Source organism: Dipteris shenzhenensis, chromosome 13, assembly GCF_047967505.1.
Source record: "Dipteris shenzhenensis isolate YYH24624 ecotype China chromosome 13, Dip_SZ_1.0, whole genome shotgun sequence".
NCBI classification, from domain to species: domain Eukaryota; kingdom Viridiplantae; phylum Streptophyta; class Polypodiopsida; order Gleicheniales; family Dipteridaceae; genus Dipteris; species Dipteris shenzhenensis.
This window is the reverse complement of record NC_141608.1, coordinates 31,957,000-32,082,375: the sequence shown is the minus strand read 5'-3', so window position 1 is coordinate 32,082,375 and position 125,376 is coordinate 31,957,000. Positions and strand designations below refer to the sequence as shown.

General features: G+C 44.9%; 1 protein-coding gene across 1 annotated transcript; it reads left to right on the top strand.

The window, feature by feature from the left end:
- The first annotated feature begins 5,597 nt into the window (after positions 1–5,597).
- On the top strand, positions 5,598–97,634 carry LOC147895297 (uncharacterized). Its single transcript, XM_087383285.1, has 8 exons — positions 5,598–10,747; positions 57,306–57,380; positions 57,825–57,896; positions 57,986–58,066; positions 59,431–59,528; positions 59,627–59,752; positions 59,930–59,978; positions 97,111–97,634. Exons 1-8 carry the CDS (start codon positions 5,603–5,605, stop codon positions 97,276–97,278), a joined length of 5,814 nt encoding a protein of 1,937 aa, XP_087239411.1. The 5' UTR covers positions 5,598–5,602; the 3' UTR covers positions 97,279–97,634.
- The last annotated feature ends 27,742 nt before the right edge of the window (positions 97,635–125,376 follow it).

Genomic DNA, 125,376 nt, shown 5'->3' with positions numbered 1-125,376 from the left:
ACATAGTTCAAGAAGATGAGCTGTGAGGCCACAGCTCAGGATACGCCAAGGTGAATGATAATCTCGGAGTTAAGAGGCAACATGAATGTTTCCAACTTTCCAAGACGGAGAGCACATCTTAATCTTCATTGCACATTGCTTGATTGGCAACTTTGAGCAACTTGTCAGGCAATTGAATCATAAACCTAACTATTAATGTGCATAAGTGTTTGTTACCTCCAAGACGATGACAGAAGTTAATTTCATGTGTCAAACACTCTAATTTGGAAAATGATGAATAAAGAATCTCTTTATTGGAAGGGAGTTATAGCCACCTGTTGATGGAAAAGTGTCAGCTCAAGCACAAAATGCCACACAAGCATTGAAGGATGCCTATGATGAGACAAATGCCAAAGCAAGACCTATTGACATTGGACAAACGTCTTGAGTTGAAGATACACTTGTCGAATCTGCACATGGGAGCATTGATTGATCATCTGAACAAGATGAGGATCCTCAAGGATAGACTGACTAGGAATAGATTTGAAATGAAAGACACGAAGCTTGTTAAACAGGTACTCCAGAGTCTAGCCCCGTCCTTTGAGGACCTAAGGGTAGTAGTGATTGCTAGAGGCACAAATATCAAGTCTAATGGACTGATAAGCCTATTTATCCAACAAGAGGATCAAAGAAAAGGGTTAAGGGAATGCCATGTTAAAGGTGCATTGGTGGCAAGATGCATAGTATGCACTATGCACAACATACATAAGGGTACCATTTAAAGAGAATATTCACATGTTCAATAGAAAAAGGATGCAGTTTATTCGTGAAATTTTTGCAAATAAGGGACTTTTAAATTAGGCCTTGAACGCACGTGATATAGAGGACTAACATATGGTGAACCCCTCGAGTTACAAGGATGAAGACAATCCGACTTATTCTTTCTCTTGCTTGTAGTATGGTGTCACATGCTTGTATCAGATGGATTTCAAGTCTACATTCCTTAATGGAGAGTTGTAAGAAGAGGTGTTAATGTGGTAATTAGTGGAAAAAGAATCTGAGTACTTTGGGTGCAAGCTAAAGAGGGTCCTCTACAATCTTAAGCAAGCCATAGGCTTGCTATATCAAGATTGACACTCATTTCAGGCAGCAAGGGTTTATTAGAAGTGAACTTTTTTATGGGGTGTATGTGAATAGATGCTCTTAGAATCATTGCACTCTATGTGATGACCTTATCATAGCAAGTAGCAGCAACAAGCTGGGAGAGGTCAATGCCGATCTTTGCAAATACTTTGAAATGCATGCTTTGGGATTCTTGCATTATATTTTGGGTGTTGAGATAGAACAAATAGAGGAAGGAATATTTTTGGGCCAAATAAGGTACATTGACTCCATGTTGGACTAGTTTTGAATGTTGCATGCCATACTTGTAAGCACAACAATTGAGGTTGTGCACATGTAGAAGCTAGAAAGGGCACCATTTTCAAATCCTAGAGTATACAACCAGCATTGGTAAGCTGGTCTACTTGGTGACATCGACACAGCCTTATATTTACTATGCAATAGGGTTTGTGAGTGAATCCATGGCAAAGCAATGTGTCCACCACTGGAATTGAGTGAGGCAGCTACCTTCATGGGATAGTCAATTATAGGCTAGCATATCTGATAGAGAGCCCATATGTAGAACCATAGCTTGAGGGGTTTTATGATGTAGATTGGGAGGAGGCCCCAAATGCAAGTCTATTTCAAGATACATATTCAAGTCGAATGCTCATTGCCCATCTTAGTCTAGTAGGAAGAAAGCAACTGTGGCATTGCTTATAGTAGAGGCTGGCCAGATATCTCTTACATGGTGTGCATGTGAAGCAATGGCTTTGAAGGGCTCTTAGAGGATCTTTGTACAATCCAAGATAGTGCTATTATGATATTTTGTGATAACTAGAGTGCCACTTCCTCGGCAAAGGATTCAAAAGATCATGACATGTTAAAGCACATTCACATTTGCCACCATTGGAAGGAACTATTCACCTAGTTCCTTGTTTCTCCAAGGACGAGGCAACCGATTTGTTCCCAAAAGCCTTGCCTCACGAGAAGTTTGAAAAAATCAAATCATGTCTATCTCTTGGTGACATAGAGACCATCCAATGTCAGGGAACTGTTAAAGTATGGGTCATTGGGTTGGTCATCATCCATGCACATATAGTGGGACATACATTCATATGTAGTACACATGGGTACACGGATAGGAGTATCGAGAACTCTAGAAGGGATCTTAAGTCACGGTGTGGAGTCATTATGGACTTAGGGTAACCCACATTAGGATTCAATATATATTGTATCATGTTCATCTTTTTGGTAAGAGAGTAGTGTATCTTACATTGCGAAACAATGCTACTAGCAACACATATTACAAGTTTCAAACCTACAAGCGACACATTATATGCATTGATTGCCACCATTCGACCCTGCCCTTTGCTTTGAGCACTCGCCCTTCATTTTCCTCTTGCCCTCTTGCCTTTAGCATATCTTGCCTCTTGCCTCCTGTGTTTGATTTTGCCTTTTGCCTCTTGCCTCTTGCCCTTCCTTTTCCTCTAGATCTCTTGCCCTTCCTTTTCCTCTCCAACCCTCTTGCCCTCCTAGCCTTCCTCTCTTGCCTCCTAACCTTTTCATTTTATGCGTAATTTTTCTCTAGATCTCTTTGCCTTTGAGAATTCTCATCAATCAAAATCCTATTTTGGATTTATTGTTAAACTTGATACCTTTATCGATCCACACATGGATGCCTCTAGCTGATGTTAAGGCAACCTTGAATGCTCTAGCTGGTTTTTACATATTAGCTAATGAGCACCATTGGTTCACTTCACTCTCTAATACTAGTGCTCCTCTTAGACCTCAATAGGTTCTAGTGATAATCAAGGGGCCGAATGAATCTCAATAGTCCACAGAGACACCTGTCTCTGGAAAGGGCAAGAAGTCCATGGAGGAGCCTCCTGCGTGAGAGAAATTGATTGTGAGATATCATCGAGACTCTATAGCTCGTGGTAGTAGTCCCTCATCATGGGTGAAGTCTACTAGGGAGCATAAAAGAGGATAGCGTGTCCTCTGATTGCACCAGATCCACCTTTCCACACCCTACCCAATAGCATAGGACTCATCCCTCCTCGGATCCTTCCTCACATACTATCTCCACGACAAGGATAGAGGGGGAGGCACATGTTGTGATTGCTATCGCGATTGGTGTTAAAGTGAACACACAACTCACATAACGTACACAATCATGAGGAGGATAGATGACAATGGCTTGCTGGCTATAAAAATTGTACATGACCCTACTAGCACCTATGGTAGCAATGCTTTTTAAAAATGTAAAATTTGCATCTTGTAACGATGCTATTTGGTATTTTTTTTAAAGGCATCGCTAGCCTTCATTGTTTGGAGTGAAAATTGGATATTGATGCCATGAATTGGATAGCCATATCCATAGGATTGCGAGTACCATGGATTCCCTATACAATGTTGTCTTATGACCTTGAGTAAAGAATGAACACAAAGCCTTTGCCCATAAATTTGTGCATCAAGGCCATATGACACTTCTGCATCGATTGGCAATGTTATGGCTCACATGTGGAGAGGCATCACCCCTTTATCTAGCCTTAGAGACTTAGACTTGATGCGACTACCATTGCTCAAATGAATTTTTATCGACGGTTGGGAGCTAGCATCTTAGCGAACAATCATTCTTTGATTTGTTCAAACACCACCTCATTTGAAGGTAGTCTTTTGGAGCAGACCTAACCTTATCGAATAGAAGGCACCATGTTAGCAATTGTGCAAAAACACTTGAAATAGAGATGTTTTTGCTACTTGCATCAATTTATTTGGTGTAGTTGTGTATTTTGCCATGGTGCCACCTTATTGTGTTAGATTTGTGCCCATGAGCATATGGTGCCACATTTGAGGCTCTATGTGAGTGGCCAAGAATTTATTTGGATTCATGGTGAATTGAGAATGGGGGCTGACATGATGAGCCTTCCATTCCATTGGGGAGGATGAGGCTTTGAAGAAACATGCCACTCCGGAGATGTAACTCATGTAGCAATGACCTTTCCATGGGACTAGTTAAGGAATTTAATGAAAGTGTACATTCCCAACGGGATTCAAGGGGGTGTAGTTATGTTAAATCTCTTCGCGGCATGTTAAAGATGTTTGGAAATTTAACTTGCTAAAATAGGTACTTTAAGGACCGCTTTTGTGAAGGAAATTGAGTCAAAATATAGAAGATGAGGGTCATGTAGTTTTTGAATGCAATTTGTGCTGGAGGCTTGTCTTTTCTTCTCACCGATTGTCCATGATACTCTGCGAGTGCAAGTTAATGTGGGAATTGCCTTGGGACATTCCCAACCCCACGAGGAAGTGTTGGGAGGAAGATTCCCAACTCAAGGAAGGGAATTCCTACTTCATAAGAAGAGAGTGGCAAGGCATAACACATGCATATCATTGCTCAGAGAAGAAGAGTGATGGGGTCTTTGTGGCAAGCGAGCTTTGTTAGAGCTTAAGCTATTTGGCTATGTTGATGGCTTCCTCCTCCTACTCTAAGCCTTGCCCTCCTCCTCCTGTTCCGTCCTCCTTCATCTCCCCCACCATTGCCTCTTCTCCCATGTGTAGAGGAGGTTTTGATTCCCACATTATGACAACATCACGAGCTTCTGCAGGGGAGGCATTGTGCACGTAGCCAAGTGTGGTTGGGGTAGTGGGACGACAATCCCTTGCACCCCATGGAGAAGCTCATTGCTCCCAACTACACCTAGCTACGTGCATGGTGCCTCCCTTGTAGAAGCTCATTGGTAGTTCTATTAGCTATACGAAGGGTGTCTCGGTTGAATACTACACCTTTTTGGTCTGCCATTGGAGTGGTAGCCTTATTGACGGTGGGTGAGCTTGGCAAAGCGAAAATAATTTCTAATCCATTTTTTGTGCCCTTCTCTAATTTCCAAGTTCCCTCTTTCTCTCTTTCTATTTCAAGGCAAGCCCCCTCCCCCCCCCTCTCTCTCTTCTCTCTTCTCCTTGGTGCACATCCAAGTCCTCTCTCTCTCTCTCTTCCAAGCCACGCATATGAGGCAGGCCTTATGAATGCTTTATGAGCATTCATCTTGTTTCTTTTTTGCGCGTGAAAAGAAGAATTTGTTAAAAGGAAAATGTCAATTACAAAGTAGCTAGCAAGGCTGGGAAAGCGCACTGAATCTTATTGCAAGAATGGGCAAATCTAATACTTCCAACCTAGATGAATCGACAAATTCCTTTTGATGCCTAAACACTGAAGCTGTTGCCATATAACTCGAATAGCACTGGCACGAACATATGGCCACATACTGTATTGTGGTGCTCAGGGATGGCATTGAGATCCTCAGAGGCGTTCCATGGTCAAGGAATGCAGATATGCGATCTGGTTGCACGAGGATTTCAATGTCCCAAGCGAAGAAGCCCGGGGGGAATGGCCAAGGGGAGGCAAAGTCCGAGGTGGGGTAAAAGAAAAGAAAATATCCATGAATTCATAAGAAGGGAAGACAACACTTATTAGTATATGAGCTTCCTTTTCCTCCTCAGAGCTTAAGCTTTTCTGGCTATGGCGATGGCTTCCTCCTTCCCCTCCCAGCCTTGCCCCCCTTCCCCTTCCCCCTCCTCCTCCCCCTCCCCTCACCATCGCCTCTGCTGCCTCTCCCTCCGCCCCCCCTCCCTCCTCTCCCACCCCCTCTTCTCCTCCCACTCCCTCGGCTCCCCTTGCCCCTGGAAAGATTTCCCCCGCCCCGCTTCCTCCTCCTCCCCTTTCCTCCCCCCTGTCACTTCCTATGATTCCAATGATTTCTCCCCCCGTCCTCCCCTCGACGTTGGCGCCGCTCCCCAACAGGTTGGTGGTTCGCAGTTCTTGAGAAACGCTTCCGATCCTCACAATGGCTCCCTCGATGCCGCTTCTGAGCAGAAGTTCAGCGTTCCGTCCCTCGCCCGCATTCCCCCTGCTTTTGCAGCTGACGGCAGCCCGGAACCGACAGAGCTGGACTTGGAAATCTATGCATCGAATTCCATGGAGGGTTTCGAGCCACCAGAGGAGCCACTGCCCCCGTTCGGTGGTGTCTTCGAAGAGTATTGGGGAGAACAAATTGGTGAGGACTACTTGCCAAAGACCGAAAAGCGCTCCAGCTTGCTAGCATATTTGGATACCATCAATGCTACCAAGGCTGCCATTGCCAACGGCGAAGACTTGAATTCGACGCCTTTCAAGAGCACCACTCTCAGAAGGAATAGACCCTTCGAACCAACGAGGGCCAACCGACCTTTCAGGTCCAGGCTTAATAGGCCTATTCAGGAGCCCAAGCCCGTCGACAGCTACTGGAACCTCAAATCTTCAGAAAGTCCATATGATAACAGCAGGGATGTGGATTTCACCAAAACAGAAACCTTTGTGGGTGAAACTTTATATGAGCGCATGAAGAGGATGAGCAAGGATAAGGACAGCTCGTCGCCACCTGAAACGAGTTCCTCTGTGGGTGGAAAGGTAGACAATCAATCCGATAGCAGCAGGAATGTGGCCAGCACGCTCCAAGCCGAAACGAATTCCTCGACGGGTGCAAGTGAATCCAACTCGGAGTTGAGCTGGTTATTCGGAAAGGATACCTATAAGGGTGAAACTCTATACGAGCGCATGAAGAGGACGAACAATAATAAGGACAGCTCTTCGCAAACCGAAAAAAGTTCCTTCACGGGTGGGAGTGAAGGCAAAATCAATCAATCCGATAGCAGCAGGAACGTGGACAGCACGCTGCAAACCGAAACGAAGTCCTCTAAGGGTGGACGTGAATCCGATGGCAGCAACGACGGGGAGTTGAGCTGGCTAACCGGAAAGGATACCTATAAGGGTGAAACTCTATACGAGCGCATGAAGAGGATGAACAAGAATAAGGACAGCTCTGCGCAACCCGAAAAGAGTTCCTTTACAGGTGGGAGTGAAAGCAATCAATCCGATAGCAGCAGGAATGTGGACAGCACGCTGCCAACCGAAACGAAGTCGTTTAGGGGTAGACGTGAATCCGATAGCAGCAAAGGGGACTTGAGCTGGCTAACCGGAAAGGATACCTATCAGGGTGAAACTCTATACGAGCGCATGAAGAGAATGAACAAGAATAAGGACAGCTCGTCATCACAAACCGAAAAAAATTCCTCTACCAATGGCAGTGAAGGCAATGAATCCGATAGCAGCAGGAATGTGGACAGCACACCGCAAACCGAAACTAATTCCTCTACAGGTGGGAGTGAAGCCAGGAATGTGGACAGCACGCGGCCAACTAGAACAAATGCCTTCAGGGGTGGACGTGAATCCGATAGCAGCAGCAAGGCGGACTTGAGCTGGCTAACCGGAAAGGATACCTATCAGGGTGAAACTCTATACGAGCGCATGAAGAGGATGAACAAGAATAAGGGGGGTTCGCCTCAAACCGAACCAAATTTCTCTACCAGTAGCAGTGAAGGCAATCAATCCGATAGCAGCAGGAATGTGGACAGCACGCAGCCAACCGAAGGCAATCAATCTGATAGCAGCAGGAATGTGGATAGCAGGCTGCAAACGAAGTCGAATTCCTTTAGGGGTAGAAGTCAATCCGATAGCAGCAGCAACTCAGAATTGAGCTGGCTAACCGGAAAGGATACCTATCAGGGTGAAACTCTATACGAGCGCATGAAGAGGATGAAAAAGGACAGCCCATCTCAAACCGAAACAAATTCCTCTACCAGTGGGAGTGAAGGCAATCAATCCGATAGCAGCAGGAATGTGGACAACACGGGTGGGAGTGAAGACAATCAGTCCGAGAGCAGCAAGAATGTGGCCAATACTTCGCCAACTGAACCGGATTCCTTCAAGGGTGGGAGTCAATACAATCAATACCAGAGCAACAGGAATATGGACAGTCAACACAATCAGTATGACAGCAGCAGGAATGCTTATAGTCCGTCCCCAATTGAAAGGAAAACTCTGGATGGGAGTCATTACAATGGCAGCAGGAATGTGCACGACACATTGCCAAGTGAAAGGAGTACCACTATGGGTGGATCTCAGGACGATAACAGCAGGAGTGTCTACAGCAAGTTACCAACCGAAATGAATAGCATTATGGGTGAAAATAATTCACTGGGAACCTTGCCTAGCGATGGTGTTGGGAATACCAAGCCTGTGGAAAGGGACACCACATTCGGGGAGGGTAACTTAAGACCTACGGAGGGCGTTGCTTCGAGGGATGCTTACTATGCAGAGAGGAACAGCTCAGGCAAAGGCAGCGCATTCAATTCTATGCCTCGGGATAGCTTGACAAATACAAAGCCTTACTCCACTGTTGGTGGAAACACAGCATCTAATGCCGATCATGTCGATGCTTACCATGCAGAGAGGAACAACGTGGGCAAAAGCAACGTATTGGATTCTATGCCTGGGGATAGCTTTGCAGATATAAAACCTTCTGCTGGGAACACCACTTTTGGTAGGAACACAACATTTAATGAGGATCTTGTGGTGGATGCCAGGCCCTTGGAAAGAGATACCATGCTCGGGCAGAATAACTTGAGGAGCCCTATGGAGGCCGTTGATGCCAGGGATGCTTACCATGCACAAAGGGACATCTTGGGCAAAAGCAATTCGAGACCTCAGGATAGCTTTGGAGATGCCAGACCCTACGGTGGGAACACCACTTTTGGTAGGAACAGAGCTTTCAAAGAGGATCTTGTAGTGGATGTCGAGCCTATATATGTCAAGCCTATAGAAAGGGACAACATGTTTCAGGAGAGTAGCCATACAGGGGGCATTGCTTCCAGGGATGGCGAGGATGCAGAGAGGAACATCCTGGGCAAAGGCGATTCTGTGCATCAGGATAGCTTTGCAGATGCAAAACCTTACATTGGGAACACCACTTTTGGTAGGAACACCTCCTTTAATGAGGATCGTGTAGTAGATGTTGAGGTTGTGGAAAGGGACAAAATGTTTGGGGAGAGTAACGAAAGAGGAGTTATGGAGGGTGTTGCTGCCAGGGATGTTCATCATGCAGAGAGGAACATCTTGGGTAAAAGCAATGCATTGGATTCTATGCCACGGGATAGCTTTGCAGATGCAAAACCTTCCACTGAGAATATCACTTTTGGTAGTAACATGGCAGTTAATGAGGATCGTATAAAGAGGGACACCATGTTCGGGGAGCAGAACTTAAGTAGGCATGCCGAGGATGTTGCTGCCAGGGATTCTTACCATGCAGAGGGGGCCGTTTTGGGCAAAAGCAACGATTCTATGTCTCAGGGTAGTCTTGTAGATGCAAAATCATCTGCTGGGAATGCCACTCTTGGTAGGAATGCAGCATTTAATGTGGATCAAGGGCTGGATGGCAGGAGCAGGGATACCGAAAGTGTGTTGCATAGCAGCAGTCTATCTCATACAAGGAATGTGTCATCCGGCAAGCCTGGGGGCATCGTGTGGGGGGCAACTAGGCCTATTGATTTTGAAGCCTCCAGGGGTGCAGCTGACCGCAGGATAGCTGGGAGGGGAGTAACTAGTCCTATTGATTTGCAGACATCGGGAACTGTTTCTTCGGGAAGTGTGGTCGAACGCAAGGAGACGTCGCGTCAATTTTCCGAAGCAACAGGAGTATTGGGTGAGCCAAAAGACCTAAACATTGTTGCAGATCCAGCCATTTCTGGCAAGGATCCCAAACGAGACATTGAGAACTCGGGACTTGTACCTGAAAGCAAGGAGGCAGGCTGGCAAGTTTCAGATGTAATGGCAGGGGTCCCCATATTGAAAGACAAGGACAGAGCTCTAGGTGCTGGTGCTTCCATTTCTGGGAATGATCAGAAATACGGTTTTGAGACTTCGGGACACGTAGCTGACTGCAAGGAACCAGGCTGGCAGATTTCAGAGGTGACAACACAGGGCTCTGAACTAAAAGATAAGAATATTGTTTTAGATGCCACAGTTTCTACGAATGCTGAGAAACTTGATTTTGAGACCTCAGGACCTGTAGCAGACGGCAAGGAAGCAGGATGGCAATCTCTAGAGGTGACAGCTCAGGTCACTGAGCCGAAAGATGCGGGCTCCACTCTTGGTTCACACATTCCTGAGGCAGATCAGAAACCTGGTTTTGAGACTTTGGAAAGCCTGCCTGATCACAACAAAGTAGAGTGGCAAGATCCAAAGGTGACAGCCTGGTTCTCTGAGCAGAAAGAAACGGATATAGTTCCACATGCCACCATTCCTGGGCATGTTCAGAACTGTGATTTTGAGACTGTGGCAACTTCAGTTGATGGCAAAGAAGCAGGGTGGCAATCTTCAGAGGTGACATCGCTGTTTTATGAGCCGCAAGATATGGACATTGTTCTTGGTGCAGTCATTTCTGGGAATGATCAGAAACTTGATTTGGAAATTGGATCAGAATATCCTGGGCTGCTACTTTCAAAAGAGCTGCGACCATTTCTGGAAATGGACCCCTACAACCCGTTTTTCAAACTTCCTTCGGGCAATGATAGTGAGAAAGTGGAGGAATTTGTTGCTCCTGTTCGGAAAAGTATGATTGTGGAAGATAGAGCAGTTTACGATGGTGCTGGTGCTTTTCTGTGGGGTTCAGGTGTTGATGTAGGTACTGTCATTACTGCTGAAGTCCAGGGCCGAACTGTGGGAGATGGTAGGGCTCTTCTGTCAGTTCGACCGGTGGCTCGAAGAATCGCATGGCAGCGTCTCCGTCAGGTTTTCAACCTTTTCACTTATACCTACCTGTCTGTCGTCTTTGGCTAACCTTGCTCTCTATTTTCTGTGTGCTTCTTTGGAGAAACAGTAAACTAAACCCACAAACTATAAATTGAACAGTGAAATGGAAGAGCAAAGGAACTTTCCAAAATATTTCCTAACTCTATGTCTCCACAAAAGTGCTTGAACTGCTTCAGGGTGAAGCCACAAACATACAGCAGGGTGCTGGGCAAAATACGTTAAAGGAAGACTGTGGAAACTCAGGTATAGATGTAGGTAGAAGTGCTCCGGAAGATCTGCTCCTGCATACCTTTGGTAGGCTTCATTGGAATGCAGATAATGGATCACATAGATTTTGAGTAGTGTATATGGATGGATGCATGCCTCTTCTAGCCATATTTTCACTATCTTTGTATACTATAGCTGCCTCTTTCTCGTATACTCTTTCATGGTATATTTCATGCTCGCTCTTGTGTTTTAGGGCAGCAAACTGTGGTTTGTTGTTTCAAGAGAGGGGTATGTCACATGGGCTTGAAATTCTAAGTACTTTAATGTACTACAAGACTGTGACAACTTTGGTTTTAAAAGTCCAAGCGTGGGCTTAATAATGTGTAATTGAACGCGGCATGGTGCCTAGCACATAAGCGTAATTAATCCCTAGGCCCAAAGGCATTCCAAGGAATTAAAAGAGTGGTTGTTGAAAAATGATGACGTGGCATTTTTAATGGGCGAGGGCCATGTACCTTGAGTGCCTTCCCTAGAGTTCTAGGTGGCTCTAGTGCCTTCTACATGCTCCTTTGCCATTCCTGGACCTTCCTGGGCCTCTAAACTTCACATGTGTGGTTTTCTCTCTCATCTTCTTCCTTTGTTGAGATGATTGACTGGTTTTTCAGCCTCCTTCAGCTGAATTCTGTTTTTCTTCATAACTCCTCACCCGTTTGGATTCCTCGACTTCCGTTTGGCCGGATGGCTTCCCCTTTGCCTCCCCTTCGCAGTGATATGCATTTGCCTGCGTGCATTTGGTAGAACGGGCAGAGCTGAGCACTTCTTTTGCTGGTCGAATTTGCAAAAGTGGCTTTTTCTGGACCTATTTGCTTCTACAGCCTCCTAGGCCTCTCCTCTTGCAAAGCTACAGCTTTCTGTTGAATTTCGAGTGGTCCCACGTGCTAGTTGACTGGTTTTTCTCAGTTTTGGAGGACTTTTTGGCGATCAAACTTCTCCAAATCCTTCTCAATGCATTCCTGTCTGAAGCACGCTTCTTTTGAGCCCAAGAACTCCCACTTCTTCGCGACAGAAGTGCTTCTTTTCGCATTTTTCAGTGGAATTCTTGCTGGTTGGCTCTTGTAAATGCTCTTTCTTCATGCCTTTGCACTCCTCTTTGGTTGAGAATGCAATTGGGCATTGGCTACTATGTCCTCTTGGCGATTGAGGACTTGGTTCGAGTTTTCAGGGCTTGGTGAGTTGTGATTTTGCTGCTGCAATTTCTTTTTTTGCCATAAGCTATTGGTTGGCCTTGTGTGCTGTCTCTTTCTTGGTTCACAGGTGCCCAGGCAGTGCTACATGAGTCATTCTTTGGTTGGGTACTTTGCTGATTTTATTTTGAAGCTTGGAAAAGCTTTGTGAATGCCATTTGGAAACCACTCAAAGAGAGTGCAGCTGGGGTGCAGTGTGATTGCATCTGGACAGCTAATGGAATTGCACTCGGAAAAGAGAATGCCTTTGGATTGAGCCTATGGGTTAAGTGCACTTATGTGATGGTGTTCTATGCTTGAAAGCCTTGCGAAGGCTCAATGAATTGGGGCTGTGTGCTTAGTTGTAGGGAAGGTCTCCTAGATGCAACTTGTAATCATTTCACTATGAAATATAAAGAAATACCGAAACGGGCACCACGGTGTTTGGGGCCAATTGGGTGCACTTGTCTATGTTTGTTGAGCAGGGGCATTCTATCCTCCATCTCTTTTTAAGTGGATTTGTCTGTGAATAAATGGGTAAATGCCAAATGGTGATCATGCAATGGTTAATGGTTGTGATATATGCTTTGTGAGCTATAAATAAGTGCTGAAGTGATTAAAGGTTTAGTTCCACTGCCCTCTGAGTGATTAGAGGCCGGTTTCAGGTTATGATTGTTGGGGTAAAGGCACATTGCCACCCTTTTATTAAAGATATGACACCTATGACTGTCTTAAGACAGTCATAAGGTGAAAGTCTAATCCTAATAAAACCTATGAGTTTGTGGTGTGGCTCAACACTTCACACCCACACTTTTGTGTCTCCCTCTTTCTCTCTCTCTGTCTCCTTCGTTCCACTCCCTCATTCTTTCCCTCTCAACTGGTATCAGAGCCTTCACCTCTCCCTCTCCACTCCGCTCTACCCCTCCCTCTATCCCTTCCTCTCCCCTCAGGCAGCGCGTGCAGGCAGCGCAGGCAGAGCAGGGCAGCGCGCAGGCAGCGCGGGGCAGCGCGGGGCAGCTCGCACACGCAGCAGCAGCTAGCTGCGCACCGCACAGCACAGGCTGCTACAGCCGTCGTACGGTCGGGTACGAACGTCCGTATCGTCGTACGGACACTGTACAGGCGGCCGTACTGTACGGACGCCGCCTTACGGTCACTGCGTCAGGGAGGAACAGGTCGAATTTTTGTTTTTTTTTGGGATTTGTGCTCTCGCAGGTACAGGGTACAGCAGGTACCCTGCACAGGTATAGCAGGTACAGGAGGCACTTTTTTTTTTTGGGGCAGAAGGAAACAAAGAGAGCACTCTGCTCTTCATTCCCGGTTGTTCAGTTCTCAAAACTGTGTGGTTGAGGTCCTCGTGCTTGAGGTGACTAGTGCCACAGTGTGGTGGTTGCACAGTTATTTTGCTTCGGGAAGGTCAAATGCCTTGATTTTGCAGAGGGCTTTTATGCTTTTGCTGAGTGCAAATCTCAGCTTTTGGGTGACATTTTCAAAGGGCTTTTGCCTGGAAGTTTATGCAGTGTATGCCTTGAGGCAGTGTGGAGCCAGGGTGCCCACATTGGTCTTGTTTCTGCAGTGTATTCAGTGACATTTCTGCAGGTCACATTCTGTGTACGACACCTTGAAAAATCTCAGTTGAGCCACGCTTGGCCAGGGCGCATCGAGTTTACTCGGTCCCTAACTGTCCATCGTTGACAGTGCTCAAAAGATTTTCTCTTCAGTGTTTGTACGTTGGGATCTGTGTTGTTACTGTGTACACAGGGCCGTTTATGCATCACATTGTCAGGTGAAAGTACCAGGAGAGCGCTGTATTTTGTATGCTACCTCAGTGTTGAGGTGTTTTTCACTTGGTACAGGTGTCAAATCAAAGGGCTTTTGCCCAGATTTTGCTTGTGAGCACTTGAGTTACTATTTGAGACCTTCAGATGCCTTTTATCCCCTTGGCAGAAGGGTGATTGCTTGGGATTTGTCCCATTCTTTGTTGCAGGTTTGTGACAGGCTGAGGTGTTTGGAGCCTCCTTTCAGTGAACATAACAGTGTATGACAAGTGGTCTATGCATATAAAATCAGTGCAATACCTCATCTGAGGTGGGAGAAGTGTCCAGGACAGCAGTGTTTTGTGCTTCGTCAGCTGATGATGCACTGATAAAGCACTTGTGGAACAGATGCAGCATTCTGAAGTTACTGTTTTATGCCTATTTGAGCACGGTACAGTGTGTCAGAAGGTACAGTGACTGGAGGGAAATTTTCTGTTTTGCTGCAGATTTTTTTTACAGTAAAAACAGCACTATTGTGAGTGCTTCTGGCTCTTGATAGAGCAGGTTTTTCTGAGAAATCAGAATTTTATTTAGTCATTTTTTGACTTACAGGGAGTCAGGTACTTTCCTTATCTGATATGGCATCAGGGGGAAGTGAATCTTCAATTCTGAACATAAAGAAATTGGAAGGGGCACACAATTATGCATTATGGGCAGAACAGTGTTTGAATGTACTTCTGCTAAAGAAGATTTCTAAGCCCATAAGGGTGAAGGGTGTCAAGCCATCTGGGATGTCAGATGATGAGTGGGAGGAGCTTGATTTGTCCGCTAGGGCTGCTATCATGCTTACTCTCAGTGATTCTCTTGTGTTCAATGTTCAGGCTGAAAAGACCTCTTATGGCCTATGGCAGAGGCTAGCAGAGCTGTATGCCCAAAAGAGTTCAGCCAATAAGGTTTATTGGTTGAAAAAGCTTGTAGACCTTCGCATGAAGGAAGGTACAGCTATGACCTCACACCTGAGTGAGTTCAATGCCATCTTTACACAGCTTATTGCACAGGGATTGAACCTTGATGTGGAGTTCAAGGCTACTTTCTTGTTGTGTACCCTCCCTGAGAGTTGGGACACTTTCAAGACCACCCTGTCTAATTCAAATGTCACTCTTATGTATGCTGATGTGGAGAGCTCTCTCCTTATGGAGGAGATGAGCAGGAAGAATAATGCGGGCAGCAAGTCTTCAAATGCTTTGCAGGTACAGGAAAGAGGCAGGACTCAGCAGAAGGGGAGATATGCTGGAAAGTCCAAATCCCGCAGTCAGTCCCGTGGCAAAAAGGATATTGAATGCTTTTACTGTGGCAAGAAGGGACATGTGAAGTCTAAGTGCTTCAAGTTTATACGGGATCAGAAAGCCAAGAAGGCTGAGACAAAGGATGCAGGCAGTGGAAGCAAAGGCAAAGGCAAGGCCAAGGCAGATGATTGGATGCAGTGAATGTTGCAGCAGAAGACAGTGAAAGTGACAGACATGATGTTTTATGCTCTTCTGCTGTAATTGCACATACATTGGTTATTGATGGCCATGACATGCACACCTGGCTCTTGGATTCAGGTGCTTCTTTTCATGTTACTCCTCATAGGGAGTGGTTTACTTCCTACACAGGTACTCATGGAGTTGTTCACCTTGGGAACAACTATGCATGTCAGATTGCAGGGATTGGCAGTATACAGATAGTATTTCCTGATGGACGCACATTTATGCTTGATGGTGTTCGCCATGTGCCGCAAATTAAGAAAAATCTGATTAGCACTGGCTTGTTGGATGACAGTGGTTACCACACCACATTTGGGGATTCCAAATGGGTGATTACTGATGGCCAGGTTGTAGTGGCTGAGGGTTATAAGAGTGATACCTTGTACCCTCTTTATGTTTCCAGTGTAGGTAATCATGCTGTTGCCATAACCGAGCTGCCAAAGGTTTCATTGTGGCATAGCCGGTTGGGACACATGTCCGTTAAAGGAATGCAAGAACTGTCACGTTTGGGTTATCTGCCGCCTCTTTCATTTTCAGATTTGCCTACTTGTGATCATTGCATATTTGGCAAGCATTCTATGACTCCTCATAAGAGGAGAACTCCCCAAAATAGAGCACCGCTTGATCTAGTGCACACTGATTTGTGTGAGATGCCACAGCTATCACTAGGGGGTGCAAAGTATTTCATTACTTTTATTGATGATGCCACACGCAAAGTGTGGGTCTATTTCTTGAAGCATAAAAGCGATGCCTTAGATGCTTTCAAGAAGTTTGTCGCTCAGGTTGAGAATCGGACAGGTCGCAGGCTGAAATGCCTCAGATCTGATAATGGGGGTGAGTATGTGTCACATGCTTTTGTACAGTTTTGCGAAGCTAAGGGCATTAAATAGGAACTCACAGCCCCTCATAATGCATCTCAAAATGGTGTGAGTGAGCGGATGAATCGAACTATTCAGGAGAAGGTTCGATGTATGTTGTCTTATGCTGCATTGCCCCATGGCTTTTGGGCAGAAGCCGTGCAAACAGCAGTTCACATAATTAACAGGTCGCCGAACAAGGCTTTGGAGTTGAAAGTGCTAGAGGAGGTGTGGTCTGGCAAGCCACCTTCATATAAGCACTTACGTGTGTTTGGCTGTGAGTGCTTTGCTCATATACGCAAAGAACTGTGCACCAAATTGGAGCCAAAGTCTTCCAGATGCATCTTTATGGGTTATGGTGACGAAGGTGAAATGGGGTACAGGTTATGGGATCCCGTCAAACCGAAGATTATACGCAGCAATGATGTCATCTTTAAAGAGGATAGTGTACACAAAGAACCCGTGCAACCTGTGGAATACAGGAGGGTTGTTTATGATGATGTCGGATAGCAAAGAATGCCCATTAATATGCAGCAGCAGGCTGCTGTAGATAACCCTGTTCAAGAGGGTATACAGGCTGAGAATCAGCCAGACAATTTTGCCAATGATGCACCACTGGATATGCCAGCAAATGGGGCTGTAGAATAGCCAAATATGGTGGTACAGCCACCCGTCATGCATGACGAACAGGCTAGACAGCAGCCTAATCCGGAACATTTTGTTAGGAGGAGCACCCGTGTACAACGGCCTCCTGACAGGTTTGTTCCAGGAGCCAATAATGTGGCTGATTTTATCATGCTGACAGATTGTGGTGAGCCTTCCAGCTTCAAGGAAGCTATGGGAAGAACAGAGAAAAGGAAGTGGGAGAAAGCCATGCAGTCAGAAATGGACTCCCTACTTCAAAATGATACATGGGACTTGGTGCAGCTACCTGCAGGCATAAAGGTTTTGCCATGCAAGTGGGTTTACAAAGTCAAAGTGGATTCAAATGCTTTACCGAGGTATAAGGCCAGATTGGTTGCCAAGGGATTTAAGCAGGAGAAGGGCATTGACTTTGATGAGATCTTTTCCCCTGTAGTCAAGATGACTACTTTGAGAGCAGTGTTAGCTCTTGTTGCTCATGAGGACATGGATTTATGTCAGATGGATGTGAAGACTGCTTTTCTTCACGGAGATCTCCATGATGAGATCTATATGAGTCAGCCAGAGGGATATGCTGTTAAAGGGAAAGAGCAGCTTGTGTGTAAGCTCAAGAGGAGCTTGTATGGACTCAAGCAGGCGCCAAGAGAATGGTACAAGAAGTTTGATGCCTTCATGCAGTCCCAAGGGTATCATAGGTGTGAGACCGATCATTGCTTGTACACCAAACGGGCAAAGGATGGCAGTTTGATGCTACTCATTCTATATGTGGATGACATGCTGATTGCCAGTAAATCTCAGCAGGAGATTAGTGCTTTGAAGAAACAACTGCATAAGTCTTTTGACATGAAAGACTTGGGTGATGCAAACCATATTCTTGGCATGCGGATTATTCGTGACAGGTCCAAGGGACTTTTGTTTCTGTCACAGAAGGAGTACATTGACAAAGTCGTGCAGAGGTTTAAAATGGAGGGGGGGAAGTCTATTAGTACCCCGTTGCCTCCACATTTAAAACTCAGCAGTAAGGACAGCCCCAGATCAGATGATGATAAGGCTGAAATGGCCAAGGTTCCGTATGCATCTGCAGTTGGTTCTTTGATGTATGCCATGGTTGCCACTCGTCCGGATATTGCTTTTGCGGTGGGAGTCATCAGCAGGTATATGGCAAATCTAGGCAAGCGGCACTGGGAAGCAGTGAAAGGTGTCTTGAGGTATCTCAAGGGTACCAAAGACTTGTGCATATGCTATGGTAGGCAGGATGCATTGGTGCATGGTTTTACAGATTCAGACTATGCAGGGAATGCAGATAACCGGAAGTCTACTACTGGTTATATTTTCACATTTGCAGGAGGTGCTATATCATGGGTGTCTCGGTTGCAGAAATGCGTTGCACTGTCAACCACTGAAGCTGAATATGTTGCAGCCACTGAGGCTTGCAAGGAAGCAATATGGCTTACTCGGCTGGTGGGAGATTTGGGCATTACAGGAGATATGCCAGTTTTGCATTGTGATAGTCAGAGTGCTATCATGTTGGCAAAGAATCCGGTCTTTCATCAAAAGACCAAGCACATAGATGTGAAATACCATTTCATCAGGGAGGTACTGGAAGACAAGCGATTTGAGCTTGTGAAGGTGCATACTGATGATAATCCTGCAGATTTGCTCACTAAGAGCTTGCCTACAGAGCGGTTTGCACATTGCCGCCACATCATGGGAATAGGATGAGACCATTCTTATTTTATGGTCTTGTATACAGTAACTGTATATTGCTGTAATTTTTATTCTTTTCTCCCCTTTAGGCACATTGGTCTTTAGGTGGGAGGTTGTTGGGGTAAAGGCACATTGCCACCCTTTTATTAAAGATATGACACCTATGACGTCATAGGGTGAAAGCCTAATCCTAATAAAACCTATGAGTTTGTGGTGTGGCTCAACACTTCACACCCACACTTTTGTGTCTCCCCCTCTCTCTCTCTGTGTCTCCTTCGTTCCACTCCCTCATTCTTTCCCTCTCAATGATGACTTGATCAGCTAAAAAAGCTTGCTTTCAGCATAAAATGAAGTCCAGCCATGGTTATTGCAGGACTTAAGGAGCCTGTGTAACTTGAGAGGTGTGTGTAGCAATGTAAAGGCTTCAGGAGAGCTTGTGGAGAAATGCAACACAAGGAGCACCCAAGGAGGACCCAAGCTTTGGGTGATAGCAGCAACACAAGGACATAGCTTGCAAACCAGGGAGGAAAAGTTAGTGAATAAATGATACAAGCACTACTAACAAGGTGTCCTCCTCGTGACACATAGCATCTTCAAAACATCATGCTCTAATTCTGATGTGTAAGAGATGTTGGCTCACGGGATGGAGTGCTTGACTATTGTAAGAGGCTTTTGGGTTGAATACCGAGAAGGTATTTGTATTAGGAGCATTTTATTGAAGAAAGAAAAAGGGTTGGCCAAAGGGCTTGGATCCTTTACGGTAGGGAATGATTCTGGCTGGCCTTTGACCATATTAGAAATTAAGGGCCCAAGGTAAGGTCCATCAAATTTTTTTTTTGGCCTTTCCAATTTTTCTGAAAATTGCAAAAGGCCAAAATTTGGCATTTATATGCTGTCTGGTATCCACATTTGGCATGAAAATGCCAAACTTTGAATCACCAAACTTCACGTGTTGCTAGAAGATGAACCTTTTTAAAGTTTTAGCCTATATTGGATCATGGATGGCACTCTGAATGCAGAATTGGAATTGGACTGTGTAATTCTCAAGTATATTGCGCTACCTATGAGCTGATGGTACTCCCGTGGATTTGTATTTGGAGAGTTTGCATGTTGTGCTAGATTCATATTGCATTCAACTGGAGTATCCATGATAAAACTGTCTTGGCATGTCTGAGTGGGCATAAGTGGTCCTTCTCATATTCACATTTCAAAGTCAAGAAAGTAAGGAAGATTCATGGGTTATTGGAGGTGACTTCAACAAGGTGGGGTTGCCCTCAGAGAAGAAAGGGGGCAGAGAGTGTAGCATTTACTCCTTGAAGAGGGCAGCTTGGGATGCCTTCCTATTTCGGTTCACTGTGGGAGAGATGCATGGTTTGATGATGCCTTTCACACTCAGCCATAGTCACTTCTGTTTTCGTGGTTGAATAGGAGGCCACAGATGCCTATCCATGCATGGATTGATAGATTTTATGTTGATGACCGGGCTTAGAGATGGGTCAGTATGCATTTCCTTTGGGGTATCCACTTCAGATTACTTTCTCGTGGTATTGATGATTTCGAAGCCTCATTTGAGAGGATGCTCTACTAGTCTCAGATTTTAGATGCCTTTTATGCAGAGGAGGATCTCACAGAGGCATCCTTGCAGATTTGGGTTTCTCATGTGTAGGGTTGAGTACCGTCCCCTTCACATGTGGCTGCAGCCCACTTGGTTGCTAACACAAAGAGAACTGAGATTCTTAGACCTGAGATTGGTGTTCGCCAACAAATGGCAGCCCTATAGAGGGATGAGCAGAAACGACCTACATATGCTTGGATTTAGAAGCGCCTTGTTGTAGCACGGGCTCATCAATAGATATTGCTAGATCAGAGAGCAAAGTATGCCTTTCAATTTTGGACTCAGATGGGAGGTAGAGTTAATAAATACTGCTTCTCTACTCTTGGCCCCAGACATAGCAGGGAGAGTGTCTCGCAGGTTGTTGACTCAAACGGGGTTTTGCAAATAGATCTTAATGCCGTCATGCGTATAGCTGCTGATTTTTATGCCTCTCTTTTCACAACAGATCCTGACATAGAGTCCAAAGATGATGCCAGATATGCTATATGGTAGTGTATTCCATTGGTGAAACTAGATATGCGGGTCTCACTTGATGCAACGTAGAGTTCAGGACTGCGCTTTTTGCCCTTCATAAGGGCAAGTGCCCGTGTTCGGATGGGCTTACTCCCTCCTTCTTTATTACTTTTCGGGATAAGATTGGGGATCACATTATCTCAGCCCTACAGTACGTTTAAGACTCTGGTGAGATGGGGGACTCACATACAGATAATCGCATTCATCTAATTCCAAAGGGAGGTAGCAAAAATTTAGTGTCTCAGTGGAGGCCTATTACTGTTTTGAGTACTTTCTACAAATCCTTGCTAAAGCAATTAGTCTGCGCTTGCAGCCCCTACTTTAGACCTAATTCATGATACGGAGACGGGCTTCGTGCATTGTAGAAGCATCTTTGGTAATCTCTTCTCATTTTAGGAAGGTTCTCAGTAGGCTACGCAGGACAGCTAGAGGCTGGCCATTCTACTCTTGGATTTTGAGAAAGCTTATCATAGGATAGATTCGGGCTTTCTGGAGGGCACCCTTCGTTGCTTTGGAGTTACAAATGCAAAATAACTTTTGGAAGAGGCTTTGGAAATCCCTTAGGAATAGGAAAATCACTCTTTCCTTTTGGCTTTCTATTCATGGTGGGATTGCAGTGAACTTATGGAGATTCAAGCTCGAGCTAACCCTACTTACTCTCGTTGCCTTTCTGTTGTGGAGTCAGTTCAGCATTGCTTATGGGATTGCAGACATGCGAGGATTATTTGGAGGGGAATAGCCGAGATTTGTGACTTGGGGCTCAATTGCTTGGCTCTCTCTTTCGGGGCTTCAAGTCTTGTACGAGAGACATGACTCTTTGAAACTGGCCTTCAATAAATTAAAGGGTAGTAGAATTAACAAATAAGCAGCCAACACTATTATATCTACAATTCAGTAAAAATATAACTAGCAGATTGGGAGCTAGAGTACCCATGCACCAAGACAAAGACACAGATTGGCCCCAAACCTTGGCGCCCCTTTCGGTATTTCTTTTATTAAGTGAGAGGTCCTAAATTCCAGGCTACATAAAGGATACATTCTTTCTTGCCTCTAGGGCATTCCACATCCCATTAGGCATCCACATACCCTACACCCCCTTTGCTGTTCACTGCTCTCACCACTCCTGGCAAACAAGTCTCCATTCCTATTCTAGAAAGCTTGCACATAGCTCGGAATTGTTACTAGTAACCACCCTTGGCCACACAGTTCCCCATAGCTGTCACTAGTGCCCAATTAGCCACCTATCTGCTTAAAGCAGAAAAAGAAAGCATACAAGAGTTTTCTCCACTGTTCAGGACCGCCACTACCTATAGTCTTTCGCCCTATGGGCAGCATCCATCCCGATACATCAACTTGTTTCCCATAAGTGAACTTGCATCACAACACACCAAACACTATGGCAGTCACACTTGTATAATCATCTCTGGGTTCTAGGGATACTTTCCATCCCAAGCATGGATCCGAACCCTTGCCTACTCAGCAACGAGGCTGTACCAAAGATGTGCCATCTACCTAGCAACCACTGCCTGCATATGACGTATCTCCTAGAGAAACCTGCCAAAGCCAGCAAATACGATACACAATGAATTCGATCCTACTTGCGTTCAATGCATTTCCCTCCTCTTAGTAGGCATCAGTATTCCAATCAAGTTTCCGCTGGGTTCTGCTCTCACACCCCACCCATAAATTTTACATCCCTGGCACTGACACTTTCTTGGTGCTTAAACACATGATCAATGAATTGCCAAGCAACCTGTGATGCTGAATATCGATGTTCGTGGATATGAAATATGCATGTTTTGTCAATCTATCCATGACATAAATGCTGTCAAATCCCCTCTCTGTAGAAGGCAAGCCTGTGATGAAATCCATTGCTATATATGTCCATTTGCCCTCTGGAATGGGTAATGGTTGCAATAGACCAACTGCTAGTTTGATGTCCACTTTATTCTGTTGGCAAGGCAAGCATTCAGCAACATATTCGACCACATCTCGCCACAAGCCTTCCCAGAAGAAGCTCTATCTAACCATCTCACAAGTCTTGGTGACACCTATATGTCCAGCCATAGGAGAGGAATGCATTTCTTGCAAGACCAATTGCTTAAAGTGTGAGTCTAGTACTAGTTAAATTATGTCCTTGCACCACAACAACACATTAAGCAATTTAAAGTTAGGGTGACTTTTTATGCCAAAAAAAAGACTTCCATTAAGTATGAACAAAACCTGCGAGAGCAAGCTGAAATACATCATGCAATGCATAACCTCAGAAAGAGGTGGAAAACAACCAAGGTTGAAACTGAAAGTGCCATCTCGACCCTACAATAGACTTAGAGAAGAAGGGGGAGCCTCTCCATTGTCTACAAAACGTAGCTTTCCTAGCAGAAGCTGCACAAGAGGATCCTTGCATACTTGCCCAGATGGCCATCAATGTATGTATAGTGTTTGTCCATATATGTTTGTCCATATACTAGCCCAAGTAGGAGAAGGGTGAACCTGGGATCCATCCAACGCCTTTGCGCATCTGGCTCTTCAAATATGTCACACTGCAATCCTCGCCAGTATCTCCCAAAAAGGCATGCACAACTCTAAAAGATGAGACAGGAACATCATCCAGAGAGCATGGCTCAACTAAGTGGCGTCGAATCAATAAGGCCTAAGAAGAGTGTCATGAGGGTGTGAGTTTGTACTTGCGTAGGTTAAGACCCTGGAAAATTGAGTGAGCAGGGACCTGGGATGTGGGTGTGCAAAGTTCCCCCTAGGGAATTGTCCCTTGGGGGTGAAATTTGGGGTTTGGCCCAAGGAGGGGGGCAAAGAACCTTAGAACTTAAAGTTGGCCATTGGTTTGGCTTTAAAAAGATCCCACTAGAGGGGGCAAGGGGAAAATTCATTTGCTGGATCTTAAAAAGGTCCTCCTAGAGAGGGCATCGGGGGCAAATGAAGGGGGAATGCCACATATCCCTAGATGCAATTGGAAAGGAATACCTTGGAAGAACGTGGGCTGGTTGTTGATGGTCAGAGGGGCGTGGGATCTTCTTCACGCAAGAAAAAGACACGCGGAGGAGGAAAAAGCTTGGGTGCCATGGTACGGATTGTAGGTACGGCCAGCGAGCAAGGTAATATGAATATGGGCCTATGTGGAATAGTCTGTACAGTTTGTACGGATTCCAGGTGAGAGTACGGAACAATCCGTACAATTAGTAAGGACTGCAGGGCAAGGCATGGATCTGCTGATTCTCTCGTACGGAAGCTTTCAATGGAGTTGTAGCTGGCTTGGTTGGCCTTGGGACTCGTGCACAAGCAAGTTATGCTGAATTCTACACGGGATAAGACACCATTGAGGCTGGGTTGCACGAGCTTGTGTGTGAGCTTAGTTGAATGCCCTCAGGTTGACCGGGACAAGTTGGTTGCGCCCTTGTGAATTGGCTCAGCTTGTGAGCAGTGTTTTGGAGAAGCCTAGTTGGCAGGGTGGTCTACTTTGGATGCTTGCAGTTCAGGTTCTTGCTTCCAAGGTTCTGGGCTGATCAGTTATGCGCTTACCCACAGTGGGTACTTTACTCTCACTTAGCACTGCATACCATCCTGAGAGTGATGGATAGTTAGAAAGGGTGAACAATGGATGGGGGAATACTGGAGGCATTTTCGTAATGATACCCAGAAGTCATAGGATAAGTGGCTTGCACTTGCTGCATTTTGCTACAATAGTAACAAGCATCTTAACAATACCAAGCATCTATCTATTGGCATGAGCCCGCAATGTATGGGTGTAAAGTGGAAATGCCTTCCTCAATTGCTAACACTGCTGTGAAAAATCAACAAGCATGAGATGACTTGGAAAGGATGGAGGCAATTGGCTAAAAAAGATATGTAGGATGCTCAACTTAAGCAGAAGAAATATGCGGAAAAATGCATAAGATATTTGGTCTTCAAAGAAGGAAATCGATTATGTGCATTTACGTCTCCACAAAAGTCGTTATGTTTCATTGAGGGGTAATACCAACACAAAGCTTGCTCATCGGTAGTATGGCCGCTATAGATCATTTGCAAGATTGGGGAGGTAGCAGCTACCAAGCACCTCCAAGATTCACCAATGTGCTTCATGTGTCTCTGCTGAAACCACATGTAGGTCAGCATGTTCACATCCTTCCAGAGCTGCCATCTATGGATGAGGAGGGCCATAGCCTCTATGTTCCCTAGTGCATTGTGGGTTTTAGCGAGATCGAGTACTCCGCAACAACAGGTATACATTGACTCCCTCATAAGATGGAAAGGACTCCTAGAGGATGAACAATCGTGGCAGTGAGGGAGTATTATCTAGGAGTACCCCTATCTGATCAACACCACTTTTCTGTCCCAGCACCCTTGCGTAGCAGCCAGTACATGTAATTTTGAGGGCATGGCTGAATGAAGGGGGAAAAAGGGCTACATTAATGGCCCTTTAGCTAGAGTTAGTGGGAAATGTGGAGGGACTATATAAGTCCTCGTCCACCTCTCGTCGTGATGTGACATCTAATTGTATCTACTCTCCCTCCTCCTTCCACCTACGACCCAACCCATGCGGGTTCGAGACGGGAAGATGCCCCTAAACCTTGGTTTAACGAGTGCAAAGAGGCGAGAGCCCACTTGATGCAGGAGCGTGTTGGAAAGGTCACCTCCCCATCTGTAAGCCCCTATATGAGGAGAGCATTTGTGGGGGGGCGGGGGGGGGGGGACCTGGGTCTTGAGGGATGGCCACATGGGCAGCAAGATAGCTACCATGGGGATAGAGATCAGAGAGAAAAAGGAAAGTACTTGGATGCATCAAAGTGGCTGCAACACATGGCGTCAAGACCATGGTAGATGGCGATGCATACATGGTATAGATCTGGCCTGGAAGAGACAGATCTGGAGCAGCACAAGATGGCGGGGTATCCCGGGGTACAGATGCCCCTATTTGGCGAGGTGTGTGGGTATGCACATGGCCTGCAACATACCCTAGCGATGGCACAGGAATATGGCGGGACAGATCAGCAAACAGTTCGGCCAACAGTAGAGCTGGTTGGGGCTGGTTGAGCCAGCCAACCAGACCTTGGTTAGGCTGGTCTAGAGGGCTGGGTCCCTGCCTGGAACAAAGGCTGCAAAGGGCCTGGTAAAGACACTTATATAGGGCCCTGGTTGGGCTGGTAGGGGCAGCCAACCAGGTCGGTTTTCAGCCAGACCGAGTTGGCCAAAATAGGGCTGACCAGTCGGCTATTTTGACCAGGCCTTGGGCCTATAAAAGGAGAGGCCCTGGGCCTCATAATTCATCCAACCATCCAGCAAGAGCAGGAGCAGACAGGAGCAGCCAGAAGCTACTCCCTTGGGCCTCACACTGGGGGTGAAGGAGAGTGGAAGGTGTGCTGCAGACAGCTCCCTAGAGGCTGGACCTTGGCTGTCCTCTAGGGCAGCGAGGTGTTGTGATCATCATCCTTTGGAGCAGCAAACCTACAGCAGACAGCAGCAGCAGTTAGGGCTTTGAACTTTCTTGGGCCTACTCTGATCTAGTGAGTGCTGCCTACCTAGGCTGAACTACAGGCAGTAAGGTAGAGAGAACCACTCTGGACAGAGAGTCTACATACGCTCGAGGTGGAGCACGCGGGCTCAGAGATCTAGAAGTGCTTGACATCTAGGAGAACCTTTTGGTATTGTATCCTGTCCTACTTTGTGGACGGACGGAAATATAAAGAGTTGCTTCTATATTTGTCTCTGAGCATTGTCTATTTACTGGCTTGCACACCATATCCACATTAAGTTACGAAGTTTGTGATTCCATACCCCACACCACAGTGTGTGAGCTCCCGGGCAATACTATCAGTCTTCCGCTGTGCGTACCCTCTGTTGGGTCATTTCTAATAGAGCGGGCATCGGGTCATCTAACACCACCTAAGACGCAGAGGATTTTTCGACAATTGACACATCGTAAGAGGCGGGCCTTCCTCACACATAGGATGGGCGAGATTGTCAGATCTTTTCGAGGAGGAGACTCGACCACTAGATGGGGTTTCCTATCGGAGGGGAAGCCACCTATTCCCATCACCGATCCAGATGTGTTGCACATGTATGCATGTTCCCTCTATGATGTCCAGATGCAGACACCACCGGATATGTCCTGGCCCACTACTTGTCACTTGTTAACCACATAGAATGTACGGGCTGCACTTTGCAGATTACACAATCGCAGAGTGCAGGACTACGAGGGCCCACGGATTGAGCACTTAGCACATGGACAAGAGGTCCTAGCTCCAGTTGTAGCATAGATGTTCAACTGGGCTGTGCGCCACGGTTTCCCACCTGCCTGGAGCACTACCACTATTGTACCGATACACAAAGCCAGAAACCCTATGGAGATTGGGAACTACCGTATTCTCATGATTGGCCATACTCTGGCCAAGATTTATGGATCAGTTTTAGAGAGAGGGAGCTCAATAGCCACACATAGGCTCGGGGGCAGCGGGCAATAGGGCAGGAAGGATTCCGAAGACAACACTCTACCCTAGATCACATTTTCACCCTGAAGGCTATCATTGAGGAGGCAAGGTCCAGACATAACAAGGTCTACGTCTCTCTCTCTCTCTCTCTCTCTCTCTTTCTCTCTCTCTCTCAATGTGTGTGTATGTGCGTGCGCCTGATAGATAGATAGAGAGATAGATGGATCAATTGATCATGCGTGTACACGTGTAAGCATGTGGATTTTTATGAGCATGTGGATTTTTATGATTTGTATATATGCCGTATCTGGATTTGCGTATTTGTCTATGTATGGGTTTGTCTGTGTATGGATTTGCATATTTGTCTGTGTATGGTTTTGTGTGTGCGTGTGTGTGTGTGGTTGGTGCATGGTGTGTGTGTGTGTGTGTGTGTGTGAGAGAGAGAGAGAGAGAGAGAGAGAGAGAGAGAGAGAGAAAGAAAGATATATTAACGTCCACAAAAAGCATCGCGGGCCTATGGGACAAAGTGACACCAAAGAGAAAAACTCATACAAGCCACAAAGGGCTGAGGCAAAGGGCGCGCTAAGACCCTTTGTTGAGTACTGTGCTGAAATAAAAAGAGCTCACTGGCTCAAACAAAAACAAGTACAAAAGTAAATAAATATATCATATCATTTTATTGTGCTATCTGCTATCGGGAGCAGGCTGAGAACTGGAACTGGATTGGAAACTCAGAAACTGAAACCGGGCACTGTGGTGGCTCGTCTATGAGCAGTGAAAATGTCTCGAATCTGAGTCTGTCTGGCTATCTCATATTGTGGCATCGGAGGGGGGTGTGGTCTCCTCGATCTCTGAACTCGCTGAGCTATGTTCAGAGTGACCCCTTGTCTCGGGCGGTCCCCTCTGAGGAAGGCTGTGATAGGGCGAACCTCAATCGAGTGTGCTCTGGGCAGTCTCCATGTCGTGGGTGGCCTCTGTAGTCCTCTCTTGGTAATCCAGGCTGCCCACATAGCAGCTAGCTCCTCCTCCTCCACCCCACTGTCCTGGAGCTGACTCGAATGCATAAAAATCTGTGACGTGCCGCTGTCTGTGGTCAGCCTCTGCATCCTGTGGTGTGATCGCCTCCTGCTGCTCTCTGATCTGTCGTAGCAAGGTCTCCCTATGTCGGCGCATCTCAAGCAGGTAGAGCCCAATGCAGACTTGGTCATGGAAATGGATCAAGCATGATAGTGGGCCAAAGCCTCTCCCGTCCTGATAGAGGTAGTGGTATCATCCACGGGTCTCGTAGTAGGTTGGGCAGGTGCAAAGGAAGTGTTCCTCTGTCTCAACCACTCCTATTGTGCATAGCGTGCAGGTCCGCTGCTCTCTAGGTATGCGTGCTGCTCTCCCTGTCTCAATCCGCAACTGATGGGATGAAACCCACATCTGCCCAATGGCGATCCTCAGCGCATGTGAGACTCTTCTGTCCTCGAGATGTAGGGGTTTGACGATGAATCCATCCTTTGAGACATTTAGAAAATTGTTACGGTAGAATTGTGTCTTGGTGGGGAGCTCTTGATCTCCCTCTCAAGCTCGAGACGTACGGAGCTGGAGAAGATCTAACCGTATGATACGGTTAATCTCATCTCGCGGGATCGAGTCAGGGGGTGCATCCAAACTATATTGAAAGGGGGGGAGCCTGTCCATCGGAATCCCGTGTCTGGCAAACCATGTGGATATACAGGCATACCATGTGTCTGCCCCACTCTCCGCTACTCGTTTGGATGACTCCAGAGCCCAGCCTCGGTAGTCTCCAATGGGGTAAGTCCCAAATTCTATGGATGAAAGTCACTGTCTGAAAGATGGCATCAATTTGTAGTGGTGTCATGGTGAACTCTACTTGTATTATCTCATGCGGAACTAAGGGCTTGCTCTGAATGATCCTAGATCCCATGGTCACCTGTAACCGCTCAAATGTCTTCCACATTGCTATCGGTAGATCACATCCCCAGAAAGGTGCTGCATACATGGCAGTCGGTCGCACTAGCGTATTGAAAAGTCAGCACTTTGTTGGTGGATCTTGGAAGTGTGCCTGGAAACACTGCCTCTCCAATCGGGCCAGAGCACCCGATCCCCGTGTGAGTCGTGCTTGGGCTGCATGTGTCATAGTGAACAGGGGTATTGTGAGGATTGCTCCCAAATATGTGTATGACTGCACTATCTCCACTGGCTCGGTTCGATAAGTGAAATTGAGTCGTCGGATTACTGTGTATGAGGTGTTGAAGACCATAACCTTGGTCTTCCCAAGGTGGACTGTCAGGTCTCTCTCTATAGAACCCCTCTAGGGCCTCCAAGTGTCTCTGCAGCCCCTCCGTTGAGGATGAGATGAGGACTATGTCATCAGCGTATAGCAATATTTGTATCATGAGATCGGCCAGTGGTGATCCTTCGCCCCCTAGGCGGTCTATGAAAGAGGTGATCTCATCAGTGTACAGCCCGAAGAGAGTCGGTGAGAGGGGACATCCTTGCTTCATTCCAATCGTACTCTCGACCCAATCCGATAGGCCTCCTCGGATACGAACTCAGCCTCTGACTGACTCATATAGGCTCATCACCCCCCATATCAGTGTCTCTGGAATCTGCAGCTCCTGTAACCTCTTGATCATGCGGGATCGTGGGACAGTGTCAAAAGCCTTCCGAAAGTCTACAAAGCATGTGTAGACTTTCTGGTGTGTAGACCTCGCCTCCTCAATGATAGCCCTCAAAGTGAAGATGTGATCTAGGGTAGAGTGCTGTCTCCGGAATCTTGCCTGTCCGAGTGCCCGCTGCCCTTGAGCCTCTGTATGACTGCTGAGTCCCCTCTCTAGAACTGATCCATAAATCTTGGCCAGAGTGTGGCCAATCATAACGGTCCGATAGTTCCCTGTCTCCATAGGGTCCCCGGCTTTGTGTATCGGTACAATAGTGGTGATACTCCAAGAAGGTGGAAATCCGTGACAAACAGCCCGGTTGAACATCTGTGCTAGGATCGGGGCTAGGACCTCTTGTCCATGTGCAAAGTGCTCAGTCCGGAGGCGCTCGTGGTCTTGCGCTCTCCGATTGTGTAGACGGCGGAGTGCAGCCCGTACATTCTGTGTGGTGAACAGATGACAAGTGGTGGGCCTAGGCGTGGAGGACATATCCGGTGGTGTCTGCATCTGGGCATCATAGAGGGAGCATGCATACGTGTGCCACACATCTGGGTCAGAAATGGGGATAGGTGGCTTCCCCTCTGATAGAAATCCCCATCCAGTGGTCGGGTCTCCTCCTCGGAACAATTTGACAATCTCATCCATCCTATGTGTGAGGAAAGCCCGTCTCTTACGGCGTGTCAGTCGTCGAGAGAGAGAGGCTATGCTTGTTGCAACTTACGTTTCTGCCTTCCCCGAGCCCCCTCTTTGGTCAACACCTCTCCTGCAACCTTACTACAGCATCTTCCAGCTGTCGCAGGTGTTGGGCTGCTGATTTTGCCTCTGTTAGGACTCTGCGTTTCCTGATGCGACCTCATTTCAGAACCTCATCAGCCTTTGGAGGACTGCGCGCCATTTCTGTTTCACTTCTTGCCTCTATTGCGACATCTTCATAGGCCTTGTTGGCTGCTGTGCCTCTTCACTCTCTCTCTTCGCCCTAAATTTCGTCATCACTTGTTCCTTTTTGTTTTTCGAGTGCTGCATCAGTTTTTAGGTCTGCTTGGGTGCATGCCTTTCAGCCCTACAATCATTATCTATATGTGCTCTTTTCCCTTTCCTTGACTTCGACTTTCATTTCTCTGCAAATATACCCCTCTACTTTGGGTATTTTGGTCGGCACTCTCTTTTCCTAGCATTCCACCCGATATCTAACATCTACCTCTTGATGTGTTCTAAGCCTTATACTCCTTGTCTTTTCTCGATTGGTCTATATTTTACTGCAGGAAGTTTCCAGATTTGGACTTTTCTTCTTCTTCAGACAAAACGGCTACTTATGAATTTGACAAGACTTTCAGCAAAGAAAGATTGGCTTAGAATAAGAAATAGAAGCAGGCTATGGGTCAGGATGACCCTGTTTACACCTCCCATCAGGCTCAGCTTGTCATCAAAACCTTCATGCATAACCTCAAACACCCTTGCCTTTCTTGTGAAACATGCTCTTCATCCTGTTGTGGCTTTAAATGATAAGAAAGGCAGGTGGATAATTATTCAATGTCTTATTCAGGGTGAAGTACTTGAATTTGTCTCTGTTGCTCCCCAATCTTCTCATTGAAGGGCACAAATTTTGGAAGCTATGCAGCACTATCCTGGAGACAACATACATTTTTTTGTGGAGACTTTAATAATGCACCACAGCAAGGGGATCATACTTCTAGTAACACTCATATGCTGACACTAGAACATTCGACATTGGTCCCAATTAATCTCTCAGCTTGGTCTTGTGGATCTTTCGAGAGAGCTAAAGCCTACGCTTTCAGGATATACTTTTCAGCAATGCTCAGTCTGCATATCGGACCAGGTTGGACCATTGCTACATGATCAATGTGTAACGGTATGGTGCTCTTACTTGTCAGATATGAGTGGATTATGCCTTCCGCCATTTTTAGCACGCTCCATCATGGCTAAGGTTGTCTTTTCATGAGATGCCACATGATAGGTTGCTAGACAAGACGTTCTTCGTAGTCAATAATAGTTACTTGGAACATGATGAGTACAAGCAGATGCACCCCTTTGGGAACATTGCCACATTGATCTTGATTATGCCTGGAATGCTTTTATTTCTCAAATGCAATTAGTAATTTGTAATTATGGCAAGAATTACCTCCATGACCTGTTGCTAATACTAAAGTCAATTGTTAAAATTTGAGAGAACTCAGCCATGTAAAACTTGAGCTTGGATGCTTACATCACACTAAGCATCTATTACAAAAGATTGACTATAGGAAAATTGTCAAATGGGAAACTAAAGCCAGGCAAAAACCCCTTCTAGATAAAGGTTGCTCCTCTAAAGAGTTCTTCAAAAGCTTACACTATGAAAGGGAGGCTCATAATATTTGTCTTGTTTTAACAATTGATGGTTGTTGGACTTCTTCAAGGGCACACCTTGCTCAAGCGTGTGTTGATCACTTTGCCAAACAATTTGGAAGTTTGGAGTCTCATTCGCAGGATGTTCTACCAGCAAGGCCGAAGTTGTTACAAGATGTCTCTCCTATTATAACTCGTGCCCAAGCTCTGCATCTTGAGGCTCCTTTCAAATAAAGGGAGCTCCTTGATGCTCTAAAATCATGTAGCAAACGTGTTAGAAAATATTCAACTGAGGGTACACGCAGTGGAAGACTTATAGTAATGCCCAGGAGCTCACATAGTGTGGTGTGGGTGTGGAATCACAAACTTCTTTACTTATGTGCATTCAATAGATGTGCAGACTCATCAATAGACAATGAACCGGCCAGATAGAGAAACCACCAAAATATATATTTCCGTCCACAAATATGGACACAATACAAAAGAGACAGATCCAGAGTCCCACCAATGAGGTGGTCCTCTAATCTTACCACAAGGTCCTTCTCCTATATGCTGGCTATCTCTAGACTCGAGCCTGCATGCTCCACCTGGAGCTTCTGTAGACTTTCCGTCCTTTGACCTCAGCTCCTTGCTGCCCTAGAAGACAGCCAAGGTCTCAGCCTCACACTGAGCTAATTCTGCAGCAACATTGGTACTCCTTCAGCTTCTGGATGTAGGCCCCAAGGGTTGTGCTCTGCTGCTCCTTTCTGCTCTGCTGGAAGCTGTACTGCTGGATGCTGAAATGAGGCAAGAGCCTCTCCTTTTATAGGCCTAGGGCCTTGCTGAAAAAAAATTGACCAGCCTGCAGCAGACTGGCCGACTAGACTGGCCGACCAGTCTATGGCTGGTCCAGCCCTATAAGGGCTCACAGCCCGGGGCTTTTATGGCCCAAACTTCCAGGGCCTTTGGCCCTCCATTCAAGGCAGGGGTCCAGCCTATATAAGGCATGCCTTCTGCCCACAGACAGTCACATTTGCTGCTTCACATCTGCGCCTGCACATCCTGCGCCTCTGCCAGGCCCTTCCCAGCCACGTGTCCTGCACCGTACTGTCCTGTACATCCTGCTGTCCTGACCCGCCTGTACCGCGCCATCATCAGGGTCTGTTGCAGGCCCTTTACCTGCCCACTACCCTTGCCATATGGCCTGCCATGCTGATGCCATCTGCAGGTCGCAATTCTGTGAGGTGCTGCCCATGTGGCAGCCCCCTCTCTTTCTTCTCTCTTGGGCACATCCTGCCCTGGGTCTCCCTCCCCCATGCACTCCTCATTTGGGGACTTACAGATGGGGAGGTGACCTTTCCAACAAAACGGACGTCCCCGGGGATGGCTCTACAACATAGTTCTTTTTGGCATATTGGGATGCTCTTAAACATGTTTTATTGCATATGATTAGTCATGCCTGGCAAAATCAGAAAATGCAAGATGCTCGGAAGGAAGGATTAGTTATATGTTGGGGTAAAGGCACATTGCCTACCCTTAATTAAAGGAATTAAAGATAGGACACCTATGACTGTCTTAAGACAGTCATAGGGTAAACCTAATCCTAATAAGGCACATTGCCTACCCTTAATTAAAGGAATTAAAGATAGGACACCTATGACTGTCTTAAGACAGTCATAGGGTAAACCTAATCCTAATAAAACATAAGTGAGTTTGTGGTGTGGCTTACTCTTCACTTCACACCCACACTAGTGTGTCTCTCTCTGACTCTCACTCTCTTGCTCTCTTCCTCCACTCTTCCCCCACACAACTGGTATCAGAGCCATCGATTTCTCTCCCTCTACCTCATCCTCACCCATACCGTACGGACAGTTCCGTACTGCCGTACGTCGTCCGTACGACTGTACGGACCAGGGCGCAGAGCCGTACGGCGGCGTGTTTTGAAGGGGATACGGTGGTCGCGGGTGTGTGCATCGCAGGCGGCGCAGTTTGTCGCGGGCGATTTCGTACAACAGCTGCAAGGCGTGGTCGCGGGCGCATTTCGGCGCATTTCGTACAACAGCTGCACCTTTTGCAGGTCCTTGACGAGGGCGTGGGTGTCGCCAGCTTGCTGGAGTACAGCAGCATAGCTGCTGTGTTTTACAGCAGCTCTTACATCATCTGTACGGACTGTCCGTACAGTCGTACGGACAGCCGTACACAGGTACGGACGACAGTCCTTCACAGCCAGGTACGGACGACAGTCCGTTTGCAGGTACACTGAGTTTGCGTCGAACCAGCAGGGTACAGAAACAACAGGACTTGGTTGTTTTTTGCTGCAAAGTCTCATTTTTTTTGGGGGGGAAGCGTGCTGCAAGAAGGACAGCAGTACAGCAGGAGTTTCTATGCATTTACTGAGTGAAATTCTCAGTTTTGGGTGATCTTATCAAAGGGCTTTTGCCTGGATGTGTATGCAGTATATGCCTTGAGGCAGTGTGTAGCCAGGGAGCACACATTTGCTTTATTTCGCAGTGCATTTGGTGACATTTGTTGCAGGTCACATTCTTTGTACGCACTTTGAAAATCTCAGTTGAGCCACGCTTGGTCAGGGCGCATCGAGTTTACTCGGTCCCTAACTGCCCATCGTTGACAGTGCTCAAAAGATTTTCTTCTTGGTGTCTGTACGTTGTGAGTTGTGTTGTTACTGAGTACACAGGAGCAGCCTATGCATTACACATTGTCAGGTACAAGTGTCAGAGAGATTTCATATTGCATGCTACCTCAGTGTTGAGGTGTTCTCCACTTGATTCAGGTGCCAGTTCAAGGGGCTTTTGCCCAGACTTTTTTTGATAGCACTTGGGTTACCAACAGAGATCTTCAGATGCATTTTCTCCCCTTGGTATAAGGGTGATTGCTTGGGATTTATCCCATTTACTGTTGCAGGTTTTGTGACAGGCTGAAGGGTCATTTACTGTTTTTGGGGTGTTTGTCAAGTGGTTTCTGCAATTTGAGTCAGTGACATACCTCATCTGAGGTGGGAGAAGTGATCAGTACAGTCAGTACAGCAGTGTTTACAGCAGTGTTGGTGGTTTTGTCAGATAATTATGCACTGTTAAGCTCTTGTTGAGCAGCAGCAGCAGTCTGAAATTACTGTTTTTTATGCCTCTTTGAGCTCAGAACAGTTTGTCAGAAGGTACAGTATTTGCAGGGACATTTACTGTTTTGCTGCAGATTTTACTGACAGTAAAAACAGCACCTTTGAGAGTGCTTCTGGCTCTTGAATAGAGCAGGCTTTTCTGAGAAATCAGAACTTTTATTCAGTCTTTTTTTTTACTTCCAGGGACTCACGTACTTTCCTCATCTGATATGGCATCAGGAGGAGGTGATTCTTCAATTCTGAACATAAAGAAACTGGAAGGAGCACATAACTATGCATTATGGGCAGAACAGTGCTTGAATGTCCTTCTGTTAAAGAAGATTGCCAAGCCCATAAGGGTAAAGGGTGTCAAGCCATCTGATATGGCAGCTGATGACTGGGAAGAGCTTGATTTGTCCGCGAGGGCAGCTATCATGCTCACTATTTCAGACACTCTTGTGTTCAATGTACAGGCTGAAAAGACCTCTTATGGTCTATGGCAAAGACTAGAAGAATTATATGCCCAAAAGAGCTCAGCCAGTAAGGTTTATTGGCTGAAGAAGCTGGTTGATCTTCGCATGAAGGAAGGTACAGCTATGACCTCACACTTGAGTGAGTTCAATGCTATCTTTACACAGCTGATTGCACAGGGGTTGAACCTTGATGAGGAGTTCAAGGCTACTTTCTTGTTGTGTACTCTTCCTGAGAGTTGGGACACTTTCAAGACCACCCTGTCAAACTCAAATGCCACTCTTATTTATGCTGATGTAGAGAGCTCTCTTCTTATGGAGGAGATGAGCAGGAAGAATAATGCGGGCAGCAAGTCTTCAAGTGCTTTGCAGGTACAGGACAGAGGCAGGACTCAGCAGAAGGGGAGATCTGCTAGTAAGTCCAAATCCCGTAGTCAGTCCCGTGGCAAAAAGGACATTGAATGTTTTTATTGTGGCAAGAAGGGACATGTGAAGTCGAAGTGCTTCAAGTTCATACGGGATCAGAAAGCCAAGAAGGCTGAAACAAAGGATGCAAGAAATGCAAGCAAAGGCAAAGGCAAGGCCAAGGTAGATGACTTGGATGCAGTGAATGTTGCAGCAGAGGACAGTGACAGTGACATACATGATGTTTTATGCTCTTCTGCTGTAATAGCACATGCTTTGGTTATTGATGGCCATGACATGCACACCTGGCTCTTGGATTCAGGTGCTTCTTTTCATGTTACACCTCATAGGGAGTGGTTTACTTCCTACACAGGTACTCATGGAGTTGTTCATCTTGGGAACAACTATGCATGTCAGATTGCAGGGATTGGCAGTATACAGATAGTATTTCCTGATGGACAGTCATTTATGCTTGATGGTGTTCGCCATGTGCCGCAAATCAAGAAAAATCTGATTAGCACTGGCTTATTAGATGACAGTGGTTACCACACCACATTTGGGGATTCCAAATGGGTGATTACTGATGGCCAGACTGTAGTGGCTGAGGGTTTTAAGAGTGATACCTTGTACCCTCTTTATGTTTCCAGTGTGGGTAATTTTGTTGTTGCCATAACCGAGCTGCCAAAGGTTTCATTGTGGCATAGCCGGTTGGGACACATGTCTGTTAAAGGAATGCAAGAACTGTCACGTTTGGGTTATCTGCCGCCTCTCTCTTTTTCAGATTTGCCTACTTGTGATCATTGTATTTTTGGCAAGCATTCTGTGACTCCTCATAAGAGGAGATCTCCCCAGAATAGAGCACCACTTGATCTAGTGCACACTGATTTGTGTGAGATGCCACAGTTATCACTAGGGGGTGCCAAATATTTTATTACTTTCATTGATGATGCCACACGTAAGGTGTGGGTCTATTTCTTGAAGCATAAGGGAGATGCCCTAGATGCTTTCAAGAGGTTTGTCGCTCAGGTTGAAAATCGGACAGGTCGTAGGCTGAAATGTCTCAGATCCGATAATGGGGGTGAGTATGTGTCACATGCTTTTGTGCAGTTTTGCCAAGCCAAGGGCATCAAAATAATGCATCTCAAAATGGTGCAAGTGAGCGGATGAATCGAACTATTCAGGAGAAGGTTCGATGTATGTTGTCTTATGCTGCATTACCCCATGGCTTTTGGGCAGAAGCCGTGCAAACAGCAGTTCACATTATTAACAGGTCACCAAATAAGGCTTTGGAGTTGAAAGTGCCAGAGGAGGTGTGGTCTGGCAAGCCACCCTCATATAAGCACTTACGGGTATTTGGCTGCGAGTGCTTTGCTCATGTACGCAAAGATCTCCGCACCAAACTGGATCCAAAGTCTATCAGATGCATCTTTATGGGATATGGTGACGAAGGTGAAATGGGGTACAGGTTATGGGATCCCGTTAAATGGAAGATTATACGCAGCAATGATGTCATCTTTAAAGAAGATAGTGTACACAAGGAACCCGTGCAACCTGTGGAATACAGGAGGGTTATTTATGATGATGTTGGACAGCAAAGAATGCCCATTTATCTGCAGCAGGAGCCTGCTGCAGATCACCCTGTTCAAGAGGGTATACAGGCTGAAAATCAGCCAGATAATTTTGCCAATGATGCACCACTGGATGTGCCAACAGATGGGGCTGTAGAACAGCCAGATATGGTGGTACAGCCACCCGTCATGCATGAAGAACAGGCTGGACAGCAGCCTAATCCGGAACATTTTGTGAGGAGGAGCACCCGTGCACAACGGCCTCCTGCCAGGTTTGTTCCAGGAGCCAATAATGTGGCTGATTTTATTATGCTGACAGATTGTGGTGAGCCTTCCAGCTTCAAGGAAGCTATGGGAAGAACAGAGAAAAAGAAGTGGGAGAAAGCCATGCAGTCAGAAATGGACTCCCTACTTCAGAATGATACATGGGACTTGGTGCAGTTACCTGCAGGCAGAAAGGTTTTGCCATGCAAGTGGGTTTACAAAGTCAAAGTGGATTCAAATGCTTTACCTCGGTATAAGGCCAGATTGGTTGCCAAGGGATTTAAGCAGGAGAAGGGCATTGACTTTGATGAGATTTTTTCACCTGTAGTCAAGATGACTACTTTGAGAGCAGTGTTGGCTCTTGTTGCTCATGATGACATGGATTTATGTCAGATGGATGTGAAGACAGCTTTTCTTCACGGAGATCTCCATGATGAGATCTATATGAGTCAGCCAGAGGGATATGCTGTTAAAGGGAAAGAGCAGCTTGTGTGTAAGCTCAAAAGGAGCTTGTATGGACTCAAGCAGGCGCCAAGAGAATGGTACAAGAAGTTTGATGCCTTCATGCAGTCCCAAGGGTATCATCGGTGTGAGACCGATCATTGCTTGTACACCAAACGGGCAAAGGATGGCAGTTTGATGCTACTCATTCTATATGTGGATGACATGCTTATTGCCAGTAAATCTCAGCATGAGATTAGTGCTTTGAAGAAACAACTGCATAAGTCTTTTGACATGAAAGACTTGGGTGATGCAAATCATATTCTTGGCATGCGTATTACTCGTGACAGGTCCAAGGGACTTTTGTTTCTGTCACAGAAAGAGTAAATTGACAAAGTACTGCAGAGGTTTAAAATGGAGGGGGGGAAGTCCATTAGTACCCCGTTGCCTCCACATTTAAAACTCAGCAGTAAGGACAGCCCCAGATCAGATGATGATAAGGCTGAAATGGCCAAGGTTCCGTATGCATCTGCAGTTGGATCTTTGATGTATGCCATGGTTGCCACTCGTCCGGATATTGCTTTTGCGGTGGGAGTCATCAGCAGGTATATGGCAAATTCAGGCAAGCGGCATTGGGAAGCAGTGAAAGGCGTCTTGAGGTATCTCAAAGGTACCAAAGACTTGTGCATATGCTATGGTAGGCAGGATGCATTGGTGCATGGTTTTACAGATTCAGACTATGCAGGGAATGCAGATAACCGGAAGTCTACTACCGGTTATATTTTCACATTTGCAGGAGGTGCTATATCATGGGTGTCTCGGTTGCAGAAATGCGTTGCACTGTCAACCACAGAAGCTGAATATGTTGCAGCCACTGAGGCTTGCAAGGAAGCAATATGGCTTACTCGGCTGGTGGGAGATTTGGGCATTACAGGAGATATGCCAGTTTTGCATTGTGATAGTCAGAGTGCTATCATGTTGGCAAAGAATCCGGTCTTTCATCAGAAGACCAAGCACATAGAAGTGAAATATCATTTCATCAGGGAGGTACTGGAAGACAAGCGTCTTGAGCTTGTGAAAGTACATACTGATGATAATCCTGCAGATTTGCTCACTAAGAGCTTGCCTACAGAGCGGTTTGCACATTGCCGCCACATCATGGGATTAGGATGAGACCATTCTTACTTTATGGTCTAGTATACATTAACTGTATATTGCTGTAATTTTTATTCTTTTCTCCCCTTAAGGCACATTGGCCTTTAGGTGGGAGGTTGTTGGGGTAAAGGCACATTGCCTACCCTTAATTAAAGGAATTAAAGATAGGACACCTATGACTGTCTTAAGACAGTCATAGGGTAAACTTAATCCTAATAAAACATAAGTGAGTTTGTGGTGTGGCTTACTCTTCACTTCACACCCACACTAGTGTGTCTCTCTCTGACTCTCACTCTCTTGCTCTCTTCCTCCACTCTTCCCCCACACATTATACTCATCCCCAAAAAGTATATTTGTGAGTCTTTTGCTGATTGGAGGCCTATCACACTCATACTAGGCATTTATAAGGTGGTTGCTAAAATGGTGATAGGATAAAATATTTTCTGCGTGATGGTCTACATCCTACTCAATATGGCTTCATACCTTGCAAACACATCACTGATAATATTGCCAATGCCAGGATTTCATTGCATAGACCATGCAATCTTTGGGTTTTGGAAACAAAATGCAGCATGTTATTTATTGGTTGTACATGTAGGACATCTAGTAACTTAAGAGACCTTTTCATGAAAGGCACGAAATGATTGAACTGTGCAAAAGAGTCTTGCCTATTAAAAGCTATTGATAAGGGAATCTCAAAGTTTGCTTGGCAAATAGAAGAAAGTTTAGGAGTTCAAAATATCCTATTGGAATGGAAAGGGAAGATTTTGAAGAAATTTGAAACACCAACGTTTTTGCAAGTCTTCAAGGTTTGGTTGCAATCCAAGTATCCCTTTTCTTTGTGTTGGTTGGAAGTTTCACAAAACTTCGAAAAAGCCAAGATCTATTGCAGCTACCTGTGAGACTACTTTGACAAATGTCTCTAAATGGCTAAGCTGGTGCTTCAAAGTCATGTTGCCTAGTGTCCATGAATTTGGAGGGACTTATTTAAGGAGGCAGATGTGTTGGAAAGGTCACCTCCCCATTTGTAAGCCCCCAAATGAGGAGAGCGTGGGGGAGTGAGACCTAGGGCAGGATGTGCCCCAAAAGAAGAAAGAAGGGTACTTGGCAAGTCGTGGAGCTCCTGATGTACAGGGTAGACACGTGGACATCAGGGACCTGCAGCAGCCTGATTGTGCAGGGATTTCCAGTACGGTATGCATACGTGGCTGGTGAAGACCTGGCAGGAGGCAAGGATGTTGTAGTAGGAAGGCGCCTGCATGAAGAAAGATACGGGGCAGATGACAGAGGCTATGGGCAGGAGTACAGCCTGCAATAGGGTCTCCAGCAGCAGCAAAGGGCAGCCTAGCAGCAGCCCAAAAGGGCCTGGCTAGGGCCCTTATATAGGCTGGGCCCTTGCCTAGATTGGAGGGCCAAAAGCCCTAAAAGTATGGGCCATAAAGGCCTAGTTTTGTGAGCCCTTAAAGGGCTGGTTGGGCTGAGCCAACCAGGTCGGTTGGGCCAGCCAACCTGGTCTGTCGAGTCGGCCCAGATTGGGACAGACTGGTCAGGTTTTTGACAGGCCCCTCCTATAAAAGGAGGGGCTTCATGCCCCATTATTCATCCAACATCCAGTAGAAAGTGGAGCAGACAGGAGCAGCCAGGAGCCACTCCCTTGGACCTCACACTAGGGGTGAAGGAGAGTTGAAGGTGAGCTGCAGACTGAGTTCCTAGAGGCTGGACCTTGGCTGTCTTCTAGGGCAGCAAGGTGTTGTGATCATCATACCTTCTGGAGCAGCCATTCACAAGCAGGTTGGAGCAGTGGAACAGGGACCTGTGTGCTGCAGACAAAGCTTGGCAGGGGCTGCCCACCTAGCCTGATTCACAGGCAGTAAGGTGGAGAAGAACACACTGGACGGAAAGTCTACAGACGCTCGAGGTGGAGCACGCGGACTCGAGTCTAGAGATAGCCAGCAGATAGGAGAAGGACCTTGTGGTAAGATCAGAGGACCACATCATTGGTGGGACTCTGGATCTGTCTCTTTTATATTGTGTCCATAGTTGTGGACGGAAATATATATTTTGGTGGTTTCTCTATCTGGTTGGTTCATTGTCTATTGATGAGTCTGCACACCTATTGTATGCACATAAGTAAAGAAGTTTGTGATTCCACACCCACACTGCACACTGTGTGAGCTCCTGGGCATTACTATAAGTCTTCCGCTGTGTGTACCCTCTGTTGGGTCATTTCTAACATGGTATCAGTGCCCAAGTAGGAGGCTCACAGGTGTGGGATCCTGAAGGCATGGACCTTGCTGAACGACGACCTTGTTTCAGAAGCTCTAGGGAATCGACTTCCACGACTGGAGGATTGTGCTCTTGCGAGAAGGAGGGTGACTCAGGTTCAGTCAGGTGCGTTTAAAGTTCGCAGTCCAGGTTATCTGGAGATATACTTTTGTTGCAGACCTTGCCAAAGGAAGGACGGGTTGAAACAGACCCTCAGAGCATGGTGCCTGGAAGACTCCAGGTTGTTCACTCATTATGAGGGGGACAGCTGGAAGATCGTAGAGGCTGGATTGCTCGAGTTCGAAGGCAGGAACATGACTGAAGGAGGTGGTGCCAGGAGGTGCTATCAAAGATGGACCTGTGTATGAGGATGGTGTGCGGAAGCGGAACCGGACCTGGTGGAGGAGGAGCCACTGGATAAACAGCGTGGAAAAGATTTCGACATCGAAAAGTTCCAGAGGACTACGACCAGGGAGTTACTGGAGCATCTTCATCGACATGTGGGCATTGGGCTTGGATGTGTTGGTGAGAGGGGGTGTTGGAAAGGTCACCTCCCCATCTGTAAGCCCCCAAATGAGGAGAGGGTGGGGGAGGGAGACCTAGGGCAGGATGTGTCCCAAAAGAAGAAAGAAGGGTACCTGGCAAGTCATGGAGCTCCTGATGTACAAGGCAGACATGTGGACATCAGGGACCTGCAGCAGCTTGATTGCGCAGGGATTTTGAAACCGGCCTCTAATCACTCAGAGGGCAGTGGAACTAAACCTTTAATCACTTCAGCACTTATTTACAGCTCACAAAGCATATATCACAACCATTAACCATTGCATGATCTGTTGAGAATCAGCATCTCCAGGCGTGGCCAGCCGACCAGCCCCCATGCAGCAAGAGGGCAGAGGGGGTAGGCTGGCCGACCAGCTGGTCGGCCCAGTTGACCTGACCGACCAGGCTGGTCGGTCCAGCCAAACTGGCCGACTCCCCCCATGGCCTGCCCTATAAAAGGGCCTCCTTCCCTTCACTTCCTCCATCACTTCTTGCAGCTCCTCAAGGCTCCAGCATACAGCCTGCTCCTGACCATCCCCTCAGAGCCCCCTCTCAGCTGCTCAGTTGGCTGCCCACACTCCCGCAGCAGATCTTGCCTCTTCAGGGCTCTTGCCTCCCCGCTCCAGGCCTCTACAGTTCCCTTGTTCCAAGGTTCCTGCCTCTTCACCCAGGCTCCTTCAGCCTCCTCTTCTCTAGGCTCTTGCCTCCTCAGTTCAGGCTCCTCTAGCCTCTTCACTCCAGGCCCCTGCCTCTTCGTTTCAGGCTTCTCCTGCCTCCGTGCTCTCAGGCTTCAGCTTTCTTGTGTTCCCCCCTTTTTCTCTGCTTCAGTTCAACCTCTCCTGCAGCTCCTGTTTTCTATCTTATTCAAGATATCTTGTATTTCAGTTGCTGCCCTGGTTTAAGGGCTGATTTACAGCAGATTAGTGGTGGTACATTTTGTTATCTCTAGTGTTCTCTGTGTGGCTCTATAATTTCAGTTTGTTTGCATCTTCCGCTGCCATTTTAATATGATCACCATTTGGCATTTACCCATTTGTTCACAAACAAAACCACTGAAAAAGGGATGGAGGCTAGAATGCCCCTGCTCAACAGACATAGACAAGTGCACCCGATTGGCCCCAAACACCGTGGCGCCCCTTTCGGTATTTCTTTATATTTCACAGTGAAATGATTACAAGTTGCATCTGGGAGACTTCCCTGCAACTGAGCACGCAGCCCCAATTCACTAAGCCTTCGCAAGGCTTTCAAGCATAGAACACCATCACATAAGTGCACTTAACCCATAGGCTCAACCCAAAGGCATTCTCTTTTCCGAGTGCAATTCCATTGGCTGTCCAGATGCAATCACACTGCACCCCAGCTGCACTCTCTTTGAGTGGTTTCCAGATGGCATTCACAAAGCTTTTCAAAGCTCCAAAATAAAATCAGCAAAGTACCCAACCAAAGAATGACTCATGTAGCTCTGCCTGGGCACCTGCGAGCCAAGAAAGAGGCGGCACACGAGGCCAACCAATAGCTTATGGCAAAAAGAAATTGCAGTGGCAAAATCACAACTCACCAAGCCCTGAAAAACTCGAACCAAGTTCTCAATCGCCAAGAGGACATAGTAGCCAATGCCCAATTGCATTCTCAGCCAAAGAGGAGTGCAAAGGCATGAAGAAAGAACATTTACAAGAGCCGACCAGCAAGAATTCCACTGAAAAATGCGAAAAGAAGCACTTCTGTCGCGAAGAAGTGGGAGTTCTTGGGCTCAAAAGAAGCGTGCTTCAGAGAGGAATGCATTGAGAAGGTTTTGGAGAAGTTTCATCGCCGGAAAGTCCTCCAAAACTGAGAAAAACCAGTCAACCAGCGCGTCGGACCACTCGAAATTCAACAGAAAGCTGTAGCTTTGCAAGAGGAGAGGCCCAGGAGGCGGTAGAAGAAAAAAGGTCCAGAAAAAGTCACTTTTGCAAATTCGACCAGCAAAAGAAGTGCTCAGCTCTGCCCGTTCTACCAAACGCACGGAGGGAAAAGCATATCACTACGAAGGGGAGGCAGAGGGGAAGCGATCGGGCCAAACGGAAGTCGAGGAATCCAAACGGGTGAGGAGTTATGAAGAAAACGGAATTCAGCTGAAGGAGGCTGAAAAACCAGTCCAAAATCTTAACAAAGGGAGAAGATGAGAGAGAAAACCACACATGTGAAGTTTAGAAGGCCCAGGAAGGTCCAGGAATGGCAAAGGAGCATGTAGAAGGCACTAGAGCCGCCTGGAACTCTAGGGGGGCCACTGAAGGTACATGGCCCTCTAGGGGGCCCATTAAAAATGCCACGTCATCATTTCCCAACAACCACTCTTTTAATTCCTTGGAATGCCTTTGGGCCTAGGGATTAATTACGCTTATGTGCTAGGCACCATGCCGCGTTTAATTACACATTATTAAGCCCACGCTTGGAGTTTTAAAACCAAAGTTGTCACGGTCTTGTAGTACATTAAAGTACTTAGAATTTCACGCCCCCGTGACACACCCCTCTCTTGAAACAGCAAACCACAGTTTGCTGCCCCAAAACACAGGAGCGAGCATGAAATATAGCATAAAAGAGTATACAAGAAAGCCGCAGCTATAGTATACAGAGATAGTAAAAATATGGCTAGGAGAGGCATGCATCCATCCATATATACTGGTCAAAATCTATGCGATCCTCGGCGATCAATAGTCAAGATGCATCAATATCATGAAGTCTCACAGCAGAAATACTGTCAGCTCAGTATCTCGGATGAAACATACAGTGTCATCAAGCGACCTCATGAAATCACAGTGAGCCCGTCTGTACTGAGGGAGTGGAGGTGCTACCCCCCTCTCGAACATCAAGTAATGCTCCAGACGCTCGCTCTGCTGAACTACCTGTAGGAGCCCGGACCGCAGTCGGCTCTAATTGGAAAGCATCAAGGTAAAGCTGCAATATCCCAGGTGAATCTGCCAGTTCACCTTCTTCCATCCCCATTTCGCATCAAGTGATGGGTAATTTTGAAATTTTACCAAGTAGCGACGGATAACTTTACCCTTGAGCTTTCTATCTCTGTGTGCCAGAATCTGCTCTGGGACCAGAAGTTCATCCTGTTCTTCCACTTCAGGCTGCACCTCATCAGGTACATCCTCGGGAATATCTCCATGATATTGCTTTAATAAACTCACATGAAAGGCATTATGTATCTTCCAATGCGGAGGCAACTTCAGCCTGTAAGCTACCTCGTTTATCTTTTCAGAAACCTGGAAAGGACCATAGTAACGCATGTTCAGCTTTGTGTACAACCTCTCCTTGCCTTTCTTATTTTTCAGCCTTGCCTTCTCAAAACGCAGCAAAACCCAATCACCTTCTGTGAATACCAATTCCCTGCGGTGCTTATCTGCTGCTCTTTTCTGCTTGTCTTGACTTCTTTGCAAGGCATATTTGATCTTCTTGTAAGCCTCTTCAAGGCTTTCCACAAAACGATCAGCTTCGAAGATTTTCTCTTTTGTATGCAAAATGGGAGGTATCTTCCTGGCACCTTCCACTATGTGGATGTGTGCACCGTATTATTATAAGCATATTCCAGCAAAGGCAAATAATGCTCCCATTTGCTTTTGTGGTCTGAGACATAGCATTTAAACATATCCAAGATGGTAGAGTTTTCCTGCTCTGATTGTCCATCAGACTGAGGGTGAAAAGATGACGAAAAATTCAGCGTAGTGCCCATATTTTCAAACAGTCCTCTCCAAAAGAGGCTGGTCATCCTCGGATCTCTATCACTGATTATGGATTCAGGCATCCCATGATACTTGAAGACATGCTGCAAAAACAATTTGGCCATTTGATCTGCTGTAATTTTCTTTCTTACTGGCACAAAGTGGGCTTGTTTGCTAAACCTGCAAATTATTGTCCACAATCCATCATGTCCAGTAGGAGTACGTGGAAGATCAAACACAAAATCCATAGCTATGCTTTGCCATGGTCTATCCAGAATCGGCAAAGGGTGTAACAACCCAGGTGCCTTCTGCCTGTCAAACTTTACTTTCTGACAAATCATGCATGTTCTCACATATTCTTCCACATCTTTCCTCAAAGATGGCCAATAAAAGTATTGCTCCACTGCTGTAATTGTTGCTGTAATTCCCCTATGTCCTGCATATGGAGGAGCATGACTTTCCATTATGACTTTCTGTCGCATTTGATCAGTGACACAGAGTCGTCCATGCATCAAAATGAAACCCTCTTTCAACATATAGTGATCATGCCTTTGACCATCAGAAAGCTGTTCATAAATAGTTGAAAAATCAGCATCATTAACATACTGATCTTTCATCACATCTAACACATTGTTATAAGCAATGCTCACTGCTGAAACACTGGGTTTCTTGGAGACTGCTTCAGGCTGTGGTTTCCTGGAAAGTGCATCAGCCACGACATTTTTGTTACCCGGCACATGTACAATTTGAAAATGAAACATTGAGAGGAAGTTAGCCCATCTCATGTGCTTTTCAGATAATTTTCTCTGCGTGAGAAAATATCTAAGTGACTGATGATCTGTCTGCACATTAAAATCAGCTCCAAGAAGGTAATGTTTCCATGTGGTCAAAGCATGTATCACTGCTAACATTTCCTTCTCGTATATCTGCAAGTACAATTCAGCATCTTTGAGAACTCTACTCTCATATGCAACCACTCTGCCATCCTGCATCAAAGTGCCTCCTATGCTGTTTCCACATGCATCACAAGTTACAGAAAAGGGTTTTGCAAGATCTGGCAAGATAATAACGGGTTCAGAACACAATTTTTGCTTCAGCTCTTCAAAAGCTGCATTTTCCTTTGGTCCCCACCGAAACGGTACAGCTTTCTTTTGTAAAGCATGCAAGGGAGAAGCAATTTCTGCAAAGTACTTTATAAACCTCCGATAGTATGAACACAACCCAAGAAAGCTTCTGACTTCATGCAGATTTTTCAAAATTGGCCAACTCCTTATGGCCTCAACTTTTGCAGGATCCATCTTGACTCCATCCTTTGACACTATATGACCGAGAAAATGAATCTCATGCATAAAGAACTCACTTTTCTTGGTGTTTATTAATAGCTTGTGTCTTTTCAACTCTTGAAACACAATAGTGAGGTGTTTCCTGTGCTCCTGCTCATTTTTAGAGAACACAATGATGTCATCGAAGAAAGTGCCCACAAACTTTCTGTGTGCTCTAAAAATTCTGTCCATCATTCTATTGAAAGTGGCAGGTGCATTAGTCAAACCAAAAGGCATCACAAGGAACTCATATAAGCCAAATGAAGTGCGGAAGGCAGTCTTGTAGACATCTTCAGGCCGTATCCTTATCTGATGGTATCCACTTTTAAGGTCAATACGACTGAACATTGAGGAACCTTCCAACCGATCCAATATATCATCAATGCGTGGAATTGGAAAACGGTTCTTAATTGTGACTTTATTCAAAGCCCTATAATCAATACACATTCTCCAACTGCCATCCTTCTTTTGCACAAGCAACACAGGGGAACAGTAAGGAGAATTACTTGGCTGTATTAATTCCTTTTCCAAGAGTTCCTTCACTTGTGACATTATCTCTTCCTGTTGTGCCTTACTGACACGATAGGGAGGTATATTAGGCGGTGAGCTTCCTGGAATTATATCAATTTGATGATCCTCGGGCCTCTTGGGAGGTAATTCTTGAGGAAGTGCATCTGAGAAACAATCCTGAAAATCTGAAATAAAAGCAGCCCTTTCTCTATCTAAAGCAGAAAGAGTAGAGCCTTCCTCAACTGGTTGGCTGTCCTCTTTGACAAAAATCAAGTACGCTGAAATATGACGCTTTATTACATTGGAAATACAAGAAGCTGAAACTATAGGGATGGACTCCCCTTTCAACTTTACATCAAGTACATGATTTTTGCCTCTGAGTTAAAGAAATCTTCTTGTTTCTCATCTGCACATCAGCCCCCACCCTGTACATCCAAGGCATCCCAAGCAAAGCATCACACTCTGGCAAAGGCATAATGTAGAAGTCCTCTGCATCCTGATATCCCTGGATATGCATCCTCAACTTGCCAATGATAGGAGTGACAGGTGTGTTGAGTTCAGGGTTGGCCATATCACACATGCCGGATGGCCCCATTTCCTCAGGCTCAATGCCAAGCCTTCCTGCCATATCAGGAGTTATGAAATTTGCCTTTGCCCCAGAATCAAAGAAAAACAAACAATTTTGATTTCTGATTTTTCCCCATGCTCTGCACATCTGAGTCTTTTTCATTTCCTCTTCATCATGTGCATGTGGCAAACTCCCTATCACATCTGGAAGAAGTCTTGCAGAAGGTTTAGGCTTTTTGCCCTTCCGATCAGCCTGTTTATCACCATTCTTATCATCATCTGACCTGTCTCTTTTCTTGAATGGGCAATCATAAGAGCGGTGTCCCTCTCCTTTGCATATAAAACATTTGTTTTGCTCCATGAGTGACTTTTTCTCTTCATCAGATAACTTGGTACGGGGCTGTTTATTAGGCTGTCCACGCCTTTGACCAGCTTTGAATTGGGCTTTTCCTCCCTTTTGAAACGGTCGTTTGCCATAATTTTTATTTTCAGATTTGATGTCCTTATCCTGGTGTTTGGCAGCCCGTTTGTTGTCTTCTTTCTTGCTGTCCATAAAGCCCAAATTCTTCTCCTGCATCCATGCATATGCTGTCCTTGCATTCTCAATTAATTGAGTCATAGAACCCACCTTGGTTTTGATGCAATAATCACGTAGCTCACTAGGCAATCCACAACAGTACCTCTCTATTTGCTCTTTCAAAGAAACATGCCTGTAAGAGCTCAATGGCAGCAAAACATCCCAAAACCTCTGGGTGTAATCATCAAGATTCTTGCAAAGTTTGTATGACAAGTCATGCCAGTGTGAAAGTACTTCAACTTCAAAAGTTGGAGTAAGCCAAGTAGAAGAGAACACTTGCTTAAATTCCAGCCAAGTAGCAGGTGCATCTCCATGAAGCATAAGGTTGGTGTACCACTTAAGTGCATTGCCTTTCAAAAATGTGGCAACCTTCCTCATCTTGGATGCTTCTGTAAACAAACCCCCAAGAAATGCAGCATCAAACTGTTGAAGGAATGTGAGGGCTTTGTACCTGTCCTGTACTCCATTATATGTATCAAACTTGACATGAGAACCACCATCCTTAAATTCTTTATATACATTTGATATTGGCTGTCGCAAAGATGGCTGTATATTTGCAGCATTCCCTTCACTAGGGAGAGCCATGCTTGGCTGAACATTAGGCATGGGAGCATATGCTGTGGCTTGCATGCCTGGCTGCATTCCCACATTGTCATACATGACTTGTTTTCTATGCCCAATTGGCGGTGAAATCAACATAGCATCAAAGATCGAATCTGTACCAAAATATCCAGGTTGCTGCCTCAAATATGGCTGAGGTGGTTGAGCCACATTTATGGACTGCACATTATTATTTTGAGGAGTAGAAATACCCAAACCAAGGCCTTGTGCTGGCTGCTCATACTGTTGCACTGGATGTACTTTTTGTACCTCTTTCTCAAGTACTCTTTTGGACGATTCCTCTCTCTTGGAAGTCACTTTCTGAGTCATTTTTGATGGCTGTCCCTCATGGGAAACTGATGCATGAGTGTGCGGTCCGCCATGAGAAGCTGATGCATGTGTGTACTCACTCTTTCCGTGCTTGTGATTTCTTGATTTCTTCTTCTTCTTGGCATTTATTTGCACAATCTGAGCCAAATTTTGAGCCAGTTGAGTCAAAGCAGTCACTGCACTTGCAAGCTGTGCATTCAACATAGTAGCATCATCTGACTCACTGCTAGAACTAGTATCACCGTTGAGCTCAGTTGTAGCTTCATGTGTGGCCTGCTCAAAAGGCATTTGTTGTGCTTCCTGCAGCTGTACACTAGCTGGATCATTAAGGCTTTCCTGCCTTCTCCTTTGAGGAGTTGTGGAGCTCTCTTGCTCATGGGTACTCACCATGTTTATGGTTGTAATATTCAGCTGTCAAAAAGTGCAGCAAAGATATCCTTCCACCAAACTACCGAGGCCCACCTCTTGAGAAAGAGTGTGTGGTATCCCGGCAATGGAACCAATGAAACCGGCCTTTAATCACTCAGAGGGCAGTGGAACTAAACCTTTAATCACTTCAGCACTTATTTACAGCTCACAAAGCATATATCACAACCATTAACCATTGCATGATCACCATTTGGCATTTACCCATTTGTTCACAAACAAAACCACTGAAAAAGGGATGGAGGCTAGAATGCCCCTGCTCAACAGACATAGACAAGTGCACCCGATTGGCCCCAAACACCGTGGCGCCCCTTTCGGTATTTCTTTATATTTTACAGTGAAATGATTACAAGTTGCATCTGGGAGACCTTCCCTGCAACTGAGCACGCAGCCCCAATTCACTAAGCCTTCGCAAGGCTTTCAAGCATAGAACCCCATCACATAAGTGCACTTAACCCATAGGCTCAACCCAAAGGCATTCTCTTTTCCGAGTGCAATTCCATTGGCTGTCCAGATGCAATCACACTGCACCCCAGCTGCACTCTCTTTGAGTGGTTTCCAGATGGCATTCACAAAGCTTTTCAAAGCTCCAAAATAAAATCAGCAAAGTACCCAACCAAAGAATGACTCATGTAGCTCTGCCTGGGCACCTGCGAGCCAAGAAAGAGGCGGCACACGAGGCCAACCAATAGCTTATGGCAAAAAGAAATTGCAGTGGCAAAATCACAACTCACCAAGCCCTGAAAAACTCGAACCAAGTCCTCAATCGCCAAGAGGACATAGTAGCCAATGCCCAATTGCATTCTCAGCCAAAGAGGAGTGCAAAGGCATGAAGAAAGAGCATTTACAAGAGCCGACCAGCAAGAATTCCACTGAAAAATGCGAAAAGAAGCACTTCTGTCGCGAAGAAGTGGGAGTTCTTGGGCTCAAAAGAAGCGTGCTTCAGAGAGGAATGCATTGAGAAGGTTTTGGAGAAGTTTCATCGCCGGAAAGTCCTCCAAAACTGAGAAAAACCAGTCAACCAGCGCGTCGGACCACTCGAAATTCAACAGAAAGCTGTAGCTTTGCAAGAGGAGAGGCCCAGGAGGCGGTAGAAGAAAAAAGGTCCAGAAAAAGCCACTTTTGCAAATTCGACCAGCAAAAGAAGTGCTCAGCTCTGCCCGTTCTACCAAACGCACGGAGGGAAAAGCATATCACTACGAAGGGGAGGCAGAGGGGAAGCCATCGGGCCAAACGGAAGTCGAGGAATCCAAACGGGTGAGGAGTTATGAAGAAAAACGGAATTCAACTGAAGGAGGCTGAAAAACCAGTCCAAAATCTCAACAAAGGGAGAAGATGAGAGAGAAAACCACACATGTGAAGTTTAGAAGGCCCAGGAAGGTCCAGGAATGGCAAAGGAGCATGTAGAAGGAACTAGAGCCACCTGGAACTCTAGGGGGGCCACTGAAGGTACATGGCCCTCTAGGGGGCCCATTAAAAATGCCACGTCATCATTTCCCAACAACCACTCTTTTAATTCCTTGGAATGCCTTTGGGCCTAGGGATTAATTACGCTTATGTGCTAGGCACCATGCCGCGTTTAATTACACATTATTAAGCCCACGCTTGGACTTTTAAAACCAAAGTTGTCACGGTCTTGTAGTACATTAAAGTACTTAGAATTTCACGCCCCCGTGACAGATTTCCAGCAAGGCAGACGGCGCAGCAGTACGGAAGGGTACGGTATGCATACGTGGCTGTACGGGGCTGGTGAAGGCCTGGTAGGAGGCAAGGATGTTGCAGCAGGAAGGCGCCTGCATGAAGAAAGATACGGGGCAGATGGCAGAGGCTATGGGCAGGAGTACAGCCTGCAATAGGGTCTCCAGCAGCAGCAAAGGGCAGCCTAGCAGCAGCCCAAAAGGGCCTGCCTAGGGCCCTTATATAGGCTGGGCCCTTGCCTAGATTGGAGGGCCAAAAGCCCTAAAAGTATGGGCCATAAAGGCCTAGTTTTGTGAGCCCTTAGAGGGCTGGTTGGGCTGAGCCAACCAGGTCGGTTGGGCCAGCCAACCTGGTCTGTCGAGTCGGCCCAGATTGGGACAGACTGGTCGGGTTTTTGACAGGCCCCTAGGCCTATAAAAGGAGGGGCTTCATGCCCCATTATTCATCCAACATCCAGCAGAAAGTGGAGCAGACAGGAGCAGCCAGGAGCCACTCCCTTGGACCTCACACTAGGGGTGAAGGAGAGTTGAAGGTGAGCTGCAGACTGAGTTCCTAGAGGCTGGACCTTGGCTGTCTTCTAGGGCAGCAAGGTGTTGTGATTATCATACCTTCTGAAGCAGCCATTCACAAGCAGGTTGGAGCAGTGGAACAGGGACCTGTGTGCTGCAGACAAAGCTTGGCAGGGGCTGCCCACCTAGCCTGATTCACAGGCAGTAAGGTGGAGAAGAACACACTGGATGGAAAGTCTACAGACGCTCGAGGTGGAGCACACGGACTCGAGTCTAGAGATAGCCAGCAGATAGGAGAAGGACCTTGTGGTAAGATCAGAGGACCACATCATTGGTGGGACTCTGGATCTGTCTCTTTTATATTGTGTCCATAGTTGTGGACGGAAATATATATTTTGGTGGTTTCTCTATCTGGTTGGTTCATTGTCTATTGATGAGTCTGCACACCTATTGTATGCACATAAGTAAAGAAGTTTGTGATTCCACACCCACACCGCACACTGTGTGAGCTCCTGGGCATTACTATAAGTCTTCCACTGTGTGTACCCTCTGTTGGGTCATTTCTAACAAGATGTCCCCTCACATTCAAGCAAGATTTTAAATGACTTTGTAGGAGTGATTCCAGCCTGCCACGTGGCCAAGTTCAGCCAGCCAGCCCTCATATTGTGTGCCCCCACCAGGGGAGACGTGGGAAAAAAGGAAAGTCGGGTGGGGGGGCTGAGTGAGTTGGCCCATTTCACCCCTACTAGTTGGCTGATTTGGAGGCGTCTTTGTCCCTATATAAAGAGAGGCATTTGGAGCCTCATAAGGCATCACCTAGAGTAGCAAGAACCAGCAAATTGAAGTAGCTAAATCCTTGGGCCTATATCCAAGAGGTGAAGGAGGGAAACATTAGTTGTGGACAAAGATCTTGGAGACCTGCCCACCTAGGCTGACTACCTAGGCAGTAAGGTGGAGGGATCATTGGATGGAGAGTCTACAGGTATATATTCATTTCTAACATCCATATCTTGCCACATAAGGGGAAGATGATGTTGGAATTTGTGCAGGGTGATCAGCCTTGGGCTGCCATGATGTGTCCCATGATGTGTCACCTTCTTTCACAGCTGACTACTGCTTGTGGGCATTGGCACCCCACATAGTGGGACTTCATTCTAGGCTATATAATGGCACAGTTAAAGGCTGCCCTACATGTTTTTAGCATGGAAAGGAATCCTTTCTCATCTTAAATGGCATGATCACGACTCTTTGGATGGGAACTCCTTGTGTGCTGAGAGTTTGCATTGGTCAAAGGGTTTGATCGTCCCCTTGCCTTGCAGGAGCCTAGGCGCTCTTATTTTATTTTATCCAAAAGGATTAATTTGGTGGGTGATGTGCTTCATGTTGATGGTACTTTTTATCTTGCCCTTTTGTGGCCAGGCAGGTTTGGATTGGGGATGCAATGTTGACCCCTTGGCACTGTCCTTTTCAGATGCTTCATTGCTCTTTACGGTGCCCAAGTTGGAGCTTGCTTATTGTCTTGTTAATTGGACCATACATTGCTAGGGTTTTGCTACTCTCCCCTTAGGCTTGGTTGATATCTCCGTGGCTGGTTTGTATAGGGTTTTGATGCCTCCTCCTTGGATTTTGCATCGGAGAAATCAGCTTTGGTTGTTAAATTAGTGGCGAAAAAGATTGCAGCAGCTTTGGTCCTGCAACCTTCCTCTTCATCAACAGTTTTTCTATGGAAAGTGATCCTTGGCGTTATTCCTTTTGGCCAACTTTTGTCACGTAGGCATATTGCTCCTGCTCTATTCACAGATGTCTTGCTCCAAGGGAATCCTTGCACGCGCGTGCGTGCATGCACACACACACTTTTTTTTTTTTTTGGTGGTGAAATCATTGATTGATTATATTATATGAGTAGTAACCTCAAAGAAAGGTTCTACAATTACATCAACTGAAAATTTCAGTATATGCCAAAAAGACCTCATGATCTATGCAGCGGGTTTGCAAGCAATCAAAGAAAGATTGCTACAGAGAACGCCTAAAAAAGCCAAACAGAGAGAAAGTAGGATCACCAAAGACTTTACAATTCCTATATGTCCATAAAGTCCATAGTGCTCAGTAGTGAACCCAAACGAAGAAAAGATGAAACTCCGGTCTGGATGGATGAAATCCAAATAGCCAGAAGAACTTCCCAAACGGAACAGATGGGAATCTCGCTCGCAGGTGCTATCGAAGCAAATCAAAAAACTCACGAGAGCACGGACAATGCCAAAACAAGTGAGGCACAGTCTCGGAAGAAGCAGAACATCTATGGCAAAGTGCAGGAGCAATGTGTCGATGAGCTAATAGCTGTCCAGATGGAAACACTCCCAAAAGAACTCGCCAAAAGAAAACCTGTTGCCGAAGCGGTACTTTATAGGCCCAAAGTTGCTGTAAACTTTTCCTCCACAACTTGGCTGGGCGATGCATTCGCCAAACAGAATCACCTCTCTCTGAAACCCAAGGTTGAGGCAAAAGGATTTTATACAATGCAAGTACAGTAATTTGAGATAGCCTCAAAGGACGAGAAGATGACCCTGGAGAAGTCAAAGTCCAATCTTCTAGTCGGTTTTGGAGTTCCAAAGGAGGAATCGGAACAAAGGGCAAAAGCATAGAAGTAATTTGTCGCCACAAAGGACGATAATGAGAGCCCAATCCATATGTAGTGGCTGCTAGAGAAAAGGGGAGCACAGTACCAGCATCATCTATAACATCAGCAACGGAGGTGATGCCTTTAAACGAGACAAAGTAGGAACATCGAGGTTCCTGTAAAGCCAAGGGAGGCTGAAAGACTTTCGACCAGTGAGTGCTTTCAGCTCTCAAAGAATTCCCAAGCAAAGATTGCCATCCATTTCATTCGAGATGAGAAAGAACATGCTTCCAGTCAAGAAGCAAGCGGGAGACAAAAGGGCATCCAAGCAAAGTGCCATCAATGCAGCCAAAAAAGAAATCCCAGTGATCGAGTTGCCAATGACCAAACATAGAAATACTGATATGAGTGATCAGAGTCCTAATCATAAGAGCCCAAGGCTGATCACCTTGCACCACTCCAAGTCCGAGAAGGCAAAGGTCGCCTGGGGGAGATCACTTTGCGAGGAGTTTGCCATCCATCAGTCAAAAATTGAGGTGGAGAGGACAAAGGCACAGGAAAAGAAGCATTACCATGTGAGACAGCCGGGGCTTTTCCTTTGTCTTAACTGGATCAAATATATCATCCACTTCCCCCATAATGCCAGTGGTGGGAAGTGGATCTTTCCAACCTTTACGGGTGTCTTCAAACCCTTCATGCATAACCTCATAAACAAGCTGAGCCTCAGCACAGTCATGAAGGGAATCATCTGAATCCATCACATGTTTTTGTTTATTGTTGGAAACCGACTTGTCTTTGTGAAAGATTTTCTCATAGGAATAATCCGCCATTCGAGTTAAGGAAAAAACTTGGAAGCAGCAATGCTCTACAAGGAGGAAAGCACATCAGGTACAAAACCGTACGGTGTTTTCTTGGCTGTACGGGCGAAATCGTACGGATTTTGGACAGTACGAAATTTTTTTTTTCTAGATAGGCAAACTGTACGGACTGTAGTGACAAAACTGTACGGACAAATCGTACGGAATTTTCTGACTATACGGACAAAATCGTATGGATTTTCTGACCGTACGGATTTTCGAAATTTTTTTTTCCTGGCAAGCAAACTGTACGGATTCCCGCGACTGTATGGACAAAACTGTACGGACTGTACGGACGAAATCGTACGGATTTTTGACAGTACGATTTTTTTTTTTCGGGATTTTTTGACAGAGCGTACAGGACAGAAACCGGACATCAAAAGGAACCTTGAGGGTGTCAAACTGAGGGAGAAACAAGCAGCTGTAGCGTGGGAGCACGAGGGCTAGCACGGAATCTCTCTCTCTCACACGCTTTCTACTCTCTCTCACACTACACACACCGCGTGCACACACACACACACACACACACACACACACAGAGTGTATATATGTATTTTTCGCATGTCGCTCAGGTAATCCTTTTATGATTGCCTGTCTGCTTGTCAGATGGATCACATTGTGTACTTGTCATACAAGGAAATCTTCTGATATTGTTATTGCTGGTCTCCACTTTGGGGATCGCCTCTTGTAATATACAGAAAAAAAAGTGTGTGTGTGTGTGTGTGTGTGGGTCTATGAGACATTGTGTGCGTGCATGCACATGCAGATGCATACTTTTATTTATAACATATTTATATGTATACACGGGCTAAGCATTCTGTGCAAACTTATATTCAAGTAACCCTGTTGGCCCTCATTCCCATGTCCAAGATGAGGGGTTGTTCAAGTATAATACTGATTCTTTGGCTTTAGACTTTTGTGACATACTTTTGTTTTCTTTCAGGTATATTATGAATGTTATTTTTTGTGCTTCTTGTCTTGGGACTGAGGGAAATGTATTCTCCAAGAAATATCAGTTTCATAAAATCAGAAGGTTTATCTTGAGTTTGTTTGAAACATTTGGCTTGGCAGCTGAAATTTGATCATGGAATTTCCACATTTTTACAATTTTTGCAGTTGAATCAGTTGGGTGAGGCGATTGATATTCAAATAACACAATGGAATGATGGCGGCCTCTTGGGCATATTGGAGGTAGTTTCTTAAGCTCCTCCTTTCTGTTGGAATTTGGGAATATTGGTATCTTTCTTAAAGCATTGGTGAGTATGCTCCATTATTTCCACCTTTCTGAGGCCCTGCCTCAAGTTGAATCTGTGAGTCGGCTGGCTCTTTCTTGAGAGTAAAACATGAAACATATTTTAGTTGAATTTTCTTATCCTCTTTTGTGTGCATGAAAAGTTTTCTGGTTGTTTGCAAGAATAGGGCCACAATGCACTTTATTCATATCAAAAGGTTCTAATTGCTAGCCTTCCATTCTAGGAAAAGCAACAGTTAAAATAATTCTTTGTCAAATGAATCCTTTCAGATCCTGAACCCAAATCTTATTTGAGTAAAGAGGTAATTATTTAGCCCTCAGATTGATCGTGCCAGATTTACCAATCCTAAGATTTTTTCCACAAATTACTTTGATTGACTCAGGGCATACGGGCTTTTTTGCCAAGGTCTGAGATTCTCAAAAGGCCAGAAAGTACAGCCTCACTTAAAGAATATGTAAGTGATGCAATCCGTTATAAGTGGATTTGAAAGAAGTTATGTATTTGAGTAATAATAGCCTTAGTGTATGTGCTTTGTTTATTCAGGTTGGCAGAACGCTTCCTGTTTTAATAACTCGAATTGAAGAGGAATCATCAAATCTCATTATCAGTGAACTTAAAGCTTGGGTAAGTTTTGATACGCCTTTCTCCCCAGGTTGAGCTCATGGATGTCCTGATCTTAGATTATTTTTGTACTGAACTTCTGACGTTTCCTGATCGATTGTCTTGGAAACCTTCAACGGCTTATGTATATTGTACGTGCTTCATGCACTTGACGTTTGCAAGTTACCTGTGCTTCTTAGAATTTTTGATTTGTTGCAGTTTATCAGGTTGAGATGTGATGCTCAAAGTTATGAGTAATAAGGGATTGAATGCTTGCGCCCTTAGATTGTATATGAGAAATTGCATGCAGGGCTTGGCATTCTTTGTCATGAATTGTCTGGTGGTGGAGGTTCTTTTTGTATTCAGGAATGAAGCACATGTATCAAGGTGGAGCAAAGATGAATGCTTTTGTGTCCTGACTTCAGTGAGGCATTCCAGCTTTACATTTCTTGCTAATGTTTCCATAGTATGAGATCTTAAACCACTAAATGTGGCTCATAATTGCTCACTAACCAGGCTGTAGATCTGGCCGACCAGGTTGGCCAGTTTGGCAGCCTGATCTGAATGGGCAGTCAGCCCTTCATGGATCCGCATACTGCAGGCTGTGAGTTGGTTTGGTTTGCAGGCGAGTGGGGCACATCTTCCTTTTGGCTATAAAAGGGGCCTTTGGCACGCGTTGTAATGCCTCTACCAAGGCACGCAGGAGCACAGGAGTATAGTGTACCAGCCTTGGGACCTCTGAGTTTGCGTTCTTCCTGCATTCCATAGGCTGTACACTTTTGTTTTCCTTTTCCAGATTTGAGTTTACCTCTTTGCACACTTATGAGTGAGATATTGGAGACAATTGTCAAGATCCTTTCATTCATAGTTACATAAATATTCATACCTAACGTCATGAGCTGCATGGAACATACAATAGGTATGACACCTTTATGATACTAATAGCAAGCCCAAGAACAAAATCAGAAGTTCTAAAATTCTAAAATATAATTTATTATTTTGTGTTTGAATTTACTCTTAATAGTTGGAACATTTTAGATGACATGTTGGATTGAGCAGACTTTCTTCCAGTTCTGCTTATGACATTTTAGTTGTTGCTTACCATTAGCTGCCCGAGAAGATTCATATGAAGGGTTCCCATGGCTTAGCCTGTTAATTGTTGCTTATTGTTAGCTGCTCAAGAAGATTCATATGAAGGGGTTCCCATGTCGAAACTTGTTAACTGTTGCTTGCCGTTAGCTGCTCGAGAAGATTCATATGAAGGGGTTCCCATGTCCTAACCTGTTAAGGTTTTCTTTTATGTTTTGTACATGTATTCCTGTTTTTTTATCAATCTTGTATGATCAGCCTTCTAAATTGGATGAGTTCTCTGGTGTATGCTTTTGCAGACAAGGGAGAATCTCCGGCTTGGAACGCTGCATCATGCTACTGTCACAAAGGTGCATTCCTTTGGCATGCAAGTTGAAGTGGAGAACACGAGAGTAAGGTATACAAGGGTTTGAGAAGAACATAGTCTAAGCTGCTTGAATTGTTAGTTTTGAGTGTCGTGTGGATTTTATTGACAAAATACATTTCTTGATGCAGAGGCTTTGTACATGTCTCTAATGTATCAAAAGAATTTGTAAGGCAAGTGGGAGATTTGTTTACAGAGGGTGAAAAGGTCAAAGTCATGGTGATTAGAGGTCGCGAACCCCAGCAAATATCCTTCAGGTGAATAGATCTCTAAAAAATTGTCATGTGCTTTTTGTTGGACATCAAATGACTGTGTTTCTAGTGCTACTGTCTTTGACACTGTATAAAGTTGTGCTGTGTGATCCTTTGCTTGGGAATGAGAAGGGTATGCTGGACACTTTTAACCTTCCTTTTTTCCCCATTCTTTTGCTGCAGTACTGCAGAGTTGGAAAGCGAAAGGGGGCTGATTTTGCGGGATAAAGAGGTAATTGCTATTTTTCACACAAAACTGAGTGTTTTCAGTTCGAAGCAATGCTTTTGTAATGCTCCACTGACTTTCAAATGCTAACAGTAGTAGCTCTCTGAGCATAGGTAGCTAGTTCTCAGCTGCTAGATGACACTGGAAAATAGCTGAAGTCTAAATATGGAGTATTTAGCACAGATGTCTAAATATGGAGTATTTTAATATAGCTCAGTGGATTGCAATTTTCCTTATATTGTATACAATGGTTATACTATGCAGCTGCCATGTGTCATTAATAATAGCTTGTTAATCTAGACACAACCAAGTTAGATGTAGTGCAATGCAGACATCAGAACTGCAATTGCATGTGTAACGGCAAAGCTCCGCTTGTAATAACTTGAGCTTGACAGTATAATTGATAGAGGCCAATCAGTATTAGTGAATCCATGCATAACAAGTGAAGAATCGGCCTCATAAAGGAGGCCCAAATGCTGAGTGCCTTTGAGATACCTAAAGACATGCTTCATGGCGTGCCAATGGTGCGTAGAGGGGCTGCGCATGAGAGAACCTGATAGCCACAATTAGCTATGGCTGAAATATAGATGAGGTTCTTGCGAATGCCTGTAACATAAAGCACATTCTCTAGAATGACTAGACCACCAGAAACAAAAGTAAGAGCATCTTGCCCAATGCCTTTCACTATATATGATGCATTATTGACACATGTGATTGTTCCCCCCTTAGATGCATGCTTAAGTGAGCTCAATAACTTCCTGCAGGAAGTTTTGTGCTCCACTATCAAAGAACCAGCTGTCAGATACATCAGAAACTGTCATGTAGGCATCATGAACATCATGAACATCAGGATTATACTGACATGTAACAAGAAAAGCCCAATGTTGGTCTTGGGCAAAGCTAGCTGACTCATGTCGATCATCTGGACTAGGAGAACGAGATACTGCAAGACCAGACTCTTTCTTCTTTTTCTGAGATCCTGCATTCAGAGATGTCATGCCCATGCCCAGGTTTCTTACAAAAGTGCCATCTCTTCTTCTTCTTATCCCCCGAAGAAGAAGCATCATGGAATCGACCAGCACATGAATGAGGGGGTTTACCAGCTGAAACCTTTCCTTTTCCTTTGTTTTTATGCTGGGCAGCAACAAAGGCTTGATCACTAGAGGGCAACCAGCTGGTCAAAGGAATAATGATTGGCATTGCCACCTGCAACCAACCTCAATGTAGTAGCAAAACCCTGATAAGAGTCAGTCAACCCATCAAGGGTATTAGAAACAAGTTGAGAATCAAGCACCACCTCATCAATATGAGCCAACTGCTCCTTCAAATCCTTCACACTAGTAAGATAGGCATCCATTATACCACCCTCTTCAAGCTTCAAGTCCTTCAACTGCTTGCAGAGATAGGCAACACTTGCCTCATTTCACACCTGATATAAGGATGCAAGCTGACCCCACGCTTGCTTTGTTGTCTTGCAAGACCGGATATGAGGGATAATGACCCTTTTAACTGAAAGAGCAATCAAGGCATGTGCTTTAGCATCATGACCATCCCACTGAATTTGCTCTTGTGTAGGAGGCAAAGTACCTGTAGTAGAAGATGCATCTGCTCCAAATTAGACCTATCACCAGATACATTGCTATCTTTCAAAGCTTCCTTTGCTAAAACTCCTCTCGTTAAAAACACAAGTCGCCTTTGGAAGTGAAGGGCTGCTCCCGCTCCCGCTCCCTGGCTGCTCCCGCTGCCCGTATGGAGATTCCGGTTCACCTCCATAGGGTTGGAGATATGGTCCCCAGTGGTGTTTGATGCTATTATGGGAGATCAGATTTCACCCATGATGGATGAGTGGATGGGGCCATGGGGACTGGACCTTTGGCACGCCCACGGTGTGGAGGTAAATTTTCAGCTGTGCTTCACGCGAGAGAAGCCGTTGTGTGGTTTGGCGGTCGGAGTTATTAGATTGCCGCTTGAGGCAAAGGTTGATTAGGCAGACTACTGACCCCTCCAGAAGTGTGCGGAGTTGTTTGGGGTGGAAGTCTCCTTCATGATGAAGTGGGTACGGAAGATCGGCATTGAGCCGGTGTCCACCCTAGTACGTCGACGTACAGACACGGACTACTCGTCCTCCAAACCCCCAGCAAAGTCACATAAGGCAGTCTTTTTGGAACAGGCACCCACTCACAGGAGAGCGTTGTTTTTTGCATCCCGGTCCCCATGAGCTGGACCATTGGAACGTGCACGGGCTCCATGACCGTGCTTATAGTCAACCACAGTACCTGATACTCCGGCAGGAGTTGCAGAAGGCAGAGGTAGGGCGGACAGTGGACATCATTTTGATTCAGGAGCATATGTTCTCAGCATTAGACATCAGATGGTGACACCACTTTCTGCCAGGGAGAGGTGTAACTGGCCTTTGACTGGCAAAGGGCAGTATATCTTACTCTACTTTCTCACAACACCAAAATACAACCACCATGTTCCATTGCCATTGCTTAAACACAATACTTAGAGCATACAATTCCACAGCATAGCATCACTGAACCATACAAAACAAGGGAGGCTAGAATGCCCCTACTCAATAAGCATACACAGTGACACCTATTGGCCCCAACACTTGGCGCCCCTTGCAGTATTTATTTATTCTCACTGGTTAGTTTAATTACAAGGGACTCCGTTCTTGAACTCACGCGCAGGTGCAACCTAGTACAATGCCAACACGTGGCTGTGCAAGTGACCAACTCCCAATGCTATCCTCTCGGTTCCCTTTAGTAGCCAAGCATATCACAAGTAGAACAACCCAACATCATGCAAAGCAATGCACCCACACCAATCAAAGCCATCACTGAGCCCAAGGCTTGCCATTGCTTCCCTAGGAAGAGAGTATCACAACCAGTGCCCCAATCCTCTTCCAGGCCAATGGCAGGGCATCCAACCTTCCAAGACTCGGCAAGAGTAGCAGTTGCACAAAGCAGAAGAAGGCAAGAATTCGGCAAGCAAATGGAGCCTGTTTCAACTCGAAACAGCCTCAGAAGATGGTCAAACAGCAGATAGCAGACTGTGGCAAGAGGGAGCTGTCCTTGACTGCCTTCCAACACGAGAAAAGGTCACAAAAGAAGTCGTCCAGCAATCAGCAGCAAATCTGCCATGAATTCGTCCACTAGAGTGAAGATTCCAGCTTATAGCAACCTCAGAATTCAGTGTGCCTTGCACTAGACAGGAGCCAAGAGAGAGGCGTCCAAGAATATAGGAGGCATTCTGTCGCGAAGAATGTCGAGAAAAGCTTTAGAAAAGGCCTAGAATGGGGACGCCCAGGCCTAGGGAGCATGCCAGCAGCAGGAAGCACCAAGGGGAGAAGGTCTGTCGTTGAGAAAGCTTCAAAAACATCTTGAGTCAGCAAAGGGAGAGCTGCCAAAATCCGCCATCTTTTCCAAAAGACTCCTCTGGTAGGGGAGAAGACCTAGAACAGTAGGGTAGGATAGGGAAGGGCTCCAAGACCTTCTAGGTGCTTCCAGATGGGACACACAGGTGCCACAAGTCAAGCATAGAGCCCAAGCATGCACAACTCAAGACACATGGCAAATTGGACGTGGGAATTTAATGCGCCCCTAGGGGGTCACTTTTGAAGTCATGACCCTAGTGTTTAGAACTAGTGACCCTAGTAAATAGGACCTCTATGTTAGAATTATTATTGTATTCTAGTAGTGACCAATGTAATGTAATAAGTAGGTTAGGGGCACTTTTCCCTTCGTAGAGGTTTTTCCCCTAACCATAGTTAGTTCACTAACTATGGTTAGTGAAGGATAAGGATTTGCCACTTAGACAAAACCTTTCCCTCTTCTTGTATTAGTGACTTCATCTATTGCAAACTTACGTTCAGCTCTTTTGCTCTCTCACTCTCCTATTTCCTACATTTGGTATCAGAGCAGCAAGACCTTGCTCCTATCCTTCTGCCTGCCTAAGATCGTGCCGTTTGTAAAACGTACGGACCATCTGTCCGTACAACAGTTATCAGTGTCGTCGTCCGTACTGCATTCTGTACTGTCAGTTTGCAACGCCGTATTGCTTTCCGTACTGTCAGTCAGCAGCAGCCGTACCTCCGTACAACAGCAGCAGCCATATCTCCGTACAGCAGCAGCCTATACCTGCATCATTTGACCGTACTGTGCACTATTCAGTATTACAGTCCGTACTACTATTTGCTATCCGTACAGGTATCCGCGCCGTACCACCTGCTTCTGCTGTCCGTACAATCATCTATCGTACAATCGTACGGACTATTAATCGTCAGTACAATTGTGCATCAGCAGTCCTCAGTTGCCCGTACAGTTGTGCATTAGCAGTTCTCAGTCGTTCGTACAGTTGTGCATCATCCGTCCGTACATAGGCATCCGTACAAGTCACCTGCACATTACTCTTGCAAGTGAGACACAAACAACATTTTGGGGCTCTTTTGTTTGCGTATGCACACAGGTGCATTTTGCAGGGAGCCATTGTTTGGCTAGGCAGATTTTTGGACAGATTTGAGCACATGCAGTGCATCAGGCATTTTGCAAAATTTGGGGCTTTTCGTGGATTTGTGGATTTGCCTCTATTTCAGTTCAATTTCACCCCAAAATTTTGGGCTTTTGGTTTTGCACTGCAAATTTTGCAACATTTGGGGCTTTCAGACAATTTGCCCCTTTCTGAGTTGCAATTTCTTGCAAGAACTTGGGGCTTTTTGCTTTACACAGCAATTTCTTACATTTTTGGGGCTTTCAGGCAATTTGCCCTCTTTTGGATGCAATTTCCCTGAAGAAATTGGGGCTTTTGACATTTTGATGCGATTTGGCTGAGTGACATTGCAGACATTGGCAAATTTTGCAGTGTTTTTTTGGCAGTTTTGGAGAGCATTTGCAGGATAATTGAAGTGCATTCTGAGCCTTTGACAGGCTGTGACAGTATTTGTCACTGTGGGCAGATTTTTTCTTTGCAGATTTTACTTGTGCATTTTATATCCTAGGAAGGGATTTCACTTGGTGTCATGTGCACGTATTAGTATTTGACGTGTACTGGGTACACAAGACTAGCTCAGGTAGCCTGGGGAGGCTTAGAGCTAGGCAGGCTTGATTCTTGGGTTGAGTGGCAAGGGTACGAACCAGTTAGAGGTCTTCGCTATTTTTGGCGCTTGGGGCCCGAGTCTATAAAAGGGGCCCAAGGGTTCAGTTCTCAGTGAGCCGATGGGAGCAAGTTTCGTTCCCAGGTGCTAGGTCTGATCCTAGATTGAGTCGCGGACGCGCGCCTGCATCTTAGCGTTGCCCAAGGCCCAGTAGCAGATCCCAGGCTTCACAGCGCCACCTGGTGGTATGGGACACCAGGCTAGTTTGGATCTGGTTGGGAGTTCGTGCCAGTAGCTCAGCTCATGGCTCGGAGGGGACATCTCCTGATTCGGGATCACATCCCGTAGATGTCATGGTTGGGTGGTGAGCAGCCTGCTCAATTTCTCACGTTGTGTGTGTGTGTGTTCTTGTGTTTGCTTGCAGAAGATCAGAGGTTTCAGGAGTGCTGGGACGTGTCAGTTGGTATCAGAGCTAACTCCTGAGGTAGGAACTTCTGATGCGAGAATTTTGGACGATTTCTTCCTCCAGGTATGCCCTAATTTCGAAATTTGTTGCTGCAAGATCTTGTTGGTTCATGGGTTATCGGAAGTGGTCAGGATCTAGGGAAAAGGTAGGAAGAAGGAGAGTCTTGATTTCGAAATTACTGAAGGGAAAAGTGAGAGAGGGTTGAGGCGTAGCTAGGAGAGAGTGGAGATGAAGGGAGGAGAGGCGTGAGAAGAGCTGAGTGGTAGGCGAGGGGATTCCGTTTGCTGGTCAGGGCTGCGTAGAGGTAGGTAACGCAGGTAGGAGAGGCTGAGAGGTGCGCCATGGGCTGGAAAGGAATTCGGCCAGGCAGGGAGGTGCGCCAGGGGCTGGAGCAGGGTGCGGCCATACTGTTGGAGGAGTTGCTTTTTTCGAAAAAAGCACCACCCTCCAAGATTGGGAGGGTGAGCTTTTCTAGAAAGCATGGCTTCCTAGATTAGCTGCACCATCTCCTTTATAGCCTGGCAGGGTCCCAAGCTCAGCCATAGCCTCAGCTAGAGTGCGCAAGAAGACCTTCTTACACACCTACTAGATTTTGCCATCTAGGAACGGCCATAGCCTGCTTCAGATTCTGTACAGCCTGCGTCAGATTCCGTACAGCATGTGTCTGATAGACCGTTTGGCCGGAGCGAAGTATTTCACTAAGATTGATTTGCGTACGGGTTATCACCAAATCCGTATCTATGCTAAACACATAGATAGAACCGCATTCCGAACTAGGTATGGCCACTACGAGTTTCTTATATTACCTTTTGGTTTGACTAATTCTCCTGCCACCTTCCAGCAGATGATGAACAATTTGTTCCGAGATTTTCTGGGCAAATTCGTTGTAGTGTTCTTAGATGACATCTTGGTATATAGCCGAACGCTTGAGGATCACATAGGACACCTCCGGATTGTCTTAGTTATTCTAAGACAGCATAAGCTCTATGCCAAGATGAGTAAATGTGACTTCTTTATGAAGGAGATCATTTACTTAGGACACAAGATTTCTTCTGAAGGTATTAGCATTGATCTGGATCGTATCCAAAAGGTTTTAGAATGGCCTATCCCTCAGACTGTGAAACAACTTCGTTCTTTCCTAGGATTTATGGTATTTCTACGGAAGTCTGTGCGTGATTATTCACATATCATGGCACCCCTGACAAACATATTGAAGGGTCGTGGATGCAGGTCTACCCAGTCGATCTCTTGGAATGATGCAATGAACAAGGCTTTTGAAACCTTGAAGTTTTCTATCAAGGAAGCACCTGTTCTTGCATTACCCGATCCTACCCGGCCTTATGTTTTAGAGGCTGATGCGAGTGATTTTGCGATGGGGCAGCTCTATTCCAAGAGGGCAGACCTGTAGCTTTCGAGAGTAAGAAGCTAGACGACACCCAATATCGTTGGCCCATACTAGAAAAGGAACTTTATGCTGTAGTGTATGCCCTTAAGGTTTGGAGACACTACTTGTATGGTTCGCAGTTTCTTGTATTGACTGATCATCAGTCAATTAAGTATGTGTGTGATGGATCTGACTTGAGGGGACGGAAAGCTAGATGGGCAGAATTAATGCAAGATTTTGATTTTGAAATACGTTATCGAAAGGGTTCATTGAATAGTGTGGCGGATGCCTTAAGTCGAGTCAAGTTTGTAAATGCTGTCATTTACGGAAATATCCTCAGACCTATTTCAATCCTTGAGAGGGCTATACGCAATTGATAGTCATTTTAGTTCTTATTGGCAGAGAGTCTAGGATGGGAGCTCCATGGTTGACCAGGACTCAGGGATTGTGCCACCTATGGTACAGGCGCGGCGGGAGGTCAGTGGATGATTAGGAATGGCTTGCTGTTCCGGAATGGAAAGATTTGTGTGCCAGATGTTCTGGAACTTAGATCCAAGATTCTCTGGGAGTGTCATGATGCTCCTAGTGTTGGACATCCGGATATACATCGGACTCTGTCTCTTGTGAAGCATACCTTTTATTGGCCTAAGATGCGTGCATTTATTGAGAACTATGTAGTAGGTTGCTGGGTTTGTTAGGTTACTAAGGCAGAACGCCTTAGAAGCGCGGGTTTATTACAGCGATTACAGATTCGAGGTAATAAATGGAAAAGTATTTCCATGGATTTTATTACTGGTTTGCCTCGAACGCGCAAGGGTCATGACTCCATTTGGGTCATAGTTGACCGTTTGACAAAAATGGCTAGGTTCTTACCTACTAGAACAACTATTTCAGCTATTCAGCTGGCTCACGAGTTTGTGGACCACTTGTTTAAGCTGTATGGTTTACCCTCTGACATAGTCAGTGACATGGACTCAAAGTTTACAAGTAACTTTTGGACACTTGTTTTTGAGAAGTTAGAAACTACTCTAAGTATGAGTTCCTCAGATCATGCACAATCCGATGGCAGTACAGAGAAGGTCAACCAAATGGTTGAAGACATGCTTCGGGCATATGTATCTAAGAGACAGTCTTCATGGGAAGATTATCTACCTATGATAGAATTTGCTTACAACAGTGCAAAGCATTCGAGTACTGGTTACAATCCTTTTATGCTTATGTACGGGTTTCAACCTAAGTCACCAGTTATGGTTGGGTTAAAAGGGATTCAAAATGATGCTGCAAAGAACTTCTTGCAAGACATGCAAGAAATGTTGCAATTTGCCAAGGAGTCTATTAGAAGTGCCCAAGATCGGGACAGATTTTATGCTAATAGACATCGTTCACCTCGAAAGTTCTCTGAAGGAACGATGGTATATTTGCGAATTCCCAAGGAATCCAAGAGCCTAAGTACTGGTTTGGTTCCGAAATTATCCCCCAGATACTGTGGTCTGTTCAAGGTCATTAAAAGAATTGGACCAGTTGCATATCGACTAGAATTGCCTCCTGATGTTAAAGTACATCCAGTCTTTCATGTAAGTAGACTGAAAGAAGTCTTGGGTGCGGATGATCAACTTGTTTCTCCTCAAGAGATAATAGAAGTTACAGATTTGACTTTTATTCCACACGAACCTGAGTGTATTCTTGAATTTCGTGAAAGACAGATTCGAAATAGAACTATCATGGAATACAAGATCAAGTGGAAGGATCGTGTTGAGGAGGATGCAACATGGGAGACATTACAAAACCTCCAACGAACATTTTCGGGTTTCTTAGCGAACTCAGGAGTGAGTTCTTAGAGGAGAGGAAGTATGTCATGTGCACGGATTAGTATCTAACGTGTACTGGGTACACAAGACTAGCTCAGGTAGCCTGGGGAGGCTTAGAGCTAGGCGCAGGCTTGATTCTCGGGTTGAGTGGCAAGGGTACGAACCAGTTAGAGGTCTCGCTATTTTTGGCGCTTGGGGCCCGAGTCTATAAAAGGGGCCCAGGGGTTCAGTTCTCAGTGAGCCGATGGGAGCAAGTTTCGTTCCCAGGTGCTAGGTCTGATCCTGGATTGAGTCGCGGACGCGCGCCTGCATCTTAGCGTTGCTCAAGGCCCAGTAGCAGATCCCAGGCTTCACAGCGCCACCTGGTGGTATGGGACACCAGGCTAGTTTGGATCTGGTTGGGAGTTCGTGCCAGTAGCTCAGCTCGTGGCTCGGAGGGGACATCTCCTGATTCGGGATCACATCCTGTAGATGTCATGGTTGGGTGGTGAGCAGTCTGCTCAGTTTCTCACGTTGTGTGTGTGTGTTCTTGTGTTTGCTTGCAGATCAGAGGTTTCAGGAGTGCTGGGACGTGTCACTTGGTGAGTTTGCTGTATTTTTTGAGATTATCTGGTGAAAATGGCTCAGAACAACTCCAATGAAGTGTTCGGGGTTCTCACACAAGAGGATAAATTGGATGGCACCACCTACTCCTTGTGGAGTTTCATGGTTCGCAATATCTTGGTTGGCAGACATCTTTGGGATTATGTCAATGGAGATGAAGCAAGACCAGATACAGCGACTACACCTGTCACTCCTACAGCTGGAGGAAGGGTAGAGGTACAAATGCAGCACAGGTGGTTGGAGCAGCCACTCCAGTAGCTCCCACAGCAGAGCAGAAAAGATGGGACTCTAGAGATGCACAAGCTCTTTTAGTAATTTCTCTTTCTGTCAAGAGGTTCATTATACCTCATATCGGTCGTGCAAGACATCTATGGCAGCCTGGGAGATACTAGAGAGTATGTTTGCAACAAGAAATGATGCGAGGGTTTCCTTTCTAAAGCGAGAACTCTCCCATGCACATATGGAGGAGGGAGATTCCATGAATTCTCACCTCACAAAGCTTCAGGACCTCAGGGAACAATTGCTGAATATTGATGAAGTCATTCCGGATTCAGAGATGATCGCCACCACTCTGAACTCTCTTCTTGAGTCCGATCTCGGTTTCCACACCTCGCTGAATTTGTCATTGAGGGGGGTCAGCAATCCTCTCTCCTTTCACGAGTTGGTAGGACTTCTGTTGTAGGAGGAACAAACTCGCAGAAATATGGCACAACCTGGGCTGGCGAGCATGCTATGCTCTCCAAGTTCAAGCCCAAGGGTAAAGGGCAGCAAAAGCCACATGCCAATCAGCATAAAGCTGATTTTGGACAGCCTTCTTATAAGGCAAAGGGTGATACAAATAAGTAGAAAAAGAAGGGCATGTGTCATTATTGCAAGAAGCTAGATCATTATATTGGAGAGTGCAAGAAGCGCATAGCCAAAGAGAAAAAAAGGGATTCCGGATGGCTGTGTCAGATGCATCAGTTCCACATTCTCATGATGGAGGAGATGTTGCAGCCAACTTTGTTGAAGAGCACTATGCCTTTCTGTCTTGCACTTAAGATTTTTTAGTGGGTAGTTCTGAATTACAGCCACTAATGATGATGACCCATATGCTTTCTTGACTTGCAGTTATGATCCTTCAAAGGATGAATGCTCCTTTAGCGTTGATGAGACACTTCATACTTGGTATTTTGACAGTGGTGCTTCAAAGCACATCACTTCCAAGAAGAGTCTGTTTGTAACTCTGCATTCTTCACCCACCAAGAAGAAGGTAACTTGTGCGAATAATTCTTCTTATTCAATGTGTGGAGTGGGAGACATTATTCTCACATCCATTGATGGCACAGATTTCAGAATTTCAGATGTTCTCTATGTGCCAGGGATAAAGAAGAATTTGCTTTCAGTGTCCTCGCTCAATAGAGGAGGATTTCAAGTTGTTTTTGATGATGACAAGTGTGCAGTCAGACACAAAGAAAATGACTATGCTTTGATGTTGTCTAGCACTTCGTATCGGGGTCTTTTTAAGCTTGATCTATATGAAAAAAGATCCCATCTTGCATTATCAGTTAGCACTCCCACTGCTGCGATGCAGAATGCAGATTTATGGCATGCCAAGTATGGGCACATGAGCTATGGCAGCTTAATGACACTTTATATGCCCACGTGCCTGTGGAGTTCAGACACAAGTTGTCAGATAAGGCACTCAAATGCATTTTTGTGGGATATAGTTCACAAAGCAAAGGCTATCGTCTCTACAATCCTGCTACACGCAAGATTTTTGTTAGTAGAGATGTTATATTATCTGAAAATTCTGCACATACACATGCTGAATTTCAGATTCCAGCCTATTCAGATGATGTGTTTGAGGGGATGCTTCCTATAGCATTTGGTTCCCCCGCTGAAACTCAGAATTTATAGCAACCTCCGCCAGATCCACATGTATAGATTCAGCCCCCAGCTGATTTAGTACAACCACAGGGTGTGGATGAAGTTGTCAGGCAAGAAATCCAAGAGATACACGCAGCCAAAAGAGTCCCGAATTGGTTGCTTCAGACTCTCAGGGAGAGTAAGCTTGAGGCTCCATTGCCTGGTAGGACTCGTAGTGCAGTAAGGCACATAGGGGGGGCTCTTTAGTTGAATCAGCTTATGCAGGTACTCTTCTTGATGAGGAGGAGCCTGAGACATTTGAAGAAGCAAAGGATAATGTGCATTGGATGAATGCCATGCAAGATGAATTACCGTCCATCATAAAAATCAGACTTGGGATGTCGTGGATTTGCCACCAGGTAAGAATGCCATAGGGTTTTCAAAATCAAAAGAAAGCCAGATGGGTCCATTGATCGGTACAAGGCAAGGCTGGTTGCAAAAGGATATGCTCAGAAAAAGGGCATAGATTATGAGGAGACTTTTGCCCCTACATCCAGAATGGCCACCATCAGGTCAGTATAGCAATGGCTGCAAATTTTGAATGGAATGTTCATCAGTTGGACATTAAAACAGCCTTAATGGAGACTTGTTGGAAGAGGTTTATGTCAAACAACCTCTGGGCTTTGAAATTTCAGAAAATAAACATCAGGTATGCAAGCTGAATAAAGCTTTTAATGGGTTGAAACAAGCCCCACGTGCATGGTATGCCAAAATTGATGCCTTTCTAACCAGCGAGGGGCTGCACAATAGTCCAACTGAGAGCACCCTCTACATCAAGAAGGATGGGGGGGATATTTTGGTCATCATTCTTTATGTAGATGACATGCTGCTCACCGGATCAAATGAGAAGTAATTGCAGATTTCAAAGTCCAATTGAAAGCTACATTTGATATGTCAGACTTGGGCTTGTTACATTTCTTTTTGGGGATCCAGTTTATTCAAGAGAAACGTGGCATTGTTATGTCTGAGTCCAAGTATGTTCAAAAGCTCTTGGACAGATTCAACATGCATGATTGCAAGCCTATGTCCACTCCCATGGAGCCGGGGCTGAAGCTTACAATGCATGATGCAGGTGAATCAATTGATGTCACCCTCTATAGCCAGGCTGTTGGATGCCTCATTTATCTCTACAATACATGACCTGGTATTCAGTTTTCAGTTTCTCAAGTGAGCAGGTATATGCACAGCCCAAAGATTATGCATTGGCAGGCTGTAAAGCACATCTTCCGTTACTTGCAAGGTACAAAGTCTTTTGGCTTGATGTTTCCCAGGGGGGTTGACTTGCAGATGCATGCTTACAGTGACTTAGATTGGGTTGGAGACTATGATACTAGGCAGTCCACCAGTGGGAATTGTTTCTTTCTAGGACATGCTTGCATTTCTTGGTTGAGCAAGAAACAATCTACAGTGGCTACCTCCTCATGCAAAGCTGAGTAGAGGGCAGCTTTCACATCGACAGATGAATGTGTTTGGCTGCATCATTTGTTTGCTGATCTTTATCTTTCATTGGAGGGTCCTTCTCCGATTTTCACTGATAGTTAGAGTGCTATAGCAGTGGCAAAGAATCCTATGTTTCATGCTCGCACGAAGCACATTGAGGTTCACTATCACCATGTCAGAGAGAAGTTGCATGCAGGAGAGATCAGTATGATCTATGTGTCAACACATGGCAATGTTGCAGACATCTTCACCAAAGTACTTCCACGTGAAAAGTTTGAGGCATTTCGCAGTGCCCTGAACTTATCTCCTTTTGGTGATTGATCATTTCCTTGTACATGACATTGGCACTGTAGGGGGGTGTTAGAATTATTATTATATTCTAGCAGTGACCATGTAATGTAATAAGTAGGTTAGGGGCACTTTTTCCTCCTTAGAGGTTTTTTCCCCTAACCACAGTTAGTTCACTAACTATGGTTAGTGAAGAATAAGGTTTTGTCACTTAGACAAAACCTTTTCCTCTTCTTGTATTCAGTCACTTCATCTATTGCAAAATTACGTTCAGCTCTTTTGCTCTCTCACTCTCCTATTACCTACACTCTAGTGGGTGAATTTTTAAAACATGACCCTAATGAACTAAACCAATGACCCTAGAGAATAGGACCAAGCTAATAATAGCACTAGGAGTTGCACTTGTTGCACATTAAATCATAGGTACCCTTTGGACATTAATTAATACCCCTAGCCTGGCACCCCAGGCCAAATTCAGTGGTGGTTAGTTTATTCACTTCGCCATCACGTCCCCGTGACAAGAGGTCTGGTGGAGTGGTCCTTGCAGTAAGACGGAGCAGAGGGATCTGCATTTCGGTCTCATAGATAGTGGCTCCAGAGGTCTATGATCAGGGTGAGCTTATCCCAAGACGGGCAGTTTGGATGGGAGTTAGGACTGGAGAGTCCAGGATTGGGATTCTGAACGTGTATGCCCCAGCGTGCAGACAACACCGTGCGGCCTTTTGGAGGAGGCTGTCAGAGTGTCTACCGGATGTAGACTCCTGGATTGTCGGAGGGGACTTCAACACCTCAAGTTTGGGGAGGACAAGCAGGGCGGCGTCTCCTTCTCTGAGATGCTAGCAACAGTGTGGAACACCTGGGAGAAGTTTATTTTCATGAGCAGTGGCAGAGACCCGTGGCGGAGAGCCAGATTTCAGCAGGATATCTGGCAGGCTCCTCTTCTCTTTCGGACAGAGGAGACACGATGGACTGCTTGAGAGGCTAGACCGCTTCTACGTTGGGGACTGGGCACTGCACAGTGGCGGCTCTACTGGGATTTTGGCAGGTACCACGATGTAAAACTACTCTCCAGTAGTACTTCACTTAGATCGGCCCCGCCAAGGTCTTCTCCAAATTCTAGAGGACCAATTGCAGGATGAAGAGATTCAGTAGGTCATGGCACGGATTTGGCTGTAGTCAGAGACGGCACCGTGCGAGGGATGGGCTTCGTGGGTGGTCGATGCGATCCAGGCTCATGCCCTTAGGTGAAAGAGGACTCTTCAGGAGCGCGAGTGGGCATTGAGGAGAGACCTCGCCTCCGTAGAGCGGCCCAGGGAGCCGGACCCAGGATCTCAGTGGCTTAGTGACAGGCTCGAGAGCGCTCGCCTTCAGGACACAGAGATTCGGCGGGCTGAGTTCTCCTATCACTCTTCCTAGGCCCGGTGGGTACAGCAGGGGGACAGGATGACGAAGTAGTTTTTTCAGACCACTGGGTCGCGATCGGCAGGCACGCAGTTGTAGCGTCTCCGAGATCCGTAGGACATCATACACACTGACCCGCATGAGATTTTAGACTTGACCACAGGTTGTTACAGCCAGCTCTTTCAGACAGAGAAGATGACTCCAGCTGGTCTTGTGGCCCGAGAGGTAGTTTGGAATCATGTTTTGACAGTAGTCTTGTAGGATTTGTGCAGCAGACTGGAGGAGCCTTTCGCGGATGAGGAGCTTTGGGAAGCCCTCAAGGCTCTCCTGATTGAGAAGTGTCCTGGCAAGGATGGCTTTACTCCGGTCTTCTTGCGAAACTTTCGACTAGCTTGCCAAGAGATTATTGACATGGGCTCCCTCCCTCAGTCCCTGAGCAGGGGGTGGATGTGTTTGACCCCGAAAGGGGGAGATAGGTCAGATATCCGACAGTGGAGACTGATTACTTTGCTTGATATTGCATACAAGATCCTTGCCAAGGTCTTGAGTTTGTGGTTACGGCCCCATCTGACTGACATCATTCATGACACACAGACCGGGTTCTCGTCCAGGAGCGCAGCATCCTGGACAACATCTTCACGTTCTGAGAGGCAGTGGATTGGCCCAGGGAGGAGTCACAACTGCTGGCCGTCCTCCTCTTGGATTTTGAGAAGGCCTACGACAGGGTGGAGTGGTCCTTCTTGGAGGGTACTATGCAGAGATTGGCTTTCTCAGACAGATGGGTCAGAGGATTTTGTGCGCTTTATGCGGGGAGCTCTAGCCAGATGCTTATCGGAGGACACAAGGGCGAGGCCTTTCCTCTCTCTCGCTCGGTCCGCCAGGGCTGTCCACTTGCTCCCTTCCTCTTTTTGCTTGTGGCGGAAGCTTTGGGCTATTACTTGAGATCACAGGTGGCGGACCTCACAGGGTTGATGCTCCAAATCAGGCAAGAGGAGCTGCTAGACCATGAGTTTGCAGATGACACGGCCTTGTATGTAGAGGGCACCACAGAGAGTCAGGGGAGCCCTGGCTATATAGTGTGAGGCCTTGGGTGCGTGGATCAACTAGACAAAGTTCATAGGTTTCTTCACAGGCTTTGAGGAGACATAGGAGATTCGTGAGTGGGGGAGTGACTTTGGCTTCAGATGGATACCGCGGGGCCAGACAGCGAGATACCTTGGATGCCAGGTTGGTATTGACATTATTGTTGGAAAACTGAAAGGAAAGCATGGAGTGAACACAAACTGAGAATTCTTACTTATGGAATGAAGATAGGTGAGGTCCTTAAGTAGGCACCTCTTACATGATCACTGACATCACTGATGACCTCTGAGCTCCACAATCATCTCCTCAATCTGCTCCTAGATTCTCTCAATCATCCTATGTGGCTTCTACCACCACCTAATAGTGCTTATGGGCACCTAAGTGTGCCTCTAGCACACACACATAGAAACCAAGGTGTGCTTGGGGCATACACCTTGAGATATCCCAACATACCCCCCCTCAAGGGAATGCCTCAGGCTATGTCAAGGATACAGCTAGCACAAGGTGTCACATGCCATCTCATGGTGGTCATGGATCATGGCTAGGATCTCAAGCTAGCAAGGGTTCCCATGGGTGTAAGGTAAACAAAAGGGATACAAAAGACCTTCCAATGGTTATCTCCCGTGCATGTATATGCATGGTTTGGCAGAGACTAGCAAGGGACCTCATTCGTGCTCAGCCCGGATGCAGAGAGGAGTTTGAGCGTCAGCCCCTTGTTTGGCACTCAGAGATCCGAGATTAGGAGGGACGTATGCTCGGACAACGGATTCACATTGGTTGGGCGCAGTGGGACAATGGATCGGTTGGGTCCTTTGGCAGATGGAGCATATTACCCATGGAGGCATAGGCGAGGCTTGGCGCCGTAGCGCATTTGTGAGGGGCAGGGCAGCAGATGAGAGAGTTTGACCTAGCCATCCCTGAGTCTCGGTGGGAGGAACTTCGTATGTGGATGGACAATAAATGGTTGGGCCAGTTTCCTCGGACTGGTGTCCCCTTGAGGATGATGATGCAACGAGGCAACACACAGCTCGGTTTTTTTCGTGTAGGACTTGGAGGCCTACTCCAAGCACTCACTGAGAGAGACCCAGAGATGGATGGGAGTCTTGATGGGATTCAGTGGCAGATGATCAGAAGGGTGGGCCATTTGGGGAAGGAGTGGCACATTGACCCTCCTAGTATTTCAGAGTAGGATGCCCCCAGATGGCGCCTTTGGCTTTGGGAGGGTAGGCCCTTGAGGGAGGTCCATTGGGATTCGAGAGAGTGGTTCTGGCCCTCCAGGGGTGGCCTTGCCGAGCAGGTGGACGAGGTGCCCTTCTTTTCCTACACCACACAGATTGGCAGGAGGCTTCAAATGGACTCTGTGAGGATTTGGATGGAAGCCCTCAGGATCATGACCCGTATGCAAAGTCTTCAGAGGGACTACACTTGGGGGATGGTGGCCTAATTGATTGAGGGAAGATACACATTCCAGATTGGTGAGATCTCCCCAGCTTACTGGATACAGGGTTGGAGCATTCAAAGGATAGAGCTCCATGAGGCAGTCCCTCCTGATAGCTTGGCTCCTCCTCCTCCTTTGGAGGACAGTGTATGGGAGGTAGTAGCCAGTATCATTTCGTGGAACATTTGGGTGGCTCGATGCAGTCTGGTGATGGGTGAGCATCCGGTTCCACCCTCCGCTACCTTGGTCGCCATCTGGTAGGATATCATCTACACCCTCCGCTCCACCCGGGAGCGTGGGACCCCAGGCTCTAGGGCGACTGTCGCGAGGCATGCTCGATTCTGCAAGGCTTCGCGTGTAGGGGCTTTTTATATTTTCATTCCGTGAGGGATTCGCTGGTTGTATAGTCCCCCCACTTGGCTGTTAGCCCTAGTACCAGAGATCCCCTAGGTAGTGAGCTGGGTTTCTCTGGAACAGGCTGGTTTTTCTAACATCCTTTCCCGGTTTTTTTCCATACTCAGCACCTTTGGGGCTGCTTTTTTGTATGAAATCTTTCAAGCATTAATAGAAGGTTCCTTTCTTTGGAAAAAGAAAAAGAAAAAGAAAAAAAAAGACCTATGACCATATGAGACTGAAGCAGTACGTGTAGTACCAGAGGCAGTGGCTGTAGCACAAGAAGTAGCATTACATGTAGGCCTGACCTGAGTGCCTAAAACAATGTTCCACAAATTCTTGGCAACCAAAACATGCCCCATCATGTATGCCCACATGGTGTAATTTGTTCCATCAAGCTTGTCCTAAGGCCCAAGCATCCCAAACAGATCATCCTTGTTGCTAGTCATGGTGCTGAAATTCAAGGCAAATGCACCAACTGGCAAGGCAAATGAGAGTAGGGAAATCTCTCAAAATCAAATGGCAAAACGTTGCTCAAGCTCCAAAGCTTTTCATTGCAAATGTGTGGCTGTCACAAGTGTACCTGCTGCAAAAAGATTCCCAAAAGGCAACATGAGGCCTTCCAAGGCAACACAGGGGCCTTTTCATAATGCCAAGAAAAAAAAAGAAAGGACTGTTTTGCTGGAAATGAAGGAAGCCTTGCAGTAGGTGCTTACCAAATGATGTAGATCCAAAAATGCAGCAAGGAATCTCTCTCTCTCTCTCTCTCTCTCACACACACACACACACACACACACCCCCTCCCTCCCTATCGCTTTCGTCTCACAATACTGCTGACCTCACACCACCTACCGTGACATACACTTCGACCGCACTCTCGCCTTGATACTCTGCCCACCGATATACATTTCTCTCTTACATAGATCACATACCGCTACTAGAGGACTGTGCAGCTTTGACCACTCGCTCACTTCACGAGGCTGCCCTTCACACCTTCCCCTACACCACCCTCTCCACTTGTCCACCACCTTTTAGGTCTGTCTTTAGCAACAGCTGGTACGATATGAGTGCAAGGATCTGTGCCATCATCTCAAATTTGAGACCAAGCATTGCCTTCCAAGTGAACCAGAGACGATGCATGAGTATTGCTGATTAGTGCGCCGGAAGAAGGGCTTTGTTTGCCGAAACGAGGAGTTAATAAACATCCTGTTAGCGACAACTCCAAGGACTTTTGGTGGAAATTTCTTGAGTGGCTGTCCCCACAGACACCCAGATTTGGTACATCTACACACGCATGCTATATGACAGTCCACTATAATCCGCTTCTGATCTTTCGCACTAAGACGTACCGTCTCTTCGGCTCGGTGAAGAAACAGATATTGATCAGTAGGGATGTGAACTTTGAGGAAGCGGCATCCCAGGCAGAAGAGGAGGTCATGAAAGTTCCCAGGGTTCTTGCACCTAAGTTGACCATTACAGAAGTGGAGAAGACTGAAGATTTCGAGGAGCTAGAGGAAGAGCTAGATGCACTAGAGTCACTATCCAAGTCAACTTCCAATGAAAAGAAGTTAGCGACGTGTCATCTAAAGACCTTGCAGGAATCTTGGGTCCGGACATTCTCGAAACAAGTTTCGGAGTTCGACAGTTTCGACGCAATGTGTCTGCACCCTCAGCCAACTTTGGATGGTGGCTTGGATCGACGAGCCGAGGACCTTTGAGGAGGCAAAAGATATACTAGGGTGGTAGGCTGCCATGAAGGTAGAGATGGATGCTATTCTGAAAAATGACACTTGGGACTTGATGGACAGACCCTAAAAACGAAAGGTTATCGGTACCAAGCGGTGTACAAGCTTAAGTTCAAGTCTGATGGGAGCTTGGACAAGTATAAAGCCAAATTGATGGTGAAAAGCTGTGCTTAGTCAAACAGGCTTGACTTCGACGAGACCTTTGCTGCCACAGCCCGTATGGTCGCTATTCGAACATTGATTGATTTAGCTACCCATCACAGTTGGTTCATATTTCAGATGGATGTCAAGTCAGCATTCTTGAATGGAACCTTGGAGGAGGAGGTATATGTGGATCAGCCACCTGGTGTTCATGTTCCAGCGTCCGCTTCAAAGGTATGCAAACTAAGGAAGGCGGTATACGGGCTGAAACAAGCCCCATGGTTTTCATGCTCCGGCGTCTGCTTCAAAGGTGTGCAAACTGAAGAAGGCGTTATTAAGGCTGAAACATGCCCCAAGAGCGTGGCACCAGCGTATCGACGAGTTCTTCTCTGAAGATCGGGTTGAATTGAAGTCCATCAGATGCAAATCTCTCTCTGTTGAGAGGGGGGACAAAGGATGGTTCTGATCCTACACGTGGATGGTCTGACCTTTACCGGTAACCACATCAAGATCTCTCTGGTCAAGAGGCTGCTCATGAAGAAGTTTGAGATGACAGACTTGGGATCCCTCCACTATTTCCTTGGGATTGAGGTCAAGCAAAGCAAGGACAACATTGTCATCTCGCAGAAGAAGTACCGTCGAGAGATACGAAAGCGGTTGCATGGAGATTGTAACACTGATGGAGGTCGGACAAAAGTTGAGCATCATGGCTCTTCAGATCTGGTATATGCTAGCATGTATCGACGGTTGCTGGGTGGTTTGCTTTATCTAACCAACACGAGGCCGGTCATCTCTTCACTGTTGGCTCTTGTGTTAGTTTTTTGTGAAACCCTGGGAGAATCATTGAAAGGCAGGTCTACGAGTGCTGAGGTATGTGAAGGGTACTTGCACATATGGTTTATATACACCACAGGGATTGAGATAGGCGGATTCTATGACTCAGATTGGGCAGGTGACGACGACACCAAGCGTCCGACTTCAGGGTATTGTTTTGTGCTTGCATTAGGGACCATTTCTTTGTTGAGCAAGAAACAACCCTTAGTTGCCCTTTCTTCTACACAGGCGGAGTATCGAGCTGCTTGCACAACAGCATGTGAGACGTGGTGGCTCAGGTGGATACTTGAGGATATGTACGTGACTGCGGAGGAGGCGATGGTGGTCATGTGCGCAACCCGAGTTGCGTAGCCATTGCAAAGAACTCAGTGTTTCATGCATGGACGAAGCACATTGAAGTCCATTACCACTTCATACGAGGAGCTCATCATCGATGACGCATGGAGCTGATATATTGTCCGACCGTCGACAATCTTTCCAACGTATTCAGAAGGCTCTCCCACCACGGGATTAGATGGAACACCTCATTTGATGCATGGGGTTGGCCCACAGTGGCGTCATTGAGAGGGGGTGTTGGAAGTCAATGTTCCCCACCTATGAGCCTCCATATGAGGACATGGGGGGGGATGTAGAAAATGTAGGCCATCCTCTGGTGGTTCTAGTGATGCCCTATAGGCCATGGTATGAGCCTCGTAGGCATAAATAAAAACACTTATAGTGTTAGTGTCTTTTAGGCCACCTAAGACACTTAGTCCAAAGGTCTAGGTACTTATACCTTGTACTCCTTTGTTTTTGATTATCCAACTTTGACGTGACGGCTAAGGCGTTTATCATCGACTCTTTTGCTACCTGCACTCTCTCTCTCCTAAGCGATCCTTCAGTGGTATCAGCGCTGGGGTTTGACTCGTCTTTCTACTTCCGGTCTTCCTGCTGCAACTATCCGTATTTCTTCCGTACATCTATCCGTACATTTGACGCCGTACAACCGTACGTGCACCATCGTACGTCCGTACCTTCACCCGTACAGGATTGTACCTGTGTCGTCGTACGTACGTACCTGTGTACGAAAGGTGCTGTAACTGGTTTGTACACTCGTCGTACAAGGTTGTACATGTGTTGTACAGTGGTCCGTATTGTACTTGCGACGTACAGGCATGTGTCTGTGTCGTTGTACATCCGTACACATATGTACCAACACTCCGTACTTGCTCGTATAGGTATTGTACTTATTCCGTACAACAGTACGTGCATCGCCGTACAGTCGTCCTACCTGTGATCCATACACTGTACCGTACATTTGTACCAACCTACATCCATACAGTATACCGTACCTTCTCAGTACTTCGCTGTACTTTGTACCTACGTTGTCCATACAGCTAGTACTTCTTTCAAGGTCTTTGTACAGGTGTTCCACGTACAAGGTCAAATTCAAGACATTGGTATTTTTTTTGGGGCTTTCAGTTCATTTCACCTTCTTTGGTGTGCAATCTCCTACTATTTGCAGTACATTGGGTCACACTATAGGACATTGAGTCACTTTTGCAGGACATTGAGTCAGATTTGCATACATTGGGTCACATTTGCAAAAATTTCAGCAAAATTTGGGGCTTCTCTGCATTTGCCCTCTTTTTGGCCTATTTGCCCTCAATAAATTTGGGGCTTTTGCCGGATTTGCTGTTTTTGCAGTGAACATTGCGTGCCACAGTCACATTTGGGTCAGATCTGCATTTGCTCTTTGATTTGGGTCATAAATTTGCAGATATTTGCTGTCATTTTTGGACAGCCAGCTTTTTACAGTGATAGCCTTGAGGCTTTTGGGTTTAAAGGTCTTTTTCACGGTATCACATTTGCTATGGCTGGGAACAATCAAGATTTATTTGGAGTTCTTGTGAAGATGATAAATTGGATGGCACCAACTATCCGATGTGGTCACTCCTCCTGATGCCTCTTCCTCTAGCACTCCTGCTGCTGCTCTTCCAACTCAAGAACAGTCAAGATGGGATGCAAGAGATGCAAATGCACATTCATGTATTGCTTTATCATGCAAGAGAATCATTATTCCACACATCCGGTCTTGCAGGACAGCAAAGGATGCTTGGGATAAATTGGCTTCTCTCTATCAGATTCGCAATGAAGCTCATGTTGCATACGAGAACGCAATTATAGCAAGTTAGTATGAATGAAGGTGACTCTATGGATGCATACCTGACAAAGGTCAAGGACCTCATGGAACAGCTTGCCAACATTGATGAGGTGTTGCCAAATTCACAGCTTGTCAGTACCACATTGAATGGACTGCCAAATACATATCAAGGGTTTGCTACAACCCTTCGATAAGTGGCCATGGGTAATCCAGACCACTATTCTTTTGATCAGCTAGTTACTCTGCTTTTGCAGGAAGAGCAAAGTAGAGCTAATAGACAAGCCATTATTACTGATCATGCATTTGCTTCATAGCAGACAGGAAGAGGCAAGGCTTCCAAGCCTATGGGCAAGCCAAAATCTGCGCATAGCAGCTGCAATTCCTCCCATGCATCTTAAAATACAGCAGATAAGTCAAAGAAGAAAAGATGCAACTATTGTCGCAAGCCTGGACATGACATTTCAGAATGCAAGAAGCGCATTGCTTCGGAGAAAAAGAAACAGGATTGACAGTTAATGCCTCACATGCTATTGAATCCCATGAGCCAGAAGATGCTTCACATGCACATGCTCTTCATGATGATTGGGCATGGGCTGTCCATTGCTCATTTGATCCCTCCAAAGCTGGTGCATTCTTTACTGCTAATGATGCTCAGTCCTGGTACTTCGATAGTGGTGCTTCCAAGCATGTCACATCTTGCAGACAGTTGTTTTTATTCTTTAGCTGATGCACCTCGAGGGGGGACTGTTACATGTGCTAATAATGCTTCATATGCTGTAAAAGGAGTTGGAGATGTGCAGCTCACATCCATTTCAAGCCATCCCGTTACTCTGACAAATGTTGTTTTTGTGCATGGAATTGAAGTCAACTTGATTTCAATTTCAGCAATTGCCACTTCAGGTTTCAGAGTTATTTTTGGTGGCTACAGATGCCTAGTTTATGATCTTCGTGATGACAATGCCATAGTTCTCACTGGCACTTTGCAAAAGGGGCTTTATCACCTTGATTATCACTTAGCTGCACTTTCTATTGAAGCATTGGCTATTTCAGGTTCACAGCTTGCTGAAACTCATCTTTGGCATGAGAGAATGGGCCATCTCAATTATAGAGCTCTTGCAAAGCTACATTCACAGCAGATGGCAAATGATGTACCTCAAACTCACACAATTTCCAAACATGTGTGTGGGGGTTGTCTTTTGGGTAAGATGCATCGATTTACTTTTCAAAAGAATTGTCCAAAACTCCCACAAAGGAAATCGCAGCTAGTGCACAGGGATGTCTGTGGCCCAATGAGGACAAATGCCATTGGGGGGTACAAGTATTTCATGACTCTCATTGATGATTTCACAAGATATTGCTGGATATATCCTTTAAAAGCGAAATCTGAAGTTTTCTTATGCTTTCAGAGATGGCTGAATATGGTTGAGAATGAATCAGGGTGCAAGCTTGTCACCCTCAACACAGATAGGGGGGGAGAGTATATGTCAAAGGAGTTTGATGCCTTTCTGTCTTCATGGGGCATTATGCACTCATGTACTACTCCTTACACTCCTCAGTAGAATCCTGTCTCTGAAAGGAAAAATAGGTCCACAATGGAGATGTCCAGATGCATGCTTAAGGCCAAGTCTTTGCCCAATAAGTTTTGGCTTGATGCAATAATGTGTGCCAACTATGTGCTGAATAGATCACCTACATGGGCGGTGAAGACTATTATACCTTATGAAGCCTGGAAAGGCAGGAAGCCTTCACTTTCACACATGAGAGTTTTTGGGTCTCTTGCATATGTTCATGTACCATCTCAGCTGAGACATAAGCTTGATGACAAGGCAATCAAATGCATATTTATTGGTTACAGCCAAGAGAGCAGAGGGTATCGGTTATACCAACCAAATACTGGGAAGATTATTGTCAGTAGAGATGTAATCTTTGCTGAACATTCAGCTCTTGTGGACTGCAAAGCTAAGCCAGATGTTGACATGTTTGATGCCTTTGAATCTTGGTTACCTCTACCATCCTCAGAAGAGGACTTTGACCAGCAACATGAGCCTCCTGCAAGCCCTCCACCAAGCAATAATCAGCCACCACCTCATGCTGATTTGCAGGTTTCTCTTCCGGCACAAAATGATCCCACTATTCATGATGCAGTCATTGAAGAAAGAGCTGTCAATAGACAGCAAAGGCAAGCTTTCAGATGGCTTCTTGATACATTGAGGGACAGCAAACAAGATCAGCCTTTTGCTGCCCGGACAAGATCAGGGAATAGACAGCATGGTCACTTTCTTGAGTTTGCACTCCTTGCTACAGCTTGCAATGAAGAGCCTCTGTGCCATAAAGATGCTTTTGAGAGTGGATGGATGCAATGAAAGCTGAGTTACATTCCATTGCTAAAAATGACACATGGGAATTAGTAGATCTGTCTCCAGGCAAGCATGCCATTGGAACGCGGTGGGTCTACAAATTAAAAAGGAAATCTGATGGCAGCATAGATCGATACAAAGCCTGTCTTGTTGCAAAAGGATATGCCCAACAACAAGGCATTGACTTTGAGGAGACATTTGCTCCCACATCCATTAGATGTGTCATTGCCATTGCAGCCCATCATCATTGGCAAGTGCACCAACTTGACATCAAGACTGCTTTTCTTCATGGGGATGTGCAGGAAGAAGTCTATGTCACACAACCTCCGGGCTTTGAGGTTTTTAATTCTTGCTGTAAATGAGGATATCATCAAAGAAAAGCAGCACGCATCTGAAAAGAAGTGGCTGCAATATCTTGTTCATTAGTGCCTGGAAGGCGGCCGGTGCATTAGTCAATCCAAAAGGCATCACCTGGAATTCATACAAGCCCCGTTCTGTGCGGAAGGCCGTCTTGCGCTCATCTCCTTCTTTCACCCTGATTTAATGGTAACCAGACCTTAAATCTATCTTCGTGAAAAACTGAGCACCCTTGAGTTCATCCAACGGGTCATCTATCTAGGGGATTGGAAACCTGTTCTTGATAGTGGCCTTATTTAGATCCCTATAATCAATGGACATGCGGTATGATCCATCCTTCTTCTTCACTAGAAGCACCGGAGAGGCAAAAGGAGTAGTGCTATGTGAGATGAAGTTTTTCTCAAGCAATTCCCGCACGTGTACTGCCACTTTCTCCCGCTCAACCTTAGAGAGACGGTATGGGGCTTTGTTTATGGGCTTATTGCCAGGCTCTAGAACAATGGCATGATCCGTATTCCTCTTGGGAGGCAATTGGGATGGCATATCAGCAAATACATCAGCAAACTCCGATAGCAACTGCTACATATCACAATCCTCAACATGGGGAATGCTACCCCCCTGAGATACTGACACATTCAATGCGTAGAGGGCAAGCTCCTTCCTGAGCTCTCTGGCTAACTGCCTTGCTGAAATGACCTACAATTTAGGAGTGGCAATGCCATGCAATGCTACAGTTCTACCCTTGTGGACAAAGCTGAGTGAGAGGGCATTTAAATCCATGCTGATTTACCCAAAGATTTCAGCCAATTGCAGCCTAGGACAGCATCTATTGGGTCCATATCCAATGCCAAGAGATCCCTAGCAAATTCATAATCCTCGGAGAGCTTGATTCTTGCATCTTGGCGACAAAATTTACTGATCAAATGCTGTCCATTTGCCACCTCTACTCTCAGCCCATGATCAATTTCAGTAGCAATCAGTCCCACCTTCTGTAAGGTCTTAGAATTGATGAAACTATGAGTGCTACCGCTGTCCACAAGCATGTGAACAGTCCTGTCATTAATTTGTCCTTTCAATCTGATAGCTTCAGCACTTTTGGCACCCATCAAGGCATGAGAAGAGATAGTAAAATAGCTTGCTGTGCGTCCCAATAGATATCCTCTTTGTCCACAAGAGCATTGCCATTTATATCCTCTCGTGAAGAAAAGGCATAGCAACTTGGGGCTCCACATGAAAGAATTTAGGCCAACGGCCTCGCATGTCACATGTGGGAGTGTCATCGGAATGTATACCATGCATATTATGTTCATTAGCACCACCGGGGTCAAAAGGGAAATCAGCCCCCTTTGTGGCTCCAACATTTGGAGCTTCTTCCACGATTTGTGCACCCTCTGAATCATCATGAGTGGCATCCAAAGTCTCAGAAGCATCCATCAAATCCTCATCATCTGATATCTCAATAATCACGTTGCGTTTTGCAGTACCACTGTTATGCATTTTGCAAACTTCTCGATGCTCAGGAGTCCACTTCTCACCACACTTAAAGCATAAGTTTGCCCTCTTTCTGCCGTCCATAATAGCCCTGGTGTGTTGTTTAAATTCTGATTTTTCAATCCCAACACTCGGCTTAGCTCGTGGCTTAGCATCAAATGACCTATATGGCTAAGCATATGACATCTTGCTGCCTGTAACTATGGGAAACCTTGGAAATGGTGTTGCTGCTGATTTTCTTTCATTCCAATCATTCACCTTAGGCTTCTTCTCAGGCTCATTTGCATTCCCATATGCGCTGCCCGTTGTCATCTTATATTTGCTGGCATATTTGGGCTAACATACCTCTGCCAATTGGGCTGAACGCTCAATTGTTTGAGGGTTATGTTCCTTCACATTTGTAGCTAGAGAAGGACTTAACCCATGGATGAAACGCAGCACTTTCCCTTTTCAGATACGTCCTGCACAAACAGGGAAAGCCTCCAAAAGCGCTGCAAGTACTGTTGGACGGTACCAGTCTGCGACAAGGCATAAAATTTAGCCAAGTATTGATCCAAGACAAGTGGGGATACAAATGGAGTGACCATCAATTCTTTGAAACCCCTCCAAGTGGTTGACCTCTCAGGGGAATCTCTCATGTATCGCCACCATGTGTGGGCATAGTATTGCATATGCATACCTGCAAAAATGATGCGCTCCTCCTGAGACGGGGGGTAGAAGCGGAAATAGTCTTCAAGCTTCGTGAGCCACTTCTCCAACTCATTGGGAGTGCGAGTGTCCCCTTTAAACTTATGCACTGTGGGTTTATCCTTGATATCCTTGGCTGCATAATTCTTGTGTGTGTAACCTCCAGAAGTGTGGGCATCATCACGCGTTGTCAGATCAAACAGTGGAGGTGAATACATGTCTTTAGCATTCATGATTTTTGGCAGAAGTAATGGCATTCGAAGGCAGTTTACATGTGCAGATACTCCTCGGCAGAATGCAGAAGGGCATCTCAAGTTTGATGGCCTCAGACAAGGCCTTATATGAACGCAAAGAATTTGCCAACATGTCATCAAAAGTGGCTTGCTACCCACCGCCAACCCCTTGCTACGTAGTCAGGGGTGTGGGCTGCCATATAAACCCAAGCCAGGCTCCGGGCATACTCGCTGGTGCGGTGAAAGGAGCACTAGCCGGATGCACACCAACGGGTCGGCCCAAAAGAGACGGCTTAGCCTGCATAGATGCAGAAAGCTGAGAGCCAAAAGATGGCCTGACATCTTGCAAGAAGGTGCTCTATGGCATAGAAAATGCATCATCTAAGTCCAGATAATCCCCATGTTGGGGTACAAGCAATGGTCCAGAAGACTAATGCTCATAGGCATGACGAGCCTCTGCCATAAAACCCCTGCGTGGAGTAGACAAAACATCCTGTGTGGAGCTGTTGGCTGAACTCCTGTCCTATCTGGTGGAAAGCACCCTGGAGCATAGAGGAAAGGGCATCCAAAAACCGTGTCTACGTTGCCTGCACTTCTGAGATGCAGGAGAGAGAGGTTGAGTGGAAGGAAACCTCCGTACCACCAGTGGATGCAACCATTGTGGCAAGGACTTGCTCATACTGAGCAGCTTCATCACTGTCATGCAATATATCACGAGTGGCACGCTTTGGTGTCATGGTGACTGGTCCTAGAGAGATAAGCTCGAATGTAGACAAGGAGAAAATGGATAGCAAATCCCTGGTGTATGAGCACCTGAGATAGTGTGTGGAAAACACGAAAAAGTCGATGGAGAGGCTCGGAAGAAAGGTTGCTGAAGAAGCTTTGAAATGGGGTTTGAATAAGCCAAAATCTTGCTGTGGAAACCCCCTTAAAGAGGCTATAAATTTTTGAGTTTTTGCCCTCCTCCCTTTTATTTTATTTTTTTTGAGGAGGGGTTCCCTAAGTCACCTAGGACACTTAGGACTCCTAACCTAAAGACTGGTAAGACAGTTAGGACATTGACATAACTTGACCATTTAACCCTAGTTAGCACTAACCAACCTAGTCCCACTAACTGAACCTAAACCCAACCAAACTAACTAAACCTAACCCACTAACTAGTTAGATCTAACTAGACCTAAACTGACCTAACCAACTAACGAAACCCTTTAACCCACTGTAGTCTGCAACTTTAGAGGCTAAGGTTTGCAGGTGGGCGGCACACGAGCGCAGATTGGCGCAGAGATGGCACGGACGAGCGGCGAGAGGCACCGCCGGGAGGCACACAGACACGGACGGGCTGAGAGGATGGACGGGTGACGGTAACAGTGTCGATGATGGTGACGGGGTCGATGGCAGGATTGGCGCAGAGATGGCGCGGGCAGGACTGTTGCGTTATTCTTGTTGGCGACTGATAGGCAGACAGACGTAGAACTGGTGCTCAGCACTAGGCGACCTGCTCGTCATCTGTCCCACAGCCGAATTGGAGCTCTACGACCTGTTATCCATCTGTGCCTTAGCCAAATTAGAGCTCACTAGTAGGCTCGTGCTGCTTGTATGGCATGCTCGAGTTAGCTTACAGAGAGCTGATGGCGAATGTTTTGAGGCTCTTTGCGTTGTGGCGCTGGTCAGCCGCTACGTTGTACGTTATTATGCCTTCATAGTAATCTGCGAAGGGGTGCTGATGTAGCTCAGAATGAAGGGGAAAGAGGAAGCAAAAGTGCCAAAATCAGGCTTTGATACCAATGTAGAAAAGGGGTAGGGACAGATTTGGAGAAAGGGGATAGAGGAGCAGAAGGGAGAGAGAGAGAGAGAGAGGAAGAGGGAGAGGAAAGGGGTAGAGGGAGTGGAAGAGAGAGAGAGAGAGAGAGAGAGAGTAGGCAGCACGCAGGAGTAGATAGGATTAGATGTCACATCCAAAAGTACATAGTTAGATAGTCCTTCCACATTTTCCACCTAAAGGACCTTTAACTTGGCCCCTTTTTGCCCTTCATTATAGGGCATATGACAATGAGGGGGGAACTGAATTGGCTGCAGGATATGAAGCAGAACAGCAGCATGGAGGGCTGCAAGGAAGGCCACAAAGGGTAGGAACAACATCCCGACTGAAGCCCTCCGCAGCCCTTTATATAGGCTGCCTAGGGGGGTTATATAGCCCCCTAACAGCCGACCCTTGGGTCAGCCACCTCTAGGGGCTGCAGGCCCCCTATAAATAGCCCCCCTTCTCCCTTCACTTCTCCATCTGCCATAGAAGCCAACAAGGCAGTGTGGAGCAGGAGAAGACTTTCAGAGAGTTCTCAGTTTTGTAATCCAGCCCTTGCTGGTCCTCTTGTGTTCATCCTGAGCTATGTTTTGCCCACTACTTGTGGAAGAATAAGATATGAGTTCTCTCTCAGTTGTGTAAGTTATTTATGCTTTATCTTTTGAGTGAGGTATTCATGTGTGGTGTGCATTGAGTGTGAGACGGAGCTGTTCCTTTTCCGCATAGGTTGTCAGGATAGAGAGATTCTTTCCTTCATTTCCAACACTGAGCCAATGTTAGACGAGCTCCTCTTGTCTCTCCTCAGACGTCCCGTCGTTGTAGTCCCATAGACGACATGCATATGTCCAACCACTCAGCGTGATTTTACAACTTTTATTTCTCATCACAGGCATCAGCCTTGAGTATGGGTGCCCATTTTAGTGGCTAGGTTTCATTGTATCTAGTTTCTTTTCAGTCTCATTGGCCCTTTGGTCGTTCGTAGACTTTGAGTAACTTGACTTCAGATTGCAAATTGTTCTAGAGATTTGCGATTTGCTCCTTGATGCTGCAAGTCTGCGATTTGGTTTCCAGCCTCCTGTTATGATGATCTCCAAAGTGATGTAAGTAGAAGGCTGTGTTTTGATTGCTAAAGCTAAGTTTGAGGTTCAGTCAAGGTTTCATATTTTACCAATTTTTGCTCATGCTCTGCATGATGTAGGTTTGCCTTGAGTACTTTTGCTCTTTTGTTGTTTGTATTTCTTGATTTTTTTGGGCGGAATATTTTGAGTTTTATTGCATAATTTTGACTAAAATTTAGAGCATAAGCATCATCTATGGGCGTGCAAAGATCTATGGCCCATAAGGATCACCACCTCCAATTGCCAGGTGTTAGCTTGGAGAGGGTTATTGAACAAAGTCATGCAAATGAGGATTTGAAGGCATCAGTATGTCATGAGGCTATTTGTACTCATCCTAGCAGAATAGTGCCATCCTGCTAGAGTATTGCTACCTCAGCAAGTCGCCACATGTCAGAGATGTGAAATGGTATTTAAGTGTTCAGAATGAGCTCAAAATCTCATTGATCTGGTGGTGCAATGTAGAGTGTTATTGGGCAAGCTTTTTGTCAGGTTTTGAGTCCTAGAATCTTCTGTTGCAGCATTGCCTCTTGTCTCTTGGGGACGTGAATTTTCTAGACTTGTGAATACCTTTGGCCTCTCATTGATTAGAAGTGTAAAAAGGGCTCATCCAGTGTATAATTCCATGGGCCTAGGCAAGGAGCTGAAGAGCAAGAGAGGGGTAAAAATCCCAATGCTAAAAATAGATCCAGGGGACATTTGGCAAGCTGGCTTGGGAAACAAGTAGAAAAGTCAAAATTTGCTTTTGAGGCAGTTTTTGGGATCACATGAAAACAGAAGGTTGTTTATGCTTGCAATTGTTGAGATTCAGTTGGGCTATGTTTGAACAGGTGTGAGGGCATTTAGCCTTGCTGTAATTTTACCTACTGAATAAAGAAATACCAAAAGTGGCGCCAAGATTTGTGGCCAATCGGGTGTCTGGCTTCTAAGCAAGAGCAATCTAGCTCGCCGTTGTGGGTTCTGTGTTCTCTTTGTGTTGCTGAAACTGAAATTATTTTCTAAGTGGCTGAAATAATGGTACTTGCTGGTTAATATTTATTCACCGCCTTTTAGTTTATCTGAAGGCTGGTTTCACCTCTTCAAGAACCGCCCCAGTTATGGAGGGACTCAATAGCCCTCCCAAAGGGAAATCTTTTTAGATGCCTCCTCATAGGTAAGGATTCAGTGATGATCAGGAGTCTGATGAGGGTTTAGAGGCTCCTTTGCAAAGGCTAATTCTAGAATTGATCACATGATAGTACTACCACAATCCACAACCCACAAATATGAAAACATATCTCTTATTAAATACTCCCTTGAGTATTTGAGCCTTGTGCACTTCTTCCTGAGTATGCTAGTAAAGCTGCACAGATGCATAAACAGTACCATTTCCCCTTCACTGACCAGATCCAAATTCTCCAGACTTCTTGAAGACATACTTACCGATTTCAGCCATTTTCATCCCTGACCAATCTTGAACTCGGCCGCTAATTTCTGCCTCTCTGCCTTACTCTGATCCTCTACCATTGTACCATGTCAAGCGGGTAGTCATTCATGGATCACAGGCTCTCCCTATCTTAATTTTGAGAGGGACTCCAATTTGGAATGATTGTCCCCTCATGGGCATGGTGTAAACTCTGTCGTGAGGCCTTTAAAATTGTTGCCTCAATCTCTTCTATATGTCATCATGTCCCTCTCATGTGAAACAAGGATGATAGGTCAGTTAATGTACAGGGCCAAGGCATGTAGGCCATCTTTTGGTGGTTCTAGTGATGCCCTATAGGCGTAAGTGTAGGCACTTGTAGTGTTAGCGCCTTTTAGGCCACATAGGACACTCAGTCCTATGTGACACCTAGGACACTTAGTCCTAGGTCTAGGTACAAGTACTTTGTACTTGTATGTTTTGATCATCTAAGATTTGACGTGACGGTTGTTCTACTACAACTTTTTGCTACCTGCACTCTCTCTCTCTTCTATCCGATCCTACAGTGGTATTAGAGCAGGTTTTGCTCGTCTTCCAGCTCTCCTCAGCCCCCCGAGTTCTCCATTGCTCATTGGGAGTCTGTTGCTCTGTTGGTCGTCACATCTCCAGCATGTTCAAGGATCTTCAACTGCTGTCTAAGGCTTCCAAAGCCATTTTTGTCGCCATAATCTACTACTTCTAGGCCCTGCTGCAGCTTTTTCGAGGTCTCCTTCAGCACCCATGGCCATCAGTCGCCATCTTTTTGTGCTGCAGATCCAGGCGTCCAGCTTCCGCAACCTCATACAGATCTTAGATCTAACTGCATTCCCTTCCGTACAGCCGTACAGGCGTACGGAAGGTATGGTACCTGTTCCGTACTGTACTGCATTCAGTACCAACGCCGTACAGCCCGTACGTGAGTAGACGTGCATCGCCGTACCTGTCACGAAGAACTCCAAATAAATCTTGATTGTTCCCAGCCATAGCAAATGTGATACCCTAAAAAAGACCTGAAAACCCAAAAGCCTCAAGGCTATCACTGCAAAAAGCTGGCTGTCCCAAAAATGACAGCAAATATCTGCAAATTTCAGACCCAAATCAAAGGGCAAATGTAGATCTGACCTAAATGTGACTGTGACAGGCAATGTTCACTACAAAAACAGCAAATTTGGCAAAAGCCCCAAATTTATTGAGGGTAAATAGGCCAAAAAAGAGGGCAAATACAGAAAAGCCCCAAATTTTGCTGAAATTTTTGCAAATGTGACCCAATGTATGCAAATCTGAATCAATGTCCTGAGTGATGACGTGGCACAATAGGACAGTCCTGAACCAAATCCCGAAACAAGTTCAATGTACAGCGTAGGTATTGAACAGACGTACGGAACAATATGGAAACCAATGTACGGCTGTACGGGTGTGAGATGCACAACTGTACGAAACCTGTACGGACCCCTGTACGGTGGCGTACGGAAGCTGTACGCTATACGGTGCACATCGTAGGTACGATGGACGGAATAGTACGGATAATATACGCACAGTTATGATGTACTTAACTTAAGTACGAAAGTACTGAAGCAAGTACGTTCCCACGCGCCCAACTATCCGATGTGGTCTTATCTCATGAAACATATTCTTGTTGCAAAGCATTTGTGGAATATTGTTTCTGGGGCTGATCTGAGGCCAGCCAATGTTTCTACTGCTGGTCCTTCTGCAGGGGGTACTCTTCCTGATGCCTCTTCCTCTAACACTCCTGCTGCTGCTCTTCCAACTCAAGAACAGTCAAGATGGGATGCAAGAGATGCAAATGCACATTCATGCATTGCTTTATGATGCAAGAGAATCATTATTCCACACATCCGGTCCTGCAAAACAGCAAAGGATGCTTGGGATAAATTGGTTTCTCTCTATCAGATTCGCAATGAAGCTTGTGTTGCATATTTGAGAAGGCAATTACAGGAAGTCAATATGAATGAAGGTGAGTCAATGGATGCATACTTGACAAAGGTCAAGGACCTCATGGAACAACCTGCCAACATTGATGAGGTGGTGCCAAATTCACAGCTTGTCAGTACCACATTGAATGGACTGCCAGATACATATCAAGGGTTTGCTACAACTCTTCGATTAGTGGCCATGGGTAATTCAGACCACTATTCTTTTGATCAGCTAGTTACTTTGCTTTTGCAGGAAGAGCAAAGTGGAGCTAACAGACAAGCCATTATTCCTGATCATGCATTTGCTTCACAGCAGACAGGAAGAGGCAAGGCTTCCAAGCCTATGGGCAAGCCAAAATCTGCGCATAGCAGCTGCAATTCCTCCCATGCATCTTAAAATACAGCAGAGAAGGCAAAGAAGAAAAGATGCAACTATTGTCGCAAGCCTGGACATGTCATTTCAGAATGTAGGAAGCGCATTGCTTTGGAGAAAAAGAAAGCAGGATTGAAAGTTAATGCCTCACATGCTATTGAATCCCATGAGCCAGCAGATGCTTCACATGCACATGCTCTTCAGGATGATTGGGCATGGGCTGTCCATTGCTCATTTGATCCCTCCAAAGCTGATGCACTCTTTACCGCTAATGATGCTCAGTCCTGGTACTTTGATAGTGGTGCTTCCAAGCATGTCACATCTTGCAGACAGTTGTTTCATTCTCTAGCTGATGCACCTCGAGGGGGGACTGTTACATGTGCTAATAATGCTTCGTATGCTGTAAAAGGAGTTGGAGATGTGCAGCTCACATCCATCTCCAGCCATCCTGTCACTCTGACAAATGTTCTTTTTGTGCCTGGCATTGAAGTCAACTTGATTTCAATTTCAGCAATGCAGGTTTCAGAGTAATTTTTGATGGCTACAGATGTCTAGTTTATGATCTTCGTGATGACAATGCCATAGTTCTCAGTGGCACTTTACAAAAAGGGCTTTATCACCTTGATCATCATCCAGCTGCACTTTCTATTGAAGCGTTGGCTATTTCAGATTCACAACTTGCTGAAACTCATCTTTGGCATGAGAGAATGGGCCATCTCAATTATAGAGCTCTTGCAAAGCTACATTCACAGCAGATGGCAAATAATGTACCTCAGACTCACACCGTTTCCAGACGTGTGTGTGAGGGTTGTCTTTTGGGTAAGATGCATCGATTTTCTTTTCAAAAGAATTGTCCAAAACTCTCACAAAGGAAATTGCAGCTAGTACACAGTGATGTCTGTGGCCCAATGAGGACAAATGCCATTGGGAGGTTTAAGTATTTCATGACTCTCATTGATGATTTCACAAGATATTGCTGGGTATATCCTTTAAAGGCCAAATCTGATGTTTTCTTATGCTTTCAGAGATGGCTGAATATGGTTGAGAATGAATCAGGAAGCAAGCTTGTCACCCTCAACACAGATAGGGGGGGGTGAGTATATGTCAAAGGAGTTTGATGCATTTCTGTCCTCACGGGGCATTATTCACTCATGTACTACTCCTTACACTCCTCAGTAGAATCCTGTTTCTGAAAGGAAAAATAGGTCCAGAATGGAGATGGCCAGATGCATGCTTAAGGCCAAGTCTTTGCCCAATCAATTTTGGCTTGATGCAGTAATGTGTGCCAACTATGTGCTGAATAGATCACCTACATGGGCATTGAAGACTATTTCACCTTATGAAGCATGGAAAGGCAGGAAGCCTTCACTTTCACACATGAAAGTTTTTGGGTCTCTTGCATATGGTCATGTGCCATCTCAGCTGAGACATAAACTTGATGACAAGGCAATCAAATGCATATTTATTGGTTACAGCCAGGAGAGCAGAGGGTATCGGTTATATCAACCAAATACTGGGAAGATTATTGTCAGTAGAGATGTGATCTTTGCTGAACATTCAGCCTCTCCTCTTGTGGACTGTCTCAGTCCAAGTATATTGGACAGCTCCTTGATCGTTTTCAATTTGAGGATTGCAAGCGAATCTCTACTCCAGTGGACCCTGGCTTCAAATTCTCAGCTCATGATGGGAGCCCACCATGTGATATCACTCTTTATCAGCAGGCTGTTGGATGCCTTATTTATTTATGTCACACCAGACCTGACTTGCAGTATGCAGTATCTCAGCTCAGCAGATTCATGCACATGCCCAGTTCACAGCATTGGCAGGCAGTGAAGAGAGTCTTCAGATATCTGAGAGGCACTCAGGATTTAGCCCTCTTCTATGGTGATCAGGGTTCACTTACCATGCATGCTTACACGGATAGTGACTGGGCAGGATGCTCCGACACCAGAGTGTCACATACTGGCAATTGTTTTTTGCTTGGCAATTCATGTATCTCTTGGCTCAGGAAGAAGCAACCAAGAGTTGCCACGTCTAGCTGTGAGGTGGAGTATAGGGCAGCTTTCACCGCTACAGTAGAGTGTGTTTGGCTTCGACAGTTACTTACAGATCTTGGTATTTGCCAGACATCCTCCACTATTGTCTACACTGACAGCCAGAGTGCTTTGGCCATTGCGCGTAACCCAGTGTTTCATGCGCGTACCAAGCATATTGAAGTTCACTATCATTATGTTCGGGAGCGGTTGTCAGCAAGAGACAGAGAGTTGTCCTATCTTGCCACATAGGACAACATAGCAGATATGTTTACAAAGGCACTTCCTTGTCCGAAGTTTGAAGTCTTCCGACAGGCTTTACACTTGGTTCCCTTTGTTACATGATCTGACATCCCTTGTACATGCATAGGTGGCTATATCCTTTTGGATGAACATGTGCCACCATGACTAGAAACTACCAGGTATTCTGAGACGTTTCCATAGTACTTCAGCCCATCCCATGGAGGGAGGTTTGTAGGCCATCTTCTGGTGGTTCTAGTGATGCCCTATAGGCCATGGTATGTGCCTTGTAGGCATAAGTGTAGGCACTTGTGGTGTTAGTGCCTTTTAGGCTACATAGGACACTTAGTCCTATGTGACACCTAGGACACTTAGTCCTAGGTCTAGGTACAAGTACTTTGTACTTGTATGTTTTTGATCATCTAAGATTTGACGTGACGGCTGCTCTACTACGACTTTTTGCTACCTGCACTCTCTCTCTCTTCTATCCGATCATACAGGGCAGACTGTAATTAATTGAAGACATTGCTGTTTCTTAGTAGTATCACCCCAAAGACACTTGCCATCCTGTGATCAGTTTATACTTACTTGAATACATTTTGTGTTCTAAGGGTACTGTTTGTTCGTAGATACTGTCAAGAACTCTATTTGGGCTTGTGTTTTGTGCTGATCGTTTGAATTTGCTTCTATTAGTTTTTCGTGGTTGTGAAGCTGTATATACAAACTCGTCGATGCTGTCAAGAGCTGCAGTTGGGCTTGTGTTTTGTGCTGACAGTTTGAATTTTCTTCTATAGTTTTTCTTGTTTGTGAAGCTGTACACTTAAGGGGTTGTTCTTTTTGGCATACTGGATAACAAGCTTCGTTTTGTTAAATTAATCCTAAAGTTATTCTGGTTTTGCTGTGTAGTGTGTGTTCAATGAAGCAGAAGAAATGGCAAAAATCTTTCGAGAAAGCTTATCTGAACAAGACCGACAATTTTTTGGTGAAGTAGTCCCGGATACCAAACTTGAATTTGAAGATCCAGTTATTGCTAACATGAACTGGCTGCAATTGGGTGATGAGATTTCATTGTAATCTTGGGGACTATAGTCATTGCTAACATGAACTCTGTGGTTGGGTGATGAGATGGAATTGTGCGGTGGAATGTATTTCTAGAAATTATTCTTTCCAAAGGTAAGCTGTGCTCATTGTCTCATGTTGGGAAACATTCCAAAGGCTTTCTGGCACTTGGATTGACTGAGCTGGATGAATATCTACATAGAGAGTCCTTTTTACGATTTACACGTGCCACTTGAATGCTTTTTCTTTCTCCATTTTATACACAATTCAAATGATACGTCCATTACTTCCTTTTGTATGGAAAGAGCCTTGACCGCACTTAACCTCATTTTGCGCCCATCTTTTGGTTGATGACTGAGGTGGCTTCCAAGTCTTTGGCTACAAAGGTGCTGATCCGCAGACAATGGTTCCTATTTGTGCGAAGTCTTTAATTGGTGATAGGAAAAAGCGTAAAAGAGTTGTACTTGAGATGTGCCAAATCAATATCTTCTCCTTAATCTGATTGCTGCTGAACATGAACTTTACACCATAAATTTGTCTATGTGAGGTCTGGTCATAAAGAGAGGTTTTACCTAGGAGAGCTACAATTCTGAGGGGGTTATAAAACTCTAGCATGATTGACCATTTGTACTTCACCCTAGCATTTCGGGGTTTCCCCTTAACGCCTGAAAAAAGCGCTAGTGCTTCAATTATCCTGAGTAACAATTGGGATCTGCTTATGAACCGTATGCTTGATTGCTACTTTTCCTGTTACTAATTGGGATATGTTTGAGGTCCTAAAGATACAGTAAATGAACTTGTGGTTCTAAGAATTTTTTTTCGTGTAGTGATACCCTCAAAACCCCTTAGGCTTGCAACTGCTGTTACAAGAGTGAAAGAAGCCATTTCTGTCTTTTAATGAAGGATGCCTTTTGGATAAAGCTATTGAGAGAGAGGTTGGTGTTGACGGTCGTGTTCCCTCACCCCGTTAACTCAATTGCTCGGGTTAATTCCCAACCTGGTGCAATGCCTTAGGAAGATGCTCGCTCTTGCAATCCTAAGGTTGGGGTGCTCGGGTGCAAACATGTGCCAACAATTAATACTCGGAGGTTGGGGTCAGTTAGTGGGAAAGAACCATGTGATGACGGGAGAAAATCGAGTTATTGTCCGCACTTCAAATACACACGAAGTGGGAAAAATACCCACAGAGAGACTATTGCTCATTCATTCAATTAGAATCATCGTGTACAACCAAGTTGCCTCGGCTTGCAATACTATCAACTCAGGATGGAGGAAGAGGACTCGGCACACCTCTCTCGTCCTTTTCCCGCTTGTTACAACTTAAACTTCTACCTAAGAACCACCTTCCATCTTAGCACGCACTCGTCTGCCTCGGCTTGCAATACCTATGAATTTAGGATGGAGGAAGAGGACTCGGCACACTTCTCTCTCGTCCTTTTCCCGCCCGTTACAACTTAAACTTCTACCTAAGAACCACCTTCCGTCTTAGCACGCACTCGATGCGCTAGTTGCTACTCACCTATGGGTCGATACCTTGGAATCATCGGTACCCCTTGGTGCCAAACAGTGCTCGATTGTCGTTCTGTTGCCCGTGCTAGTTGGCTTGATCTATGGTCAATATCTCACCTTGGTTATCCTTGCCCATGTCCTCACGGACTTGCAGGGACTAGGTGTTGCTCGAAGGCGGATGCTTGTGGATTGAATCCTTAGGGTCGGTGACGCCTTCGTTGATTAGACGATCATGGATGGACCGGTGGTTGAGAAGGCTCGGCTTGAGCTGTTGGTGGTGGTCGATGAAGGAAACACGTTGGTTCAAAATTGCGTCCCCTTGGTGGTCAAGGATAGACATTGGAGATGTCTATCGGACGCCAGTCGAGCTCGGTCAACCAATCCAAGGATTAGGCTTTTGCAACTGGATCCTCAGATGGAAAGGCGATGCCAAGGCTTTCAAAATTGGTGTGGTACCGTTGCACCTGGCTGACGCGTTCTTGCCACTTAATCCTCAGTTCCTTACAAAGGTCACGAATGCTATTGTGCATGGACGTGCTTCTGTTACATGGCTACTGATCATGTAAAAGCTTGTCGTAGTAGACGGGTAACTCGGCCATAGTAGGCTTAGGAAGCCGTCGAACTTGTGCGAGAATCAACGTGCGCTTGGCTTTGAAGATACTCTTCCACAAAATGGTTGAAGTCTCGGATGGCCTTGTCGTAGATCGAAATAATTGGTTGGATGGGTTCCAAAATGTCCTGGTGCATAGGGGGTGCAGTTGAACACCTCATCTCTTGCCGGTTGTCGGTAAGCCCTGTAGCTGATATGCATCTCCTCCTACTTGGAACATGCCTCAAAACTTTCATTGCATTTACAGCAATAGGAAGACTCTCTAGCAAAATGGGCTTGACATCTACAGTTTGGTTTACACCTCCTTATCTGCAACCTCGACCAAAACTCGGACTTGCGCTATTATATCAAAATTGCAGTTCGTTTGTACTGCCCACTTAGAGATTGTCTAGGCCGTGACCCCTTCTGGCCCCTTCACTTGCGAAATCCCTTAGCCAAGGAACGTGGGTTCAAGGTTCCTGCTTGCTCTTTCGGTGCGGATTGTTGGTGGCCACCCGTCGAACCATCGGCTCCATCACAATCTGGTAGTGGTTTGTGATGTAGGTTGCCGAGGTGTTCGTCAGGCACTTGGAGGCGGCGGATGAGTTGTTGGAGTTGCTCGCATTTCTCCAACTTTGCTTGAAGTTGTGCATTGTCCTTGCGCACCGTCTCTTCCTAGGCGACCTCCTCCCTCGGGTGCACATTTTATTGCTCAAGTGCCATTGGTCACCTCCCCCGGTACCTAGCTTGTAAAAATATGTTATGTTCCAGCACTTGGGGAGGAATCCAGTGGTTGGCCAATTAATCCAAGGATTGCGTTGCGTAGACCATAGTCTCCCTCAGCGCTTGCCATTGAATCTCTGTGACCGTGTGGTCTTGATGTGCATCTTGAGTAAGTAGTGGGTCGAGAGGAAATGGCTCTAGGGGCCCAAGGCGCTAAAGGGGAGCAGGAAGTGGAGGCAAGGTAGGAGGACCGAGTGCTGAGCGAGTTCCTTGTTGCTTGGCTCTGTGCATTGGCTCAACCGCTTTCGGTGGTTCTTGAGCCACTATGTCCTCGTCGTCTTTTCCCTTTGTGTTGGGGGTACCCTGTTGGTTGTTCCCCTCCAATTGTTCGTGCTCCTTGCGGGTGCCCTTCCCATTGTCTCGCCCCTCATTAGCCTACTCGAAGGTGTCTTTGTCACTCCGGCTTCTCGTCTCCCTGTTGTCCACCTGTCTGGCAATCAGGCTTCTCATCAGTTCCTTGCTCCTATTGGTCTTCACCTTTGTCCTTCTATTGGTGTTCTCCTTGTCCTTGTTGCCCCTTACCCTGCTAGACTTCTCCCTATTCATGTTCATCTTGCCCACCCGCTTCCATAAGTTCGTGCCCCTCTTGCTGGTAGCGTGCTTGGCCAAGGCACTCTTTGAGACATGAGTCTATGATGGAGCATACATAAGTGGGGGCCAAGCTTGCAATGGGTTCGCCCCTTGTTGATAGCTCGGAGCTAGTTCTCAAAAGCCTTTTCAAAATGATGCGGGCTACATACTTGCGGGATCGAGCCTGATGTACTCAAACAAAAATTGACAGGTCGTCTTCAGGCCTTCATCTCTCGAGTTGGTGATCAGGTAGCCCTGTGAAGCTGAGTAACTGCCCACCTCAAAGAACACATAACATTTAGCATCTGCCATATGCTTCGGGTCGGACCGCTGCTTCATTCGGAACGTCCTCTATAGGAGCTCTGAAGTAATCTTGACATGCGTGTCGTTAATGACGAGGCTGTGATCATTCTCGTCATACGAGTCTTGGATCTCCTCAGCCAGCTCCTCGTTGTTGACATCCTTCCAGGGCAGTTGAGCAAACTTGAGATGCGATTCGCCGTTAGAATACTAGTGAGAACATCAAAGAAATCTTCAATGGGGTGTGGAGGAAAAAAGTGAGAGTTGCGCTTCCGCTTCGAACGGTTCTGACGATTTGCCATTACAACAAAGATGACAAGGCTAGACACATATAGAGAAGGTTGTGAAGAAAGATGTAATCGAGTTATAGATTGGCTTGATGAGGGCAAGAAGCTCAAAGGGACGGATGCAGGTGAAAGAACGAAAGCATAGAGTATTTGGGAGATAGCTGTTGGAGAGGATGAAGATGATAACGATTGCATATACTGACAACTGGTATCGGTTTTGATCAGTGGAGCTTCTGATGAACTGTAGTCTTTTAAAATCTGGCTGAAGTGCCCATCAAATAAGTAGTTGCATGGATTTCCCTTACTTTAGCGTTATGTCTCAGCATTAATGAGCCCTTAACATTAATCATGGCACGTGGTAGCACACAATACATTCGATCCACAACAATTAAACAGCTAGCTGGCATGCTGGCTTGTGAAAAATTCATCAAGGCATCAACTGAGTGATTTACCGTTGAGTTTCCTATGTATGAAGAACTTGCTGCTCAGTATGGCTTAATTTTGCTTCCATTATACAACTCGGAAAACACATTGCCTTCCAAGTCCACGATTGCACTTTTCTATTGTCTCATGAACTTTCACCAACTGATAGGGTCCATTCCATCCTAGCTAAAAATTGGTTTTGATAGGCCCCAACTTAGGAGTATAGAGTAATACTAGCATACCCTTCTTCAAATGCTTAGGCACAATATGTTGATCATGCCAGGCTTTCCTTCTGCGCTGTATCATCATTTGTGACCAAGCAGCTTGGCATCATATCTCATCCAGGTGATTAGCTGATCCAATCATCCCTTGATTGCTTCTGGCTCACTCAATGATGAATAATAACTACTTGAAGAATGTCTATCTCACCCACCACTAGGATATGCAACTCCATTAACCGAGATTCAACAACTTGTGAGAATGGATCTTTAACTTTTAGATTCTTGCGACGACGACGAGGATTGATCAATATACACACATCTTGGCCTTTTGTCTTAATGGTCATCTCCTCTGTTCCCCAATCATGGAGTACTTTTGCACTTTTCAGCCAAGGTCTTCCCGAGGTTTGGGTAGGCATGTTGCTCGATTGTGATCACAATATAACTAACTGTATAGTAGATGCTGCCTATTGAGATGACCACATCTTGTAGCATACCCATGGGATCAACTGGTCATTGCTCTGCCATGCGCACTCGGAATGACGATGATTTATGACTTGAAGTTCAATCTTTGGGCAATTTCTTCAGAAATGATGTTCACTCCTGATCCTCCATCCACTGTTACTTCTGGTATAGTCTGCTTCTTAATCTAAATAGTGATGACTGGAACTTCTTCATCCACAACTGGTGTATCAATCATAGGTATGGTGGCTAAGGTTTGCATTTCCTTATGTTGCTCGATGGATTCCTTGATCTGCTAAGCAAAGAAGTCATGATAGTATGAAGCTATTTGAATCAGCTCGACAAAAGTTAGACTGACTTGCATATTCTTGAACACTTCCCATACTTTGGCTAGCTCTGCATTAGTTTCTTGTGGTTTAACAGATTGTGCTTTAGAACCAGATCTCAAGGATTCTCCTTGCTTGGTAGTAGAGTGCTAGAACTGCTCGAGCATTTTAACTGCTGGCGCTTTCCCTTTTAACTCTCTTGTAATCTTTGCTACCAACTTCTTTTGTGCCTTCCAATTGATGTCCCCACCTGAAGTGTCAGTGTCTTTGATGTTAGAAAACATGGATCGGAATATCACGGAGAGGATGAGCTCAAAGGAAGGATGGTGGAAGCTCACACAAGATGATGGAAGAGAGAGACACCATGAGCCACATGTATCCAACTCTTACGTTTGGATTTGCATTCCACACCACACACTTCAACTTGTGTGTGTACTTATACAAGATTAGGATTAGGGTCCTCATCCCCAATCCACAAGCCTGCATCCCATTGGCTTAGTAATCACCCCAACTCCTACGTTTGGATTTGCATTCCACACCACACACTTCAACTTGTGTGTGTACTTATACAAAGATTAGGATTACCGTCCTCCACAAGCCTCCATCCCATTGGCTTGCTAATCACCCACTCACCCATGCACTCTCTTGCTTCTACTAGGAAGAGATTTCAACATCCCCTCTCAAAGCCAACATCTGAAGCTTACATGTTGAGCATTGCATACAAGATTACATAGCATACGGTTGGAAAATGCCAATGTACAAGATGCATATTCCTCTTTCACTTAGAGGATTCCATCAGAGGTGTCATTTGACGAGCTTACAAAGTTGCCCGCTTCACGTGGCTTCTTGCAATCTTTTACAAGATGACGAATTTCACCACAATGATGACACTTTTTTCGTGAAGAGTCTTTCAAAAAACAATGGGCCTCATCGTGACCCTTTTTTTACAAAAAATACATTTAAACCCATTGAAAAACTTTTTTTTCTTGCCATGACCCATGGATGGGGCTTGCCCTTGAGTTGATCTAGATACGCCCTTTCCTTTCTTTGTCTTAATGTTGTGCTCTTCATCAAGTAAAGCACTAATAATGCTTTCCAAATTAGGGTCAGGGAGATGCTTTAAGGTTGTGACGAGGTGCTTATATGGTGCGAGCATGCTCTTCAAGAGCATAGCAATCGCATCCTCCACTTCCACCTTACTATCAATAGTGGGTAATTGCATTGTGATACTATGGAGCTCACTTATAAAGTCACTTAACTTTTCGTTTTCAGAAAAGCATAAACCAAAATGTTTGACCTTGAGTGCAATGCAAGAGTGCTTTCCACTTGTTCCATAGAGTTAATCCAACTCATTCCAAGCTGTCTTCGATGACATGGCTCCCCCCACCAAGTGAATGAGTTTTGGATGAGGGTTAAGTGCATTGATGGCCAACGCTTGCTCTTTGATATCTTCATCATCCGTAGTGATGTCCATTTGTTTCGTGCCTTTCACATAAGGCCACAAACCTTTGTACATCAACAATTACTTGACTTGCGGCTACCACATGTGAAATCCCTTTCCATCAAATGGCTTAATATAACCAAAAGAAATTTCTTTTGTTGCCAATTTTAAAATGATATACAATTGTTGAAGTGAAAAACATTCATAAACAAGAAGGCAACAACAACTAGTAAGTGCCTCAAAAACCAGCTCCTAAAAGCAACTCCCAAGGGCAAATATTGGCTCAGTCAAGCTTATAGCTGACTTACGAATAGAACTTTAGAAAGATAGGGCAATCAATATGCCACATGTCAGTACGAGAGCCATCCTTGAACCTTTGAAGAAAACCTTTGAGAAAAAACTTGCAGAGGAATGTGGCGGATGTCATGGATTTGTGAAGAGAGATCCACAGCCTCGAATCTTGACAAACAACAGATTCGAACTTGCAGTGGCCGGTTTAGAGCCTTGCAGCGGCCAGATGTGAGAACCATAGGAGCTATTCGTGGTGGTGACTAGTCAGGCTGTTGCTGAATAGAGAACACCAAGCTTCTCCAGCAGTCATATGGGTAGCAAAAGTTCTCGCATACTGGTGGAAAACCAAATACATTGGAGGTTGATAACAAACAGTAAATACAACTCGCATTATTGCCCAACAAAGACTTGGTTATGGACACACACAAAAATTCTCCACGACACGATCGCTAGCTAGGAAGCTAAAAATTGTGACAACAAGTTCCACTGCTGTAGTGGAGTCAAAGAGAGTAGTCGCCATAGAAGAAACCTCCCTGATAAGCAAGGAGGAGTATAAACGCTCTCCTCTTGAGAAAACAACTAGCAACAACAGGACGATGCCAACATCGTTGTTGGTTGTGACAATAAGGTAATGCCTCCTCCAATTGATAGGTGATGAACAGTGTAAACTGTTAGATATCAATGCTCCACTCTCGTGTAACTATGCGGGAACCACCTAACTCTACTTGTAAGCCCCCCATATGAGGAGAAGGCATTTGAGTAGCTCGGTTATCTGGTAGGTCCTGGTTTGGACACTAGATGGGGGCCATGTGTGGCCTGATGGCTAGACAGCTTCAGATAGAGTTGGCACACTGCCAACTAGGCTACATGCACGTGTGGGAAGGCATCCCATGACTGACCGCACTGAGGGTAGATGGAGCATTTCCCGGGGCAGCCTACTCTCGGGTTGCAGGGCCCATTTGGAGTCTCAGATGATCCCGAATGGCTCTGGGCCGAACGGAGACTGTAGGCTAGTTGCTCTGTTCTGCGCCACGGTTCTATCGTGTGGTCGGCGGCCTATTTCGGGACCGACCCCCAGTCGACCGTTTTGGACGGACTGGGTCGGTCTCCCAATTGGGTCTAACCGACTTCCATTGGGTGGCTATATAAGAGCAAGCCCGTGAAGCCCGTCATCATTACTGGCTACAGCAACCTTGATTCCTTAGCATCCAGCCTCCGTCCTTTACTGTTTCCACCACACCATCGAAGCTTCTCACATAGGAGCGCTAGGCTGGGAGGCAGCGCCATCTATTGTATCAGTTTTATAGTAATCAAATTTTTGATTCTCCATACTATCAACTTTTCTCTCTTCCATACAAGATCCTGTTATTTGTTGAGCACAAACGTTGTATTATTTTCTTACATGGTATCAGAGCTTAGGCTCTAGCAAGAAGATTTGATAGTGTGTTTTTGTTTGCGAGCAGATTGTGAGAGATGGCCCAGCCTGCAAGACTACGAATCCCACCATTCGACGAAAGTGGAAAGTTGGACGGCACTAACTATCCACTCTGGAAGTTCAAGATGAAGACCATCCTAAGCGGATATGAGCTTTGGGATACTGCTACTGGGGTGGACATGAAGCCAGTTGCTGAATCCAGCCAATGCAGCACAACAGATAGTACCAACTGCGGATGAGATTCTCGCGTGACAAGAAGAAATGTAGATGTGCTTTGTTCTATTGTCTATAGTGTAAGTGATTCTATCATGGCGTTAATTCAACATGTCACCACAGCGAAGGAGGCGAGACACCATGAATCAGACGCAGATTCAAAATTTGGAGACAACTTGTGAACGAGAAACTGTCTGACTCTAATATGGCAGAGAAGTTCATCACCAGGGTGAAGAATCTGCGCGATCAGATGACTGCGATTGGCATCACCATCACCAGTGAGAATCTAGCACGAAGGTGCATACGGATTCTCCCACGGAAGTATGGCAATCTTGTTACAGCGCTGAATACACAGAACAGAAATCCGCCCCTCAACTTTGAGGATTTCAGCGCAATGCCTTTGGAGAAGGAGATGCGTGAGAGGATGAGAACTAGAGAAGATTCAGCTTTCTATGCTGGATCAAATGAAGGTAAGGGTAGGGACTCTGGTAACCTATCTTCTTCTGACAATAAAGTAGAATGAGTACCGAAAGAAGATTGCAGATGAGAAGAACGGAGTAAAGAAAGAGTCCAACAATAGCGCACAAGCAATACCAGTAGAGCTGTTTGTAGCAATTGAGGAGATTTGCACGAAGGCAGTTCATGTACTTGCGGATGAACCTTGGATTATTGACAGTGGTGCATCACGCCACATGACCAGTCGGAAGGATTGGTATACCTCTCTACATCCGGTAGGGAATGACATCATCGTGATAGTAGTCGGCAATGATGCAAAATGTCGAGCAAAAGGAAAAGTTACAATTGCTCTCAAGTGAGATGGAGTTGTAAAACAGTTGTCCGATGTTCTTTATGTGGTAGATATTAAGAGGAACTTGTTGTCTGTTTTTGCGATCACGGATTGGGACCTCAAAGTTCACTTCGATAAGAATGGCACATAGATTTTGGATCTTCAAGGGAAGGTCATTGGTAAAGGCACACGGCGCAACAACATCTATGAACTCTCAGCTTTCAGTGCTCAAGCCGATGTGAGCAACACTAAGCTGTGGCATGAGAGGTTTGGCCATCTAAACCTTAGTTCTTTAAAGGAGATGCATAAAAGTAGAATGATTGCAGACCTACTAGAAATTTCAGATTTGCCCGATCATCAAGTGAATTCAAAAGTTATTACAAAAGTCATGGGATCAAGAGGCAAAAACCCCCGCCACATACACCATAGCAAAATGGAGTAGCAGAGCGCAAGATGCGCATCATCTGCAAAATGGGCAGGAGTATGATGAAAGGGAAAGATTTGACAAAGACTTTCTTGGCTGAAGCATGTAACACGGCATTTTACATTTTGAATCGTAGCTACACGAAGGCTGTGAACGGGATGATTCCACTGCAGGCCTTTTCTAGTAAGAAACCTTCAGCTGCACATTTCAAAGTTTTTGGATGTGACTGTTTTGTGCATGTCTCTAATGCTAATAGGACCAAATGGGAACTGAAGAGCCGAAAGTGTATTTTCTTGGGCTACAGTGAAGAGGCGAAGGGTTACCGTCTTTTTAATCTTGCTACCAAGAAGGTAATAGTAAGTTGCGATGTGGTCTTCTCAGAATAGCTGCATCAATTGGAGGAGGATGCTTCCTTCCCAGACAACCAGGATCAGGATATCCATCCTGTACAACCACCAACAGCAGACCGAACTCCCCCAACAGTGCTTGGGAGGATTCAAGATAAAGAAGAGGAAGAAGAGCCTGCAGAACCACAATGGCAATAGCCATTCCCGAAGTGGGTAAAGCAGCTTTTGGATGGCAGAGAACCTATAGCCATTGAGGAAGAACCATCCAAACACTGCCGGTCCAAGAGATTAGAGGAGCAAAGAAGGGCGCATGAACACTTGGTCAACTACGCTTTGATGATAGAGGTGATTCGTGCTGAAGAACCCAAGTGTCTTGAAGAGGCACAAGGTGATGATAGGTGGATGGAGGCTATGCAGTCGGAATATGGCTCCATAATGAAGAACAACACTTGGGACCTTGTGGATCGACCACCAAAATGCAAGGTAATCGGCACTAAGTGGGTATACAAGACCAAGTACAAGTTTGACGGCACGTTGGATAAGTACAAGGCTCGGCTTGTGGCAAAAGGATTCGCACAGGCACATGGTTTTGATTATCAGGATACTTTTTCCCACAGCTCGACTAACCACAATTCGTAGTGTTTTGGCTTCAGCACAGGGAAGTTGGCCCATGTTTCAGATGGATGTAAAATTCGCCTTTCTGAATGGAGATCTCAAGGAGGAGGTATACATGGAACAACCACCAGGTTTTGTGATCCTTAGTTCAGAAGGTAAAGTCTGTAAACTAAAGAAGGCACTTTATGAGCTAAAACAGGCCCCACGAGCATGATACCAGCGGATTGATGCCTACTTTTTGTAAAACGGGTTCGGGAGGAGCCCATCTGATGCAAATTTGTATATCTACAGAGAAGGAGGCAGGTGTATGATCGTGGTCCTTTATGTAAACGACCTTGTCATAACAGGGAACCATGAAGAAAAGATCTCGCAGGCAAAGTAGTTGCTAGGAAGAGAGTTTGAAATGACAGACCTCGGCCTGATGCATTTCTGTTTGGGGATTGAAGTTTGGCAAGATCCAAAATAGATCTTCATCCTCACAGCTGAAGTATGCTGGAGAGATACTGAAGGCATTTGGCATGGCCGAGCGCAAGACAATTGGCACCCCTATGGAGGTTGACGTGAAGCTCTCAAACGAGGATTCATCACCACTGGTGGACAAAGTGAAGTACAAAAGGCTTGTGGGTAGTTTTATTTACTTGTGCAACACACGGCCGGACATCAATTTTGTTGGGGTAAAGGCACATTGCCACCCTTTTATTAAAGATATGACACCTATGACTGTCTTAAGACAGTCATAGGGTGAAAGCCTAATCCTAATAAAACCTATGAGTTTGTGGTGTGGCTTAACACTTCACACCCACACTTTTGTGTCTCCCCCTCTCTCTCTCTCTGTCTCCTTCGTTCCATTCCCTCATTCTTTCCCTCTCAACTGGTATCAGAGCCTTCACCTCTCCCTCTCCACTCCGCTCTACCCCTCCCTCTATCCCTTCCTCTCCCCTCGGGCAGCGGCGCAGGCAGAGTAGGGCAGCGCGGGTAGAGCAGGGCAGCGCACAGGCGATGCACGCAGCTCGCACACGCAGCAGCAGCTAGCTGCTGCTAGCTATGCACTGCACAGCACAGGCTGCTACAGCCATCGTACGATCGGGTACGGACGTCCGTACCGCCGTACGGACACCATACAGGCGGCCGTACTGTACGGACGCCGTCGTACGGTCACTGCGTCAGGGAGGAACAGGTCGAATTTTTGTTTTTTTTTTGGGATTTGTGCTCTCGCAGGTACAGGGTACAGTAGGTACAGGAGGCACATTTTTTTTTTTTGGGCAAAAGGAAACAAAGAGAGCACTCTGCTCTTCATTCCCGGTTGTTCAGTTCTCAAAACTGTGTGGTAGAGGTCCTCGTGCTTGAGGTGACTAGTGCCACAGTGTGGTGGTTGCACAGTTATTTTGCTTCGGGAAGGTCAAATGCCTTGATTTTGCAGAGGGCTTTTATGCTTTTGCTGAGTGCAAATCTCAGCTTTTGGGTGACATTTTCAAAGGGCTTTTGCTTGGAAGTTTATGCAGTGTATGCCTTGAGGCAGTGTGGAGCCAGGGTGCCCACATTGGTCTTGTTTTCGCAGTGTATTCAGTGACATTTCTGCAGGTCACATTCTGTGTACGACACCTTGAAAAATCTCAGTTGAGCCACGCTTGGCCAGGGCGCATCGAGTTTACTCGGTCCCTAACTGTCCATCGTTGACAGTGCTCAAAAGATTTTCTCTTCAGTGTTTGTATGTTGGGATCTGTGTTGTTACTGTGTACACAGGGCCGTTTATGCATCACATTGTCAGGTGAAAGTACCAGGACAGTGCTGTATTTTCTATGCTACCTCAGTGTTGAGGTGTTTTTCACTTGGTACAAGTGTCAAATCAAAGGGCTTTTGCCCAGATTTTGCTCGTGAGCACTTGAGTTACTGTTTGAGACCTTCAGATGCCTTTTATCCCCTTGGCAGAAGGGTGATTGCTTGGGATTTGTCCCATTCTTTGTTGCAGGTTTGTGACAGGCTGAGGTGTTTGGAGCCTCCTTTCAGTGAACATAACAGTGTATGACAAGTGGTTTATGCATATAAAATCAGTGCAATACCTCATTTGAGGTGGGAGAAGTGTCCAGGACAGCAGTGTTTTGTGCTTCGTCAGCTGATGATGCACTGATAAAGCACTTGTGGAATAGCTGCAGCATTCTGAAGTTACTGTTTTATGCCTATTTGAGCATGGTACAGTGTGTTAGAAGGTACAGTGACTGGAGGGAAATTTTCCGTTTTGCTGCAGATTTTTTTAACAGTAAAAACAACACTATTGTGAGTGCTCCTGGCTCTTGATAGAGCACGTTTTTCTGAGAAATCAGAATTTTATTTAGTCATTTTTTGACTTACAGGGAGTCAGGTACTTTCCTTATCTGATATGGCATCAGGGGGAAGTGAATCTTCAATTCTGAACATAAAGAAATTGGAAGGGGCTTCATGACAGTTTTTACCCCCTTCCAGTAAACTATCCATATCTCTTCAACCGTCTGTCTGTTTTCAATGAAACTTATATCAGTGCAAAGCCCATCTCAAGACGCATCTCTATGTATACTTGAATCTTTGATATCATGTCTCTACTGAAAGTTATAGGCCTCTGTGTCTAATGACAGTTTGTAGAGTGTTTTGAGCTAAGTATATAGGTATCTATGAAGGAGGTGCAATGTTTCCTCGGAATCTACCCATCCGACCTAATCAGCCCCTTCAAACTCCTCGATATATATCAATTCATGTCATGTTGAGCTGCAAGATCTTCTTTCAACAACGTATCGCTCTTCTCTTTGGTGCAGACCGGCTCGCTGAGATTATGGCCTCTACTGATCCTTTCCTTCTCCCTATGCTTGACTACAACATCACTTGGATGTTACCATCTTCATTCTCATCTAAGGGAGGAAAGTATGGTGTGGTATCTTGGCATAAAAGCTTCTTTCTAATGTCTCATTCTCAATGATAAGTATCTTTGGCAGTCAGTTCGAATGCTGTAGGAAGTGAAGAGGTGCGTGAAGTTTATTACCCGCAACTTCATGTCACAATGCCATAGCGCACGATACACAAAGCAATGTCAATAATTGGAAACAAACATTGGCAACCATCGACAACTGCCATTTACTAGACCCCATCTTCTTGTAGATCAATGCTAATGTCATACAGGTAGATCCTCCACTCACACATGAAGAACCAATTGATCTAGAAGTGCCATTCTTTATGGCTAACCTTGAGTGGAATAATGAACTTGAAGAAGGTACCCATACAAATAATGCCTCATATTTTCCTTGGGACCTTGAAACTAAGGCTAAGAATGCTCAAATTGAAGATCAAGTCTTTGATAATGACTTAGCCATTCTGGATGCCCTAATGGCGGTCGAGCTTCCCAAAGTTAAACCTCCAAAGTTGAATAACAGCAAAAGATCCCGCAAGAAAGCTGGAGGAGGAAATTGCCGAAAAGCTAAGGCCAAGCGCTTCAATGAATTCGAACGAGTTGTCATCACTACCACCTCACCCGGGCCATGTCAACAGTGACCCAATCTGCATATTGTCAAGACTTCTCCCCGCACGGAATGAAAATTCAGGGGCCATCAAATCAACAGGCTTTGCAAAGTATATAACTTGTTTTTGTGTAGCATCACTCCCACCAATGCTATCATATCCTGACTTTTCAGATGTTTCTTTACCCTTCAAAGAACCTCGACCATCAACTTTTGAAGAACTTCTCTCATTTAGTTTTTGCCTCTTTGATTGTCTACCATCCTTTCGACGAGAAACAAGTAGCTCACTACCTTTTACAGTTTGAAATGCCAAGGAAATCGTTTCGGGACAGACAAGGAGTATGAACAAGTTAACAGTTGGTGTCATAATCCCATGATTGTCATAGACATCCAATTAGTGAGCAGACTTCAGATTGTTTAGATGCATTGACTGACTGATCAGTGGGTAGATAGCACATGATTTAATTTTTTCACACACACATGCCATCATTGTAAGGCCTCTTGGCTATTTTCTAGCATTGTGCACATCATTCAAGCCTTGTACAGCCTCTTGGCTATTCCCAGCATCATTTGCAACAAGCCTTGTAATAGATTGGATTGTACATTGTAGTTCTATCTTCACCAATAGTTCTGATTTTACTTGATACATTTAGTGTTTTGCAATTGATTCAGACAGTGATTTCACAGACACTTTGAGTACATTTTCTTGCACCATGTCTACGACTAGCAACCTCAATTTAGAGACATCTGCTAAGCTAGACAACTCCAATTACGACAAATGGAAATATCAAATGGAGACCATTATTGTGCTTCAAGACAATGGGAGTATGTCAATGGGTCTACACCTAGACCATTGAATGATCTAGCCACCAGTAATAGCTCTACTCCACTTGTTGCTGTAGTACTAGTAGTAGCAGGATCTACAACAAGATCTAGAGCTACACCAATAGTGACCGCACCTGTAGCAGATCTTGCCATTACCCGAAAATATGGGACAAGAAAGACAAGTATGCATATCATTTGATCAAGCATAATGTGCAAGATGACATGCTAGTATAGCTTAACACAGTCAAGACATCAAAAGAAGCATGGGATATGTTCCTAGCTCTTTATGAGTCCATGACTTCCAGGTTTCTCACACTGGGAAACTAAATCAACTAGAGTTTTTGCAATAGTAGTGAAATCGGTCACGCTTATGTACATAGGATCAAGGATTACAACAATCAACTTGCAGCACAACAGCAGCAAGAGAGACCATGAATCTAGCAAAAATGGTTCAAGTCATCCTGAATGGACTAGGAGAGGGATACAAGAATCTAATCTAGAGTATTGCCATTCAACGGCGGTAAATTCTGACATTTGAAGAGCTCCCCCTTAGTTTTACTTGGTAAAGAACTCAAGATGCAAGCCATTCATGCACATAAAGGTCATTCCAATGATTAAGCATTCACAACTTCAGATAGAAGCAAAGGCAGAGGTAGATCATATTAGTGAAGTGGTCATCATCAATAACAAAGTCAGTATCAAAGTCAGAATGAGCATCAGCATCATCCTCAGCAACATCAGCATCAACAAAGAGGAAATCACTCCAATCGAGGAGGATTCCAAGGACAAGGGAATGCATCCACCAATGTGTCAAACATCCAGTGCAACTACTGTCATAAGCTTTGACACTATGAAAGAGATTGCCACAAGAATTAGTACGATCAAGGCGGTCAATCTAGCAACAATTGAGGGAATTTTCGTGGGAGAGGAAATCATCACGGTGGACATTCCAGTCATAGTCATTATCCAAATGAACCTGAGAATATGTTCCTTGCAAGCGAGGATATGCAGAAGATTGAAATAGTGTATCTTGACATTGATGGCAATTCGAAAGGGAAATTCATTTATCAAGTCAACTAAGCGGTACATCGATAGCAGTGCATCATCTCATATGACAAAGCATCAGGAATGGTTCATAGAGATGAAATCATTAGAAGGACAGAACAATGCCATCTACATGATAGATAACACATTGAATCTAGTTCAAGGGAAAGGCATTGTCCCTATGAACAATTTCACTGGTACGAAAAAATTGGTGTTCAAAGATGTACTCTATGTTCCAAAACTCAGCACGAATCTCTTATTAGTTGGTCAAATGATAGAACACAACTATCGAGTTATCTTTGATGGAGACGAATGCACTATCAAAGACAAATCCAGGGGATATCAACTAGTAGGAAAAGCAGTCAAGGAAGGATGCTTGTTTAGAATGCTAGCTATAGTACAAGATTTGCATGCCATGTCAGCTCAACCACAACAAATGCCACTTTCAGCAAAATGGCACAAGAGATATGGACATGTTAATTTCAAAAGCTTGATAGAGATAAAAAATCAAAATGGCAATTGGAATTCCAAAACTTCAGTTTCTTGGAAACGTTTGCGAAGCATGCTGCTTTGGTAAACAAAAGTGACCAATTTCGGGAGAAGCACCTCTCAAGTAGAGGTATTCTTGATTTGATACATATCGATGTATGGGGTTACGCCCAAACCCGTAGCATCAATGGTTCACTTTACTACTTGACTTTCATTGATGACTATAGTAGATATTGTTGGGCCTACTTTTTGAAAGAGAAATCTGATGTCTTTTGTAGACTCTCAAAAATTCAAAGCCATGGTTTAAAACCAGAGAGGCATAAAGATCAAAGTCATGAGATCAGATGGAGGAGGTGAATACATGTCTTCAGCATTCATGAACTTTTGCAAAAGTAACGGCATTTGAAGACAATTCACATGTGTAGATACTCCTGAGCAGAATGCAAGAGCTGAAAGGAATAATGGTACTTTAGCAGATAGTGCTAGAGCAATGCTCAGTGAGAAGCATCTTTTGAATCAGTATTGGGAAAAAGCAATAGCCACTGCAAACTATTTTCTAATTGGCTTCCTACTGAACTGATTTAGGGTATGACAAAGTTATGAAGCATTCGCTGGACACAAGCCACACATTGGGCATCTCTGCATATTTGGTTGTATAGCATATGCCCACATACACGATGATCATCATAGAAAATTGGATGCGAAGTCACGTAAATGCATCATGGTTGGCTACAGTGAAGAAAGCAAAGCATACAAGTTGTATGATCCCATCGACCAAAAGGTCATTATCTCCAGAGATGTAATCTTTGATGAGGAATCAGAATGGAAAACCTCAAATACACTAGAGATAGAGACACCAATTACATAGTCATCTACAGGAAAGATTGATGAAGAAGAGCAAGAATTGTCAGAAGCACGTCGAGAAGAGCCACAACAACTTAGACGGTCTACTAAGGAAAGCAAGCCATGAGCTAGATTGACATATGCTAAGAAAGGCAAAGCAATTTAGGTTGAAACCACCAACTACGATCACTTATTTCATTAATTTTGGATTCATATGTCTACATTTGGACTAATCCTAAAAATGCTTCCCAAATGTAAAGTTTACTTTATGAAAAGGTCATTTGAGAATCAAAAGTTTACTTTCTGACCATGGATGATTTTTTCAAGTTAGTTTCGTTATGAATCTAAAATTTTATATTGGCATCGAAAGTATGTATGCCCTAATAAAAATAAATGTTGAAAACATTCGCTAGGATTTGAAAATTTTATGTAAAAAAAGTAAAGTTTCACCAATAGGATTTACATTTTTTTCTTCAAAGTTTAAAATAAAATATATTAAAAGGTACTAAATTCGATTGATATTGTGAAACAAAAAAAAAGGAGCTTGAAAAGTTTCGCCAAGATTTTATATTACTATATGAGCATAGCTTCGATAAAAACATCCCTGTTTCTGACACTATCATGTCCACTTTCTGAAAGGCAAAGCAATTTAGATTGACATATGCTAAGAAAGGCAAAGCAATTTAGGTTGAAACCACCAACTACGATCACTTATTTCATTAATTTTGGATTCATATGTCTACATTTGGACTAATCCTAAAAATGCTTCCCAAATGTAAAGTTTACTTTATGGAAAGGTCATTCAAGAATCAAAAGTTTACTTTCTGACACTTTCAGAAGGTGCTATAAAGGAAAGGGTTAGATACCCTAACCCTAACCCTAACCCTAACCCTAAAAGGGTTTATATATATTCTACAATTTCAACTAAATCTAGTGTACAGTTAGTCACTTGTGTTGTGCTTTGGAGCTGTGCCCTCTCTCCTCATCTCCACTTTTCTCCTCTCCCCTCTTCATATTTTGTCATGGTATTAGAGCTCCCTTGCCTTTCACTGAGGCATTCCGATCCTTGAGAGAGTGAGAGTGATTGAGAGAATGAGTGAACATCCATTCTCTTCGGTTGATAGAAAATTCTATACATTGAGAATTTTTGTCCATTCTATTCATCTCTATGTGAGAGAGAGTTCTTTGATTGAAAGCAAGAGAGAGTGCTCATTTTGAGAGAAAGAGAAATCTTGTGTTCATTTCCATCACGCGCGCGAGAGAGAATAGAGAGAGGTTCTGAGAGAGTCTTCATATTTTGCTTGAGAGACTGCTTTGAAAGCTCGGGGGGGTCACTCATATTATGTAACCCTATCACATGAGTTCAACAGAAGGATATTGTTAATTTCTAAAATTAATAGAATTTAACTTACATAAGGGATTATTTAAAATCATTTTTTAAAAAAAATACAGATTTGTATGGAAAAAGGGTGCATTTTATTATTGAGCCTTGAACGCATGTGATTTTACAAATAAGCCTTGAACGCACGTGATATAGAGGGTTTATACATGGTGACCCCCCCCGAGTTTATAAGAGAGATAGTACTATCAAGAATCTTAGACTACCTTAGTCTAAAGCATGTAAGTAGGACTAAGGCTCACAAGCAAGCCAGCAAGCAAGCAACACAGGGCTCCCTAGCTACATTGCATGTTACCATCTACAATCATCTCCAGATACCAACTAAAGCAAAAGCTAGCACAGCGCCTTCTCTGCAACGATGCCCATGCTCTAGCGACCTCCACTCTACACCGCATGCAACTTTGCTGCAAAGCTATTGGAGATTTCGTCACCTGGAGGCCTCTCTACAATAACCACTCCTTGCATAAACCACAGCCACAAGCTGGCGCTGCTGCTATAGTTGCACCACATCCAATCCTCATGGGCTGCTCCATTGTTAGCTGCAGCACTACTCCAACAGTGCCAACGAACGATGGGTAGGCAGCCGACCCTCTCTAGCCTACTGCGCAGCCAGCCACCTCTCCCTCTTGGCCGACTAGCGGCTCTTCTATCAGCCAACACCATAGTAGCTCTACCTCTAAGCGGCTCACCCATGAGCGTGTCATAGTAGCGAAGTTGGCCACAAAAGCTAGCAGTGCAATCATGTTAAATTACACGGCACAGTGGAACAGAAACTGAACAAAGAATAGAGAGTACACAACAAACTGGAGATGAACAAAATTTTCCTTCAATACTGATGTAGTACAGATGATGGCTCCGTCCACCCATGTGCTCCCAGAGTGGAGCTTAGATGGCGATCTAGATAGATACTAGGTGAAGAGCTACTAGCTGGAAGATCTGATCGATAGAGTATTGCCATTCAACGGCGGCAAATTCTGACATTTGAAGAGCTCCCCTCAGTTTTACTTGGTAAAGGACTCAAGATGCAAGCCATTCATGCACACAAAGGTCATTCCAATGATTAAGCATTCACAACTTCAAATAGAATCAAAGGCAGAGGTAGATCATATCAGTGAAGTGGTCATCATCAATAACAAAGTCAGTATCAAAGTCAGAATGAGCATCCGCATCATCCTTAGCAACATCAGCATCAACAAAGAGGAAATCACTCCAATCGAGGAGGATTCCAAGGACAAGGGAATGCATCCACCAATGTGTCAAACATCCAGTGCAACTACTGTCATAAGCTTGACACTATGAAAGAGATTGCCACAAGAAGTAGTACGATCAAGGCGGTCAATCTAGCAACAATTGAGGAAATTTTTGTGGAAGAGGAAATCATCGCGGTGGACATTTTAGCCAATATAGTCATTATCCAAATGAACATTAGAATATGTTCCTTGCAAGCGGGGATATGCAGAAGATTGAAATAGTGTATCTTGACATTGATGGCAATTCGAAAGGGAAATTCATTTATCAAGTTGACTAAGCAGATCAAGGTCCTTGGTACATCGATAGCGCTGCATCATCTCATATGACAAAGCATCAAGAATGGTTCATAGGGATGAAATCATTAGAAAGACAGAAGAATGCCATCTACATGATAGATAACACATTGAATCTAGTTGAAGGGAAAGGCATTGTCCCTATGAACAATTTCACTGGCATGAAAAAATTGGTGTTCAAAGATGTACTCTATGTTCCAAAACTCAGCAAGAATCTCTTATTAGTTGGTCAAATGATAGAACACAACTATCGAGTTATCTTTGATGGAGACGAATGCACTATCAAAGACATATCCTGGGGATATCAACTAGTAGGAAAAGTAGTCAAGGAAGGATGCTTATTTAGAATGCTAGCTATAGTACAAGATTTGCATGCCATGTCAGCTCAACCATAACAAATGCCACTTTTAGAAAAATGGCACAAGAGATATGGACATGTTAATTTCAAAAGTTTGATAGAGATAAAAAATCAAAATATGGCAATTGGAATTCCAAAACTTCAGTTTCTTGGAAAAGTTTGCGAAGCATGCTGCTTCGGTAAACAAAAGTGACCAATTTCGGGAGAAGCACCTCTCAAGTAGAGGTATTCTTGATTTGATACATATCGATGAATGGGGTTATGCCCAAACCCATAGCATCAATGGTTCACTTTACTACTTGACTTTCATTGACGACTATAGTAGATATTGTTGGGCCTAATTTTTTAAAGAGAAATCTGAAGTCTTTTCTAGACTCTCAAAAATTCAAAGCCATGGTAGAAAACTAGAGAGGCATAAAGATCAAAGTCATGAGATCAGATGGAGGAGGTGAATACATGTCTTTAGCATTCATGAACTTTTGCAAAAGTAACGGCATTTGAAGACAATTCACATGTGTAGATACTCTTGAGTAGAATGCAAGAGCTGAAAGGAAGAATGGTACTTTAGCAGATAGTACTAGAGCAATGCTCAATGAGAAGCATCTTTTGAATCAGTATTGGGAAGAAGCAATAGCCACTACAAACTATTTTCTAATTGGCTTCCTACTGAACCGATTTAGGGTATGACAAAGTTATGAAGCATTCACTGGACACAAGCCACACATTGGGCATCTCCACATATTTGGTTGCATAGCATATGCCCACATACACGATGATCATCATAGAAAATTGGATGCGAAGTCACGTAAATGCATCATGGTTGGCCACAGTGAAGAAAGCAAAGCATACAAGTTGTATGATCCCATCGACCAAAAGGTCATTATCTCTAGAGATGTAATCAGAATGGAAAACCTCAAATACATAGGAGATAATGACCAAAAGGTCATTATCTCTAGAAATGTAATCTTTGATGAGGAATCAGAATGGAAAACCTCAAATACATAGGAGATAGACACTCTAATTACATAGTCATCTGCAGGAAAGATTGATGAAGAAGAGCAAGAATTGTTAGAAGCATGTCGAGAAGAGCCACAACAACTTAGACGGTCTACTAGGGAAAGCAGGCCACAAGTTAGATTGACATATGCTAAGAAAGGCAAAGCAATTTAGGTTGAAACCACCAACTACAATCACTTATTTCATTAATTTTGGATTCATATGTCTACATTTGGAATAATCCTAAAAATGCTTCCCAAATGTAAAGTTTACTTTATGAAAAGGTCATTCGAGAATCAAAAGTTTACTTTCTGACACTATCATGTCCACATAATAAAATTCACAATATCTCTCTATAATCATTAGGGGAGAAATGGGGTCTCAAAAGGGCCTTCAATTAGTGTTTCCTAATTTCAAGCATATTAGGCAGGGATTTGATGTGTACCAATGATAGTGCTCCAAGGTGTGGGACGATGGTATGTTAAGGTAGAGGATGGGAAGGCCTAGAGAGAGCCCTTGTTGGTTTCTCCCCTTATAGTAGGGACCACCCAAACCATCCTCCCCCCCCCTTAACCCATGCTTAACATGCCTCCTATGTGCACCTTCCCCACATCAGCCCCAAATGGCATTCAAGAGGAGGTGGGCCCTCTTGGGTAAGTTTTGATTACTCCTCCCAAATCAAAAGTTTACTTTTTGACACTATCCTTTCTCAATAAACATTATATTTACTCACACTATTATAATTTGCACCTTACTCTATATTGCAAAAACCCTAGTATAAATATTTATTTATTCAATCCTCTTTTAAGAACTAGCTTTTTCTTAACTAATTTATAATTTAAACGTACAAAAAACCATGAAAATATTATATATATATATATATATATATATGTATGTATGTATGTATGTATGTATGCATGTATGTATGTATGTATGTATGTATGTATGTATGTATATATATATATATATAGTTAAGGTCCATGCATGAGATCAATTTACTATGAGAGTCTTCTAAAATCTCCAAGACTTAATAATGGTGCCGATAAACACCTTTCAAAGTTTCAGAAAGCAACAACAGTATAATCTCAAAGAACTTTGCAATAATTATGGGGATTTCCATTTTCTAAGCGAAAACCCCCGAGCGATGAGCGAACAAAAGGTGGGAGGGGTCAAAATATATAGGCTCACATCAATTCCAAATTATTTCAAGAAATATGTAAGATATTGATGATCAGAGATAGATATAAATATACCTTTCTATAATATACATATATAATGTCCAAATGGTGACTTATTTTATGACTTTCAAATATCCTTTTTTTTCCTTTCACCATTGGTTGGATCATGAAATTTTGAGAAAATATCCTCTTTACAGCTCCTCAAGATGAGCTAAGAAAAATATACAACGTCTTTTTAATAGACCCTCTACGTGTATTCTGCTAGAGGAATATGGTTTGAAGAGCTTGCCCCAACAGTATTCCTCCGGCAAAGTACCCTCGGAGAGCCTACAAAATGGGTCATAAGTTTTGCTCCTTAGCTCAGATTGAGGAGCTATAAAAAGGAAAATATTCAAAATCTCATTATCTATGAAATGGTAGGCTTAAAATTATAATTCTTAAAGGTATAGAAGATATAGAGCACACCACAAATGACTAACTGTACACTAGATTTAGTTGAAATTGTAGAATATATACAAACTCGTGATGCGTTAGTGTAATTATGATTATGTTATATTGTTGACATGACTTCTTTGTTGCTTTGATAGTTCATCCTCCCAATTACAATAAAAGGGTGCTTACAAGAAGATGTTAGAAATGCTATATTCAAGATCCGTGGTATTGTGAGGAATGCTTACTATCAAATCGCATTGATTGCATTTTCTTCAATTTAAGCTGAATAATCTGTAGACTGATTATGAATATATCTTACATGGGCATGTGAAATAGGTGGATATCTCAAAAAGAGATCTCCATGTGGAGCATCGAGAAGGCTAGGATGGAATCCATCGAAGCCGTATGCTTTCTTGAGAAGCACTTTCCCTCGAGCATTATGACAACTCAAGTGCACTTGCTTGTGCACATAGTTGATGAGGTGGCCATTGTAGGTACCGTTCATGGTCGGTGGATGTTTTTTCTCGAGCGGTTTATTAAAACTTTGAAGGGATTTGTAAGACAAAGAGTAAGACCAGAAGCGTGGTAGAAGATATGGTTTGATTGCATTTTCAATGGTTTAGCTTACATTCCACCTCATGAGGTTCACTCACAATATGTTAGTATATCACATGTGTCCAAAAGGAGAGGTTTTCTAATTCCACTTTGAAAAAAAACTTCAAAAGGATGCCAGATCTCTCTAGTTAAGAAATGGGATTCTCCATTTGAAGCTTATGATTTGTGCATCAATTAATTTGACCGATGGCTATACTTGTCATTAATCATTATCTTGAAATTGCTACAAAGAGTGGCATGGAAGAGATAGCTCCATGGATGATTTTTTCATTTCAGTTTTGTTAAGAAGTGAAAATTTTACATAAGTATTCAAAGATTTTATACCCCAAATTATAAGAAAAGGTTTGAAACTTTCACCAAGATTTGAAACTTTTACGCTTAAAACTTTAAATTTTTATAAATATTTACATATGTTCTTTTCATAAAAAGATATAAATTCATACTACGATTTGTGAAAATTGTGAGACTAATTCGACAGCACAAAAAACTTTCACTATTATTCTATATCATATATAAGGGTATCTTCTATAAGAACATCCATGGATAGTTCTGGCAGGATAGTCAGCTTTGTGATGGCTTCTGCTTGAGATATAGTAAGATTTACGTGCAACCACAATAAATGATTTGTTGCATGCCTATTGTGATGTTGGCCTTGCTTTTCTTGCTATGTCCCAAGATAAGTCCGGGCCATCCTTGGACTTTCCCGTCGCGAGGTTCACTCAAAAATATGTAAGTATAGCACGTGAATTCAATAAAACAGATTTGAAAATTCTTTTTTTTGGACCTGTTTTACACATAGAAGGATACCATTTGAAGGGTGTATTCACAGATTGAATAGAAAAAAGCTATGCTTTAATCATTAAGGGATTTTAAAATTAGGCCTTGAACACACATGATATAGAGGGTTTACACACAGTGACCTCCTTGAGACTTTCCCTTACCTCCCACCCGAGGAGTTTATCACATAATATATAAGATAGCACGTGAGTTCAACAGAAAACACTTATTTCATTCATTTTGGACTCATATATCTACATTTGGTTAAATCCTTAAAATCCTTCCCAAATGGAAAGTTTACTTTATGAAAATGTCATTCGAGAATCAAAGTTTACTTTCTGGCACTGGCACTGGCACTGGCACTGGTATTTCCACATAATAAATTTCACAATATCTCTCTACAATGTTCCAGTAATAATACAAAAGCCACTATTAAATCCTAATTTTGAATTTCTTGCTTTTAAGAATCCTATTCATGTTTAAAAAATTCCTTGAGTTATTTTTTTAGATCCATGAAAAATCACTTACAAAATAAAGAATCATTAACAATAAACCATGGCTTTGTTCCTACGCAAAATGCGTGTCTCGTCTCTGTGTCTATAGAGGAAGGCGACCCATCGCAGCTTACTGTGGGCCCAATTTACGAGAGTTAGATAAAGTGCATGCAATGTGTAGTAAAACAAATAGAATAATACATTAAATGAGAAGAAGTAGACTTACCACGGTTGCCTCGAACGCCAACCATCCGCCTGCACCAAAGTGCAAAGTACCTACGGCATCCAACCATCTCCTCGTAGCCCTCCTCTCACCCTTGAACATTTTGGGATGGTTCCTGTTCTGCTTCTTAAAAAACTTCCAATCAGCTTTATCTGCCCAGTTGGGTTTAGCCCTCCCCTTTGCGATGGAAGTACGCAAGGTAGACCTACGATGCTTCAAGACCAAACCCATGCACTCTCACATGTAATTCTCATTGAATTCCCAATTTGGGGGGTTAGGGTATTTTGCTTTCAATTCATCGATGACCGCCTGCTTCTTTTGGTCATCTTGATACTGCCAGTCAGTAGCTATGTCGCTCTTGAAGTGGTGGCTCATCAATCGCCTCATGGTGGCCATCACTGCTGCACCCTTTTTATCTTCTATTATATCTCCAATAGCCGTGATTTGATAGGATAGGTCCTCAACCAGGTAAGGAGGACTCATGGTAGTGGTAGAGTTAGAGTGAGTGGTGTTTGTGTGAGCGCTTCCGGAGCAAGGAGAGTAGCAGTGGGAGTAGGAGAGGGTAAGGGACCTGACTGGTATTAGGTCTCGAGACCAAGTGGAGACATGTAGGAATGTGAGTGTGCTGACTCGTCTACATCTTCCGAGTCAACACAACATAAGCAACCCCTCCTACTCTTCCTTCCCTTATGATGGGCACGCCCAGGTGATGATCCCTCAGTCGAAGGGGCTAGAGGGGATGGCTGGGCAATAGGTCCAGCCATCGCTATAGGAGAGGAAATTACTAAGGTCCTCTCGGATAGCAGAGAGAAGAATCTCGCTGCCTCCTCATCGGTCATCTATGCAACAACTTATGCATGAGCATATGAGCATATGCTCATGCATGAGCATAGGCAAATACATATGCTTATGAAAAGAGATTGAAAGAGGAGAAAGAGGGGGGGAAAGAGAGAGGAAAAGAGGAAAAGAGATTGAAAGAGGGGAAAAAGAAGAGGGAAAAAGAGCATAAACATAAGAGAAGGAAGAGGGGAAAAGAGATTGAAAGAGGGGAAAAAGAAGCTCTAGAAGGAAGAGGGGAAAAGAGCATAAACATAAGAGAAGGAAGAGGGGAAAAGAGATTGAAAGAGGGGGAAAAGAAGAGAAGGAAAGGAGGGAAAAAGAGATTGAAAGAGCGGAAAAAAGAAGAGGGGAAAAGAGATTGAAAGAGGGGAAAAAGAAGAAAAGGAAAGGAGGGAAAAAGAGATTGAAAGAGGGGGGAAAAGAAGAGGGGAAAAGAGATTGAAAGAGGGGAAAAAGAAGAGAAGGAAGAAGGGAAAAGAGGGAAAGAAGAGGGAATAAGAGAAGAGAGGAGAAGAGAGGGGAAGAGAGGGTTCCTACGCCCATCACTACAGCTAGTGCTTAAGGCGCTAGCTATAGGCCAATGCAAATAACAAAAATAACAAAAGGAAAAAAGAAAAAGCACTTTCTTACCTGGAATAGTCCCGCTCGGTGTTTTGTGGACTGGCCCTACAAAAGAGATGAAACATACCATTTTTCAAATAACTAGTAAGAGGAAGGAGGAGTTTAGAGAAGCAACTTCTCAAAGGGATTGGATTGAGGAGACAAGCATAAGCCTACAAACAAGGAGAAAGCATAAGCCTATAAAGAAGGAGAAAGAGAAGGAAGAGAAATACCAAAAAGAGAAGAGATGAGTTTGCAGCGTGTTTTTTTTACGGATGTGCATGACACGAGCAAAAATAGTATTTAATGCTCGATAGATCATGCAAAGGATATCCGATGGGCACAATACTTTTCCTACACTAAAACCTAGGTGGTATTGAAATGTTCTCAAAGAGGCACACCCATCCGATAAGTACTTGGTCAGATAACACACCTAAGGGCGTGTTTTTTTGCAGAGGTGCATACCACTAGGAAAAAAACGGTGTATAATGCGTGATCGACCATGCAAATCATATTCGATGGTGACAATACTTTGCACACACCTCAACGTAGTTGAAACAGACTTGCATGCAAAGTGGAGCCCCCATCCGATAAGTACTTGTTTGAATAACACACCTAGGACCGTGTTTTTTCATGGTTGTGCATGACACTAAGGCAAAAACGGTGTTTTATGCTTGATCAACAATGCAAACCATATCGGATGGGCACAATACTTTGCACACACCTTCAACTAGGTGGATTTGACTTACATGCAAAGTGGCACGCCCATCCCATAAGTGCTTTCAAGATCGGATAACATACCTAACAGCGTGTTTTTTTAAGGATGTGCATGATACTAGAGCAAAAATAGTATCTAATGCTTGATCAACCATGCAAAGGATATCCGATGGGCACAACACTTTTTGTACACCTCAACCTAGGTGGTATCGAAATGTTATCAATGAGGCACACCCA

What these genes read in the sequence shown, in the direction of transcription:
- LOC147895297 (XM_087383285.1), top strand. Translation starts at nt 5,603, where the DNA reads ATGGCGATGGCTTCCTCCTTCCCCTCCCAGCCTTGCCCCCCTTCCCCT. An exon ending in TCAGTGAACTTAAAGCTTGG is followed by an intron (nt 58,067 to 59,430) that starts GTAAGTTTTGAT and finishes ATGCTTTTGCAG; the next exon opens with ACAAGGGAGAATCTCCGGCT. An exon ending in GTGGAGAACACGAGAGTAAG is followed by an intron (nt 59,529 to 59,626) that starts GTATACAAGGGT and finishes TTCTTGATGCAG; the next exon opens with AGGCTTTGTACATGTCTCTA.